General features: G+C 42.7%; 1 protein-coding gene across 1 annotated transcript; it reads left to right on the plus strand.

Annotated features, from left to right (window-relative positions):
- Positions 1-8,410: 8,410 nt before the first annotated feature.
- On the plus strand, positions 8,411-90,838 carry LOC112232547 (2-oxoisovalerate dehydrogenase subunit beta, mitochondrial). The gene is made up of 11 exons (XM_024399582.2): positions 8,411-8,637; positions 19,905-19,982; positions 20,135-20,203; positions 22,708-22,841; positions 24,658-24,813; positions 25,755-25,863; positions 33,909-34,006; positions 35,402-35,512; positions 72,656-72,742; positions 89,437-89,598; positions 90,351-90,838. The coding sequence occupies exons 1-10, from the start codon at positions 8,442-8,444 to the stop codon at positions 89,575-89,577; spliced, it is 1,179 nt and encodes a 392-aa protein (XP_024255350.1). The 5' UTR covers positions 8,411-8,441; the 3' UTR covers positions 89,578-89,598; positions 90,351-90,838.
- Positions 90,839-115,084: the final 24,246 nt, after the last annotated feature.

The raw sequence follows: 115,084 nt of genomic DNA on the forward strand, positions 1-115,084 counted from the left end.
ACAGGTTTTTAGAAATTTTTGCAAACATATAAAATTAAAAACAGAAATATTACATTTACATAAGTATTCTGACCCTTTACTTAGTACTTTGTTGAAGAACCTTTGGCAGCAATTATAGCTTTGAGTCCTCTTGGGTATGACGCTACAAGCTTGGCACACCTGTATTTAGGGAGTTTCTCCCATTCCTCTCTGCAGATCAAGCTCTGTCAGGTTGGATGGAGAGCGTCGCTATTTTCAGGCCTCTCCAGAGATGTTCAATCGGGTTCAAGTCCGGGCTCTGGCTGGGAAACTCAAGGGCATTCAGAGACTTGTCCCGAAGCCACTCCTGTGTTGTCTTGGCTGTATGCTTAGGGTCGTTGTCCTGTTGGAAGGTGAACCTTCAAACCCAGTCTGAGGTTCTGAGCGCTCTGGAGCAGGATTTCATCAAGGATCTCTCTGTACTTTTCTTCGTTCATCTTTCCCTTGATCTTGACTCGTCTCCCAGTCCCTGCCACTGAAAAACATCCACCCCAGCATGATGCTGCCCCCACCATGCTTCACCGTAGGGATGCTGCCAGGTTTTCACCAGACTTGGCATTCAGGCCAAAGAGTTCAATCTTGGTTTCATCAGACCAGAGAATCTATTTTTTCATGGTCTGAGAGTCCTTTAGGTGCCTTTTGGCAAACTCCAAGCGGGCTGTCATGTGCCTTTTACTGAGGAGTGGCTTCGGTCTGGCCCCTGTACCATAAAGGCCTGATTGGTGGAGTGCTGCAGAGATGGTTGTCCTTCTGGAAGGTTCTCCCATCTCCATAGAGGAATTCTGGAGCTCTGTCAGAGTGAACATCAGGTTCTTGGTCACCTCCCTGACCAAGGCACTTCTCCCTCGATTGCTCAGTTTGGCCGTACGGCCAGCTCTAGGAAGAGTCTTGATGGTTCCAAACTTCTTCAATTTAAGAATGATGGAGGCCACTGTGTTCTTGGGAACCTTCAATGCTGCAGAATCTTTTTGGTACCCTTCCCCAGATCTGTGCCTCGACACAATCTTGTCTCAGAGCTCCACGGACAATTCCTTCGACCTCATAGATTGGTTTTTGCTCTGACATGTACTGTCAAATGTGGGACCTTATATAGACAGGTGTGTGCCTTTCCAAATCCTGTCCAATCAATTGAATTTACTACAGGTGGACTCCAATCAAGTTGTAGAAACATTTCAAGGATGATCAATGGAAACATGATTAATACATTTGCAAAATTTTCAAAAAACCTGTTTTTGCTTTGTCATTATGGGGTATTGTGTGTAGATTGATGATGACATTTTTTTATTAATCCATTTTAGAAAAGTTTGTAACATAACAAAATGTGGATAATGTCAAGGGGTCCGAATACTTTCCGAATGCACTGTACATGTCATATATGCTATCGGAGGAACAGTAATTTGGTTGTGGTTATGAAGGACTTAGGTAACATTAGAATATGAAAGAAAATGTATTTCAAAGAACACAATCGCATTTTCATTAGTTTATGTAACTGTAGGCTATATGTACAGAAGAAAAAAAAACTAAAACACCACAATTTAAGTCTGAAAACCCAGGAAAAAATAAATTTGTTAAGGGCAGGTCTTAAGGAATTTATGAATTTAAGAATATTTATTGCAACACAATTGCATATTTTGAGTTGAAATATATTACTGTGCTTAGTGCTGCGAGTGCACACGGGGAACACATGTAATCGCAGTAATTCTTCACCCCAAAAAGTTATATTTTAAAAAGTGATATAGTTATTTTGTTTCGATACCAAATCTTTATTCATTTTTTCCTTCTCCTGTTAAGGGAAGGGGGGGGTACATGCACAATACACAAATTATTATCATTAAAAAAGTTACCATACAGAGACAAAAAGTAACAATACATTTAGTATGTAAAGAGAGGGGGGGAAAGGTGAGCCTCCACCCCAACCTGCTACCCCATTCCCCCAACCCCACCCATCCAGCATGTTTCCCTTCAATAACCCCCTCACCCCCTATACACTGCTCAAAAAAAGAAAGGGAACACTAAAATAACACATTCTAGATCTGAATGAATGAAATATTCTTATTAAATATTTTACATAGTTGAATGTGCTGACAACAAAATCACACAAAAATTATCAATGGAAATCAAATTTATCAACCCATGGAGATCTGGATTTGGAGTCACACTCAAAATTAAAGTGGAAAACCACACTACAGGCTGATCCAACTTTGATGTAATGTCCTTAAAACAAGTCAAAATTAGGCTCAGTAGTGTGTGTGGCCTCCCAGACCTGGACTAAAGCATCTGCCAACTCCTGGACAGTCTGTGGTGCAACGTGGCGTTGGTGGATGGAGCGAGACATGATGTCCCAGATGTGCTCAATTGGATTCCTGTCTGGAGAACAGGCGGGCCAGTCCATAGCATCAATGCCTTCCTCTTGCAGGAATTGCTGACACACTCCAGCCAGATGAGGTCTAGCATTGTCTGGCATTAGGAGGAACCCAGGGCCAACCGCACCAGCATATGGTCTCACAAGGGGTCTGAGGATCTCACCTCGGTACCTAATGGCAGTCAGGCTACCTCTGGCGAGCACATGGAGGGCTGTGCGCCCCCCCCAAAGAAATGCCACCCCACACCATGACTGACCCACTGCCAAACCGGTCATGCTGGAGGATGTTTCAGGCAGCAGAACGTTCTCCACGGCGTCTCCAGACTCTGTCACATCTGTCACGTGCTCAGTGTGAACCTGCTTTTATCTGTGAAGAGCACAGGGCGCCAGTGGCGAATATGCCAATCTTGGTGTTCTCTGGCAAATGCTAAATGTCCTGCACGGTGTTGGGCTGTAAGCACAACCCCCACCTGTGGACATCGGGCCCTCATGGAGTCTGTTGCTGACCGTTTGAGCAGACACATGCACATTTGTGGCCTGCTGGAGGTCATTTTGCTGGGCTCTGGCAGTGCTCCTCCTTGCACAAAGGCGGAGGTAGAGGTCCTGCTGCTGGGTTGTTGCCCTCCTACGGCCTCCTCCACGTCTCCTGATGTACTGGCCTGTCTCCTGGTAGCGCCTCCATGCTCTGGACACTACGCTGACAGACACAGCAAACCTTCTTGCCACAGCTCGCATTGGTGTGCCATCCTGGATGAGCTGCACTACCTGAGCCACTTGTGTGGGTTGTAGACTCCATCTCATGCTACCACTAGAGTGAAAGCACCACCAGCATTCAAAAGTGACCAAAACATCAGCCAGGAAGCATAGGAACTGAGAAGTGGTCTGTGGTCCCCACCTGCAGAACCACTCCTTTATTGGGGGTGTCTTGCAAATTGCCTATAATTTCCACCTGTTGTCTATTCCGTTTGCACAACAGCATGTGAAATTTATTGTCAATCAGTGTTGCTTCCTAAGTGGACAGTTTGATTTCACACAAGTGTGATTGACTTGGAGTTACATTGTGTTGTTTAAGTGTTCCCTTTATTTCTTTGAGCAGTGTATATATATATTTTTTTACATGTACTGTATTTCAATTCTAATTTTGGCACTAAACAGTCTTCATACACAGCACCAGTCAAAAGTTTGGACACACCTACTCATTTCAGGGTTTTTCTTTATTTTTTACTATTTTCTACATTGTAGAACAATAGTGAAGACATCAAAACTATGAAATAACACATATGGAAAATAGTAAAAAATAAATATAACCCCTGGAATGAGTAGGTGTGTCCAAACTCTTTACTGGTACTGTACATATCCCAACTAGAAGCCATGGATTACAGGCAACATCTGCATCGAGGTAAAGGCCAGAGCTGCCTCTTTCAAGGAGCGGGAAACCAATCTGGAAATGTATAAGAAATCCCGCTATGCCCTCAGATGAACCATCAAACAGGCAAAGCATCAATAGAGGACTAAGATTGAATCCATAGTCACTTTACAAATGACCTCGACTAACCTGTACCCCTGCACATTGACTCGGTTCCGGTAGCCCCTGTATATAGCCTCTTTATTGTTATGTCAATTTCTTGAGTTACTTTTTGATATTTTTTAAATTATTATTTTAGTTTATTTAGGAAATATTTTCCGAACTATATTTCTTGAACTGCATTGTTGGTTAAGGGCTTGTAAGTAAGCATTTCACGGTAAGGTCTACACCTGTTGTATTCTGCGCATGTGACAAATACAAGTTGATTTGATTTGAACATCTAATTTACATAAGTATTCACAAACCCTGAGTCAATACTTTGTAGAAGCATTTTTGGCAGTGATTGCAGCTGTGAGTCTTTCTGGGTAAGTCTCTAAGAACTTACCACACCTGGATTGAGTAACATCTGCCGATTATTCTTTTCAAAATTCTTCAAGCTCTGTTAAATTGGTTGTTGATTATTGCTAGTCAACCCTTTTCAGGTATTGACAAAAATGTTAAAGTAGATTTAAGTCAAAACTAACTCTGCTACTCAGGAACATTCACTGTGTCCTTGGTAAATAACTCCAGTCTAGATTTGGCCTTCTGTTTTAAGTTATTGTCCTGCTGAAAGGTGAATCAATCTGGAAAAGCAGACTGAACTAGGTTTTACTCTAGGATTTGGCCTATGCTTAGCTCCTTTACATTTACTTTTTATCCTGAAAAACTCCCTAGTCTATGCCAATGACAAGCATACCCATAAAATGATGCAGCCACAACCATGATTTAAAATATGAAGAGTGGTACTGTGCCCCAAACTTAACACTTTGTATTCAGGACATAAAGTTAATTTCTTTGCCAACTGTTTGGCAGTTTTACTTTATGCCAAACAGGATGCATGTTTTTAAATATTATTATTCTCTACAGGCTTCCTTCTTTTTACTGTAATTTAGATTAGTATTGTGGAGTAACTACAATGTTGTTGATCCATCCTCTGTTTCCTCCTACCACAGCCATTAAACTCTGTAACTGTTTTAAAGTCACAATTGGCGTCAAGGTGAAATCCCTGAGCTTGTTTCCTTTCTCTCCAGCAACTGAGTTAGGAATGATGACTGTATCTTTGTAGTGACTGGGTGTATTGATAAACCATCCAAATTAATTAATAACTTCACAATGCTGAAAGGGATATTCGGCGGAGCTGTTGGCCGGGGTTGGGGTTGCCAGGAGGAAAGCATAGCCAGCCGTAGAGAAATGTTATTGAAATTTTAGATTATCATGGATTTATCGGGAGGAGGTGCTCTTGTTCTCCTTGGATTTACAGTGTCTCAAACCTTTTTGGATTTAGAGCTACAGGATGCATTTGCCTTCCTGACTGATTGTGTGTATTGGTGCATGACTTCCCTGAACAGTTGCATATCGCTGGAACTATTCGATGCTATTGCAGTCTGCCGCAGGATGTTTTTGTGCTGGTCAAGGGCAGTCAGGTCTGGAGTGAACCAAGGGCTATATCTGTTCTTAATTCTACATTTTTTGAAAGGGGCATGCTTATTTAAGATGGTGAGGAAATAACTTTTAAAGATTGGCCAGGCATCCTCGACTGACGGGATGAGGTCAATATCCTGCCATCACCCGGGCCAGGTCGATTAGAAAGGCCTGCTCGCAGAAGTGTTTTAGGGAGCGTTTGACAGTGATGAGGGGTGGTCGTTTGACCGCGGACCCATAGCAGATGCCGGCAATGAGGCAGTGATCGCTGAGATCCTGATTGAATACAGCAGAGGTGTATTTGGAGGGCAAGTTGGTCAGGATAATATCTATGAGGGTGCCTATGTTTACGGATTTAGGGTTGTACCTGGTGGTTTCCTTGATAATTTGTGTGAGATTGAGGGCATCTAGCTTAGATTGTAGGACTGCCGGGGTGTTAAGCATATCCCAGTTTAGGTCACATAACAGAACGAACTCTGAAGATAGATGGGGGGCAATAAATTAATATATGGTGTCCAGGGCACAGCTGAGGGCTGAGGGGGGTCTATAACAGGTAGCAACAGTGAGAGACTTATTTCTGGAGAGATTAATATTTTAAATTAGAAGCTCGAACTGTTTGAGCATAGACCTGGAAAATATGACAGAACTTTGCAAGCTATCTCTGTGGTAGATTGCAACTCCTCCCCCTTTGGCAGTTCTATCTTGACGGAAAATGTTGTAGTTGGGTATGGAAATCTCAGAATTTTTGGTGGCCGTTTTTACTCCTGAACTTATTTAGGCTTACCATAACAAACGGGTTGAATACTTATTTACTCAAGACATATTAGCTTTACATTTTTTATTAATTTGTAAAACATTCTAAAAACACATTTCAACATTAACATGATGGGATTTTGTGTAGGCCAGTGACACAAAATCTCAATTTAATCAATTTTAAATTCGGGCTGTAAATGCAACAAAATGTGAATGAAGTCAAAGGGTGTGAAAACTTTCTGAAGGCAGTGCTTGTGTAGGAGAATTTTCAAAAGTCACTTTATGGCACTCGGTTTCATTTCCCTGCCTCAGTGTCAATTCCAAGCTGTGTTGTTAATCAGACTCTTCATATAGAATATAAACAATTGATACTATTCTCACCCATCAGACTCTTGTCAATTTGACCTAGTCTTTAGGTAACTAATTTCTGTGCTATATTCATGTGCTGTTCTATGAACCAATCTCTCTGGCTGCACACACTCTCCCTGTCCATGGAGTGGATGAACATGCACAGGTAGCCTACTTTTTGAAGTGATTTGTTTGACAATCAGATGAAAACATCATGACTGGTTGTGTTCATGCCAAATTAAAGGGTCATTTGTTTTTACAGTTAAATTAAGTCTTTATTATTAGGCCCTGCCTATAGTTTATTATGTATAGGTCTAGTAGCATGTCAAATGCAAGAGTCATGGATTTACATCGGACTACAAGATTATTTGGTCTATAATGCGAAATCACGTTCGATGGGTTGTGGTTTGTGATCGATTACTGTAGTGTATAGGGTAGGTTTGTATTATAATTTAATGATGGTTTGAGTGCCTACATTTTGGGCCTCCTTTTGCCCGCCCTTCGACAATGGATTTCTGCCGATGCCATTGGTTTAAAATACAATTTTAAGGAGATAAAATGTATGAATGGGCGCGATGTAAGACTTTGTGGCTGTGGTAACTAGTGACAACACAGTTTCATCATCCCACAATAAAAAGTCATTCGTTTTTTCATGTTTGGCACAACCAGAAAGAGGGAGAGGCCCAACTCAGAGGAAAAGCTGTCTCCATTTCACCGACCAAGCAAAGGTTTTTGTATGAAGGTCAATTAGAGTGTCGAATTTGGTCAAAAAAACAGTTGTATGGTTTATTTACTACGTGAGGTTTATTTGATCAAATATACGTTTCGTAATGCTTAAGTTCTTATATAAGTAGGACAGGTGACAGCAACTTTGAGAGGAAAACACTATAACGGCGTTGTCTCGAGATGGTTATGCATAGTCATTGAATGATGCAGGTAGTGTAGCATCTCTCTCCGTTGATACAGGTGGTTGACGTCAACAACCCTCATCGAATATTCAAAAACAGATTTACAATAATGACATGTATCCACCAATCCAAAGAAAGGATGGGCGGGGGCTAGACAGCCCGCCGTGCCACTTTGTGGACAACGATTCCAAGTGTTAGGGCGAGAGATTATTTTGTCAGTATATCCATAATCTTTGGCACAATTTCTTTATCTGAGTCAATGGCTGTGTTCGAGAGCGTCAAAACCGTGATGGTATCATGGGTAAATTGTGACTGACTGATCTACAAATAATATTGAGTAGTTATTTAGGATGCAAGGTCATTTGTAGATCTGTCAGTATCGACTCGCTTTAATAGTGGGCTGCAATGTCGAACGTGACAAAAGTCAAGCAGGGAGTTCGATTAATCTCGCTCAGGCGCCCGTGTAGGCGTGTTTTCTATCGGTTGAAAGTTAATTGCTGCCTCCCGCACTTGAGTCGGGTGACTGCTCTGTCCGACAACTAAGTAGTCTCAAAATTACACGTGAAGTAATGAGTAGAATTCTGTGTTTCTCCATGCAAAAGTGATTGCTTTATCTGCCTCCCCAATAAAACACATAAAACATTTATTTTATGGAAAATATCTGTTGTACTTTTCTGGGCGATGCCATGCTGCTTTCATGATAACATGACCGAGGGGCGCTGATTACTAAAACACATAAAACATTTATTTTATGGAAAATATCTGTTGTACTTTTCTGGGCGATGCCATGCTGCTTTCATGATAACATGACCGAGGGGCGCTGATTACTCTTCGATTTGAGAAGGGCGCTACTCCCTTCCCGCTTTCGCCAGACGACGTGACGGACACGTCAACGCGGGCCAGCGTAAAATAACTCCCTCAAGTATTCAGGGTCGATGTAGGGCGATTGGACAAGAGGCTGAACCCACTGACACCACCCACTGTTTCAACCAATCACAGCCGCTTTCGACTGAAAGGGGACTCTGTCATCATTCTCTTCTTCCTGTTCAGTCCACTCACAACAGCAATGGCGGCTGCTGCACGGTTTCTGCTCAGAGGTGCAGGCTTGAAAGCCTCCATCGCGAATGTAAATATTGGTGATCAGAGCTTGTTTGGGATTACTCTGCTGAGGTTATCCCCGAATTGCTCATCCCAAACAAAAACACAAAGAAGGAATGCTGCGCACTTCTCCTACCACCCTGACCCTGTCCCCACAGAGTATGGTAAGTGAATGCCCTTGCATTCTCAAATAATTTGTCATACAGACAACTATCTTTGCTGAAAGGTAAAGATCATTTGACTATCTTCAATTCGTGGTCTACATTTTTTCTAAATGAGTTAGCTAGCTTTCTAACTAGCATGATAAAATTAGCTAGCTAGTTAACGTTATTCCAGCTGCATTCATGCTTTGTTTTTTTCTGTTTAACATTTGCTTTGCTTTGCATTTGCTTTTTTTTTTCTTCTATCCGTTGGCTGTGTTGCATTAGTCTTTCTAGGGCAGTGGCCCCCAACCTTTTTTGCACCAATAATAATATATATGATTATATATATATGTATATATTATTTTTTTTTTGGGGGGGGTCAAAACACGAAAGGAATATCAATTAGGCCTATAAGTTTAGTATAGCTACTTTTTCATAACATTTTAGTTTAATAGGTCTAACGTGATGATATTAAAATGCACATATTTTTTTCTAATGACCATATAATAAAAACATTACAACTCACCATGTTGCTGAGCTTGTTTCGCGGCAACAAGACCGTCCCATCAAGGGGTGATGGGAGACAGTGACACCTGAAGGGTGTTCCTTATGTCCAGCCTTCTCCGTATGTCAAAGCTTCTGATAGGCAAATTGACATAATTTGAGTCAATTGGAGATGTATCTGTGGATGTATTTCAAACTCAGTGTCTTTGCTTGACATTATGGGAAAATCAAAAGAAATCAGCCAAGGCCTCAGAAAAAAAATTGTAGACCTTCACAAGTCTGGTTCATCCTTGGGAGCAATTTCTAAACGCCTGAAGGTACCTCGTTCATCTGTACAAACAATAGTACGCAAGTATAAACACCATGGGAACATGCTGCCATCATACCACTCAGGAAGGAGACACGTTCTGTCTCCTAGAGTTGAACGTATTTTGGTGCAAAAAGTGCAAGTCAATCTCAGAGCAACAGCAAAGCATTGACCTTGTGAAGATGCTGGAGGAAACAGGTAAAAAAGTATCTATATCCACAATAAAACGACAACCTGAAAGGCCGCTCAGCAGGGAAGAAGCCACTGCTTCAAAACCACCATTAAAAAAAGCCAGAATAGAGTTTGCAACTGCACATGGGAACAAAGATCGTACTTTTTGGAGAAATGCCCTCTGGTCTGATGAAACAATGACCATTATGTTGTGAGGAAAAAGGGGGAGACTTGCAAGCTGAAGAACAACATCCCAACCGTGAAGCACGGGGGCGGCAGCATCATGTTGTGGGGGTGCTTTGCTGCAGAAGGGACTGGTGCACTTCACAAAATAGATGGCATCAGGAGGAAGAAAAATGATGTGGATATATTGAAGCAACATCTCAAGACATCAGTCAGGAAGTTAAAGCTTGGTTGCAAATACTTCTTCCTAATGGACAATGACCCCAAGCATACTTCCAAAGTTGTGGCAAAATGGCTTAAGGACAACACAGTCAAGGTATTGAAGTGGCCATCACAAACCCCTGACCTCAATCCTATAGAAAAGTTGTGGGCATAACTTAAAAAGCGTGTGCGAGTGTGTGATCACACTCTTTGCAGCCGGTGCGAGTAAGACCTTTAAACAGGCCAACATTCACAAGGCCGCAGGGCCAGATGGATTACCAGGACGTGTACTCCGATCATGTGCTGACATAATGGCAAGTGTCTTTATTGACATTTTCAATCTGTCCCTGACCGAGTCTGTAATTCCAACATGTTTCAACTAGACCACCGTAGTCCCTGTGCCCAAGAACACTAATGTAACTTGCCTAAAGGACTACTGACCTGTAGCATTCACGTCTGTAGCCATGAAGTGCTTTGAAAGGCTGGTCATGGCTCACATCAACACCATTATCCCAGAACCCCAAGACCCACTCCAATTTGCATACTGCCCCAACAGATCCACAGATGATGCAGTCTCTAATGCACTGCACACTGCCCTTTTCCACCTGGACAAAAGGAACACCAATGTGAGAATGCTGTTCATTGATTACAGCTCAGCGTTCAACACCATAGTGCCCTCAAAAGCTCATCAATAAGCTAAGGACCCTGGGACTTAACACCTCCCTCTGCAACTGGATCCTGGACTTCCTGATGGGCCGTCCCTCAGGTGGTAAGGGTGTGTAACAGCCCATCCGCCATGCTGATCCTCAACACAGGGGCCCCTGCTCAGTCCCCCCCTGTACTCCCTGTTCACTCATGACTGCATGGCCAGGCACAACTCCAACACCATCATTAAGTTTGCAGATGACACAACAGTGGTAGGCCTGATCAACGACGAGACAATCTATTGGAGGAGGTCAGAGACCTGGCCATGTGGTGCCAGGACAACAAGCTCTCCCTCAACGTGATCAAGACAAAGGAGATGATCGCGGACTATAGGAAAAAGACCAAGCACGCCCCCATTCTCATCGACGAGGCTGCAGTGGAGCAAGTTGAGAGCTTCAAGTTAATTGGTGTTAGTTTGTTGGTGACGTGGACATGGTCCAAGCACACCAAGACAGTTGTGAAGAGGGCACGACAAAACCTATTCCCCCTCAGGAGACTAAAAAGATTTGGCATGTGTCCTCAGATCAGTTCTTCGGCTGCACCATCGAGAGCATCCTGACTGGTTGCATCACTGCCTGGTATCCCAACTGCTCGGCCTCCAACCGCAAGGCACTACAGATGGTAGTGTGAATGGCCCAGTACATCACTGGGACCAAGCTGCCTGCAATCCAGGACCTCTCTACCAGGCGGTGTCAGAGGAAGGCCCTAAAAATTGTCCAAGACTCCAGCCACCCTAGTCATATACTGTTCCCTCTACTACCGCACGGCAAGCAGTACCGGAGCTCCAAGTCTAGGTCCAAGAGTCTTCTAAACAGCTTTTACACCAAGCCATAAGACTCCTGAACAGCTAATCAAATGGCTACCCAGACTATTTGCACTGGCCCCCTCTTACACTATGCATAGTCACTTTAATAACTCAACCTACATGTACATATTACCTCAACTAACCGGTTATCCAGCACATTGACTCTGTACCGGTACTCCCCTGTATATAGTCTCGCTATTGTTTTACTGCTGCTCTTTAAGTACTTGTTATTTTTAGGTCTTATTCTTATCCATATTTTTTTCAAACTGCATTGTTGGTTAGGGGCTCGTAAGTAAGCATTGCACTGTAAGGTTGTATTCGGCGCAGTATTGCCTTGTTGTCCTAATCGGTAGATTTGTCAACCTGGATTGCATACCACAGTGACTCGTTAAGCCTCTAAACAATTGTGCCTCAACGTCCTTTGCTATTTCATTAATTAGCCAACTGACTGTGATAGCAAAGGTTCCTCTTTCGGCTGTCTTTTTAGCTGCAGCCTCTCCAAAGAGTTCACGACAAATGTCCTTAGCAGCGGGTTGAATCAACTCCTCGCCAATCGTGAAAGGCTTCTTGGCCTTAGCAATACGGCTAGCCATTAAGTATGACGCTCTTAGTGCAGCCACGTTTGTTGATGCGGTGTCTTTCAAGACTTGCTTCTGTCCTTGTTCACGTTTTCTTTGCCTAGAACAGCAGTCCTCAACCACCAGGACGCAGCCCATTCGCTACCGGGCCACACAAAGGATAAATCATTATTTATTTGTTTAAAAAATTTGGTAAAATAATTGTATACAATTATAGGCCATTTGTGCAGTAATTACATTGGTGCAGTCTGTTGGTCCTTTTCTCACCACTCTAATATCACCAGATACAACAGTTTACAGATTTTGAACTTGAGTAATGAGCGTTCATCACGGTCTGCGTGAGCGGTGTTGCCCGCCAACTTTGTACTAGCTAGCTACGTTAGCTGACATGAATAAAAACAACCATCGCTGGAGAGCTTCTTCTGAAGAGAGATAAAAAGACCCAACGACGATGTCGATAACGCAGAGACAGTAGAGCCAGAGAACGCAAAAAAAATGAGGCCTCATTCAATATTAAATATGATGAGTCCAACCTAAAATATGGCTTTGTTGCGACAGGTGACTTGAATGCTCCAAGTCCCCTGTGCGTAGGATGTGGAGATTGCCAAAGCAGTTTTGAGGCTAAGCGAATCCAAGCATCCGGCACTGAAAGACAAACCTGTTGAATTCTTTAAAACGCAACCTTTCTTTCCTACATTTATGATACTGTTTGTTGTTGATCATGCACTAAGCATTTAATAATTTATTTATACATTGACATGGATCCTGGGAAATTCCTGGATATTGCTGCGATTCACTTTTGTACAGAGACTTCATAAGTGTACTGTAACCTTGTGACATTGGACCTTCTTTTTTGATATTTTCAGTGGTATTGTTAACAAACACGCCCCCATAAAGAAAATTAGAATTAAAAACAGGTTCAGCCACTGGTTCGACCGTGATGTTGCAGAGTTACTCCACCTCAAGAATTGCATTTGGCGAAAGCCTCGGCACACGCATACTCAGGCTGACTGGCTCTCGTTCAGGCAAATGAGAAGTAAGTGCACTCAGGCTATCCGGAAGGCAAAAGTTAGTTACTTTAAGGAGCCGTTTTCTCTCTGTGGGTCTAACCCCAAGAAGTTCTGGAAAACGGTTAAAGACCTGGAGAATAAACCCTCCTCCTCACAGCTGTCCATGTCTCTTAATGTTGATGATGTGGTTGTTACTGACAAGAAGCACATGGCTGAGCTCTTTAATCACCACTTCATTAAGTCAGGATTCCTATTTGACTCAGCCGTGCCTCATTGCCCGTCCATAATTTCCTCATCTCCCACCCTTTCTAACGCAACACTTTTTTTGCTAGATATGCCCTAGCTATAGTTAGTCAGTGGTTGCACTGGAATGAAGCAAGGGAGTGAGTAGTAGTCATGTAAATATATCCTTTCACTGTTTCCAGCAGATCACCAGCTACTCAGTCAGACCTGTCTGATCAGCCTGATTAGGGTGCCGTGGGTGTGTCCAATTTACACCTGTGCAAATCTGTGTGTACAGCAATTGAATTAAACATCCAACCAATGCCTCAGGTGTCGTGCTGTAGGGCCACCACACACCGCAGTGGAAAAAAGCTTTAAGTTCCATGGCGTACGCATCACTGACAATCTGAAATGGTCCTCCACACACAGACAGTGTGATTAAGAAGGCACAGCAGCGCCTCTTCAACCTCAGGAAGCTGAAGGAAATTCGGCTTGTCCCCTACGACCCTCACAAACTTTTACAGATGCACAATTTAAAGCATCCTGTTGGGCTGTATCACCGCCTGGTACGGCAACTGCACCGCCCGCAATCGCAGTGCTCTCCATATTATACATTTTTCTGCATAGGTTATCTAAGCATTCAATTGTAATTTTTATTAATGATGCACATTGATTATTTTACAACATTTATGCCTTTAGGAGTTTAGTACAACTGCCACGCTGGTGTATACCAAATCAAATCAAATCAAATTTTATTTGTCACATACACATGGTTAGCAGATGTTAATGCGAGTGTAGCGAAGTGCTTGTGCTTCTAGTTCCGACAATGCAGTAATAACCAACAAGTAATCTAACTAACAATTCCAAAACTACTGTCTTATACACAGCGTAAGGGGATAAAGAATATGTACATAAGGATATATGAATGAGTGATGGTACAGAGCAGCATAGGCAAGATACAGTAGATGGTATCGAGTACAGTATATACATATGAGATGAGTATGTAAACAAAGTGGCATAGTTAAAGTGGCTAGTGATACATGTATTACATAAGGATGCAGTCGATGATATAGAGTACAGTATATACGTATGCATATGAGATGAATAATGTAGGGTAAGTAACATTATATAAGGTAGCATTGTTTAAAGTGGCTAGTGATATATTTACATTTACCATCAATTCCCATTATTAAAGTGGCTGGAGTAGAGTCAGTGTCAGTGTCCGTGTGTTGGCAGTAGCCACTCAATGTTAGTGGTGGCTGTTTAACAGTCTGATGGCCTTGAGATAGAAGCTGTTTTTCAGTCTCTCGGTCCCAGCTTTGATGCACCTGTACTGTATATACTGAACAAAAATATAAATGCAATTTCAAAGATTTTACTGAGTTGTAGTTCATATAAGGAAATCAGTCAATTGAAATAAATGCATGAGGCCCAAAACTATGGATTTCACATGGGTGGGCCTTGGAGGGCATAGGTCCACTCACCTGTCAGCCAGACCCACCCACTGGGGAGCCAGGCCCAGGCCCAGCCAATCAGAATTAGTTTTCCCCCCACAAAGGGCATCATTAGACATAAATACTCCTCGGCACCCCCCACATCCCCTCAGATGATCCCGCAGGTGAAGAAGCCGGGTGTGAAGGTCCTGGGCTGGCGTGGTTACATGTGGTCTGTGTTTGTGAGGCCGGTTGGACATACTGCCAAATTCTATAAAACTACGTTGCAGGCAGCATATGGTAGAGAAATTAACATTCAATTCTCTGGCAACAGCTCTGGTGGACATTCCTGCAGTCAGCATGCCAATCGCACGCTCCCTCAACTTGAGGCATCTGTGGCAATATGCTGTGACAAAACTGCACATTTTTAAGTGGATTTTTTTATTATCCCCAGCACAAGTTGCAACTGTGTAATGATCATGATGTTTATATGCCACTCCTGGCAGGTGGATAGATTATCTTGGCAAAGGAGAAATGCTCTGTTAACAGGGACGTAAAACACATTTCTGCGCAAACTTTAAGATAACTTAGCTTTTTGTGCATTTGGAACATTTTTTTTTTTCTTCAACTAACTAAAAACTGATTTTTGCTCTGTGTAGTATCAGCTGTCTATCTTCCTGACTGGTGGTTCTTTAAAAAAATGTTTAAAAACGAAATATGCTTCTCTACATTTCTGCTGAAGTCTGGGTAAAAGATTGAACGGAATATATCCTGGATGTCACAAGACTGTTAACCCACTTAGCTAAAGCCCATAGGGATGAGATGAGGAAGTTAATGTAAAGGATGATGTACCGCTTGCTTATTGATTACCGCTTCCCCCCTAATTCCGCTTATATCGAAATTTGAACTCAGGACCTCAAACACATGTGACTGCCCATACAATAAAATATACAAAACATTTGAAGCTTTCCATCCCATCAGGCTATTAATATTTTACTTCAATCAGGGTCACGCAGAGTGTTTCTTGGTAGTCTTAAACAAATCTACTTTGAAACAAAAGTATACACCTCACACACATGGTTTTGTTCTTAAAAAAAGACACCTGTACCATGTCGGATATAGAGTTGAAATGTAGTAAATTGATTTTGTATTATAAGAATTATAATGCAATTGTTTGACATAGAAACATTAGATTCCCCCCCATACATTCCACCCATGAGGCCACGAGGTAATTTGACTGCAGAAAAGGGCTACAACAGGCCTTTAAAGGGGCGACGTTTCAGGCTGAGGAGTGAGTTTCACAAATCCCCATCTGCTACACTAATACTAAGTCATCAAGTTCCAGCAAAAGAATGCGGTTTGGTGACCCATGCTTATGCAATGAGAACCTTGCCTGAGACCTGAAGACGTGTTAGTTATGGTGTCCGCATGCTTCCCAGCCGAAACAGTTTGTGCATATACTATATTATGACAAAATGTTCTTGTTTTTGTTTTCAGCTGTTTGAGGACATTTTCATTGAGAAATACTGCACCAAACATCTTAGTTGGATCTAAAATTGCGTGACTAAGATCTCCTTTGCAAAAACATCAAAATGAATGACCGATATCTTGCGTTAGAATTCTGACTATTTGAGGAAGTGCTTACTGGCTACAGCGTCTCAAAATGGACAATCACTATTGCGTAGTTTAAATTTTTTTTAAAAAAGGGGTTTTTTTCAAGCAGCATTTATTATTATTTTTGCCACTTTTTCGCCCCGATTTTGTGGTTTCCAATTTAGTTTTGTCACATTGCTGTCACATTTGTCACAACTCCCCTATGGACTCAGGAGACGCGAAGGTCGAGAGCCATGCGTCCTCTGAAATATGACCCTGCCTGCTTAACCCTTAACCCACACTGCTTGCTGGGTTCAGAAGCCAGCCACACGAATGTGTCAGAGGAAACACTGTCCAAATGATGACCAAAGTCAGCTTGCAGACGCTCAGCCCACCACAAGGAGTCACTAGAGTATGATGAGACAAGGAAAACCCATCCGGTCAAACTCTCCACTACCCCGGATGACACTGGTCCAATTGGGTGCCGCCTCATGGCTCTCCCGGGCCCGGCTGGCTGTAACACAGCCTGGGATCGAACCCGAGGCTGTAGTGACTGCTCAGCATTGCAATGCAGTGCCTTAGTCCGCTGCGCCACTCGTAAGGCCAAGCAAAGGTATTTTAAGGGAGTATTCGAGCACACTCATTCGGTTTGGCTAGCCGCCAGCCAAACTGAAGCATGCTGACTACCTTAGTTTCATGTCTTTGTCAAGGGTACTTGTCGATTCCCTGAGCTGACAAGGTAAAAATCTGTCATTCTGCCCCTGAGCAAGGCAGTTAACCCACTGTTCCTCGGTAGGCCGTCATTGTAAATAAGAATTTGTTCTTAACTAACGTGCCTAGTTAAATGTTTTTTCAAAAAACATGACTGAATGGATTAAGACTTTGTTAGCCTGCGGAGCTAAGGCCTAGGCATTGATTCTGTGACTTGCGACGCTTGCGTGATGAGTAACTGGTTAGAGACCTGAAAAGTTACATTGTGTGGTGCACAGGAGACTTGGGTTAAAACCCCATCAGTCAAACTAATGTCTTCAGGTTGAAGGTAATAATGTTGCTCATCACGTGCATAGATCACTAATCCACCTCTGTTGCAGTCTCATTGGGGTACACAGAACCTTCTGCTTCTGTTTGCCATAGAAAGTGTTGTTGTGCAGTAGGCTTGAGTTTGAACCCACCTTGTGAGGATAATGGCACTGAGCCTTTTTCTAAAATGTTTTATGAGACTGGAGAACTCTATACATAATATTTCCAGATCCTTGATATTCTGACATGGCCATTGCAAAATGTAGATTTTTGTGGTCAATTAACAATTTCTTTGGATTTTGGATCATTTGGGATTATTGACTTGCTGGAAGGTCCACCTCCGACCTAGTTTCAGCCTCGTTGCAGAGGCAACCAGGTTTTTTGGCAAAAATATCAGGGTACTAGCTAAAGTTCATGATGCTGTTGACCTTAACCAGGGCCGCAGGACCAGTGGAAGTAAAATGGCCCCATTTTAAAATCAGATCCACCACCATACTTTACAGTAGGTATAAGGCTATTTTCGATTTTGACGCCTAACTCACCACTGGTGTGCGTGGCCAAAAAGCTATATTTTCATGTCATCCAACAAATTTAAATGCATAGCATTTGATTAGCGACATTAAATTGGAACTGGTGCTGTGGTCAGATGACATGAGGAATTGTTATGGGGCCAAATAGCATTTCTTAACAATTTACATTTAAAACATTAACGTGTATGTGCATATATCTGTTACACGTACATGTCAGTACATACACACAAGTAGGTCACATGGGGGAGAGGTGTTGTGCCGTGAGGTGTTACTGTATTTTTTTTAAGACCAGGTTTGCTGTTCACTGGCGCTATATATACGATGGAAGGTAGTTTCATTCATTCATTTAGTCTCCTCAACTTTTTCAACAGCCACACCATTCATTACCAGATTCAGCTGAGATCTAAAACTTACAGTTGAAGTCGAAGGTTTACATACACTAAAACTCATTTTTCAACCACTCCACAAATTTCTTGTTAACAAACTATAATTTTGGCAAGCCGGTTAGGACATCTTACTTTGTGCACGACAAGTAATTTTTAAAAAAATTGTTTACAGACAGATTATTTCACTTATGATTCACTGTATCACAATTCCAGTGGGTCAGAAGTTTACATACACTAAGTTGACTGTGCCTTTAAACAGCTTGGAAAATTCCAGAAAATGATGTCATGGCTTTGGAAGCTTCTGATAGGCTAACTGACATAATTTGAGTCAATTGGAGGTGTACCTGTGGATGTATTTCAAGGCCTACCTTCAAACTCAGTGCCTCTTTGCTTGACATCATGGGAAAATCAAAAGAAATCAGCCAAGACCTCAGAAAAACAATTGTAGACCTCCACAAGTCTGGTTCATCCTTGGGAGCAATTTCCAAACGCCTGAAGGTACCACGTTCATCTGTACAAACAATAGTACACAAGTATAAACATCATGGGACCACGCAGCCGTCATACCACTCAGGAAGGAGACGTGTTCTGTCTCCTCGAGATGAACGTACTTTGGTGCGAAAAGTGCAAATTAATTCCAGAACAGCAGCAAAGGACCTTGTGAAGATGCTGGAGGAAACCGGTACAAAAGTATCTATATCCACAGTAAAACAAGTCCTATATCAACATAACCCGAAAGGCTGCTCAGCAAGGAAGAATGGACAATGACCCCAAGCATACTTCCAAAGCTGTGGCAAAATGGCTTAAAGGACAACAAATTCAAGGTATTGGAGTTGCCATCACAAAGCCCTGACCTCAATCCTATAGAAAATGTGTAGGCAGAACTGAAAAAGTGTGTGTGAGCAAGGAGGCCTACAAACCTGACTCAGTTACACCAGCTCTTGTCAGGAGGAATGGGCCATAATTCACCCAATGTATTGTGGGAAGCTTGTGGAAGGCTACCTGAAATGTTTGACCCAAGTTAAACAATTTAAAGGAAATGCTACCAAATTCTAATTGAGTGTATAAACATGTGACCAACTGGGAATGTGATGAAATAACTAAAATCTGAAGTAAATCATTCTCTCTACTATTATTCTGACATTTCACATTCTTAAAGTATAGTGGTGATGCTAACTGACCTAAGTCAAGGAATGTTTACATAGTCTGTAAGCAATTGTTGGACAAATTACTTGTCATGCACAAAGTAGATGTCCTAACCGACTTGCCAAAACTATATTTTGTTGACAAGAAATTTGTGGAGTGGTTGAAAAACAAGTTGTAATGACTCCAACCTAAGTGTGTGTGTGTGTCTCTTGCTAAAACTGGAAATTATAGTTTGTAGACTTGATACACATGCAAAGAATTCCATTATTTATAATTTTGAAATGTAGAGAATTTAAATATGAACTTAATTTGAAATCTCAATGCAATATTTATTCAATTCAGTTTCAAATGAAAATAAGTTACATTTATGAATTAAACCATTCCATCTGTTCATTACAAATTCAGTATCTATATACAAATAATTTAAAAAGATTTCAAATAATTTCTGTTGACACTTTTTAATCGCTCCATAAAATTCTCCCAACTTCTTGTAGGCCCCACTACAAAGATGAACTTATTTCAGTCTGTGACCAGTGCCTTGGACAACACTCTCGCCAGCGACCCCACCGCAGGTAATAAAACTGGTCTGGATTGTCATTTAATGTGTTCATGTATTCATCAATGCTTTGGAGGAAAGCTGTGAATAAGACATGCCATTTAGAAATGTTAGGCCTATGTGTTACTGTGTCAATCAATATGAGATGTACCTGTATCTGTCCTTCAGTCATCTTTGGGGAAGATGTCGCCTTTGGTGGAGTATTTCGTTGCACCGTGGGTCTCCGAGACAAATATGGTAAGAGGCTAAATACTTTCCCCTTACCATTTTGGACAAATGTATCAGTATGGTTGTGCTGATTTTAATATGAATGACATTGTGATACCACCAGATGGCAGCAGAGAACCATTTTCATGCATACACCTATTGGTCAAAACTCCAAAATTGTGTGTGATAGTCCTGCAATAACTATGCTTGCTTACAAATGTTGATTGCAAGGAGACACATGTTCGATAGAAACTTGATTTTAATAATCGCGTCATTTTTTCATATAGTAGTAATCATTCTTGCACACTTGAATTCCTCCATTTATTATCCTAATATGAAGTTATTTTTAGGGTGGATTAACTAGTGCGGGTGTACTGGTGTACTGCTGTTACAAATGTGCAGGTTTTGAAATGACCATTATGTATTTTGTGTGCTGCCTCCTGATAATGTAGAATTCTTTACCCTCATCTCCATAATGTGGACAGTTGTGATTCACCCCTGGCTAGGTGTAAATATATGATTAGATTTTCGAAAAGCCAATGCGCATCTCCCTCTTTGTGCTTTCTTTCGTTGTATTTGACGTCAGATGTGTTGACCTTCTGCTAGGGATCATTATTTTTAATCTCATCTAGGTAGGTAGATGGTGGAGAGGGATTTTTTTATTTTTATCCCCTCTCTCTCTACTATTATACCACATGCAGCTTTATGGGAAGTATGCTAATCTCTATTTGCGTGGCTGACTGACTCATTCACCCCAGTGATGCATTAGTCCGCCACTGAGTAGCGTGCGCACAGGAAGTGTCTCCTGCGCCGTCCACCTGGAAACGACTAGCCACTTCGACCTCGATCTTTCTATTTCTCCGAAATGAAAATTAGTCCGTCATGAATGAGTAGCCAATAGATGCCTCAAACGGGTGCGAGGTCAGTGCATATTCATCTAATGTCAGCTCCAAAAGTATTGGGACATTGACACAATATTTGTGGAACCAAAAGTATTGGGATAAATTCACCTATGTGTTTTTAAAGTAGTCAGAAGATGTTGTATTTGGTCCGATATTCCTCGCACACAATGATTAAATCAAGCTTGTGACTCCTACATTTGCTGTTTTGTTTTGCTTGTGTTTCAGATTAGTTTGTGCCCAATTGAAATGAATGGTAAATAATGTATTGCGTCATTTTGGATTAACTTTTAATTAAAAAAAAAAATGTACGTAAGAATAGTGTTTATGAACACTTCCACGTTAAAATGAGTGAGAATGTTACAGATGCAAAAATATCATACCCCACACAAAAAAATGCTTACCTCTTATTGTAATCGTGATAGGTTAGCATGTGTGGTGGGTATGATATATTTTGTGCGTCTGTAACATTCTCACTCATCCTTATTCACGATTCACTCAGGCCCATCCGTAATCATGGTAGCATCCACATTCACTTAGAAGTGACTCCAGAATGACATCGTACAGCATCTGTAACGCAACCAAAAACCAACAGAAAATGCAATCCAACCACTTTGCAGAGTCACAAGCTTTGATGTCGGTCATTGCGTGCTCGGAGTATAGGATCAAATACTCAACTTTGAACTACTTTAATACACAAGTGAATTTGTGGGCCCCTAAAATAGGGAGGCTGTAAAAGTGCTGTAATTTCTAAACAGTTCACCCGATACGGATGAAAAGACACTCAAATTAAAGTTGACAGTCTGCACTTCAACATAGTCATTGTATCATTTCAAAGCCAACGTTCTGGAGTACAGAGCCAAAACAACAAAACAATTGTCACTGTCCCAATACGTTTGGAGCTCACTGTGTCACTCGTTGACCACCCGATGTATTTGTTTACACTGGCTGTGTTATACAAGTACACAAGATTCTGATTGGACTGTGATGGTTTGGCCTAATTATTAATTTCTGAGGGCTTGTGGTGCTCTAATGGTGTCCGGTCTGTGGTGAGAGGAGGGCGCTTGAGGTCAGGTCTCCCTGGACGGGACAGAAACGAGGTTCGGAGGGATCAAAGACAGAAAATACTTGCTTCTTAGCAATTAAACAAAGCAAGAGAACCAAAATAACATTCCTCCCCAAATGTAGAGCCCCAGTCCTGCGGCTCGCTGTCAAGATTATAGAGTGGAGGATGGAAAAATAGTTTTTGTGTTTATTTTTCAGACTAGGGCTTTTTAGTGCGTCACAGCCGACTTTGCTCCAGTTGAGGAGGAATCCTCTGTCTCTGTGTGTCCAGATGCTATTTTAAGGAGACACTGCAATGATTAAACACACTTATGAAGCGAGTGTTGGTTAGGTGGGGGGTGACTGACACACCTTGTCATCCACCATGTGCCCTGGCCCTATTACACTGTGTTTTGCTTGGATTTCATCCCTAATTGAAAATGAATGAGTGGATGTTTTTGAAGAAATTAGTCAGAAATACACAGCACAAACTCTCTGTTGGTTGATATGTGTGTGCTCTTATTTGTCGTCATCAGCCCCCTTGGTAGATGATAGATGAGTAACCCTCTCCCCTCCTCTTTCTCTCTCCAGGTAAAGACCGTGTGTTCAACACTCCTCTGTGTGAGCAAGGCATTGTAGGATTTGGAATCGGTGCGGCGGTTGCCGGCGCCACGGCCATTGCTGAGATCCAGTTTGCCGACTACATTTACCCTGCCTTCGACCAGGTGAGCCAGTCTGTCTGCTCTCTGTGCATAAAGTGTCATTTCTCAGTCACTTGTTTGCCTGTTTGATTACACAGATGGTTTTATTTGTTGTCGTCATAGCCCAGCCTCTCGTGTGAAGGGAACAGATTTGATCAGGGACTACTGGAATCCATTTACCATTTCTGCTTCTCTCGTTCATAGGTGTTTTCACCCACCAACAAACACCTGCCTCATTTGCATCCATGTCAATCTTGTGTTATTAGTGTAAATATAATATTTTCTCTAGTGAGTTCTCTGCTCATATGTGATTAGGCTTCCACACAATCAAGCTGTAATCAAACGCTGTCAAAAAAAGCAAAACATTTATAATTGAGGTGCAATTTGGCCAGATGCCAACCACACATTAGCTTTTAACACTCTCTGCTGACGCATTTCTGCTTTAAATAGAACACACACACACACACACACACACACACACACACACACACACACTACTCTCCTCTCTCTCTTTCCAAAATGGCCCCCAGAGATGCATAAAATCAAGAAAGAATTGTCAACCTGAATATTGGATGAAATAGAGCCTTGGACACCATCAGTGGAAGGGTCAGGTTCTGTCAACCGTGAATACGTAGGTGGAAAAAGGTTCTGAAATCCGGTTCCGAGGTACTTTATATGATCGTCGGAATGTATTGGCAAGTAATATATTAACTACAGACCAAAAAGACCCCTCGGAACTTGTGGTCTTTTAATAGTTTTTCGTGGTGGGTAAGGTCAACTGTTGTGTGGTAATATTTGATATAAGTATTTACTAGAGGTTGACCTATTTAAAATAAAAAAAATGTTTAAATATCGATAATTGGAGGACCAAAAAAAGCCAATACCGATTAATTGGCCAATTTTTATATAGATGGATATATTTGTAATTATGACAATACTGAATGAACAATGAACACTTTTATTTGAACTTGATACATAAATACAATCAATTTAGTCTCAAATAAATAATGAAACTTGTTCCATTTGGTTTAAATAATGCAATAACTCAGTGTTGGAGAATAAAGTAAAAGTGCAATATGTGCCATGTAAAAAAGCTAATGTATAAGTTCCTTGCTCAGAACATGAGAACATATGAAGCTGGTGGTTCCTTTTAACATGAGTCTTCAATAATCCTAGTTTTTAGGTTGTAGTTATTATAGGAATTATGACGCGTCGACTATTTCTCTCTATACCATTTGTATTTCATATACCTTTGACTATTCAAATCAAATTTATTTATATAGCCCTTCGTACATCAGCTGATATCTCAAAGTGCTGTACAGAAACCCATCCTAAAACCTCAAACAGCCAGCAATGCAGGTGTAGAAGCACGGTGGCTAGGAAAAACTCCCTAGAAAGGCCAACACCTAGGAAGAAACCTAGAGCGGAACCAGGCTATGTGGGGTGGCCAGTCCTCCTTTAATACAGTATTGACCAGAGGTCACTCTGAGCAACTACAAGTAACCATAGAGATCAGATATCCATGTAGATGTCATCTCAGTTGAATATAGAATAACACTATTGCAGCCATGTTTGGTACCTTACACACATTTCTGTAGTCAATTCTCTGGTTTCTGTTGGAGAGGTTTGGCCCCTCTTAGGTGGGAAGGGTTTACTGGTCCTCGGGCATGGTCTTTTTGTGTTTTGCTGAGCCATTTGCCATGCAGCCGAAGGTGACGAGAGCCATAAATTAGGGCCGAGCCTACACAATCGTGTCGTCTTAATGTTGTGGGAGACTTAGGTATTGTTATGAATGTCTCGCTCTGACTATTATAATTAATGTATCACGGTCTGTCTTCAGATTGTAAACGAAGCAGCCAAGTACCGCTATCGCTCCGGCAACCTATTTGACTGCGGGAACCTCACCATCCGGGCGCCGTGGGGCTGTGTGGGCCACGGCTCGCTCTACCATTCCCAGAGTCCAGAGGCCTTCTTCGCCCACTGCCCAGGCATCAAGGTTAGACACTCATCCCTATCGCCTCCCCCAACCCGTCCTCTACTCACTCACTTCTCCACCTCACCTGTACTCGGTACTCTTAAAGCACCTTATAACCTATTTACTTCTGCTCTGCTTGCCCCTTCCTAAACGAGCCTGTCTTTATGATCTAAGGCACACGCATCTTTTCCCCTGTATCAGTTAGCCAACCTCTCTTCGCTTCACTGTGCTGCACTTTGTTGCACATATTTTGGCGTAGTTTATCTCCGTGTATGTACCTTTGCTTAAACACCCACTGGTCTGTTTGGATTGTTGATTTGACGAGGGTAGAAAAAGATCTATCTCAAATTGCTATTGACCTATTCATGCACCCCCTCCCTTAATTTCCAAACCGTGGCGGCTGCTGCATATTGCTTTACGTCCACAGCAATGACAGGGAAATGATGCACATGGACTCTCAAATCAATACCTGACTCACTGTACACCCTGTGCGGTCACCCGGGGTTCAACCGGCTGATCTGTGAGCGTGTGTGATTTAAGCTGGCATTTAATGCACGTACGCTCGGAGGGAAACGAGTGCGTGCTAAAAATGTCAAATATGACCCCCCCAAACACCATGAAAGAAATAAAAGTCTAAAGTTCTCCTACGCAGCAAGGGGTCCGAGAAGGCTCAAATGTCTTGCTCGGATGTAGAGGAAGCCGGCTTCTGCTTTCCACCCAATTGCACATCATCTGGGTCGTTTGTTTGCGTACCAGTTGAATAGTATGGTCTGTGTGGGTACAGAAACCCCCTATTTGTACTACTAAGTCGAGGCATGCTGTACTGTTGTCCTGGGTACACTCCCTTAATAGTTGCTGGAGACGTGCAGAAAAAGGATAACGTTATAGGAAAATGTCCGAGCAGTACAGTTCAGGTTGGCACGATAGTGTGAAGGGGTAATGTACTATGTGTTTCACTCCAGGTTGTAATACCCAGAGGTCCGGTCCAGTGTAAGGGACTGCTGCTGTCCTGCATCGCAGATCAGAACCCCTGCATATTCTTCGAGCCCAAGATCCTCTACAGAGCAGCGGGTGAGTGAAGGAGCCAATCTGACCCAGGTGATGTGTGTTTGTAGGCGAGGTGTGTTTACAACAACACGTCTATGCTCAGTTTCCTCAAGCATTCTCAATGGCCTTTTGTCAGCCTTTTCTGTTTGTTTTTTTTGTCTGCCTTTTTTGTTTGAGAACAGAACGGCAAACAAACTATGCCCTGTCCGCTTGGCTCTGGACTGAGTGTGAGTGAGTTCACCAGATTCAATCGCAAGTGTGAACCAGCTGGTCCAAATGGGCCATAACCTGCTGACAGCCTGTGCCCAGTCCTCTGGTTGGCTGGCCTCAGGCTCCTGCCTCTGGCCTACATCGTTTTTTCGACCTTTAGAGCAGGGATAGATGGCCTTCACAACTGAATGACCTGTTATTAACCCTCTCAACCAAGCCTCTAATTTCCACACATTGATAGCTTTGGGTGATAAGAGTCAAATAAATCAAGTTGTGAGATACTCAAGCTGACTTTTTGAGAGAATGTTTTGATAAAGGCATTAGAAAGTGATTATGCCCAGAACATTATTTTTCATCTCCGGTATTGAAACCACTCTGTCCAAACAAGCCTAATGTCTGTCTTTCCCTCCGTCTCTTCTGGGATTGTGTTAAACTCTGTTGAATCAAATCTCCCCTTACCATACAGGGCTCTACATACAGGGATGCCCGCTGGCCTAGGAAGTTTTGGAGACCGTCCGGGCCAGTCAATCATCTACGTCAGTGGGCCAGTGAAAGAAATATTGTAAAAAAAATGCTATTTTCAATCGACACAATTGATGAAGAAACGGACATATCCCGAAGCTGTTACTTCATTATGTCGATTATTTATGACATGCACACCACACACAGCCTAGCGGAGTAATCTGTCTGCTAGTAAGAGCATGCAGCTCTCAACTGGTTGTCGTGTAAAGCAGCTCACAGAATGAATATGGCAAGACAGCCTGTGTGACTAACACTTTGCTCCATCATGGTATGCACGACACACAGACACAGACAGAAACAAACCAAACAAACCTGTTCCATGATGAAGCTCCACCAGAAATTAATTTGAGAAAAGATTTCCCTTTACTTAGCCTCTGCCCAGGTTTTCAGAGGTGCTACCCGTGCTACCTGTCCCAGACCTGCTGTTTTCAACTCTCTAGAGACTGCAGAAGTGGTAGAGATACTCTTAATGATCGGCTATGAAAAGCCAACTGACATTTACTCCTGAGGTGCTGACTTGCTGCACCCTCGGCAACTACTGTGATTATTATTATTCGACCATGCTGGTCATTTATGAACATTTGAACATCTTGGCCATGTTCTGTTATAATCTCCACCCGGCACAGCCAGAAGAGGACTGGCCACCCCTCATAGCCTGGTTCCTCTCTAGGTTTCTTCGTAGGTTTTGGCCTTTCTAGGGAGTTTTTCCTAGCCACTGTGCTTCTACACCTGCATTGCTTGCTGTTTGGGGTTTTAGGCTGGGTTTCTGCACAGCACTTTGAGATATCAGCTGATGTAAGAAGGGCTATACTATATAAATAGAATTGATTTGATTATCTTTCGTCATGATTTGTCCAGTTGTAGCATGTGATTTCACACTGTAGCCCAATGGTGTTTTTAGCTGAGGTTTTTGTTACACATTTATTTAAAAAATAATAATCTGAGGTGGGCAATAGGGAGCGACGCCATCGTATATCATGTACATAGTCACGATAGGACAAAGGTTGACAGCCCAATCCTACATGGCGTAAAAAAGTAAACAGAGAGCCAACACACAATAGGCAGTAGCTATATGACTAACTATGAATAACAGTATACACGTCACGCAACTCACTTGGTGCACGCACACCATCCCACAAGTCCACGGAGATATATGGAGGAGTCCAGTTGTGTTGGGCAGGGCTGAGGTGCAGGAGCTTGCTTGAAGGAGACTGTGTAGTGTGAGACCTGGAGAGTCAGAAGGGTGTCCGGCCCCCTAGCAACTGACCTAGCTACTTGGTTGGCAACCAATCAGGGCCGGTTCAGAGAGTTTGAGAGGTCAGTTTATGGTACCCATAGACTTTCAGACACCATTCCTGGTTGGATGGGGAGTGGAGTGTGCAATTTGAAAGGGTTGTGAGGTGCTGATAAGAGGCACTGTTAGGGAATTTGTAACACTTCATTTTTACATTTTTAATTTCACCTTTATTTAACCAGGTAGGCCAGTTGAGAACAAGTTCTCATTTACAACTGCGACCTGGCCAAGATAAAGCACACAAACAAACAACAACACAGAGTTACACATGGGATAAACCAACGTACAGTCAATAACACAATAGAACATTTAAAAAATCTATATACAGTGTGTGGAAATGTAGTAAGATTATATGGGGATGAGGTGGGCTAGTTACAGATGGGCTGTGTACAGGTGGAATGATCAGTAAGCTGCTCTGACAGCTGATGCTTAAAGTTAGTGAGGGAGATAGAAGCCTCCAGCTTCAGTGACTTTTGCAGTTCGTTCCAGTCATTGGCAGCAGAGAACTGGAAGGCCAAAGGAGGTGTTGGCTTTGGGGATGACCAGTGAAATGTACCTGCTGGAGCGTGTGCTACGGCTGAGTGTTGCTATGGTGACCAGTGAGCTGAGATAAGGCGGGGCTTTACCTTTTAAAGACTTATAGATGACCTGGAGCCAGTGGGTTTGGCGACAAATATGTAGCAAGAACTAGCCAACGAGAGCATACAGGTCACAGCGGTGGGTAGTATATGGGGCTTTGGTGACAGACTGCATCCAGTTTGCTGAGTAGAGTGTTGGAGGCTATTTTGTAAATTACATCGCCGAAGTCAGGATCGGTAGGATAGTCAGTTTTACGAGGGTATGTTAAGCAGCATAAGTGAAGGAGGCTTTGTTGCGAAATAGGAATCCAATTCTAGATTTCATTTTAGATCGGAAATGCTTAATGTGAGTCTGGAAGGAGAGTTTACAGTATTTGTAGTTGTCCACGTATTCTAAGTCATTGCCGTCCAGAGAAGTGATGCTAGATGGATGTGGGGGGTGCGGGCAGCGATCGGTTGAAGAGCATGCATTTAGTTTACTCTTGCATTTAAAGAGCAGTTGGAGGCCACGGAAGGAGTGTTGCATGGAATTGAAGCTCTTCTGGAGGTTTGATAACACAGTGGCCAAAGAAAGGCCTGAAGTATACAGAATTGTGTTGTCTGCATAGAGGTGGATCAGAGAATCACATTGATATATACAGAACACTATGCAACATTCTGCTAAATGCGTATAGCTATGCTGTCATCAATGTGCAGTTTATGATGTAGTCATTAGGTTAGCGTGAGTGTATGCTTCCAAGTTGTAGAATATAGGGTATGTGGCAGTATTGACTCATTTTGCACCTCTGACATTTCTATGCATGTCTGAAGTGTTATTGCCTCAAGTGCAGGGGTCTCCAATTACATTCAACCCAGGGTTGATATTTCCTTGAGGGGATGGTCGGAGGGCGAGAATATAGTTTAAAATAATGTCTCCACTGCAAATTGACCGCAAGAATCCCAAACAAATATAGTATTTGACAGAAACAGAATTATTTCCAACCTTGATTACATTGCGATACGATCACATTTGCCTCAGTATTTATGCGTGGGAATAGTTGTGAACTTCCTAAATTAAAATAACTCTGATTTTCCTGGTGATTTTAGTCTTTATGTCCAAAGACAAATATATTTTATTTTTGCTCAAAGAACTTGGGTGAATTTGACCCCCCCCCCCCAAGGGTCAAATTTGGCCTGTGTGCAGCCTATTGGAAAAGCCAGCTCTAGTCAGACAGTAAAATGGCGAGGTGAACTGTTAGTCACAGTAATATGGTTTAACAATCAAGTTGAATTCCACCTCTTTAGGGCCTGCAAGGATATGATGTTTCAGTTTTGCAATGTTCTTGGCACAGAAAATCAGTTGCCACATTTATTTTTCCACTCCTTATCTTTATTTTGGATGTCAAATTGTGTTTGATGCTTCTCAGGAAGTCAAGAGCAGCCTTTCTTTCCTACTGCAGAGTAAATCATGAGTCATGACACTTACTGTCTGTCTCTCAAAATGTGAATGAAGTAACGCCAGATATATCCCTCAACAAAACCCTAAATCTTTTTTTTTCTGTAGGGTTTGTTGTTTCATTTTCAGATGGGCTAAACCCAGTTACTTGGAAGTACAGTGGGGTATGCAGGTCCACATTGTGTACAGTGTCTATGGCTCAGTGAGACAATCAAACTACGTCAGAGAGTAAGAGATTCTGTGTTTCTGTGAGGAGAAAGACTCACTCTTGTCTGACTGAAATAGTTCCATGGTATACCACCTAATGGATATTTCTCTCCTTTCCTCTTCTCAAAATATCTTCTAGCTATGTTTCCCATAGCGAAATGACTACACCCCCCCCCCCAAACAATCGCTCGTCTGTTTCCCACAGGGCTCTCAGAACTGGTAGCAGTTAGGGAATGACTTTAATTTTCGAAAAGTGCAGAAAGCACTACCTCGTGCCGGGTCCTAATCCCTCTGAGCGATGCTTGTTTGGATGATGAGGTCATGTAATGTTTTTCGTTGAAGCAGTCATTGTATTTTCTTACCAGCCAGAGGGGATGGAACCACAAGGACTGGCTTCATCAGGACCGTAGTTACAGTTGAAGTCGGAAGTTTACATATACTTGGGTTGGAGTCATTAAAACTATTTTTTTCAACCACTCCACACGTTTCTTGTAAACAAACTATAGTTTTGGCAAGTCGGTTAGGACATCTACTTTGCAAGTAATTTTTCCAACAATTGTTTACAGACAGATTATTTCACTTATAATTCACTGTATCACAATTCCAGTGGGTCAGAAGTTTACATACACTAAGTTGACTGTGCCTTTAAACAGCTTGGAAAATTCCAGAAAATGATGTCATGGCTTTAGAAGCTTCTGATAGGCTAATTGACATAATTTGAGTCAATTGGAGGTGTACCTGTGGATGTATTTCAAGGCCTACCTTAAAACTCAGTGGCTCTTTGCTTGACATCATGGGAAAATCCCCAAAAAATCAGCCAATACCTCAGAAAAACAATTGTAGATCTCCACAAGTCTGGTTCATCCTTGGGAGCAATTGCCAAAAGCCTGAAGGTACCACGTTCATCTGTACAAACAATAGTACGCAAGTATAACCACCATGAGACCACACAGCTGTCATACCGCTCAGGAAGGAGACGCGTTCTGTCTCCTAGAGATGAACGCACTTTGGTGCGAAAAGTGCAAATTAATTCCAGAACAACAGCAAAGGACCTTGTGACGATGCTGGAGGAAACGGGTACAAAAGTATCTATATCCACAGTAGAACGAGTCCTATATTGATGTAACCTGAAAGGCCGCTCAGCAAGGAAGAAGCCACTGCTCCTAAACCACCATAAAAAAGCCAGACTGTTTGCAACTGCACATGGGGACAAAGATCGTACTTTTTTGGTGAAATGTCCACTGGTCCGATGAAACAAAAATAGAACTGTTTGGCCATAATGACCATCGTTATGTTCTGAGGAAAAAGGAGGAGGCTTGCAAGCCGAATAACACCATCCCAACCGTGAAGCACGGGGTTGGCAGCATCATGTTGTGGGGGTGCTTTGCTGCAGGAGGGACTGCTGCACTTCACAAAATAGATGGCATCATGAGGCAGGAAAATTATGTGGATATATTGAAGCAACATCTCAAGACATCAGTCAGGAAGTTAAAGCTTGGGTCTTCCAAATGGACAATGACCCCAAGCATCCTTTGCTGCTGTTCTGGAATTGATTTGCACTTTTCACACCAAAGTGCGTTCATCTCTAGGAGACAGAACGCATCTCCTTCCTGAGCGGTGTGACGGCTGCGTGGTCCCATGGTGGTTGTGCTCCAACGGGAGCATACTTCCAAAGCTGTGGCAAAATGGCTTAAGGACAACACAGTCAAGGTATTGGAGTGGCCATCACAAAGCCCTGACCTCAATCCTATAGAAAATTTGATATTTCACATTCTTAAAATAAAGTGGTGATCCCAAGACAGGGATTTTTTAGTAGGATTAAATGTCAGGAATTGTAAAAAAACGGAGTTTAAATGTATTTTGCTAAGGTGTATGTAAACTTCTGACTTCAACTGTAAATGTAGGTCAGTTAGTGACAGATTGCCAATATTAAGATATGAAGACTTATACATCACCGTTGTCACGTGATCTCATGATCTCACAGCTGGTTGTTGAGTGGACTTCCTTTAAGTGAATTGGGTACTTTATTCTGAAAAAGACAATCACCGCCTGACATTGGTCTTCTTGAGTAAGATTGGTCACAACTACTGTAAAATGACTGCTGTGTCACGGCCTGAAACGGGGAAGCTGTGTACAGCAGAGGAGGTTGATGAAATTCCACTATATAAAGATCCCTGAATCCAGTCACCAGCAGCTCACTCGTTTGTTCGATGGTGGCAGGGGTTTTACTTGATGCTTGTTGTTGCTTTCTGTGTAAGCTTAATTTAGTAGATTTTGGAAAAACCTACGAATTTCAGCTTATTGTATGCTTACGCATTATAAGCATCTCAAGATGTTCCGAGAGAGAGGGATCGTTTGAAATTCCATCTCTGGAGTTTATTTTTATTTTGAAAGAGTGCATTTTTTTCTTTTTCCAATTCCACATCTTTCTGAATCACCCTGATGATTAGATGACTTGCTCTGAGAGATACTGATTAACCAAAAATAAACGCCCTCCCATCCCTGACATCACTTAAATCTGGAAGCCATTTAATTGTAAATAAATGTCCCATGTGGCCTATAGGTGAATCTATTATTCACACTCCGTTCAATCCATGATTCATTTGAACCATGTACCAGCCCACACACTGACTTCAGGATTGGGTTGTGAAAGGCTTGCAAGAGGTAGCTCTCTTCACTCGTTAGAAATTCCTTCCCGAAACTTGAAGTCGACAGCCTGTTTCTTAACCTCTAGAGGGAGAATGGGTGGAAGTCATTCCGACTGTTCTGGGAAGTATATTGTGGAGTTGGAAAACTGTAATGTCGCCCTTGAGTATCAATAGTACGCCCAAAGACCGTTGCAGTTCATGTGTTACCATGCAAGAGACTTTTTAAAGAGCACCCGTCTCCCTACTTAACACCCACACACACACTTTCTGAAGCGTGTCTATGATGAGCACCAAAGACCTGTGTAATGTTGTTACCACATAACTACATAAATAGGCCATGTTGGTGCCTCCGGTGTTTTGCCACCAAGTCTTTATGAACTCCAAGATTTCTACAAATAGGGTGCCAAAGGGTTAGTCTCTTTGGGAAAGGATCCAAGAGAAAGTCCGATGCATGAATACAATGTCCCTTGTGTGTGGAACACAATTTGAACTATATCCCATCCCACAAATGTTTTGTTGTCCACATTGATCATTGATTGTTAGTACAATAATTGATTGTATTATTTATTATAATAATTAATAATGCACGTAATAGTAATAATATTTGCCATTCAGCAGACGCTGTTATCCAAAGCGACTTAGTCATGTGTGCATACATTTTATGGATTGGGGGTACAGAGGACCATAGGCGAGGCGCACACAAGGCTCCGCGTGATTGATGAGGTCTGGAAAAAGCATCTCAAATGGGCCAGAGACTTTGTTCCTAACTGGAAGCACAGATTGTAGGCTTTCATTTGTGAGTGTGCCGGTCGTTTCCCTTGTCACCCTCTCCATCATTGAGCTCTACGGGCGGTTATGGACCATCGTTTGACAGAGCAACCACAGTTGGCCATAACAGAGTGATTGATGTGTGTTCGGGATTGACCCCCCCAATCATATTCCTGTCGTGTGTAGTACTGTAGTTGCATGTGTATCAGGTCATGTTGGCCGTACATTTAAGATATTCACATTCACTGGACTGATCTGCAAGAATTTGCCAGATTAACTTCCACCATAGGGTTTTCACCTGTCAAGTCATTTACAATCTGTGCAAATGAAGGGGAGGAGATGAGAGTACCGGTTTTGAAACAATTGAGATAAAGCTTGTTTTGTTTTTTTCTTTGTTTGTTTTGCAGTGGAACAGGTCCCTACAGAGGCCTACACCATCCCACTTTCGCAGGCTGAGGTTATACAGGAAGGAAGTGACGTCACTCTGGTCGCGTGGGGAACACAGGTGAGACGTGGAAGAAGGAGCCATGGGTTGATTCTACGTACTCGAGCCATAGAGGAGATGGAGCTATATATCCATCTATGACTGTGCATGAGTCATGACCTTAGCCAGAAGTCATTGTTTATGGTTTGGAGGTGGGCAGAGTAGGGACATCCGCGTTACGTCTTCGGTCTTTGACATTTTTAAGTCGACAGAGACGAGCCATGGATTAACTCCTAGCTCCATCACAAGCCCACGCCTCTCAACAGGGGTTTTCTCACCAGGGGTTTGTGGTTTATCGTGTCGACACTGACGTCTCCGTTGGACCGATGCTGCTCCACGGTGTTAACAGTCCACGTCTACACAAGGCCTTCCGTTGTCTTCAACTCCTGTCCCCCTGATTTATTTTCCTCAGGAGAGGATTATGGTCTCTATAGCGCTCTTGGTGTCGTTGCCCCTTACAAAGATTCTGCTCACCCACTTAACGGGCTTAACCCACCCAGAAAAATAGACTAATGTAGGTACAGCTGAAAAGCAGAAGGGGTCTAATCCTGAGGACTGGGAAATCATCTCCATCAAAGCTGTCACTTTGCAAAGATGAAAAAGACACCCAAGTAGTCGAAATCGGGGCTTTTTAAAATGCCACCCCATTACTCCGGTAATCCATCAGCCCTCCATGGACGAGTGAATAGAAAACAACTCCCAGCGTGTTGGAGCGGTCGGAACCGCGCCTGGAACCTGCATTGAAGGCCTGCTAATGGACGAAACAGAGGGGTTCATTTTGCTAGTCCTACTGTTATATTGTAAAGTTTCATTTTATTGCACACTTTAAACCTGTTCATGTCTTGACAGAAGTACTAGGCTCTGTCGTTTCTTCAGCAATATTCAGTATATTAGTACTCATTTCTAGCATGGTTGACTAAAACCAGAATATTTATCTTTTTAATATGCCTGTTGTCGAATCTTGTCTAAATGGGTTAGAAGTTTATAGATCGCTGTGTTTCTTTTTTATCAATTGGCTGTCTGGTTATGACTCATGACTGTCACCCAAGACACACACATGAATAGATTTAGTTCATTAACCCTCACACACATTCATAGACACACTCAAAGCCCTGATGCACGGCTTGGGGATAATAACGATGGAGCCAGTATGTCCTGCTGTTAGATTGCCGATGATTCACAGGCACAGCAGTCATTATCTGCAAACATACAGCTTTCTAATCTGCCAATAAACATGGAGTCTATCCAAGCAACTTCCTTCATTAGTCCAAACTGACTTGAAAGTTAATAAGGGGTGCTGTGTAGTGGTTTTCTGCGGATTCTAAAAGGGTTCTTGATGGCATTATAAAATGTTCTAATATCCATTGTGGATTAGAATGGAATGCACGGTCTTGATCGCTGACTCCTGCCTTACAGATCCATGTGCTGAGGGAAGTGGCCAACATGGCTCAGGAGAAACTGGGTGTGTCCTGCGAACTCATAGATCTACAGACCATCTTGCCTTGGGACACTGAGACCGTTTGCAAGGTAAGACGCATGCTAGGCTATATAATTTGTGTACAGACACACTCAGGATTGGGTAGGTTACTTTCTAAATGTAATACGTTAGTTACTTGTCGTTAGCAGAAATTGTTAGCAGTAGTTTAACTTTTGGATTACCCAAACTCAGTAACGTAATCTGATTACTTTTAGATTGCTTTCCCCTTAAGGCATAAGAAGACAAAAATGAATTCCCAATTGAAGGCCAGCATCCCGGTGTCGCCTCTTCACTGTTGACGTTGAGACTGGTGTTTTGCGGGTACTATTCAATGAAGCTGTCAGTTGAGGACTTGTGAGGCGTCTGTTTCTCGCAACAGAATAGATAATAAACGCTGGTAGCAGCATCATATGTGACGAGTCAAAATAGTTAGTGCAAAGGAGGGTCAATGCCGATTGTCTGTGCAGCTATTGATTAGTATTATGGCTTGGGGGTAGAAGCTGTTTAGGGTCCTGTTGGTTCCAGACTTGGTCTGTGTCTTGGGTGGCTGGAGTCTTTGAAAATGTTTAGGGCCTTCTCACACCGCCTGGTATAGAGGTCCTGGATGGTAGGGAGCTCGGCCCCAATGATGTACTGGGTCCTACGCACTACCCTCTGTACTGCCTTGTGGTCAGATGCTGAGAAGTTGCCATAGCAAGCGGTACTGAAGCCAGTCAAGATGCTCTCAATGGTCTAGCTGTTTTGCGGATTTGAGATCCCATGTCAAATCTTTTCAGCTTTTATTCCATAGGCTGGGATCCACACTATGCAGCTGTTGCAAGAGAGCATTTTTCACAGCCTGTCCACTGATTGATAGGCAGCTTAAACTTCTTAAATGCAACCATTATTGTGTTACACATATCCAATTGTGAATAGCCATCCACAACGACCACAATCCGTAAGGCGCAAATGTCTAAATGAGAGGGCAGCAGTGCGATTTACATCAATGTGCTATGTAGATATAAATAATATGTAGCTCGTAGGCTACATCACTGCTATCGTCCTTACCCTTAGCGTTTATTTAGGTTGGATAATCCTTGGATGCCGACAGCTGTTGCACTGTTGGAAGACATGGCTTGGACTGTAGGCTTCAAAATCCTATTCCTGCGATCCATCAAACGCATTTGGTGTGTCATCATAGTGATCTCTGATTTACGGTCAGACTTAAACTTAAACTTGAAAAAATTAATTGCTGACGACTATTTCTGTCTAATAAAGCCCTTTTGTGGGGGAAAACTCTTGCTGATTGGCTGGGCCTGGCTCCCCAGTGGCTGGGACTATGCCCTCCCAGGCACACTCTTGGCTGCACACTCTTGGCTGCACCCCTGCCCAGTCATGTGAAATCCATAGATTAGGGCCTAATTTATTTATTTCAATTGACTGATTAACCTATTTGAACTGTAACTCAGTAAAATCTTTTAAATTGTTTCATGTTGCGTTTATTTTTGTTCAGTGTAGTTGATAATCCCTGCAGCAGACTGTGTCTAATTTAGCACTTAAATTGCCCTTCAATGTGGCACAGAAACCATGTTATTTTTCTCTACAGTGCATTTTCTGCCATTCGTGATTGATTGAATTCCAACTTAGGGTTGTATTTCTACATTGTCGCACGATTAAAGTAACTGTAGGAGAGGAGGTGAGCGAGGCCTGTGTATTTTATTTTAATTCATAAAACCATGAAAAGCTGAATGTCTTCAGTCAACAAGTATTCATCCCCTGTTATGGCAAGCCAAAATAACTTCAGGAGTAAAGATTTGCTAAACAAGTCCCTTGATAAGTTGCATGGACATTATATATATTTTTTATGACTACCTCCTAACTGTACCCCACACATACAATTATCTGTAAGGTCCCTCAGTCGAGCAGTGGATTTCAAATTCAACCACACAGATTCAACAACAAAGACCAGGTAGGTTTTCCAATGCCTTGCAAAGAAGGGCACCTGTTGGTAGATGGAAAAAATAAAGCAGACATTGAATATCCCTTTACACTTTGGATGGTGTATCAATACACCCAGTCACTACAGAGATACAGGCGTCCTTCCTAACTCAGTTGCTGGAAAGGAAGGAAACCGCTCAGGGATTTCACTATGAGGCCAATGGTGACTTTTTATTTTATTTTATTGTATTTATTTCACCTTTATTTAACCAGGTAGGCAAGTTGAGAACAAATCAAATTTATTTATATAGCCCTTCGTACATCAGCTGATATCTCAAAGTGCTGTACAGAAACCCAGCCTAAAACCCCAAACAGCAAGCAATGCAGGTGTAGAAGCACTGTGGCTAGGAAAAACTCCCTAGAAAGACCAAAACCTAGGAAGAAACCTAGAGAGGAACCAGGCTATGTGGGGTGGCCAGTCCTCTTCTGGCTGTGCCAGGTGGAGATTATAACAGAACATGGCCTAGATGTTCATAAATGACCAGCATGGTCAAATAATAATAAGGCAGAACAGTTGAAACTGGAGCAGCAGCACAGCCAGGTGGACTGGGGACAGCAAGGAGTCATCATGTCAGGTAGTCCTGCGGCATGGTCCTAGGGCTCAGGTCCTCTGAGAGAGAGAAAGAAAGAGAGAATTAGAGAGAGCATGCTTAAATTCACACAGGACACCGGATAAGACAGGAGATGTACTCCAGATATAACAAACTGACCCTAGCCCCCTGACACACAAACTACTGCAGCATAAATAATGGAGGCTGAGACAGGAGGGGTCAGGAGACACTGTGGCCCCATCCGATGACACCCCCGGACAGGGCCAAACAGGAAGGATATAACCCCACCCACTTTGCCAAAGCACAGTCCCCACACCACTAGAGGGATATCTTCAACCACCAACTTACCATCCTGAGACAAGGCTGAGTATAGCCCACAAAGATCTCCGCCACTGCACAACCCAAGGGGGGGGCGCCAACCTAGACAAGAAGATCACATCAGTGACTCAACCCACTCAAGTGACGCTCCCCTCCTAGGGATGGTATGAAAGAGCCCTAGTAAGCCAGTGACTCAGCCCCTGTAATAGGGTTAGAGGCAGAGAATCCCAGTGGAAAGAGGGGAACCGGCCAGGCAGAGACAGCAAGGGCAGTTCGTTGCTCCAGAGCCTTTCCGTTCACCTTCACACTCCTGGGCCAGACTACACTCAATCATATGACCCACTGAAGAGATGAGTCTTCAGTAAAGACTAAAAGGTTGAGACCAAGTCTGCGTCTCTCACATGGGTAGGCAGACCATTCCATAAAAATGGAGCTCTATAGGAGAAAGCCCTGCCTCCAGCTGTTTGCTTAGAAATTCTAGGGACAATTAGGAGGCCTGCGTCTTGTGACCGTAGCGTACGTGTAGGTATATACGGTAGGACCAAATCAGAGAGATAGGTAGGAGCAAGCCCATGTAATGCTTTGTAGGTTAGCAGTAAAACCTTGAAATCAGCCCTTGCCTTGACAGGAAGCCAGTGTAGGGAGGCTAGCACTGGAGTAATATGTTATTTTTGGGGGGTTCTAGTCAGGATTCTAGCAGCTGTATTTAGCACTAACTGAAGTTTATTTAGTGCTTTATCCGGGTAGCCGGAAAGTAGAGCATTGCAGTAGTCTAACTTAGAAGTGACAAAAGCATGGATACATTTTTCTGCATCATTTTTGGACAGAAAGTTTCTGATCTTTGCAATGTTACGTAGATGGAAAAAAGCTGTCCTTGAAACAGTCTTGATATGTTCTTCAAAAGAGAGCTCAGAGTCACGTCAAGGTCCTTCAGTTTTATTTGAGACGACTATACAACCATTAAGATTAATTGTCAGATTCAACAGAAGATCTCTTTGTTTCTTGGGACCTAGAACAAGCATCTCTGTTTTGTCCGAGTTTAAAAGTAAACATTTTGCAGCCATCCACTTCCTTATGTCTGAAACACATGCTTCTAGCGAGGGCAATTTTGGGGCTTCACCATGTTTCATTGAAATGTACAGCTGTGTGTCATCCGCATAGCAGTGAAAGTTAACATTATGTTTTAGAATGACATCCCCAAGAGGTGAAATATAGTGAAAACAATCGTGTTCCTAAAACGGAACCTTGAGGAACACCGAAATTTACAGTTGATTTGTCAGAGGACAAACCATTCACAGAGACAAACATATCTTTCCGACAGATAAGATCTAAACCAGGCCAGAACTTGTCCGTGTAGACCAATTTGGGTTTCCAATCTCTCCAAAAGAATGTGGTGATCGATGGTATCAAAAGCAGCACTAAGGTCTAAGAGCACGAAGACAGATGTAGAGCCTCGGTCTGATGCCATTTAAAGGTTTTTACCACCTTCACAAGTGCTGTCTCAGTGCTATGATGCTGTCCAAAACCAGACTGAAGCATTTCGTATACATTGTTTGTCTTCAGGAAGGCAGTGAGTTGCTGCTCAACAGCCTTTTCTAAAATTTTTGAGAAAAATGGAAGATTAGATATAGGCCGATTTAGTTTTTTATATTTGCTGGGTCAAAGTTTGGCTTTTTGAAGAGAGGCTTTATTACTGCCACTTTTAGTGAGTTTGGTACACATCCGGTGGATAGAGAGCCGTTTATTATGTTCAACATAGGAGGGCCAAGCACAGGAAGCAGCTCTTTCAGTAGTTTAGTTGGAATAGGGTCCAGTATGCAGCTTGAAGGTTTAGAGGCCATGATTATTTTCATCATTGTGTCAAGAGATATAGTACTAAAACACTTGAGTGTCTCTCTTGATCCTAGGTCCTGGCAGAGTTGTGCAGACTCAGGACAACTGAGCTTTGAAGGAATACGCAGATTTAAAGAGGAGTCTGTAATTTGCTTTCTAATAATCATGGTCTTTTCCTCAAAGAAGTTCATGAATGTATTACTGCTGAAGTGAAAGCCATCCTCTCTTGGGGAATGCTGCTTCTTAGTTAGCTTTGCGACAGTATCAAAAAGGAATTTCGGATTGTTCTTATTTTCCTCAATTAAGTTGGAAAAATAGGATGATCGAGCAGCAGTAAGGGCTCTTCGAAACAAGTTCTCATTTACAATTGCGACCTGGCCAAGATAAAGCAAAGCAGTTCGACACATACAACAACACAGAGTTAAGCATGGAGTAAAACAAAAATACAGTCAATAATACAATAGAAAAATAAGTCTATATACAATGTGAGCAAATGAGGATTATAGATGGGCTATGTACAGGTGCAGTAATCTGTGAGCTGCTCTGACAGCTGGTGCTTAAAGTTAGTGAGGGAGATAAGTGTTTCCAGTTATAGAGTTTTTTGTAGTTCGTTCTGGTCATTGACAACAGAGAACTGGAAGGAGAGGCAGCCAAAGGAGGAATTGGTTTTGGGGGTGACCAGAGAGATATACCTGCTCGAGCGAGTGCTACAGGTGGATGCTGGCTGCTATGGTGACCAGCGAGCTGAGATAAGGGGGAGCTTTACCTAGCAGGGTCTTGTAGATAACCTGGAGCCAGTGGGTTTGGCGACGAGTATGAAGCGAGTGCCAGCCAACGAGAGCGTACAGGTCGCAGTGGTGGGTAGTATATGGGGCTTTGGTGACAAAACGGATGGCATTGTGATAGACTGCATCCAATTTATTGAGTAGGGTATTGGGAGGCTATTTTGTAAATGACGTCGCAAGTCGAGGGTCGGTAGGCTGGTCAGTTTTACGAGGGTATGTTTGGCAGCATGAGTGAAGGATGCTTTGTTGCGAAATAGGAACCCAATTCTAGATTTAACTTTGGATGGGAGATTCTTAATGTGAGTCTGGAAGGAGAGTTTACAGTCTAACCAGACACCTAGGTATTTGTAGTTGTCAACCATTTAGAGTAGTGATCCTGGACGGGCTGGCAGGTGCAGGCAGTGATCGGTTGAAGAGCATGCATTTAGTTTTACTTGTATTTAAGAGCAGTTGGAGGCCACGGAAGGAGAGTTTTATGGCATTGAAGCTCTTCTGGAGGGTTGTTAACACAGTGTCCAAAGAAGGGCCAGAAGTATACAGAATGGTGTCGTCTGCGTAGAGGTGGATCAGAGACTCACCAGCAGCAAGAGCAACATCATTGATGTATACAGAGAAGAGTCGGCCCAAGAATTGAACCCTGTGCACCCCCATAGAGACTGCCAGAGGTCCGGACAACAGGCCCTCCAATATGACCCACTGAACTCTGTCTGATAAGTAGTTGGTGAACCAGGCGATGCAATCATTTGAGAAACCAAGGCTATCGAGTAATGTCTCTTATCGATGGCGGTTATGATGACGTTCAGGACCTTGAGCGTGGCTGAGGTGCACCCATGACCAGCTCTGAAACCAGATTGCATAGCGGAGAAGGTACGGTGGGATTCGAAATGGTCGGTAATCTGTTTATTGACTTGGTTTTCGAAGACCTTAGAAAGGCAGGGTAGGATAGATATAGGTCTGTCGCAGTTTGGGTCTAGAGTGTCACCCCCTTTGAAGAGGGGAATGACCGCGGCAGCTTTCCAATCTTTCAGAATCTCAGACGACACGAAAGAGGTTGAACAGGCTAGTAATAGGGGTCGCAACAATTTCGGCAGATAGTTTTAGAAAGAAAGAAAGGGTCCAGATTGTCTAGCCCGGCTGATTTGTAGGGGTCCAGATTTTGCAGCTCTTTCAGAACATCAGCTGACTGGATTTGGGAGAAGGAGAAATGGGGAAGGCTTGGGCGAGTTGCTGTGGGGGGTGCAGGTTGTTGACCGGGGTAGGGGTAGCCAGATGGAAAGCATGGCCAGTTGTAGAAAAATGCTTTTTGAAATTCTCAATTATAGTGGATTTATCGGTGGTGACAGAGTTTCCTATCCTCAGTGCAGTGGGCAGCTGGGAGGAGGTGTTCTTGTTCTCCATGGACTTTACAGTGTCCCAGAACCTTTTTGAGTTTGTGTTGCAGGAAGCAAATTTCTGCTTGAAAAAGCTAGCCTTGGCTTTTCTAACTGCCTGTGTATTTTGGTTTCTAACTTCCCTGAAAAGTTGCATATCACGGGGGCTGTTTGATGCTAATGCAGAACGCCATAGGATGTTTTTGTGTTGGTTAAGGGCAGTCAGGTCTGGAGAGAACCAAGGGCTATATCTGAATTGCTTTGCCACGTTTTTGACTTTTGTCCTGAATACAAAGTGTTATGTTTGGGAAAAATTCAATATAATACATTACGGAGTACCACTCTCCATATTTTCAAGTATAGTGGTGGCTGCATCATGTTATGGGTATGCTTGTAATTGTTAAGGACTGGGGAGTTTTTCAGGCAAAAAAATAAATGGAAAAGAGCTAAGCGCTGGCAAAATCTTAGAGGAAAACCTGACTCAGTCTGCTTTCCACCAGACACTGGGAGATGACTTCACCAGCAGATGGGTGAGAAATAAATATATGTAAATACATTTTGAATTCAGGCTGTAACACAACAAAACGTGGAATAAGTCAAGAGGTACGAATACTTTCTGAAGGCACTGTATTTTGTCACCTCCCGAGATGTGCCAATGCCACGCATTTTAAATGGTCCACTTCAAACGTGCCGCCACATTCTGTTTTGTTGTGAACGTGGCAAACCGCTGGGGACACTGCACTCTGGCAAAAGTGCCGGATGGATTTTTATATTGCCTGTTTTATCATGCAGTTTTAAAGTCCCTCTGGTGCAGCACATGACACAGTTGGTAAGCTCTGCAAGGCCTGCCGCTGCCAAGTAAATCTTATAACTGACAGTTAAGGCACAAGATCAAAATTGTGGTCTCAGACCAGAAATTTAATAGCGAGCCCAATTGGAATCGATGGCATGTATTGTTATTGTCTTGGCAACGGGACGCTTCAAATGAAGTCAGCAACAGTCTGTTATGGGCCGTTTGTTCAGAGACTATTTTCTCAAATAAACGGGGTGATTTTCAGCAATGGCCGCCCCCATTAAACCGGCTCTATGAAATTGAATAGTGTGTTTATACACCGCTTATGGTTCTCGGGGGCAAGGCCACCGTCTTCACCTTGCCAACAACACTTGTCTTCCTCTCCACTGTTTTCTCCTCTCCTTCAGCTAAACATGTTGTGGATTGTCCACCCTCATTCCTTTTTACTTCCCCCATTTCCTTGTCAGTTCATAGGGGGTTATCTCCTCATTCTCTTATTACATATTATTCTGTTTTCTCTTGGTAAGATATTATGTCCTCACTCAGCCCTATAGCCGTGAAATTCAAAAGCCGACAACACTGCCAGGGAATGTGTTGTTGTGCAGCAGTCTCTGTGTGTTGCCCTATATGCCCCATGTGGCATTATTTGGTGGTTGTGGATGAGTAGAGAACCTTTTTAATCACGCAATTAACTGGAGAGGATGAATTAACCACAGGCTAAATAATCGCCATGTTCTTTGTACCCGATATGCCATGAATGCAACGTTAAAATATTTTGTTTTATCTTTTAATAAATCTGAATCATAAAAAAAACTTCATGGTCCAGTTTTAAATTAGGAACAAATGCGGGTGTCTGTTGAAAAAAAAAAAAAGCTTACGTAAGACTACTGATTCCTCTCAAAGTGAAAGCAGAGAATCCCTTTTATGTTTTCAGACAGTGGGGCCAGCTAATGAAAACAACCCGGACATGAAATAGAATATTGGCTCCTTTTATGCACGAAAGGTGGGTTCGTAGACGGGGAAATTGGTTCGGTTACCCAGATATGGCTATGCTGAAGTACTGTGTTTTTTAAAATTTGTCTGTCTTAGCAGTGCCTGTTTTGGTCACAACGCACAGAAAACCAAATTCCCCATGGCTCAGTATCATCATTGCAAATGGTCTTCCCTGTCTGAGTGTGTACTTTATTGTCCCACCTGTGTCTAGTGGTCTGCCTCTACAATGGGGGGTGTGTTAGAGTGAAGACTAGACAAGACTAGACATAGGTATTCATCCACTGAGTGCCATAATGGATTTCTTGTGTGAAACACTCCTGTCGTCTTAGTTGGGAAGTGCTGGCTGCTGAGTGGTTGAATTACAGGTTTTTACCAGTGTAGGTCCCCTTAGGTGCTACACTGTATAGCACATAAAGGTCACCTAGTCTACCTTTCCATATCTGCATTTGAAGAGCTAGATTGATTGTACTCACATTGCACAGCAATTTAGGGGGCATAGCTGCCTGACAATAGGGGAAATGTTTCACTTTTATGGTTGGTTTCACTAACCCATATTGAGTAAATCCAGGAGTAACGGAGAACTAAAAATGTTATTTCATTAGCATTGATGTAACTGGGAAATCAGACACCGGCCCAGAACTATTGAGTGTGAGTGGAACCATTTTAAATCAAATGAACTGCTGTCCAGGAATATGTCTATGAAACAAAATTATCATTCATCCTACCTAAAAGTGCAATCTAGTCCACGTCCCTGCTTAATCTCTAATGTGAAACAGACCCTTTATGTGTGCTTACGCAACTCCTTCTGTCAGCCCTCTGACTACCCAGAATCCTCCACTTCCAATCCTAAAGTAGGCCTAATATTCAAAGGTTAAGTGAAGAGTGGGGTCAAACCCTGGTGCCCCTGGTCACCCTGACTGACTGAGGGCTAGCCCTGGGTGCTCCCTGCCCACCTGCCCTGGCTCTGTGGCTAGAACTTCTGCTGATGCTGAGCCTTTTTCAGACATGGGGTCATTCACACAAGGCAGCTATTTCAGGAATTTCCACATGAATTTACATTTTGCATTTTATTGAAACTAGTCCTACACATGTAGGGCCGGTCAGCCGGCACAGTTGTCACAAACCTCTTCTTTCCTTCTCTTGACTCACCCTCCCGCCGAGCCCTCTGACTCACCAGCTATTTTGGATTTACAGAGGACGACTGTGGCCAGAATTACCCAAGTCACACAGCCCTCTCTGGCCTCAGAGCCTTAGATCTTTTGCTACTAAAGGGGAGATGTGACATTTCATCAAACGATTGCTCAGAGGAATAACTCACAGAGCATTGTAACCTCCAATCTTTATCCTGTTCCATCTGAGTTGGCTTTCTCCGACTCCATTGAGAATTCCTATGATTCATTATGTGCCAGTCTATATGCTGACATAAGGAAAGAAAAATCGCTGCCACAATTGCCGCCATCAGAGGATAGTAAATAGTATTATTCTCCGATCCATTGATTCCAACTGTCAGTGCTGTTCTTGGCCTCAAGTACATGTCAGAAAGAATTCAGTCTGTTTTTTAATTCAGTGGTTGTTCGCTTGATCTCCAGCGTTTTTAGGAATACCTACCTGCGCTAACATCGTCTTGCATTAAATGGATTGATGGGCTCGTGAGTGAGTGAGTACACACACGCTCAGCTTGTTGGTCCATGGACCCACATCCGAACACGGGAGTCCAATTAGGACTTCATATAAACTATGAGTCACAGTCGGCTCCTGCATCTCTCCTCAGCGTCTTTGAACAGCGGACATCCATGCCCAGATTGTCCATATGAGTCAGTTCAATCAGTTCTTATCTGTTTGATCCCGGTGGGTCTTTATAGACGTGTGTCTCTTAGTACATGTGATCATTAGCACGATAGCTCTGGGTTTCCTGTTCCCTCCATCCGGAGCCATCCACCCCGGTGGTAACCGGCGGCGACACAGGGATCTAAATATACAGTCAAGTCTCTTGTTGACAAAGGGAATAGACAGAAATTGCTGTAGAAATGGAGGGAAAAACTGTATTTTGTGCCGCTGTCTGCGGCAGTCCAGTAAATGTAATAGTCGTTCATTTAAGGGATAAACAAAATGGCTGGTTTGGCCCTGCCAGACCACCAGGCTCAAATGATATAATGTGGAAAGTCTCCCTCTCTCTTGCTCCTGGGTCAAAAACCAGTGTGGTAATTTATATAAAAACCCATATCATCCTCTTTGACAGACCTTCAGTCTGTTGTTGTTTTCAGTGGCCTACATCTTAAGTGCTCTTGAGCTGGCTCTTGTACAATCTAATTTTGATCAGAGATTTCTATCGCAACGTATGGCTCCTCGTCAATATTCAAAACTAGTCCAGATTCATATTAGTGCCTAGTCAGTGATTCAGAGGCATTTTCCAGTCCTGGTCAGACTACGATCTGGCCAGTGTGAAACCGTTTGTTGAGGGTGTGCAGTCAGTAATAGAGTGGTGGATCAGTTAGCAGTGATTGGAGATGGCACTTCTCATGCCTCACAAACCAGACCCGTCAGCCGAAAGGCCTTGGACCTGGAAGACCTTGAGGAGCTCAGGCCCTCTCCCTACAATGAATCTCTTATTACTTTCCACCCGTAGCTTCAGCTCTCTCCAAAATAGCTATTTTGACTGCTTCGACCTCCCATGACACACAATACCCTTCCAGACGGGGTCTTTCCAAAGCAAAGAAACTGGCTAACGTGATCAAGATGTGACTCGGGCTTATGCTTTGAGGTTCCAAGCTCCATGCGCGCATGTCCCCTATAAAATGAATTTGAGACAATTCACGGTGAATTGATGTGTTTGTTTGATTTTGCAGTGAGACTTGTAAAGGCGTTTTGTACCCAGGTCCGTGTGGTTGGCATCTGGAGGGTTCACGCACTGTCGTTTAGTATCCGGGACGGCAGAGGTCATGTACTGTTTCATTTGATTGTGTCCTCATTGCCTTCAGTTAGTGGGTTTAAAGATGTTTCAAAGACCTTCTTCTCAGGCTCCTTTTAAAGTCACCAAGGCACTGATGAAATGCGTTGTTTCATGATGAACTGTCAAGATTAGCTTATTTCACCTGGGATTGAGCTCACACCCTTAGGTCACGGCTGGGAAATGCTATTTTAGATATCTCCCTGTCTCCCATCTCTCCACACACTTGGTCATGGTCTGTTAACTTTCTCTAGGTCATCGATATCCCCTTTTACTTGACTACTTTTACCTCTCTTGACCTCACTTGCTTACGCTCCCCTCTCTCAACATTGCTATTGTCATCGCACACAATATTTCTTCGTTTGGCATTTGTCCTCCTCGCAGGCAGCAAGTCCATTCTGGTTTGGGAATCTGCAAGTCCTATCTGCTCCCATAAAACACACCGTTCCCATTTCCCCAGCCTCAGCACACATGCCACATCATATGGTCTCCCTTAATGACCCCAGGAAATGTGTGTGTGCTCACTTCTCCTCCTTCCTCCTCTCCAGAAATATGTACGACTTTGCCAAAGAAAAGCCAGAACACCCACTGTAACAGAGCAAAAAGTAAAGGAGAGCAAAGGCTTAACAGACCACTCTGACTTTCCGCAACATGAAGGAAACTCCTCTATCCTTCTGCTACATTCAAGCACAACTGCCTCAGATAGCTGCTGGTGTGTCCTATTTGACAAGTAGAAAGGGATGTGTAAACATGAAACGGCCAGTGACATGTTCTCCCTATCTGCTCTGAGTGAGTGGTGTGGGCATAGCATGCTTGCTAAACTTGGTTACCCGTGGGGCTGGTGTTCCCGGCAGTCGGCACTTCACACTGAAGGCTAACACTTGCCATGGTAACACAGATGTGTTGGCAGGTGGCAGGTGGGCAGGTGCTGGCTGGCAGTTTCATTCGTTTATTCAAAGTTCACAGGGAGTGGAACATTTTTTCTTTTTAAAAGCCCCAGGGTTGCATGGGTACTTAAAAGCGTGGATATGAAAGGTGTGATTGTCACTACAGAAACGGTATATTATCCATAGTGGGTTAGCATCTGTCATACCATTTGTCTATTGATTTATTTGTAGCAGTAAATGGAAGACTCTTCGTATGGTTTTTGGACAAATCCTGACCAAGAAAATATCACTTAAATCAGTATCAGCCTAGAATTGTCATTTTAGCACATCCCTCACATAGACTTGTATAAGTTATCAATAATGCACAGTGGAGAGGTCTGTCTGCCTATGGGTCCACTGGTGACACGAGTATGGGCCTACCCTTTTTGGTACGATGGCGTGAAAAGGTCATACCTTCAGTTAGACTGACTCAAAGTCCCTCGAGGTGACGCAACCCATTGGCTGAACCCATAAGAGGCAAGAGTAATCTAAGGACTAGATCTGTGTGTTTGCACCCACCGATCTCTCTGCTAAATGAAGATTTGTCTCTCGTCAGAGCCAGTGAGAGAGAAATAGGTGATGGTATGAGAACTGAGGGACATAGATGCAATATCGGCAGCGTGGCCTTTTCTCCAACACTGTGTTTCTGACTGTATCGAGGAGCTCTAGCGCTTGTTCACTTGCTAAGACTTACCAATCTGGCCCACTAAGTGCCGTCTTACTCAAAGAAATCTAGCAAATGTACTGTACCGGCAGTGGAACGGAGTGTTCAGACTTTGTTTGTTTGTCATGAACTGGGATGGAAGCAATGCGAAATGCAAACACTTTATTATTTTTTTTATTTTTATTTTTACTCCTTTTTCTCCCAAATTTCGTGGTATCCAATTGTTTAGTAGCTACTATCTTATCTCATCGCTACAACTCCCGTACGGGCTCGGGAGAGACGAAGGTTGAAAGTCATGCGTCCTCCGATACACAACCCAACCAAGCCGCTTCTTAACACAGCGCGCATCCAACCCGGAAGCCAGCCGCACCAATGTGTCAGAGGAAACACTGTGCACCTGGCAACTTTGGTTAGCGTGCGCCTGGCCCGCCACAGGAGTCGCTGGTGCGCGATGAGAGAAGGATATCCCTACTGGCCAAGCCCTCCCTAACCCGGACGATGCTAGGCCAATTGTGCGTCGCCCCACGGACCTCCCGGTCGCGGCCGGTTGCGACAGAGCCTGGGTGCGAAACCAGGGACTCTGATGGCACAGCTGGCGCTGCAGTACAGCGCCCTTAACCTCTGCGCCACCCGGGAGGCCTCAAACACTCTTTTTATTATAGATGGAGTGTTTTGGATACAATGTCACAAGTAACAGGCTTTTCCTCAGTCTATGGCTGTGGGTGTAGTGGTATTGTAGTTTTTGAGTAGTACTTTAAAAAAAACTTTTGAATACATTTTTACTTTGACTGTTTTACTTGTGTTGTCTTTCAAAATGGGCTTTTAACATCACATGCACAAGTACAGTGAAATGCCTTTATTGTAAACTTGAGGAGTACACCACATCAGTCACTGGCTTTATCAATAAGTGCATCGAGGACGTCATCCCCTAGGTGACTATAAGTACATACCCCAACCAGAAGCCATGGATTATAGGGAACATTCGCACTGAGCTAAATGGTAGAGCTGCCACTTTCAAGGTGCGGGACTCTAACCCAAAAGCTTATAAGAAATCTTGCTATGCCCTCCGACGAAACATCAAACAGGCAAATGGTCAATACAGGACTCAGATTGAATCGTACACCACTGGCTCCGACGCTCGTCGGACCTATTACAGGCCACAAAACGAAACACAGCCGTTTGCTGCCCAGTGACAAGGGCCTACCAGACGAGCTAAATCACTTCTATGCTCGCTTTGAGGCATGCAACACTGAGGCAGGCATGCATGCATGCATGCATGCATGAGAGCATCAGCTGTTCAGGATGACTGTGTGATCACGCTCTCTGCAGCCGATGTGAGTAAGACCTTTAAACAGGTCAACATTCACAAGGCCGCTGGGCCAGATGGATTACCAGGACATGTGCTCCGGGCATGTGCTGACCAACTGGCAGGTGTCTTCACTGGCATTTTCAACATGTCCCTGATTGAGTCTGTAAAACCAACATGCTTCAAGCAGACCACCATAGTCCTTGTGCCCAAGAGCACTAAGGTAACCTGCCTAAATGACTACAGACCCGTTGCACTCACATCCGGAGCCACGAAGTGCTTTGAAAGGCTGGTCATGGCTCACATTAACACCATTATCCACTAAACTAAACACCTCCCTCTGCAACTAGAACCTGGACTTCCTGACGGGCCGCCACCAGGTGGTGAGGGTAGGTAGCAGTACATCTGCCACAATGATCCTCAACACAGGGGCCCCTCAGGGGTGCGTGCTCAGTCCCCCCCTGTGCTCCCTGTTCACTCATGACTGCACAGCCAGCCACAACTCCAACACCATCATTAAAATTGCCAATGACACAACAGTGGTAGGCCTGATCAACGACGAGACAGCGTATAGGGAGGAGGTCAGAGACCTGGCTGGGTGATGCCAGAATAACAACTTATCCCTCAACATAATCAAGACAAAGGAGGTTATTGTGGACTACAGGAAAAGGAGGACCGAGCACGTCCCCATTTTCATCGACAGGGCTGCAGTGGAGCAGGTTGAGAGCTTCAAGTTCCTTGGTGTCCACATCACCAACAAACTAGAATGGTCCAAACACTCCAAGACAGTCATGAAGAGGGCACTACAACGCCTATTCCCTCTCAGGAGCCTGAAAAATATTTGGCATGGGTCCTCAGATCCTCAAAAGTTTCTAAAGATGCTCTCGATGGTGCAGCTGAACTGGTTGCATCACTGCCTAGTACGGCAACTGAAATGCCTCTGACCACAATGCACTACAGAGGGTAGTGCAAACGGCCCAGTACATCACTGGGGCCAAGCTTTCTGTCAACCACGACCTCTCTACCAGGCGGTGTCAGAGGAAGGCCCTAAAACTTTTCAAAGACCCCAGCCACCCCAGTCATAGACTGTTCTCTCTGCTACCGCATGTTAAGCGGTACCGGAGCATCAAGTCTAAGCCCAAAATGCTTCTCAACAGCTTTTACCCCCAAGCCATTAGACTCCTGAACGTAATGAAATGGCTACCCGGGCTATTTGCATTGTATCATGTTTGTACAACTGATTTTTTTTTTTTTACAGTTTAGAAGGAAACCATATTATGATGTTGAGGTAAACAAGAAGCCTCCACGCTGCGTTTCAAACTTCCAAGCCATGACCTCATATTTTTTGCTTAATAAGTAAATCTTTCAGTAAATACCCCACAATGAAACAAATCTACACTACATAACCAAAAGTTTGTGGACACCTGCTCGTCGAACGTTCTCATTCCAAAATCATGGGCATTAATCTGGAGTTGGTCCACCCTTTTGCTGCTATAACAGCCTCCACTGTTCTGGGAAGGCTTTCCACTAGATGTTGGAACATGCTGCGGGTCTTGATTGCATTTAACCACGATCATTAGTGAGGTTTGGCACTGACGTTAGGCCTGACTTGCAGACTGTGTTCCAATTAATCCCAAATGTGTTGGATGGGGTTGAGTACTGGGCCCTGTGCAGGCCAGTTAAGTTATTTCAAACCAATCTCAACTAACTATTTCTGTATGAACCTCGCTTTGTGCATGGGGGTATTGTCATGCTGAAACAGGAAAGGGCCTTCCCCAAAATATTGCCACAAAGTTGGAAGCACAGTATTGTTTAGAATGTCATTGTATGTTGAACATTAAGATTTCCCTTCACTGGAACTAAGGGGCCTAGCCCAAACCATGAAAAACAGCCCCAGACTATTCCACCAAACTTTACAGTTGGAACTATGCATAACCCTGATTTGCGTCTGCTAGATGGTGAAGCGTGATTCATCATTTCAAAGAACGCATTTCCCCTGCTCCAGAGTCCAATGGCGGCGAACTTTACACCACTCCAGTCGACACTTGGCATTGCGCATGGTGATCATCGGCTTGTGTGCGGTTTCTCGGCCACGGAAACCAATTTCATGAAGCCCCTGATCAAATCAAATCAAATCAGCTGATATCTCAAAGTGCTGTACAGAAACCCAGCCTAATACCCCAAACAGCAAGCAATGCAGGTGTAGAAGCACGGTGGCTCCTAGAAGGGCCAACACCTAGGAAAAAACCTAGAGAGGAACCAGGCTATGAGGGGTGGCCAGTCATCTTCTGGCTGTGCCGGGTGGAGATTATAACAGAACATGGCCAAGATGTTCAAATGTTCATAAATGACCAGCATGGTCAAATAATAATAATCACAGTAGTTGTTGAGGGTGCAGCAAGTCAGCACCTCAGGAGTCAATGTCTGTTGGCTTTTCATAGCCGATCATGAAGAGTATCTCTACCACTCCTGCTGTCTCTAGAGAGTTGAAAACAGCATGTCTGGGACAGGTAGCACGTCCGGTGAACAGGTCAGGATTCCATAGCCGCAGGCAGAACAGTTGAAACTGGAGCAGCAGCACGGCCAGGTGGACTGGGGACAGCAAGGAGTCCTCATGCCAGGTAGTCCTGAGGCATGGTTCTAGGGCTCAGGTCCTCCGAGAGAGAGAAAGAAAGAGAATTAGAGAGCATACTTAAATTCACACAGGACACCAGATAAGACAGGAGATGTACTCCAGATATAACAAACTGACCCTAGCCCCCTGACACACAAACTACTGCAGCATAAATACTGGAGGCTGAGACAGGAATGGTCAGGAGACACTGTGGCCCCATCCGATGATACCCCCGGACAGGGCCAAACAGGAAGGATATAACCCCACCAACTTTGCCAAAGCACAGTCCCCACACCACTAGAGGGATACCTTCAACCACCAACTTACCATCCTGAGACAAGGCCGAGTATAGCCCACAAAGATCTCCTCCACGACACAACCCAAGGGGGGGGTGCCAACCCAGACAGGAAGATGACATCAGTGACTCAACTCACTCAAGTGACGCATCCCTCCTAGGGATGGCATGAAAGAGCACCAGTAAGCCAGTGAGTCAGCCCATGTAATAGGGTTAGAGGCAGGGAAAGAGGGGAACCGGCCAGGCAGAGACAGCAAGGGCAGTTCGTTGCTCCAGAGCCTTTCCGTTCACCTTCACACTCCTGGGCCAGACTACACTCAATCATATGACCCACTGAAGAGATGAGTCTTCAGTAAAGACTTAAAGGTTGAGACCGAGTCTGCGTCTAAGACATGGGTGGACAGACCATTCCATAAAAATGGAGCTCTATAGGAGAAAGCCCTGCCTCCAGCTGTTTGTTTTGAAATTCTAGGGACAATTAGGAGGCCTGCATCTTGTGACCGTAGCGTACGTGTAGGTATGTACGGCAGGACCAAATCAGAGAGATGGGTAGGAACAAGCACATGCAATGCTTTGTAGGTTATCAGTAAAACCTTGAAATCAGCCCTTGCCTTGACAGGAAGCCAGTGTAGGGAGGCTAGCATGATCAAATATTTTAGTTCTAGTCAGGATTCTAGCAGCCATATTTAGCACTAACTGAAGTTTATTTAGTGGTTTTTCTGGGTAGCCGGAAAGTAGAGCATTGCAGTAGTCTAACCTAGACGTAACCAAAGCATGGATTCATTTTTCTGCATCATTTTTGGACAAAGTTTCTAATTTTTGCAATGTTACGTAGATGGAAAAAAGCTGTCCTTGAAACAGTCTTGATATGGTAGTCAAGAGATCAGGGTCCAGAGTAATGCCAAGGTCCTTCACAGTTTTATTTGAGACGACTGTACAACCATTAAGATTAATTGTCAGATTCAACAGAAGATCTCTTTGTTTCTTGGGACCTAGAACAAGCATCTCTGTTTTGTCCGAGTTTAAAAGTAGAAAGTTTTCAGCCATCCACTTCCTTATGTCTGAAACACAGACTACTAGCGAGGGCAATTTTGGGGCTTCACCATGTTTCATTGAAATGTACAGCTGTGTGTCATCCGCATAGCAGTGAAAGTTAACATTATGTTTTTGAATGACATCCCCAAGATGTAAAATATTTAGTGAAAACAATAGTGTTCCTCAAACGGAACCTTGAGGAACACCGAAATTTATTTGTCAGAGGACAAACCATTCACAGAGACAACTGATATCTTTCCGACAGATAAGATCTAAACCAGGCCAGAACTTGACCGTGTAGACTAGCACTAAGGTCTAGGAGCACGAGAACAGATGCAGAGCCTCGGTCTGATGCCATTAAAAGGTCATTTACCACCTTCACAAGTGCTGTCTCGGTGCTACGATGGGGTCTAAAAAAGCATTTCGTATACATTGTTTGTCTTCAGGAAGGCAGTGAGTTGCTGCTCAACAGCCTTTTCTAAAATTTTTGAGAGGAATGGAAGATTCGATATAGGCCGATAGTTTTTTATATTTTCTAGGTCACGGTTTGGCTTTTCCAAGAGGCTTTATTACTGCCACTTTTAGTGAGTTTGGTACACATCCGGTGGATAGAGAGCCGTTTATTATGTTGAACATAGGAGGGCCAAGCACAGGAAGCAGCTCTTTCAGTAGTTTAGTTGGAATAGGGTCCAGTATGCAGCTTGAAGGTTTAGAGGCCATGATTATTTTCATCATTGTGTCAAGAGATATAGTACTAAAACACTTGAGTGTCTCTCTTGATCCTAGGTCCTGGCAGAGTTGTGCAGACTCAGGACAACTGAGCTTTGAAGGAATACGCAGATTTAAAGAGGAGTCCGTAATTTGCTTTCTAATAATCATTACCTTTTCCTCAAAGAAGTTCATGAATGTATTACTGCTGAAGTGAAAGCCATCCTCAGCTGCTGAACAGCTGCTGCTGAACAGTTATTGTGGTGACATTGCTTCCAGAGGCAGTTCGGAACTCAGTCAGTTCGGAACTTGCCATATGGTGTGCCGCGGGCAATTTTCTCGATCTTCAGCACTCTGCAGTCCCGTTCTAAGCTTGTGTGGCCTACCACTTCGCTGCTGAGCCGTTGTTGCTCCTAAACTTTTTCACTTCACAATAACAACAGCACTAACAGTTGACCGGTCAGAAATTTGACAAACTGAGTTGTTAATATGGCATCCGATGTCAGTGCCACGTTGGAAGTCACTGTTCTCTTCAGTAAGGCCATTCTACTGCCAATGTTTGTCTATGGAGATTGCATGCTTGTTTGCTCGATTTTATACACCTGTCAGCATAGGTGTGGCTGAAATAGCCAAATCCACTAATTTGAAGGGGTGTCCACATACTTTTGTATTTATGATTTTCAACTCAAATTAATCAGAACATCAATGGGCAGAATTTCCTTCAGGTTAGCACTAGGGCTGGGCAATATGACTATATATATCGCGTGACAATAGAACAAAACGTATTATGCTGTATCGTTTATTTTGTTGTGTCGCAAAGCACACCATATGGCAAAGAATCATGAACACGGAAGGAGAAAACAGCTGCCGTTACACCTTACATCTGCAAAGACAGGGTTTTTACACGGTCCAGAAACGTGGGTTTCATGAGTTGGTGCGAACACTCGACCGAAGGTACCAAATGCAAATTGATATGTAACACGTATTAATGCCAAAATAACAACATGCAAAACAGGCAAGCCCCTAAAAATAAATAAGTATTTATTTATGTTTGCAACTACAGTTGAAGTGTTTTCTATTTACCTTTTTTAGATTTTACACATCCATATTTTATATCTCGCCACATGCTTAATTGACCTTTTGCGCAAAGGTTCTAAGTAAAAGGAGAAATAATCAAATATGAGTAAGTACATTTTATTTGTTGAGTATAATTCAAAATGTGTTAAGAAATAGGCCTTTACATGTAGTCATTTTATGTCAACTATTTATTCATTGAATTTACAGAATGTGCTATGTATCATTATCGGGATATGAAATGACCTATATCGGGATATGAGATTTTGGCCAAATCGCCCAGCCCTAGTTAGCGTTATACTTCTTTCTAGAAGAGAAGTTCGAAGAGAAACCTTGTGGACACTGGACCTGTAGAACCAGATCTATTTTAGTAACCTCAATTTGTTCTGTTGATTTTGAGCTGTGCTGCTTCCCTTTTATCATTACTTAAAAAGTACACGTTTGATAGAAGGGTCTTGGCTTGTACAGGATGAGTACTGCCGAAATGATGTTAGCTCCTTAAATACCCCCAAAATATGTTGAACTGTAAAATTGATCCTGAAAGCCTTTTTGGATTTAGAATGCGAGTTCCATTTCATTTTAAGCCGGCTGTACTGCTGTCTGACTGCTTGCCCAGTTCCATTGGGGTCTCAGGGACCGAACCATGTTTCTTTTGTGATTCTGTTCAGGTATGCATCCAAACACCAGGTCCTTGAGCGGCCACAGGGACGTGTCGAAACGAGTCAGTTGGCAAACGGCATCGCAGAACACTAATATATGAATTAATTGAACTGTTGTAAGGTTGCGAGGGTGACGGTGAGAGCATGTGTTTATGGCCGAGACAGAGACTGCATAGTGGGAGACTTGGACACAGCAGGCTTGAGTTAAGTTGTTGAGCGCTAAAGGAGGCTGACTTGTCTAAGCATCTCTCCACTCACTGGCAGGAACCCATCTCTCATTAGTTTACATATGCATCGAAAAAGATGACTTCAAACAAACAATAACAAACATTGAACATGGCCCCAGTATTGTGTCAGGGACATCACTTTTCAATTAAAGTAGATTTATGACGAGCCTGCTCCAACAGAAGACTATGCTTTCCAGTAAATGAAGTTCAATGAGTTCTTAAAATATTTTATTAATCCTTTATTTATGGGTTGTTCCACAAAAGTGCGCATTTTGGGTAGTGCAAGGCTGTAAAAAATATATATATTTAACCAAATTTTAATATTCTGCTATAAAGAGCACGTTCCACTTCATAAATCATGTTTTCCCATTTCAAGAGCTCAAATTTAAGAAAAGTGCCAATTAAAGTAACCGGGTTGAATGTAAAAGGGTTGACTTTCATCTTAAATCAGCCATAAATCCCCAAGTGACAGGGAATGAAAGCATGTTGTGTGCAACAGGGAGGGGCAATTTAATGCAAGCTTAACAAAAAGGTTACTTGTTAAAACGTGCCTAGCCAACCTATCTATATGGGTTACACTCTGTTTTCTACCACCAAACCCCAGAAAATCACCAAAAAGAATAGAACCAGCTCACCTGCTTTCACACTGATTTGACTATTAATGTTCAATGTTTCTTTTGAAAAAATATTTTAACAAGGAATAGTTTCACCATATTAAAACAAGTGTTCAGTGTGCAGGTTTGAACCTAAAATGAAGGACAAATGTACATGTATCACTCATCACACAAAATAAATATTCTTCAGAAATGACTATATAAGTAGGGTCTTCACAATGATGGTGAAAACTTTTGGTGTTAAGTGGGTTAAAATCTTCCTCCATAAGTGATGTAGGTGGGGGATCAATAGAGAATGTTCTGGAAGATATGTTGTAAGTTCTAGTAGTAGAAGGTTTTATTGGTTTCTCAGTCAGACTGAATTGTTAACCAATTTACATTCATAACATCATATAGAATGATCCAATAGTAAAATCCTGAACTAGCAAAACACTTAATAAAATACAATGTTAAAATATGCAATATAAACACAACAACAATATTACAATGACAAGGTTTGGGGTGGCAGCCTGGGTAGAATATATTTATATTTCAGACATTGCTCGTTCTGATTTCTTTCTTTTTAACTTGTTGAATGATGTGTGTATTGTATTAATGCACTGTTGGAGCTAGAAACACAAGCATTTCGCTGCCCCTTTGTGATAACATCTGCAAATCTTTGTACATGACTAAACTTTGATTGGGGGTACAGGCTACAATTTGTTGCGCCCCCCCCCCCCCCCCACGCTTCTGCAGGGTCATCACCTCAACTGTCCCCGAGGATTCGGTGCCCGTTTTGAGGCAGGTAATATCCTCCCGTCTGCAGGTGTGGGCAATCGGAGTGGTTTCTATGTCGGATCCAGGACGGCTGGTACAGACGGTATTTCCTGGTTCTGGAAAGGGGTCGAGACTTTACCCCCTGTTCTATACTTAACCTTTTACTGAACCCAGTGAGTTCAGAAAGAATTCACACCCGTTGACTTTTTTCCACATTTTGTTGTTACAGCTAGAATTTAAAATAGATTAAATTGCGACGGGCTTTGTTACACGGAACGCACACAGTTGACTACTGCAGTTTTGACACTTTTATCAAGTTAATAGGCTTATATCAATATATTTAATAATACCGTATTCGCACCCATTTACACTTTCCACATTACAGCCCGAATTTAAAATTGGTTAAATTATTATGGTGTCACGGGCCTACACACAATACTCCATAATGTAAAAGTACACATTTTTTGCAAATGAATGAAAAGCTAAAATATCTTGAGTCAATCATTTTTCAAACCCTTTGTTATGGCAACCTAAATAAGTTCAGTAGTAAAAATATGCGCAAGTCACAAGTTGTATGGACTCTGTGTACAGTAATAGTGTTTTAACATGATTTTTGAATGACGACCTCATCTCTGTACCCCACACATACAATTATCTGTAAGGTCCCTCAGTCGAGCAGTGAATTTCAAACACAGATTCAACCACAAAGAACAGGGAGGTTTTCCAATGCCTCACAAAGACAGACACCTATTGGTAGATGGGTACAAACTTTAAAAGCAGACATTGAATATCCCTTTGAGCATGGGGATGTTATTAATTACACTTTGGATGGTGTATCAATAGACCCAGTCACTACAAAGATACAGGCATCCTTCCTAACTCAGTTCGCTGAGAGGAAGGAAGCTGCTCAGGGATTTCAATTACATAGTTTAATGGGTGTGAGAGGGGAAAATTGAGGATGGATCAACAACATTGTAGTTACTCCACAATAGTAACCTAATTGACAAAGTGAAAAGAAGTGTACAGAAATAAATCTATTCCAAAACATGCATCCTGTTTGCAACAAGGCACTTAAGTAATATTGGCAAAGCTATTCACTTTTTGTCCTGAACACAAAGTGCTGGGTTTGGGACAAGTCCAATACAGCACATTACTGAATACCACTCTCCATATGTTTAAGCATATTGGTGGCTGGATCATGTTATCGGTATGCCTGTGATCGTTAAGGCCTGGGGAGTTTTTCAGGAGAAAAAAATAAACAGAATGGAGCTAAGCACAGGCAAAGTCCTAGAAGAACCTGGTTCAGTCTGAACTTCCCTTTCAGCAGGACAATAACCTAAAACACAAGGACAAATCTACACGGTAGATTTTTACAGAAAAATACAGTGAATGTTCCTGAGTGGCCGAGTTACAGTTTTTACTTAAATCTACTTGGAAATGTATGGCTAGACCTGAGAATGGTTGTCTAGTAGTATGTATGTTGTGACACTATTGCAACATCACCCACGACAGAGAACGGTTGATTGTCAAGGGCAATGAATTCCATTATCTTGGCTTTAACGGATTTTGAGTTGTCTCGCTTGAAATGTTGTTTTTCAAATGACTGCTCACTTGTCGACTGCTCGATCCACACAGCAGACATTATGTGGGCTAGGTTAGGAATGCTGTGTTGCACGTGTAGCGCAAGACGTTACTTGGCGTAAAGTACCTACGTTCTATAGGTACGCACAGTAGCTTTGACATCAGTTTTAACATTGGCGTCAAACTAGCTGATACCAATGTTGGCATATTTAGCTAATATCGACCGATTTCTGATATGTTCACCGATTTTAAACAAATATATATATATATATATATATATTGTGCATCCCTATAAATTATATTTCTGTATTTTCAAACATTTCGAAAAACATGTTTTCACTTTGTCATTATGGGGTATTGTGTGTGTATATATATATATATATATATATATATATATGGATATATTTTAAATTCAGGCTGTAACACAACAAAATATGGAATATGTAAAAGGGTAAATATACTTTCTGAATGCACTGTAAATGTCCTCAGCAAGCACCTCAGTCTGAGTTCAGAATACTCACAAGCTGCCGGTTATTGCAGTTGACTGGCTGGGTGCAAGCAGTGTTACACACACACACAGTACCAGTCAAAAGTTTGGACACACCTACTCATTCAAGTGTTTACATTTTTTATTTTTGTTCAAGGATAGAGCCTGTGTCTGCTTCCTGGGTCGCACTTATTCAATAATATCTTTAGTCCGCTGTAGGCCGAAAGGCACTGGAAACAATCCCTCAAATGTCTCACGAAGAAAGAGCCCAGTGGTTTTGGGGCTGGCTCCTACATATTTATTGTTGTAGCCGATGTCTGTAATTACAATATTAACACAGTACTCTGGTCTGGCCCAGTGGGGTTGCGTGCTTCTTGGCCAGTATGTCATAACCTTGTCATGTGTCCTTACTGTGGTGATGTTTCGGCGGTTATATCAGTGGAAAATTACTCATGGTTGTTTTTTGGTGGTAGCTCCACCCCCCCGCTCTATCGCTCGCTGCCTGGTGAAAGTATGGTATGTAACCTGACACTACCAGAGGCTAACACTGTGGTGGATTGGTGAGGAGCTTTTCAGACAACAGGGATTTATTAAACCCATTGTTGATTAGATTTTTACTGCCTTTGCTTCAACACTGTGAGATTTTAATATGGTGTCTCTTGATCTCCATCTCTTCATTCAGGCGCTCTCTCATCGCCTTTTCCTCCTATCACTCACTCACTCACTCACACAGCTTTCCCCTTGACTTTCCAGGCTGCAGCCCGCGTTCCACATTCCTCGACACTGGAGATTTCTAGAATTCCTCTCTGTGTCACCTTCTAGCGGAGGCCAGGCTTACATTTGCTAAATCCACACAGAGGCATTTAAAGAAGGGTGAGAGGAACAAGGAGCTCTTTATCCTTTTGGAGGTGCTTTTTCCTGGAGGGATTCAGGGATGTGGTACACATTGAATCTAAAGTGGTCTAACTGGCCACTGAGGAAGCTTACGGTCAGGGTTGACATACAGTCAGTGTTGGTGCTGTGAGACAACCCTACTGTATACAAGTGAGTGATGCACACCCATTGGCACCTTACAGATACACACACACACATTGGCAAAGATGCGCACACACACTGATGGAGAATAGACCTAGTCGATAATGAGCCATCAATTCCCCATAACACTCAACTGCTGTGTTATCCCTGTTTTTGTTTTCATAAGTTGGCACAACCAGCAGGGGCTGAAAGAGAGAGACCTTAGAGTGAAGTGCTTACTTATAAGCACTTAACCAACAATACAGTTTTAAGAAAAGTAACTTAAAGTAATTTACTTAAAGAGCAACTATAAAAGTAGCGAAGGCTATGTACAGAGTCAATGTGCAGGGGGACCAGGTTAGTCAAGGTAGTATGTATGTATGTAGAGGTAAAGTGACTGCATAGATAATAAACAGAGAGTAACAGCAGTGTAAAGTGGGCGAGAACGATGCAAATAGTCCAGGTAGCCATTTGATTAGCTGTTCAGGAGTCTTTTTCGTTTCCTGATGGGGAATAGGCTTTGTCGTGCCTTCTTCACGACTGTCTTGGAGTGTTTGGACCATGATTGTAAATTGGTGATGTGGACACCAAGGAACTTGAAGCTCTCAACCTGCTCCACTACAGCCCTGTCAATGAGAATGATGGCGTGCTCAGTCCTCCCTTTCCTGTAGTCCACAATCTTCAACTATGTCTTGATCACCACACTACCAGGTCTCTGACCTCCTCCCTATAGGCTGTCTCATTGTTGTTGGTGATCAGCCCTACCACTGTTGTGTGGTCGACAAACTTAATGATAGTGTTGGAGTCGTGCTGGGCCATGCAGTCATGGGTGAACAGGGAGTACAGGAGGGGACTGGGCACGCACCCCTGAGGGCCCCCTTAGTTGAAGATCAGCGTGGCAGGTGTGTTGTTACCTACCCTTACCACCCGGGGGTGGCCTGTCAGGAAGTCCAGGATCCAGTTGCAGAGGGAGCTGTTAAGTCCCAGGGTCCTTAGCTTAGTGATGAGCTTTGAGGTAACTATGTTGTTGAATGCTGAGCTGTCGTCAATGAATAGAATTCTCACGTAGGTGTTCCTTTTGTCCTGGTAGGAAAGGACAGTGTGAAGTGCAATAGATATTGCATCATCTGTGGATCTGTTGGGGCGGTATGCAAATTGGAGTGGGTATAGGGTTTCTGGGATAATGGTGTTGATGTGAGCCATGACCAGCCTTTCAAAGCACTTCATGAATACAGAAGTGAGTGCTATGGGTTGATAGTCATTTAGACTGGCTGAAGTCTTTTGAAAATGTTTATGGCCTTGTGGTCAGATGCTGAGCAGTTGCCATACCAAGCAGTGATGCTCTCAATGGTGCAGCTATATAGCTTTTAAGCCTCATGAAGTGGAAGAGGCACAATTTCTTTTTTAACTCTTCACAATTTTGTTGGTGTGTTTGGACCATGATAGGTACTTAGTGATCTGGACACCGAGGAATTTGAAGCAACGACCCGCTCCACTGTTCGGCCCTCTGTTTCCTGTAGTCCACAACAATATTCTCCTTTGTCTTGCCCACATTGAGAGAGAGAGAGAGAGAGAGAGAGAGAGAGGTTGTTGTCCTGGCACTACACTGCCAGGTCTCTGACTTCCTCCCTATAGGCTGTCTCATCGTCGTCAGTGATCAGACCTACCACCGTCGTGTCATCGGCCAACTTAATGATGGCGTTGATGTTGTGCGTGCCCATGCGGTCTTGGGTGAACCGGGAGTACAGGAGGTGACTGAGCACCTCCGAGGGGCCCAAGTGTTGCGGGTCAGTGTGGCGGATGTGTTACCTACCCTCACCACCTGGGGGCAGTCATCAGGGAGTAGAGATTGCGATAGAGATTGCGTCATCTGTGGGTCTGGGGTTTCTGGGATGACTGTGTTGATGTGAGCAATGCCCAGCCTTTCAAAGCATTTGGTGGCTACAGATGTGAGTGACATGGCGTGGTAGTTGGTGGTTACCTTGGCATTCTTAGGCACACAGACTATGGTGGTTTGCTTGAAGTACGTAGGTATTGCAGTCTGGGTCCGAGAGATCTTGAAAATGTTATTGAAGACACTTGCCAGCTGGTCAGCACATGCTCTGAGCACGCATCCTGGTAACCTGTCTGTCCCTGCAGCCTTGAGTATGTTAGCCTGTTTCAAGGTCTTAGTCACATTGGCTACAAAGAACGGCAGGGTAGCCTAGTGGTTAGAGCGTTGGACTAGTAACCGAAAGGTTGTAAGATCAAATCCCCGAGCTGACAAGGTAAAAATCTGTCATTGTGGCCCTGAACAAGGCTGTTAACCCACTGTTCCTAGGCCGTCATTGAAATGGTCACACCTGTTCGTCCTGTGGTCTGCGCTCCAAGTTGTTGATGGCAGTGTGGTTTAAGGGCAGAAAGGTATCCACCCATTGATTTGAATTGGGTTTATTGGGCCTTTATGGCAAGTCGGAAGTTATTTCTCTCTGAGTTCTCCCCAGGCGTCCTGACTCCTCTCTTTGTAGGCAGGCTTGGCTAAGGGCCCAGTGCTGAGACTGTGTGTTTCCTCCCACACTCGGTGCTTTAACTGGCCTCCCATTCACCAGGCACTCACCCCTCTCGCTAATTGTGCAGCGCCACTTAAAAGGGCTGTTGTAACGAGTCAAGCTGTGCCGCGACTACCATTTTGTCATTGAGATCTCAAGGCGGCGGTGTGAATTAGGACTCAGCGGCGGCGATTACAGGGTGGGTAGGGCGACTCAAAGCCCAACGGGGCCACGACTCCTCGCTGGCGGCAGGGTTCACTGTCTTCACTCCCTGTCCCGGGGTTTTTGACGTAGTGCCCTGTGGAAACGGAGGGTTGGGGAAAACGCTGGGAGCTTCTTCTTGCAGGTGCACTGGCGACTCTCCCGGGATGTTTTTGTGTGTGTAGCGTGTGTGTGCTGGATTTTGTTTTTGTGAACCCTGCTATTTGTTTTTTTTTTTCTTGGAAAGAGTTGGACCAAATTAGCCATGTGAAGTATAGGCTAGATCTCACATGTGCATTTTATAAAATGTTTCTCCTCATTTAAAACTTGTTGTGTTGGACTTGCCAATATGAAACACATTGATTTCTTCTGTACCACTCAACCGCAGTGTTTGTTCGCTTCTCTGACTGCACACAGTCCTACAGAGTGAGTCCATGATCAGTTTGTGTTTGTACTTTGTGTCTCTCTTTCATTCTGCTTTCCCAGAGACATCAATATTGGCTTCTGAAGATTTTCAAAGCAGCCAGGAAAATCTATTGAACTGCCATCAGAATTGCAATGTTGGCAGGTCTTGGGCGATAATAGAACTGTCAATCAGTCGAGGTTCAACTTCAATTGATTTCCTGGCAAGTTTCTGTTCGACGGATTTTAGCCTTGAACCGTGTCCGTATGAGTGGATCCAGTGTCCCGGAGGCAGAGTTGGACTGAGTGGGTCAAGCCTGAAGGCTGTGCTACTGGGTTAGCTGGCTGCATGTTGATTGGTGGTAGTGTGGTTGGGACCGGAGCGTAGGCTGCATGGCCTGGGACTCCAAGGCAGAGTAGAGTGAAGCTGAGCTCTGCTCGTTATGTTGGGTGTGTATGGGAACGCCTGTAAACATGACATTCCCTCTCCGGCGAGCGGGCCCGGGTTAATGAAAGCCCTGCAGCACAATGAGCCGTAAAGTGCAGTCACCACTGTCGCCACCCTACCGCCGGGACTGCGACTCGACAGACCCAGATTGGACATTAACCCCTTTGTCCCACGTATTGAAATAGGACTACAATGGACATCCATTCAAATCCATTTCTATTTTCTCACGCTCTATTTTGTTGCCCTCTTTCTGCCTTCCCTTCCTTTTCTCTCTTCCCTTTCAACCCTTTCTTTTAAGTCTTCCATATTTTCCAGAGAGGACAGTAACCTCTCCCACCATACACCACTCTGACTCTCTCTCTGTGCTCTCCTCCTTTCTGCTTTCCACCCATCCACCCGACTGACTCTGGGTTCTTACCTTTCACCCAACTCTGCCGACCTTCTACACTCCTCTGCCTTTCATCGCTTCTCTCAGATTTCCCTTCCTTTTCCCTCTCCTATTTCACTCTTCCTTTCCTCTTATTTTAATTTCCCCACATTTCCCCCTCTACCTTCTAGTCTTCCTCTTCTCATGCTTTACTCTTTCATATCGGAGGCGGAGGAGAGATTTATCGCGTAGCCTCCTAGCTCCGTACTCATCGTTTCAGAGGTTTTTTTGAAAGCTCTACTTGAGTCTTGATTACACGGATCACACACTCTTCCTCTCCTCATCTCCCTTTCCTTCTGACACACACACACACACACACGCACGCACTGATTCATCAGGCCACTGTCCAAGGAGTAAAATCGTAGCAATAAAAGCCTCCTGTCAGTATGCATGCCTGTCTTTGTCTGGCTGGAGTGTACAGTGAGATTCATGGTATGTCTGTGTGCTCTCATTGCTCCAAGCGTATAATTCTCATGCACATAAATCCTACTGCTCATATTTGGGCCCTCTGCTGTTGCTCCACCACTGTCTATATAAGGCAAATTGACATTATGACATTGGGACCATGTTCACCACTATGATTGGTTTTGATGAGTGAAATAAATCGGTAGTGTGCTTCTGAGAAAGGGTCACTGGCTCCTCGGAAGAGTCAGGGTTAAAGGTCCGACCTCAATTACTATGTTTTGAGTAAATGAGTACACCACTGTCAGAGATTGTGTGTCCAAGAAAAGTGTCTGGCCCATCCCTGTCCCCTGGGTGAGGCAGTGATTTGAGATGAGTGAGTAGGACAGTGCCAGTGAGGTTAGCAATATAAGCTGAGGTCTGACAGCAACCACCATGGTATTTGCCCTTTTTTAAAAGCGCTGTGTGCCAGACACTGAGAGAGTGAGACAGGCAGACGGAAAACTGATAAATTGAACACAAAGAAAAGAGACGGAAGGAAGATGGACAAACAGACACGCACCGACAGGCGAGGGACTGATGGACAGACAGACACGCGGAAGACTGAGGCTGAAAGGCTGGAAGGCTGAAAACGGGTTGAAGGAAGACTGACTGATGGAAGGCAGACAGAAAACAGAAGGAAAATAGACGGACTGAAAGAAGACAGACGGACGTATTGGAGGTTGAGAGAAAAGTAGAGATTAGATGGACATGAAGCCGTTTCTTTGCCGTCGTTTTAGTTGTCTGTCCCACAAAATCTTTATCCAAAAGGATAAGCAGTGATTAGCTTTAAACGGTCTAGCTCACAATAAAATGTACGTTTCTTCATAACAGAAAATTGCTGGGTATGATCTAGCATTTGAGGCAAGCGATCTGCGAGCTGGAATAATCCTCAGTTTGAATCTGATAGTGTTTATTTTATGACATGTTTTGTGACTATTAATAAGAGTGTGATCTCACGTACTCTTTGGCCCAAGCCTCACCTGGTTCTCATATTCCTATTTAGTCCACATAGTCCAACATTTTGGGCACCCCTGCTTTACATTCAGTAATACCCCTGCGGTGTGTTCCAGACGTCAATAGCTACATTTTGTCTTGTCTTTGTCACAGCATGCACTGGAATCACAATCACACATCAGAATACTCGTCGGCCTAGGGAGAGACTTTCCCAGACCACCGTCCCACCTAGTACTGCGGAAATCCAGAAGGCATTTGGAGTGTGATTACTAAATGGGTCATTCGATTCCCAGGCCCCCCGGGGGGTGAAATGCTTTCTCACGAAATTGAAATAACAGCGCTGCTGCCTTTTTGTGTTAGAAGCATTTGAAGATTGTGCTTGTGTTGGAGTATGGTGTGCAGCTCCACTCCTGGCACTAGCTGAGATAGTGAAGTGCAATGCTTATTTAAACACAATCTCTCTCGTGTGTGACAACAAGCAGGAGGAATGGGGTCAATTTAGCTGCAGGGAATTGGGCGGTAGCCTGACTTATTCACTCTACCTGTGAGTCATATTCCGTAACATTTCACAGCATGATATTGGTGCCCTCTTTCACCCACCCCTTGCCTGATTTTGCTCTCTGCTTTACCTCTTTCACCCCTTGCCTGATTTTGCTCTTTGCTTTACCTCTTTCACCATTACCCTCTTGTTCTCCCAATTTCCAGATCTAAAGCCAGTTACTCATGCTCAGTAGACAGGGATACAAATCTAATGGCAATTTATTATTTTAAAGGGATGGTATAAAAATATGTTCCTGAGTGATCGGACAGTCCTACTCCCAACCGGAGGTCCATACCTAGAAATGTCATGGCTGTCAAAGCAGGCATTCTTCCAATAAGTTGACTCTGGAGACTGTCATGGTGAGATCCCCATATTAGTATGTGGTCTCTGACCGAGTCAGTGTGTTGCAACCAAACCAGGGACCTCAGCAACGTCAACAAACACTCAACCAACCTCTTTAACATCAGAGATGCCCAGAACACTTTTGGTTCTGATACTGTATCTGTGGTCCTTTTGGTGTAAACAAATTAAGCTATGTTTGTCTTTTTTCTATATCCATGTGTTGCGTATTTCTCGGGTATTTTTTGAGTGAGGTCAGGAGTCCCCACACCAAGTAAAAAAAAAAAAACCCTGTATATAAGCTGCAGTATTGCAGATAGGGCATGTTGTGATACATTGGGACTTCACTTGCCAAGTGGTTTAGAAGGTGGAGGAGCCAGGTGATAATTTGCTTTCCTGTCTGTTCTAGTTGCAGTGTGTCACATGCCTGCAGTAGACCGTCTTGTATAGGGCAATGGGAGAATCACGGCTTTGTCTGTATAGTGCATCATCTCTGTGGAAACAATATTCTCATTCCAAACTGGAGGAGGAATTTCTCTCCACTCACAGCTCAGGGCTGCACGAGCCAATAGAATCACTTCAGCTGAATCAGTCCATTACTACCACACAACACTAGCAGGTTTTTACAGACCGGGTTGATGGAGTAGCTAACTGTACTTACGTCAAGTATAATTGCTATACTGTTATTTGTCTCCTAATCAAGAGTAGGGAAATAATCTATTGAGGATAGAGCGACGTGATTAGGAGATTTGGAGACGACGGAGCAGAGATGGAGTTGAGAGACGGACGAGGTTTGGATAAGATCAGACTATACGACAGTGATAGTTATACGTTGTGGTCTGTTGCATCTTCCGCCTCCGCAACCTATTCTTTGTCCTGCTGCTGCTGCTGCTGCTTTTAAAGTAGGGTTCACAGTAAAGCCAGATGAACAGCCTGAGAGATGGGATCGCCATGATCATCCTGCCCTCTCAGCATGTCACCCAGCTCGTTGTCTACCAGCCTAAGTTAAAAACCCCGATAACATTTAAAAAGAACACATCCTACTGCTCTCCAACATCCATATCACACAAAGCCTGGCCGTGCAAACATACTGTTCGTTCCGTTCCGCTGTTCCAACCAGCAAAATAAAGTTCGGAAGCAGTTCGAACCACAAAAAAAGTAATGGTTTATAGCATTCCTTTTTTTAACTTGTGAATTATTATTTATTTTTTACATTTAGCTAATTAAATGACTTTACCAATCAGTGCGGATAGAGTAGGCAAGCTGGTTGTTTACATGCATGCTGGACAGACAAGTGTATACAAGATGCAACAGAAATTTTGCGGGTGGCGGAAGAGAGTTGAGGAGGCTTGAAGCACTGGGCATCTTGTTATGACATGCATTATTTGAATTAGGTCCACAGAATTCTGTCTAGGAGGAGGGGCTTATATCTTCTGAATCATGCTTGTACATCAGTACAGTAGCCTATGCTTAGGGGGGGTCAGGTAGCCTGAACGCGCGCGCACATACTTGCAAGAATTTCAGCTTGCAGGCAGACACTTGAATAAGGTTCTGAGTGACAGAGTGAGGGCTTTGCGTAGGCACTTTGCTGCTTTTTTTTGTGGGACTGGAAACCTTGTTGTGGCACGTAAAATAACAGTATTACCTGGTTCCCAAGCTTTTACAATAAAGGTTCTGTTCCGGAACGATATGGATCACTTTCGTTCCAGGATCTGTTTCTGTTCCTTGAAAAATATATATATATTTTCAGTTTTTTGGTTCTGTTCCCTGAAAAATGTTCCAACCCCTGATATTGTCCTTTTGTTGAGCTTTGTATGATTTGCACAATACTTTGAACCATGTGTTTTTGAATGGTTGTATCTTATCTAGTCAATTAGATAATGAAATTGTAATATATGATCTGACCCAGTTTCTTATGAGGAACAATTATTTGGTTGATGAATTTATGGAAACAATTGACGAGAGCCCCTGAAAGAAAGCACAAGAAAGTCTTAAAGTTAGAAGTAGGAAAGCGCCACTTAGCTAGCCTGTATGTTTCCATAGCATAGAGTTTCACACTAGTCTACACAGTGATGTCACCCCACAATCACATAAGTAGCCCCCTGTCTCATTCCCCCTTGTGAACAGTGTTATGGCAGCGCAGTGGTATGTGATATGCACACTTCCCTTACAGAGCACCTTCACCACTAATTCCACCACACACTCAGTGTTTTCCCTAAGTACATGGCGTAGCAAGGGAGTTCTGGGCTGGGGGGGGGTGAATTTCCCCCAAGTGAATTTCTTTTGCAGTACAATTTCTCTTTTGGTGGCCTCTGGTACATTCTAATACCTTGATTCCATCTGAGATACACAGCTACATTATTGGATACTTTAACAACTTTACCTCCCAGATTCGTAAAATGAGTTGTCGTATTGAGTAGAAAGACGTGACTTTGAAATTGTTGTTTTGGATATCGCCTGGGCTTATGACTATTTCCTCAATAAAATAACCTTTTTTAACATTAATCCCGTCTTCTCTTAAGATTAGTCACATTTACAGTTGTCCTGCAATATATGAATTGCCACAATGATGTTTGTTCTTCAAATATGTATAGTATTGGCTCTACTGCTGTGGACACTCGGCATATACTACCCACCACAGCGACCTGTATGCTCTCGTTGGCTGGTCCTCGCTACATATACGTCGCCAAACCCACTAGCTCCAGGTCATCTATAAGTCTTTGTTAGGTAAAGCTCTGCCTTATCTCAGCTCACTAGTCACAGTAGCAACACCCACCCGTAGCATACGCTCCAGCAGGTATATTTCACTGGTCATCCCCAAAACCAACACCTCCTTTGGCCGCCTTTCCTTCCAGTTCTCTGCTGCCAATGACTGGAACAAATTGCAAAAATCACTGAAGTTGGAGACTAATATCTCCCTCACTAACTTTAAGCATCAGCTGTCAGAGCAGCTTACCAATTGCTGCAGCTGCACACAGCCCATCTTTAAATAACCCATCCATCCAACCAACTACCTACCTCATCCCCATATTTGTTTTTCTGCTCTTTTGCACACCAGTATTTCTACTTGCACATCCTCATCTGCACATGTATCACTCCAGTGTAAATTGTAATTACTTTGCCACTATTGGCCTATTGCCTTACCTCTTTACTTCATTTGCACACACTGTACACAGATTTTCCCATTGTGTTATTGACTGTACGTTTGTTTATTCCATGTGTAACTCTGTTGTTTTTGTCGCACTGCTGTGCTTTATCTTGGCCAGGTCGCAGTTGTAAATAAACTTGTTCTCAACTAGCCTACCTGGTTAAATAAAGGTGAAACAAAAATAAAATAAGGAAACAATGTGTCTTTTTGTAATTTAGGTGAACTGTCCCTTTAACTGTTTGTCAATCAATCACTGTGGGTGGGATTATCAGGGGAGGGGGCAGGATGTTTGAGTCAGAGTTGGTAGGGTTCCAGACCTGTCAATCACTGTGGGTGTGACTTTGAGGGAAGGTGGTAGATTAGTAATCTAGTCAGAAAAACAAGTCTTACAAATTAATTTACTCTGGCAAATACTAAATCTAGTCTCCTCTTTACAGACGGTAGGCAATTAAGGTCACAGTTATGAAAACTTAGGACACTAAAGAGGCCTTTTCTTCTGACTCTGAAAAACACCAAAAGAAAGATGCCCAGGGTCCCTTCTCATCTGTGTGTATGTGGCATGCTTAGGCATGCTGCAAGGAGGCATGAGGACTGCAGATGTGGCCAGGGCAATAAATTGCAATGTCTATACTATGAGATGCCTAAGACAGCGCTACAGGAAGACAGGATGGACAGCTGATCGCACTCACAGTGGCAGACCACGTGTAACAACACCTGCACAGGATCGGTACAGCAGAATATCACATCTGCGGGACAGGTAAAGGATGGCTACAACAACTGCCCGAGTTACACTGGGAACGCACAATCCCTCCATCAGTGCTCAGACTGTTCGCAATAGGCTGAGAGGCTGGACTGAGGGCTTGTAGGTCTGTTGTAAGGCAGGTCCTCACGAGACATCACCGGCAACAACGTCGCCTATGGGCACAAACCCACCGTCGATGGCCCAGACAGGGCTGGCAAAAAGTGGTCTTCACTGACGAGTCGCGGTTTTGTCTCACCAGGGGTGATGGTCGGATTTGCTTTTATTGTCGAAGGAATGAGCGTTACACCGAGGACTGTACTCTGGAGTGGGATCTATTTGGACGTGGAGGTTCTGTCATGGTCTGGGGCGGTGTGTCACAGCGTCATTGGACTGAGCTTGTTGTCATTGCAGGCCATCTCAATGCTGTGAGTTACAGGGAAGACATCCTCCTCCCTCATGTGGTACCCTTCCTGCAGGCTCATCCTGATATGACCTTCCAGCATGACAATGCCACCAGCCATACTGCTCGTTCTGTGTGTGATTTCCTGCAAGACTGGAATGTCAGTGTTCTTCCATGGCCAGCGACGAGCCCGGATCGCAATCCCATTGAGCACGTTAGGGACATGTTGGATCGGAGGGTGAGGGCTAGGGCCATTCCCCCCAGAAATGTCCAGGAACTTGCAGGTGCCTTGGTGGAAGAGTGGGGTAACATCTCACAGCAAGAACTGGCAAATCTGGTGCAGTCCATGAGGAGGAGATGCACTGCAGTACTTAATGCAGCTGGTGGCCACACAAGATACTGTCACATGTCTGTGGAACTTGTTCATTTTATGTCTCAGTTGTTGAATCTTATGTTCATTCAAATATTTACACATGTTAAGTTCGCTGAAAATAAACGCAGTTCACAGTGAGAGTTTAGTTCATTCTATTGGGAGAAGGCTATACAGACTTTTCTGGCTAGTGAATTGAAATGTTTAAATGAAAGAAGCCTAGTTAATTAAGTGGAAAAAGTAGCTGGCTAACTATCTGACGCTATTTAGCCAAAGGCCAGCGCTTATGGAAAATACTGCACTCGTTTGTGCGCACACACACACATGCTACACAAATGCTGTTAGAATGGGATTTGTGTGAGTTTGCGTATTTATTATCTCTGGGGGCTATTCATAGTGTGATGAATTGTTACTCATGTGCTGACTGAACTAACTGTACTACAATGTATCAAATGTGAGATAGGGGGTCCCTCGGGGAAAAATGTTGTTACAAAGGTTGCTACAAACTGTATTTGCGTACTCAAATCATGTTCACCCTCTACCCCGTTGTACATTTGTCATGGTACCATAATACAATGCTGGTCTCAATGCCTGCCACATGCTTGCCTTCGACACCACAGGCAGGCTAGGGAGTGACATTATGTCTACAGTAACCATGGATTTTTGTCAATGGGTGATGTGTCACACTGTATTGATCAGACTGTGTGTGTTGTGTTTTTCAGTCGGTGGCCAAGACCGGACGGCTGCTTATCAGTCACGAGGCTCCAATCACCGGAGGCTTTGCTGCTGAGATCAGCTCCACAGTGCAAGTAAGTGTGTTTGTGTGTGGTCATGCATGCAGAGGGTTCTATTGGAATCCCAGGGGGCCTTCAGAGGTGAGATGTGGGACGGATTGCACATGGACAGTAGGGTATCTGTGTGGATGGGGGTTTGGGTTGGGCTTTCTCTGTTTGAAATGTGAAATGAAGTTCAAATGTCTTTCAGTGGGTGTCCTCGGGGTCAGGCAATAAATCTGAGCTTAAGAGGCACTGACAGACACACTATACCAGTCTAAAGTTTTAAAACACCTACTCGTTCAAGGGTTTTTATTTTATTTTAACTATTTTCTACATTGTAAAGTAATAGTGAAGCCATAAAAACTATGAAATAACACATATGGAATCATGTAGTAACCAAAAAAGTGTTAAACAAATCAAAATATATTTTATATTTGCGATTCTTCAAATAGCCACCCTCAGTTGTGTTGTCACAAGGTAAGGGTGGTATACAGAAGATTTGGTAAAATACCAAGTCCATATTATGGCAAGAACAGCTCAAATAAGCAAAGCGAAACGACAGTCAACATTTCAATAACTTTTATAGTTTCTTCAAGTGCAGTCACAAAAACCATCAAGCGCTCTGATGATACTGGCTTTCATGAGGACTGCTATAGGAATGGAAAACCCAGAGTTACCTCTGCTTCAGAGGATATATTCATTAGATTTACCAGCCTCAGAAATTGCAACCCAAATAAATGCTTCACAGAGTAATAGTAACAGACACATTTCAACATCAATTGTTGAGAGGAGACTGCGTGAACCAGGCCTTCATGGTTGAATTGCTGCAAAGAAACCACTACTAAAGAACAACAATAAGAAGAAGTGACTTGCTTTGGCCAAGAAACACGAGCAATGGACATTAGACTGGAAATTTGTCCTTTGGTCTGGAGTCCAAATTGGAGATTTTTGGTTCCAACCGCCGTGTCTTTGTGAGACGCATTGTGGGTGAACAGATGATTTCCTTATGTGTATTTCCCACTGTAAAGCATGGAGGAGGAGGTGTTATGATGTGGGAGTGCTTTGCTGGTGACACGGTCTGATTTATTTAGAATTCAAGGCTTACTTAACCTGCATAGCTTCCACAGCATTCTGCAGCGATACGCCATCCCATCTGGTTTGCTCTTAGTGGGACTATCATTTGTTTTTCAACAGGACAATGACCCAAAACACCTCCAGGCTATGTAAGAGCTATTTGACCAAGAAGGAGAGTGATGGAGTGCTACAGCAGATGACCTGGCCTCTACAATTTCCTGACCTCAACCAAATTAAGATAGTTTGGGATAAGTCGGATCGCAGAGTAAAGGAAAAGCAGCCAACAAGTGCTCAGCATATGAGGGAACTCCTTCAAAACTGTTGGAAAAGCATTCCAGGTGAAGCTGGTTGAGAGAATGCCAAGAGTGTACATAGCTGTCAAGGCAAATGGTGCCTATTTGAAGAATCTCAAATGTAAAAATTGTTAACACTTTTATGGTTTACCACATGATCCCATATGTGTTATTTCATCGTTTTGATGTCTCCACTATTATTCTACAATCTAGAAAATAGTAAAAAAAATAAAAATAAAGAACATCCCTTGAATGTGTAGGTGTTCTAAAACGTTTGACCTGTAGTGTATGTCATATGTCATACTGAAACTTGCTAAACTTTGTCAGTTGAAATTAGTAATATATATTGGATCAAGACAGTTGAAACTAATACTCAACCTTGTCTGTGGATACATTTTCTGCTCATGGAATGTACTGGGGGTGTATCCCCTTTCCCTCCCTCCCGCCCTCTGTCTAATGAAGACTCTGCTCTGGCTTGGTGAGGGCATGATCAAAGTTTTTGATTCTGTGTTCATTTCAGGGAGAACGTGAGAGGGTTTGAGCCATAGTTTCACCTCCTTGAGCTATTCCTGAGTTATGATTATGACCCTTGTCAGCAGGGTGTTTTTTTTTTCAAAATTATTATTTAGATTCCCCCCTAGACCACAATCAAAGGAATCTGGTTAATGGCATGCTATTCAGTGTAGGCATTACCTCAAGTGGATGATGCCCTGTGTGTCTGCATCAGCTTTGGTGTGGCGCTGAGGGCCCTCGAATTGGACCTTCTCATCTCCCTGGCTGTCACTCATGTTGTTGTTGTTATCCCCAGACCTGCTTATTGGTAGGATTATTGGTCTATGAGTCATAGCCATGTTTTCACATGTTTTGTGTCCCGAGGTAACCAGCAGTATTTTTAGTCATGAACCAAGGTTTTAAATGGATCGCCATGCTCCACTGTTGAATGTGAGAAAGCATATGGTGAATAGAACGGTTTATAGAATTTATTGTGCATAGCAATTAGCTTTATGAGCTTTGTGTATGATGAGGAATTGTTGAGACTGCTTTCATCTCGCGCCAAATGAATCCTCAACCACTACTGACAGAATACATGATCACACGCACTTGCACCTCATGTCTATGTGTATCCAGGTGTTGCGGCCACATGCCACATTGTCCCCCCTCTAGAGCAGGGCACACACACACACTCTCTCGTGGGTCAAGTTCCCTTGGCAACGTGACCTCGCTGGCTCCGGAGGGCCCACTTGCAGCCTGTACAGATGGCCAAGGGTGGTGGTCAGTACTGCGACTCGCCGGACTGTGGTGACTCACCCGCTAACAACGGGGATGTGGCGTGGGTTCCACGCTGATAATGCCATGAAACGGAAAAGGCGCTAAAAATAGAGCTTTTAGCAGGAAGGTGCTGAGCTATCGGACCTGGGTCAAGCATCTGGGAACTTCAACAACAATGTATCAAGTGCTCTCAGTGGAACGACCAGAAAGGGTCGTTCCATGACTTAACAAGAGTCGAGAGCAGAGAGGGAGACACCACACCTCATCACCAGTCAGAAGCAGAGAGGGAGACCTGCACCACACCTCACAACCAGGGTCAACAGCAGAGAGGGAGACCTGCACCACGCCTCACAACCAGGGTCAACAGCAGAGAGGGAGACCTGCACCACGCCTCACAACCAGGGTCAACAGCAGAGAGAGACCTGCACCACGCCTCACAACCAGGGTCAACAGCAGAGAGGAAGACCTGCACCACGCCTCACAACCAGGGTCAACAGCAGAGAGGGAGACCTGCACCACACCTCACAACCAGGGTCAAAAGCAGAAAGGGAGACCTGCACCACACCTCACAACCAGGGTCAAAAGCAGAAAGGGAGACCTGCACCACACCTCACCACCAGGGTCAAAAGCAGAAAGGAGACCTGCACCACACCTCACCACCAGGGTCAAAAGCAGAAAGGAGACCTGCACCACACCTCACCACCAGTCAAAAGCAGAAAGGGAGACCTGCACCACACCTCACAACCAGGGTCAAAAGCAGAAAGGGAGACCTGCACCACACCTCACAACCAGGGTCAAAAGCAGAAAAGGAGACTTGCACCACACCTCACCACCAGTCAGAAGCAGAGAGAGAGAGACCTGCACCACACCTCACAACCAGGGTCAACAGCAGAAAGGGAGACCTGCACCACACCTCACAACCAGGGTCAACAGCAGAGATGGGAGACATGTACCACACCTCACAACCAGTCAGAAGCAGAGAGGGAGACCTGCACCACAACTCACAACCAGGGTCAACAGCAGAGATGGGAGACATGTACCACACCTCACAACCAGTCAGAAGCAGAGGGCGAGACCTGCACCACACCTCACAACCAGTCAGAAGCAGAGAGCGAGACCTGCACCACACCTTACCACCAGGGTCAAAGGCAAGACTCGGCCTGGAATATCCCATTCAGGGGCACATGGCGGAAATGAAGGCCTGTGATACTAATGGCTTATGGTTTGGTATGGGTTACTATTACAATTGACGAAATGCATGCTCAGCTGTCAGAGTCCAGGACTCAACTTTTCTTCTATTCTTTATGTGAAATATACTTTGAACAATGTACAAATAGCTTTTCTTTGAAGTGACAGGGCTGAGAGTATGCCTTGATTTACCCACCCTGGAGCTTGTTGTTTAATTTGGTTTGTTGAAGAATAAATAATTGAAATCAGGCCGTCAGTAGGCTTATCCCGACGTTCAGCTGTTTTGTCTTAGCAAATGTTCAGCTGTTTTGTTATCTGGCTCTGAGGCATGTGCCAACTCTTTTCCACCCCTTTCCATGTGTTAGTGACTCCAGGAGTGGCTATACATAAGGCTTTTGTCAATGTATTATGTCTGGACAGCTGGGTGAAGCTGAACGATAATCGGTTCAAAGCCAACTGCCTCAGGGCAGTGAAAGCACGGTCCAATTATGGATTAGTTAGACTTTCTTTCAAATTTGGAACAGCGGCGTTAAGGGTTTGAAAGTTTCCATTCGGTGGATTAGCTGCACCTCGTTAAAGGTGTTGTCATTGGCTGACCTCGACTCAGATCAGTGCTTCTCTGCTGACTTACAATGGACCTCAGGGATACAAAGAGGGCCATGGTAAACTTGAGCAGCCTCTCCCATACTACTGTGCGTACAGCTTTGTGATAATTAACACATGGACCTCGCTGGGCTACACACAGTACCAGTCAAAAGTATGGAATCATGTAGTACCAAAAAAAAAGTGTTAAACAAATCAAAATATATTTTCCATTCTTCAATGTAGCCACCCTTTGCCTTGATGACAGCTTTGCACACTCTTGGCATTCTCTCAACCAGCTTCACGAGGAATGCTTTTCCAACCGTCTTGAAGGAGTTCCCACATATGCTGAGCACTTGTTGTCCCAAACCATCTCACTTGGGTTGAGGTCGGGTGATTGTGGAGGCCACGTCATCTGATGCAGCACTCCATCACTCTCCTTGGTTAAATAGCCCTTACACAGCCTGGAGGTGTGTTGGGTCATTGTCCTGTTGAAAAACAACTGATAGTCCCACTAAGCGTATCACTGCAGAATGCTGTGGTAGCTATGCTGTTGTGTGCCTTGAATTCTAAATAAATCACTGACAGCGTCACCAGCAAAGCACCCCACACCATCACACCTCTTCCTCCGTGCTTAACGGTGGGAACCACACATGCTGAGATCATCCGTTCACCTACTCGGCGTCTCACAAAGACATGGCGGTTGGAACCATAAATCTCAAATTTGGACTTATCAGACCAAAAGACAGATTTCCAGCAATTCGACCATGAAGGCCCGATTCACGCTATCTCCTCTGAACAGTTGATGTTGCGTTGTTTGTCACTTGAACTCAGAAGCATTTATTTGGGCTGAGGCTGGTAACTCTAATGAACGTATCCTCTGCAGCAGAGGTAACTCTGGGTCTTCCTTTCCTGTGGTGGTCCTCATGAGAGCCAGTATAATCATAGCGCTTGATGGATTTTGCCACAGCACTTGAAACTTTCAAAGTTCTTGAAATGTTCCAAATAGGGCTATCTTCTTTATACCACCCCTACCTTGTCACAACAAAACTGATTGGCTCAAATGCATTAAGAAGGAACATTTATGGAATTTAACTTTTAACAATGCACACCTGTTAATTGAAATGCATTCCAGGTGACTACCTCATGAAGCTGGTTGAGAGAATGCCAAGGGTGTGGAAAGCTGTCATCAAGGCAAAGGGTGGCTACTTTGAAGAACCTCAAATGTAAAATATATTTTGATTTGTTTAACACTTGTTTTTGGTTACTACATGATTCCATATGTGTAATTTGATAGTTTTGATGTCTTCACTATTATTCTACAATGTATAAAATAGTAAAAATAAAGAAATCCCTTGAATGAGTAGGTGTCCTAACTTTTGACCGTTAGTATATAGTATTTATAGGCTAGACCCCTGGGATTGGATCGTGCAGTAGAGGCTGTGCTTACAAGCAACACTGTGGCTTTAAGTCTCTGTTTCACGCTATAGACGGAAGTACACTTAGCGTTACTTGAGATACACAAGCAAAACTAGAACATCCATTTTATTTTTTTATTGAGTACCTACATTTGATGCTGCATCTCCCCAGTCACTGCAAACACCAATCCCAGATTATAAACTGGGTGGGTCGAGCCCTGAATGCTGATTGGCTGACTGCCGTGCTATATCAGATTGTATACCACAGGTATGAAAAAACATGTATTTTTACTTCTCTAATTAAGTTGGTAACCAGTTGATAATAGCGATAGTTATGTCTTGCTTAAGAACAGCCCTTAGCTGTGGTATATACCACACACCCTCGGCCCTTATTGTTTTAATTATACACTGCCTTTGGTCCCGTAACCTTTGCTGTTGACCTATCACAGCTTTCAGACGTGTTGGAATCATCCACTCTGGTTGCTCTGCCAAGTTCCTTCCTTTATTTGTGTAATGGGAATGGCGCGGAGTCCCGCATCAAACTCCAACCCAACGCACATCGCTGAGTTGTGGTACTACTGGTCGGTCTTCCATTCCGGCCCAGTTGGGGTTGGTCAAAGTTGAAAGCCTGCGGTTCTCTGACATAATTGCCTTCCGAATCAGAAGCAGAACCCTTGTTTGCCTGTCAGGTCATTTAACGAGTCCAGGACACTCAAGAAAAAGAGATTTCAAATCTCAATCAGCCCTTCCTGGTTAAAAAAAGAAAAAAAATATAGCTGGTTTGTTTCCTCAGGCCTTGTTTTCCTGCACCTTCTTCCACTGTAAAACCATGGCTGGATACCCTCTGTCTCTCTCCCTCACAGGATACACCAATTGCCTTCAGAGGGATGTGTTTATGGAAGAGCCCTGTTAAGCTTCACACACTGAGGAAAGTAAAATTGGATAGTATACAGGCTGTGGTAGAGTATGGACATGAGTTATCGCTCCATGTTCTCCTCTTTGCCAGTTGATTGGTTGAATGGCCACATTCTAGCATGAAACCCTTTTTGGCCAGTTTGGGTATTAATTCATCCATACTGGTCCATCCTTTACCTGCAGAGGTAGATTTGAATCTAAATTGCAAGGAATTCCCCTAAATTTGACCTCCAACAGAATGATCAGTGATTCATTTTTCCTTCCAGGAAGGTGCTTAGTAAGTAATATATTTAAGTACCAGTACACAGGAAGTCTATAATTAACTCCTCTAATCAGTCTCTAAAAGCCTCCAGTGTTGATGAACCCACTAACTGCGGCTGTCTTTGAACCCTCTGAAACCTTTGTTCATCGGGGAACCATGGAAGCAAATAAACAAATACTTTTAAGATCAAAATGGATTTTCCAAGATGTCTTTAAAAAAAAAAAAATTAAAGACCACACCATGTATTACTTGTAAACCCAGTAAAATAAGAACACTGATGGGGGGGGAAAAAAATCTATGGACTGCTGTCAACGTCAGAGCGGTGTTGAAATGGCCTATGTAAGACTGACAACGATACAGTTTAAACGTTGCTGAGAGACTAGGCAGAGGAAAGTACCCCAGCAGTGAGATCTCACTGTTGCTTTCTTATGTACTGCTCCACACAGTGCATTCTGAAAGTATTCAGACCCTGTGACTTTTTCAACATTTTGTTACATTACAGCCTTATCGTAAAATGGATTTAATTGTCGTCGTCCCCCCAAACAACATCAATCTACACACAATACCCCATAATGACAAAGCAAAACAGGTTTTAAGAAATGTTTGGAAATTTATTTTTTTAAATACAGTATTCAATCCTCGGTTGCAAAACTCACTACAGAGTTCCAAACTGCCTCTGGAAGCAACGTCAGCACTAACTGTTTGTCGGAAGCTTCATGAAATAGGTTTCCATGGCCCAGCAGCCGCACACAAGCCTAAGATCATCATGCGCAATGCCTATTGTCGGCTGGATGGTGTAAAGCTTGCCGCCATTGGACTCTGGAGCAGTGGAAACGCGTTCTCTGGAGTGATGAATCACTCTTCACCATCGAGCAATCCAACGGACAAATCTGAGTTTGGGAGATGCCAGGCAAATGCTACCTGCCCCAATGTATTGTGACAACTGTAAAGTTTGGTGGAGGTGGAATAATGATCTGGGGCTGTTTTTCATGGTTTGGGCTAGACCCCTTAGTTCCAGTGAAGGGAAATCTTAACGCTACAGCATTCAATGACATTCTAGACAATTTTGTGCTTCCAAATTTGTGGCAACATTTGGGGTGGCCCTTTCCTGTTTCACCATGACAATATCCCAGTGCACAGAGAGAGGTCAAGATCGGTGTGGAAGAATCTGACTGGCCTGCACAGAGCCCTGACCTCAACCCCATCAAACACCTTTGGAATTAATTGGAACACCAACTGTGAGCCAGGCCTAATCTCCCAACATCAGTGCCAGACCTCACTAATGCTCTTGTAGGTGAATCCCTGCAGAAAAGTTCCAACATCTAGTGGAAAGCCTTCCCAGAAGAGTGGAGGCTAATATAGTAGCAAATAGGGGACCAACTCCATATTAATGCCATGATTTTGGAATGAGATGTTTGACGAGCAGGTGTCCACATACTTTTAGTAATGTACCATTAGCCCTATAATTAGGATGCCAAATTCATGATATTAATAAAACACTTTTACGTTTGGATATTGTCTTGTATTTGCAGGATGGTTGATTGATTTCAAAGGTAGTCTACAAGTTATTACTATGTTGGATTCATGCCTCCATCTCAACCAAAAATTGAAGTTGAAGAATAAGACTAAATCAAATCAAACTTTTTTAAAAGTGCATTTAAAGTTTGATTTGATTTATTGCTATTCTTTAACTTAGATTTTTGTTGGTGAATTATTATTATGAGTGTTGTACTGTGACCCTGGCTAGCCTTAAAAAAAATGTTTTGTCTTGTTTGCTTAATATAAGATATTTTAAATGATTTTGACTTTTACTTTTCATACTTAAGTACATTTAAAACCAAATACTTTAAGACTTTTATGCAAGTAGTATTTTACTGGGTGACTTACTTTTACTTGAGTCATATTTTAAGGTATCTTTACTTTTACTCATATGAAAATTGGATACTTTTTCCACCACTGCCAATATCCTGATAAAAATAAATATCCTATAAATCAGATTGGCTACACATGGTCTGTCTGCAAGGAACTTGAAACGTTGTATCAACTATTAACTTGGTCCAGCCCGAAGCTTGTGCTAGCAAACTTACAACATGATATAAAATGTTCTGGGCGCTCAGTTTCCCACGCCAGTGAGCTCCTGACACACAGCTGTAGGCTATTTGGGCAAGCGATAAGAAGTAATCAGGAAGGCCTATTTTATGAAGTTTCCATCGATCAGAGCATGACATTTTCTTCCCCTTTCATGCTGAGTGGTTATCAAAAGGGAGAGCCCTGTAAAGATTTTTCAAATAGGCTTCATTGAGGAACTATTGTCATTCTCAATGGATGTAAAAACAGACTTTGTTTACTTGCTGTTAGAGGTGAAGAAAAAATAACTTTTGAGAAGCCTCACAGTGATGGTGAGTTAAGACAATCAGAAATGGTGTCAGATCCCCAGATCTGGGCACATTTATAGGCCTACATTTGCTTCCAGGCAAGGTAGCCTTGGCCTACTTCTATACGTAGTCAGGTGCGTTTCCTTTCTCAAGATTGACAGGAGCACACCAAACAAAAGACGATTAATAAATTGATAAGTCATAAATGAAATGAAATGAACCAAAACCTATTAATCACAAGTGTAGCCTAGGTTGTGCTCGTTGCAAACAGTGTCCACTCCTACAATGAGAACAGTACGACTGTCATAATATATTGAGTGCATTAACATAAATTACCATAACCAAACAAACATTGTAGATTAGAAATGATGGGAATTTACTGTAAATGTAGGCTTACTACTGGTGTGCAATCCCCACGGCCTCTGCAATAGTTTAGTCCACTTAGACAGGCGTGAATCAGACAAGGTGTCTTGTGTGCCATTAGAAATATATATATAGAGAGAGATATTACACACACACACATATACAGTGCATTTGGAAAATAGTCAAACCCCTTGACTTTTTCCACATTTTATGTAACAGCCGTATTAAATATATATATATATTTTTTCATCAATCTACACACAATACCCCATAATGACAATCAAAGACAGTTGTTGTTTTTTCTTTGTGCAAATTTATAAAAAATAAAACTGAAATATGACATTTTCATAAGTATTCACACCTTTTACTCAGTGCTTTGTTGAAGCACCTTTGGCAGCGATTACAGCCAGCCTTCTTGGGTATAACGCTACAAGCCTGGCACACCTGTATTTGGGGAGTTTCTGCCATTCTTCTCTGCAGATCCTCTCAAGCTCTGTCAAGTTGGATGGGGAGCGTCACTGCACAGCTATTTTCAGGTCTCTCCAGAAATGTTTGATTGGGTTCAAGTCTGGGCCATTCAAGGACACTGTTATTGACTGTTTGTTTATCCCATGTGTAACTCTGGGTTGTTTTTGTCGCACTGCTTTGCTTTATCTTGGCCAGTTCGAAGGTGTAAATGAGAACTTGTTCTCAACTGGCCTACCTGGTTAAATAAAGGTGGGGGGGGGACTTGTCTCAAGGACAGAGACATGTCCCGAAGCCACTCCTGCGTTGTCTTGGCTGTGTGCATAGGGTCGTTGTTCTGAGCGCTCTGGAGCAGGTTTTCATCAAGGTACTCTGTACTTTGCTCTGTTCATCTTTGCCTCAATCCTTGCTAGTCCCCCATTCCCTGCCACTGAAAAACATCCCCACAGCATGATGCTGCCACCACCGTGCTTCACCTTAGGAGTGGTGCCAGGTTTCCTCCGGACTTGACGCTTGGTATACAGTTCAATCTTGGTTTCATCAGACCAGAAAATCTTGTTCCTCATGGTCAGAATCTTTGGGTGCCTTTTGGCAAACTTCAAGCTGGCTCTCATGTGCCTTTTTTTACTGAGGAGTGGCTTCTGTCTGGACACTACCATAAAGGCCTGGCTGGTGGAGTGCTGCAGAGATGGTTGTCTTTCTGGAAGGTTCTTCCATCTCCACTGACCCCATCGAGTTCTTAGTCACCTCCCTGACCAAGCCCCTTCTTCCCCGATTGCTCAGTTTGGCCGGACAGCTCTGGTAGCCTTCCCCAAATCTGTGCCACAACACAATCCTGTCTCTGAGCTCTACGGACAATTCCTTCGACCTCGTGGTTTGGTTTTTGCTCTGACATGCGCTGTCAATTGTGGGACCTCATATAGACAAGTGTGTGCCTTTCCCAGTCATGTCCAATCAATTGAATTTACCACAGGTGGACTCCAATCAAGTTGTAGAAACATCTCAAGGATGATCAATGGAAACCAGATGCACCTGAGCTCAATGTCGAGTCTCATCTACATAAGCATTCTGACCCTTTAACATAAGGTATTTGTTTATTAGATTTAATAAATGTGCAAGCATTTCTAAAAGACTGTTTTCGCTTTTGTCTATGGGGTATTGTGTTTAGATTGCTGAGGATTTTTATTTATTTTATCCATTTAGAATAAGGCTGTAACGTAACAAAATGTAGAAAAAGTCAAGGGGTCTGAATACTTCCCGAAGGCACGATATTTGTGATGCTCGACTGGTTGACCGACAGCCTATCAATCAGAAAATTGACCAGTCTACTAATGAAGGTCAGTCCTAAAAATGTCCAGAGTACATATGAAATTCAACATAATTTCAACCACCCAATTTAATATAGGATGAATAATATTTTTTATGTTTCTACATGGAACTTTCAATGCAATTTCAGTATACATAGTTCTGATGATTATGTTGAAATTAGATTAATGTAACTTGACTCACAGGTTGTTAAGTAAATTTATTTAAGTGAAAATTTTACCCTAATTTCAATGTTTACAATGCTGGTTCAAATGAGATCAAAACAGAACTGGTTGATTACTTATTTCAAATCCAATGTATTTTCCACGTTGATTCCAAGTCACAATATGGATTCAGCTAGTGTGTGCCCAGAGGGCAGTGTGTGATTTGTCATTGTTGGCCGTCCCATTTGGTAATATTGGAATTATCCAATAGTGACTGAATTCCCCAATCTGTGGCTGTCGCTGACAAACTTTTTCTGTGTGACAGGAGACAAAAATGCGCAACTGCAAATCTAAACCTCTGCCAGTTGGTATTTTTAAATTTTTCTATATTGCCTCCTCGGGAGATGCAGTCCATAGTTTATTCTGCCATTTTGTCATATTTCTATACAGACATTTAAGTCAGATTGCGTATAATGATGTGTTTTCTCTAAAGATAAACAGCGATTTGATTGAAATCTGAGTTCTGTGGCACATCACCATTTAGCTGTGGTGACAAGCAACCAGACTGCTTTCCATCCTGCTTCCAGTAAGTAAATGTATTTCGAGGAGATTACAGTTAGGAATCTTACAGGAAAAAAAGCCTTTCGTACTGTCTTTCTGTCTGCCTGTGGATCATAGACTGTCTCATGAGACGTTCTCCCTTAATGCTGTGTGCACTCTAGAGACACGGAGGGTCCTCTATCATGACAGTAAATTGGGATAGATGGACTAGGCTACATGGCCTATGCTAAATTTTTCCATTCTTTCAAAAAGTCTGACAGGATTTATCACACTTCTGATGTAACTCTACAAAAATGCAGGCCTGACCAGACTCATCTCATTTGTTTTAAGTTTTATCTCCGTGATTAAGTGTGCTGTCAATCCTGTCACTGAAGTCCACTGCAGGCCCCCTCCAGCTGCCACACAAGTGTCTGCCTGTTACACTCCTAGCCCCCACTGAGCAACAAGACAAGGAAACCTGGTCAAAGAATATAATTAGTCGCAGCTCAATGTTTTTTATTTTCCTTAGCCACTGCCAGACATTGTGAGTGTCCTTTCTGAGAGTTCTGCATCAAGGAAGTCAACCACCTTCCAAGTGTTGAAGAGCTATTCAAGTTCTTTAGGACTGTGAAAACTGTAATTTTGTACTTAGAAGATTTTGACCTTAGAGGCTAAATTGATTCATGTTCTTGCCTCAACTAGGTGCAATAGGGAGAATATGCGAACTTATGGTCTTCTACATACAATGCATGATGTCCAGTCTCCCAGCTCTGCCCTAGACTGTTGGAGAAGACAGAAGGAGTTCTCCACGGAAACCGTTTGGCCCACTTGGCCATGGAGTGGCAGGCGGGGTGGGGTTGGATGGGGAGGGGATGCTGGCTGGCACTAACTGCTGGCATCCTTTTAAAGCTAATCACCACTAATTAGCGAGGCAGAGCGGGGCTGCCTGTAGTGGGCTGAGTAATGACACCCCCAACCCCCCTTTGATACACTACAGTGGGCCATGAGCCTTACACATGAGCCCATCGTTTTCCCTGTACGTTGTAAACATGTCAAATTGCTTGTAACACTGATGTATGACCTTTGTTGTACCACTGTGGTAATAATGTATACTGCGTATGTATTCCCGTCGCGTGGTACAGTAAACTCTAATGACCCAGAGGACCCTTTTGTCCGCCTGCCAATTCCTTTTTAACATATCAAAGCAACCTGAGACATGCCGCTGCTGGCAATGTAAAGCTATATCTGTAAATTAGACCCGGCGGGCCTGGCATGATACTGGGGACGTGGAGCCGACACGCATCTACAGGCTCTCTGTTGTTTTTACAGCCCATGAAATAAGGAGACACACAAAGGCTTTCTCATGGAGCCTGAATTTCTTCTGAACCCTGCCAGATGTTTTGGAGGAGATGGAACAACATATTACTGCAGAAACATGCAAACACAACACGATGTCCACAGAGCAGGGCTAGCCTTGTTTAGCTAGGGGTCTACAGAATCTGTTCTACAAGCTCAACGACTCCCTACTCGTCTTTGTCTCAGTTTTCAAGTTTGTGGCTGATTTTTGTCTTGTGTAGGTTTGATTGGGTGGGCTGTGAGCACACATCACATACACATTTTAAGAGGGTGTGTGAATGTGTGGTGTGTCTGTCTCTGTGTGTGTGAATGCTAGTTACTAAGACCCTATGGTTAATTTGGCTCAGCGATGGCTCTCCTCTCCTGTGGAAGCTATTGGCCCCTCCATTGCTTTCAGATGCTGTGGGAGGAGGTCAAAAGCCAATAGAGACATAAGCGATGGCTTGTTTTCCAGCGCTGCCAAAACACAAAGCTTTGCGCGTTGGCCTGCTCTGAGCTGAGATTTGAAATAAGCCATTTGTCTCCAACTTTTAAGGATGGTGGTAGTGAAGCTGGTAGTAATGTTCCAGTGAATCATTTCCAGTCTTACTGTGGCTACAGCCATGACAGTGAAACTGATTCCCCTCCACTGTCTCTCTGTCAAGCACAAGAGCAGGGGCCTGGAGTTTTTCCTGGTGTTAGGTAATCAGGATCCCCATTAGCTGTTGCAAAAGCAGCAGCTACTCTTCCTGGGGTCGACACTAAACATGAAACACTAGATAACGCAGAGCATTAATAGACAAGGACACAACTACATACATTTTTTCTTGGAAAGGCACACGTAACCTATGTAACAGTGCATACACAAACTGTCTAGGTCAAACAGGGGAGAGGCGTTGTGCTGTGAGGTGTTGCTGGTTTCAAAAAACAGATAAAGCTTTGCTGGGCTCTGTTCTGGGCCAGCTGCAGCTTAACTACAGTTGAAGTAGGAAATTTACATACACTTAGGTTGGTGTCATTAAAACTCGTTTTTCAACCACTCCGCAAATATCTTGTTAACAAACTATAGTTTTGGCAAGTCGTTTAGGACATCTACTTTGTGCATGACACAAGTAATTTTTGTTTACAGACAGATTATTTCACTTATAATTCACTGTATCACAATTCCAGTGGGTCAGAAGTTTACATACACTAAGTTGACTGTGCCTTAAAACAGTTTGAACAATTCCAGAAAATGATGTCATGGCTTTAGAAGCTTCTGATAGGCTAATTGACATCGTTTCAGTCAATTGGAGGTGCACCTGTGGATCTATTTCTAGGCCTACCTTCAATCTCAGTGCCTCTTTGCTTGACATCATAGGCAAATCAAAAGAAATCAGCCAAGACCTCAGAAAAACAATTGTAGACCTCCACAAGTCTGGTTCATCCTTAGGAGCAATTTCCAAACGCCTGAAGGTACCATGTTCATCTGTACAAACAATAGTACGCAAGTATAAACATCATGGGACCACGCAGCCGTCATACCGCTCAGGAAGGAGACATGTTCTGTCTCGTAGAGATGAACGTGCTTTTGTGAGAAAAGTACAAATCAATCCCAGAACAACAGCAAAGGATCTTGTTAAGATCCCGGACGAAACCGGTTCAAAAGTATCTATATCCACAGTAAAACGAGTCCTATATCGTCATAACCTGAAAGGCTGCTCAGCAAGGAACACGCCACTGCTCCAAAAACGCCATTAAAAAAAAGCCAGACTACGGTTTGCAACTTCACATGGAGACAAAAACCATACTTTTTGGAGAAATGTTCTCTGATCTAATGAAACAAAAATAAAACTGCTTGGCCATAATGACCATCGTTATGTTTGGAGGAAAAAAGGGGAGGCTTGCAAGCCGAAGAACACCATCCCAACCATGAAGCACAGAGGTGGTAGCATCATGTTTAGGGGGTGCTTTGCTGCAGGAGGTACTGGTGCACTTTTTTTTAAGATGGCATAATGAGGAAGAACAATTATGTGGATATATTGAAGCAACATCTCAAGACATCAGTCAGGAAGTTAAAGCTTGGTTGCAAATGCGTCTTCCTAATGGACAATGACCCCAAGCATACTTCCAAAGTTGTGGCAAAATGGCTTAAGGACAACAAAGTCAAGGTATTGGAGTGTCCATCCAAAGCCCTGACCTCAATCAATCCTATACACAATTTGTGGGCAGAACTGAAAAAGCGTGTGCAAAAGCAAGGAGGCCTACAAACCTGACTCAGTTACACCAGCTCTGTCAGGAGGAATGGGCCAAAATTCACCCAACTTATTTTGGGAAGCTTGTGGAAGGCTACCCAAAACCTTTGACCAGTTTGACGTTTGAATTTAAAGGCAATGCTACCAAATACTAATTGAGTGTATGTAAACTTCTGACCCGTTGGGAATGTGATGAAAGAAATAAAAGCTGAAAGAAATCGTTCTCTCTACTATTATTCTGATATTTCACATTCTTAAAATAAAGTGGTGATCCTAACTGACCTAAGACAGGGAATTTCTACTGGGATTAAATGTCAGGAATTGTGAAACTGAGTTTAAATGTATTTGGTTACGGTGTATGTAAACTTCAACTGTAGGTCTTTCCTTGCAGCACTAGACCACACGACTGGACAATAATCAAGATTAGACCAAATTAGAGCCTGCAGAACTTGCTTTTTGGAGTGTGGTGTCAAAAACAGAGCATCTCTTTATTACGGACAGACCTCTCCCCATCTTTTATGTTTTGACCATGATAGTTTCCAATCTAAGGTAACGTCAAGATATTTGGTCTCCTCAACTTGTTCAACAGCCACACACACAATTCATTACCAGATTCAGCTGAGGTCTAGAACATAGAGAATGTGGTCATGAAAAACTCTGGCCTCGTGTGTACCGCAAAGTCAGGTAAAGAGTTGCATTCACTGGGTCATGTTTAGGCACAAGAAGGATAGAAACCTAGTAAAACGGGGACATACTATTTCAACTTGTCTGACTAGAAATACTTCTGAATTTCCTCTTGCTACATTTTTCCAACGTAAGCCCCATTGAACACGACTTGTTACGATTACCCACACACCTGCAGAGCCTGTCGTCCATGTCAAGAGAGATGTAATGTGACTGCTGAGAGAGAGTGAAACTGACCACGTCCCTGTTGTGTGTCCACAGGAGGAGTGCTTCCTCAACCTAGAGGCGCCCATCGCTAGAGTCTGCGGCTATGACACTCCCTTCCCCCACATCTTCGAACCCTTCTACATCCCAGACAAGTGGAAATGCTTCGATGCTGTCAAGAAGTTGATCAGCTACTGATCTCCAACTACTGATCTCCAGGTGAGTACCACGTTGGAAGTTCTCTGGGGTTTGTAGTTTAATTGTGCAGCTTTTTTTTATTTTTTATTTTATCTGATCAAAATTCAAGACCATATGTTCACCTCCAACCACTTTTTAACATGGATTGATAAAGAACAATGATCATATCAGAAGCCTTATCAGTTATGCGTTCAGGAGTCGTAATGTTCTAAAACGTTGCCAATAGAAATGTATTTTGTAGAGCTGACATGATTCCATTTTTGACACGACTGAGGAGCACGCCTGTTCTGCATGATATATTTCTATCTGAAAAATCAAACATTACACCCCACTGAATGCAATCCTGATCTCTGTGCTCCTTGCAATTGTCCTCAAACATCTCACTATGGCTGACTGACAACCCATCTAGATTTAATGATTATGGTTCATGTTTTCGATTTAACTTGTGTAGCTCCATGCTGTTATTTTATAGTTTGTGTATTGCAAACGATTATCTATACATGTGGCAGAATTGATGAGTAATTCACTTTGAAATGGAGAGCGCTGTTGTCATTCGCCTCGATCGGCTGTGTTTAATCCTTTTTTTAATTGCCTGTGTCGTTTTGAGCACCATGTTGTAAAAACGAGCCTGGAAAGAAGTCAATACAGGGATGGTAAATTGAATTCGACAGTGGTCAACCCCCGCCTTTCTCTCACTCTCTCTCCCTCTGCTATGTCAAGTAAGATATCCGGACTGACGTACTGAACCTTTCTCTTCTCATTATTCTTCCCAGAGCCACCTCTCGGAGGACCAAGACTCCGAGCTCTCTCTCTCCATTGTTCTCACCAATGGACATCATGCATAAAAATACACGTTGTCGGCCATCCAATCAGGAAGCAGCATCCAGACGGAGCTCTTGGCCCTCCCTGTGCAAGCACAGACTGTTATTTCTGGTTTAGTGAACGTTTTCTGTAAATGGGGAATAGGTGTCCTCTTGGTCGACTCTCTTACTACTGTACGTTTTCTATCTTCAATGGTAAAACAGATCCACACAGACAGTTTCACAAACACTAGTGTGAGTACCAGTAAGTGTTATTCTATAGTAACTGACTGTTATAATAGTTGAATGTGTCTGCCTCAGTCTTCCCCGTTTTAATTTTACTCTTTGAATGACTCTTTGCCTTTCTCATCTTAGTTTTGTTTGACATCAAGTTGACTGTACTAAAAATAATGGACCTGTGGTTTTTTTAATGAAAATAAACTAATTGACCTTCGGCCTCATTATATTTGACAGTACTTTAAAGGGGCAATCTGAAGTAACTACATCCATTTTTTTTTAACTTAGAAATTAATGATATGTACCCATTGATTCTTGACGAATATATCTTATAAATGTCTCATGAGTTCAACTGTCATAACCCATCAAAACCCACAATATAAGCTTATTTTACTCCAATGTTTGTAAACACAGTCAATGTAAACAAACACTGTATAGACTCAACATGGTTACTATAATTTTTATATAATGGTCCTTGCATCCATAGCTCTATGAATTTGAGTGGTTACATTTCCCCACCCCATCCCTCAGCTTTTTGGCAAAACAGTGGCGGGGAGTGTTTCACCTGCTCATTGCCACTTTTTAATGTCTTGATGGTTTTCATAGCTGAGATGGTGAAGTCTTTATACTGGTCATTCACCTTTATGATGATGCTATGGAGGTGACCTTTGAGAATATTTGAGTAAGCTCTACTGAATCTGTTGTGGAATACCTCATCTGCGTTGTGCTCATTAGGGCAAAGTCCAAACAGTCCCTCCCTGTTTCAATCCACGTTCTTACACTTGGTGCCTAATGAACACGACCCTGATAAATGACAGTCAACATGAGTGCGGCCGATTGAACACAGTAAAGGATGACTGAATCACATCCCGGGGCAAAGTGTGTGTCACCACATGTTCTGTCCAATGCCTTCAGGCACCCTATCAATCTCCCTCTCTGATGTCCCAGCCCTCCAGCCAGATGCACACATGAAAAGAGACCTTAAAAAGACTCATAGGGAGCGTAGACAGCCTGATCCACTTTAATCAACATACCACAGCTCAGACCCTGAGACGAGAGATGAGCTTTAATGGGGCTTCAAGGAGGCCTATGGGATTTTGATGGTGGAACAGTCTCACAGATAGAGACATGTCATCGTTATTAGGGTATTTGAACTCAGCAAAAAAAAAAAATATCCCTTTTTCAGGACCCTGTCTTTCAAAGATAATTCGTAAAATCCAAATAACTTCACAGATCTTCATTGTAAAGGGTTTAAACACTGTTTCCCATGCTTGTTCAATGAACCATAAACAATTAATGAACATGCACCTGTGGAATGGTCATTAAGACACTAACAGCTTACAGATGGTAGGCAATTAAGGTCACAGTTATGAAAACTTAGGACACTAAAGAGGCCTTTCTTCTGACTGAAAAACACCAAAATAAAGATGCCCAGGGTCCCTGCTCATCTGCGTGAACGTGCCTTAGGCATGCTGCAAGGAGGCATGAGGACTGCAGATGTGGCCAGGGCAACAGGGAGACAGGACGGACAGCTGATCATCCTCGCAGTGGCAGACCACGTATAACAACACCTGGGGTAACGGGATCGGTACATTCGAACATCACATCAGACAGGTACAAGATGGCAGCAACAACTGCCGAGTTACACCGGGAACGCACAATCCCTCCATCAGTGCTCAGACTGTCGGCAATCGGCTGAGAGTGGCTGGACTGAGGGATTGTAGGCCTGTTGTAAGGCAGGTCTTCACCAGACATCACCGGCAACAACGTCGCCTATGGGCACAAACCCACCGTCGATGGACCAGACAGGACTGGCAAAAAGTGCTCTTCACTGACGAGTCGCGGTTTTGTCTCACCAGGGGTGATGGCCAGATTCAAGTTAATCATTGAAGGATTGAGCGTTACACCGAGGCCTGTACTCTGGAGCGGGATCAATTTGGAGGCGGAGGGTCCGTCATGGTCTGGGTCGGTGTGTCACGGCATCATCTGACTGAGCTTGTTGTCATTGCAGGCAATCTCAACGCTGTGCGTTACAGGGAAGACATCCTCCCTCATGTGGTACCCTTCCTGCAGGCTCATCCTGACATGACCCTCTGGCATGGCAATGCCACCAGCCAAACTGCTCATTCTGTGCCTGATTTCCTGCAAGACAGGAATGTCAGTGTTCTGCCATTACCAGCGACGAACCCGGATCTCAATCCCATTGAGCACGTCTGGGACCTGTTGGATCGGAGGGTGAGGGCTAGGGCCATTGTCCCCAGAAATGTCCGGGAACTTGCAGGTGCCTTGGTGGAAGAGTGGGGTAACTTCTCACAGCAAGAACTGGCAAATCTGGTGCAGTCCATGAGGAGGAGATGCACTGCAGTACTTAATGCAGCTGGTGGCCACACCAGATACTGACTGTTACTTTTGATTTTGACCCCCCATTTGTTCAGGGACACATTATTCCATTTCTGTTAGTCACATGTCTGGAATGTGTTCAGTTTATGTCTCAGTTGTTGAATCTTATGTTCATACAAATATTTACACGTGTTACGTTTGCTGAAAATAAATGCAGTTGACAGTGAGAGGATGTTTCTTTTTTTGCTGAGCTTAGATGAAATACTACCGAATCCCCTGACTTGTAGGTGTTCCTACGAAGCACCCTGGGAATCTGTAACTGCACACAGGTGTTCAGAGTCAGACACTTCAACACACACACACACATAGAGAGACTAGTGTACAGTTAACTCCCATGCAGTCTGAGTTTTCAGCCTTTCTATCTATTGTCCCTTATCAGGATGCATGTTGCATCTTATTTCACTTTGGGCCTCCAGTGCTCATTTGTCTCACCCACAGAGTAATACGATCTGAAAGAGCTGAGGCCTCATTCATGAAACTACACTGAACAAAGATATAAACGCAACATGTAAAGTGATAATGACATATATCATGATCTGAATTAAAATATCCCAGAAATGTTTCATATGCACAAAAAGCTTATTTCCCTCAAATTTTGTACAGAAGTTTGTTTGCATTCCTCTTTGTATGCAGTTCTCCTTTGCCAAGATAATCTATCCACCTGACCAAGAAGCTGATTAAACAGAATGTTCATACACATGTGTACCTTGTGCTGGGGACAATATAAGGCCACTCTCGGGCATAAGCTACCGAAACTAACACAATTGCATTTTATCAATGTCAATGCCATTCATCTGACGCCATAACCTACAGTTTCAGCATGATCATGCACGGCCCCATATTGCAAAGATCTGTACACAATTCCTGGAAGCTGAAAATGTCCCAGTTCTTCCATAGCCTGCATACTCACCAGACATGTCACCCATTGAGCATGTTTGGGATGCTCTGGATTGACGTGTACAACAGCGTGTTCCAGCCATTGAAGAAGAATGGGACAACATTCCACAATCAACAACCTGATCAACTCAATGCAAACAAATGGTGGTCACACAAGATACTGACTGGTTTTCTGATCTACACCCCTACTTTTTTTTAGGTATCTGTGACCAACAGACCTGTATTCCCAGTCATGGGAATAGCCATAGATTAGCCCCTAATGAATTTATTTCAAATGACTGATTTCCTTATATGAACCCAGTAAAATCTTTGAAATTGTTGCTTGTTGCATTTATATTTTTGTTCAGTATAATAAAATGCACAGATTGTATCTTAAATTGTGTGTACAATAAAGTCCATGCCAAGACTGATTCATAAATCTTGAGCTTGACATGAAAATACGTGATTTATAATATGCGCATATCCAATGTTTTATGTATTTCTATGACTTTTTTTTACACTTAGGTTTAAATTTTTTTAAGTATTCAGTAACAAATTGCAATTTAGAGTGCAGTAGATACTATGTTTACAGATTACATCTTAGTTGAGAGCAGTGAAAGTGTATTAGAGGTCAGTATGTCACTGTCTGTTAGATGTTCACTAGACTCAGGGCCAGAGTTATGGGCAGGCCTTGGGAGGCCCACTCTACCGTACCCCCTTGCCCATCCAAATAAAATATTTGAATATTGATTTGACCAAGATGCGCACTGACATAGACGCATCAATCTCAGATAAAGTATCGGAGTGAACGAAACAGCGCCCTACTGGCTCAGTATGTGTAGCCCATGGAGCTGATGCTGTCTGGACAAAAAGAGTATGGCATGTCATACTCTTTTTTTTGCCAGACAGCATACAGTATAGTAAGGCAGAGGGGCGCTGTTTCACTCCCTCGGATGCTTTCTCCGGTGAGATGAATTTCAGCTAATTGAATTGAAGTTGGCAGGTGCACAGTGCACTGTTCGGATGCTGGAATTATTTTTGGACAAACGTGCGTCGGTAACCTACTTTTTGAAGTGATTTGTTTGACAGTGAGATGACAACTTCATGACTTGTTGTGTTCATGCCACTTTAAAAGGTAAAACATTTTTACAGTTAAATTACAGGTCTTTACTATAAAACCCATTAAAAAAATGTAGGTGGTCCTGTGAGCCCTATGGAAATCAAATGCCCGTCCAACTGATTCGTTCTGGCTGGCCCTCGAATAGTTCAGAATTAATGTTTCTGTGTGTAGTTTGAAGGAGCTTTCCTAGCTTGTTAGCTATTCCTGTAGAATTCCAGTCCTTGTGCTAAAGCCAGTTAGTATTGGCTGGCGAAACTACCTTTAAATTCCTTCATACTGGACAAAGATACAGTACGTAAAAATGGTATCCATGAAGTAGATAAATGGCCTCATTGCCAAAATTCCGAACTATCTCTTTAACGTACAGTATGAAACAAATGACGCCAATAACAGGGCCAGCTTCCCCCTACACGTAAAGTATGAGCCTTTGGAAATATTAGGGATGGAATGTGTGAAGCATCCTGAGATGATTTTCGGGGTGAAGAAATGTGTGTGTTTGTTAGGAGTAATCATCTCATACACTTTGCAACGATGAAACCTTTACTCACAGTGACTAAGTGCATGAGGGAGTGGCCTGCTGTGGCCACGGCCAAATATACTGTACGTGGCCTCATCCTGGGGATTAGTTTGCTCTCTAAATGTAAAACTCAAACCATCGGCGCGCTTTGGAGGAGAAAGGTGAATCGTACATCAAAGCAGCACTAACAAGCACTTGGCGTACAGTAATTCTTTCCTCATGGCCAGCGCCATATGAGATCAAATGAAGCGGACGGAGCTGGCTCTGCCTTGTTCGTATGATGCCCTGGACAGCATGGCTTAGGAGATCTGGACATCGGGGACGTGTCTCGTGGGCCTAATCAGAAACACACAGTGTTGGACGTTGTTCTGAGAGGACTGTGACCACTTGTCAGTGTGCACTTTTGGCTTTTTCTGTGTTTTTTGGAATGTAGGCCACACATTGGAGTGACGTGTTGTTGAGAGCAAATGTTTTCAATGTGTTGCTTTTCTTTGCTTGCTGTGATGTCCTATTGTTTTTAAAAAACTTTTTTTTAACAAAAGCAGGTCGAACATTAGTTGAAGGACATTAGTTGAGGTATTACAATGTCTAGGACTGATTCAGGGCTTTGCCGAGAGCAATATATTTATTCTCTGTTGGTGATGTCTCACAATCACTTCAAAGTAAGATGGATGGATGCCTTGACCTCTTCCGCAACCATTCAACACCACCTATCATAAAGTTATTGCGGTTCACATAATCAGGAAGCTGCGGCTTTGGCTTTCAAAGGCGACCAAATAAACGGAGAAAGTAACGAAAGTTGAGCCATTGAGACAATGCCACTAATCACCCAGTCTCTACCAACCTCATGCTCGCTTCGCCGAGAATTCTCAGCACTCCCCGACTGCGAAACCCCTGAGAAATTTTTAAGATAAAATAATGTCTGTCATTTTGGTTAGGGCAAAAGCCAGGCCTGTAACCGCAGTGGTGAGGTGGCCACACCCTAGGGCGTGGCAGGCAGCAGAGATGACCTCTGGTTGGGAGGGTATAATAGCATCTATGCACTGACACTGTGTCATTAGGCACTATATTTACATGAAACACGAAACCACCCGGTGGGAGGGCTGGTCACCGTTCAGTGTATCCCTCCACTGCAAGGGGGAAAGGATCCACTATGGTCCCTTTTCAACTCAAACTTGTGTTTACTGAGGGGGGAAACATCAAGCCTTTCATGTACAGTGTCATATGACCTCTGTCATTGAAAAAAAAAAGTTTGCTTATGACAAAATTTGGTGAAATTTTAACTGTCACATAAATCCTCCCTGCCTTATATTCCCTCCTGTGTATTATATATACTTAACTAGAAGACAATTTGTCACAATTGTGGCTGGTTAATAATACATGTTGCGGAGCTAGATACTCTAGCCCAATATTGAAAGTATTCTCAAGATACAATGTGATGATCACATGTCATGTACCGTTGGCATCGTGCTTTGATGTTGATTGATTCCCCATTTCTCGGCCTTAGTAAGGTGCCTCTGTGACTGGGGGCAGGTAGCCTAGTGGTTTAACTGAAAGGTCGATTGTTTGAATCCCTGAGCCAGCTAGGTGGAGAAATCTGCCGTTCTGCCATTGAGCAAGGCACTTATCCCCCAACATCAACTGCTCCCCGGGTGCCGATAACGTCGATTAACGCACCTCTCTGATTCAGAGTGGTTGGGATAAATGCGGAAGACACATTTCAGTTGAATGCATTCAATAGTGACTAGATATCCTCTTTCCCCATTCATGTTGGTGCATTCAGACAGACTACAGCTGAACCAGTGAGGAAACTCACAGATGCCAGTCCTTTCCTGTTCTGATTGGTCAAAGCTCTGCACACCGCATCGTCTACCAAGACGTCTGAAGAAAACACTGTTTTCTTCAGCTTCCTCATTCCCATTCAACCCATGATTCCTTCAATCTTCCTAATGCTGTTGCAGATCCTGTTGGAAAACTCAGATATTTTCTTGAGGTCAATCATTTCAACTCCAGCGTTAAATCCACACATCAGTTTCCAATGTACATCCTCTAATGACCAATAGGCTAAGGATGTTGATCCAAGACTGAAACCTCTTGGGGTTGAAGGTATTGTAAATACATTTCAACTCAGTGAAATGAGCATTGACAGGAGAAAACACACACACTCTCATTTTCCTTTTGTTGACTGGAGTCACAGGGGACTTACTATGTCCTCATCTGGATTATTTAAACTTCCATTACTTCATCAAACATTTATCTGAAATCGGACACACACACACATACACTTTGTGCTCTCAGCCCATTAGGGTACTGATGTCAGAGCTTAAAAGAGCAACAGAAGAGGTTCAGTGGGCACACAGGTCTCCTAGCAGCAGCATACTGCTATCATCAAACCCCAACTGAATACACACACGCTAATAATACATGCATTACACATGTCTGTCTGTCTCTTTCTGTCTATGTCTTTCTTTCTTTACTGTGTTCCAGTGGTGTAAAGTACCTGAGAAATAAATACTTTAAAGTAATACTGAAGTCGTTTTTGGGGGGGTTCTGTACTTTACTTCACTAGTTCAATTTTTGACAACTTTTTCTTTCACTTCACTACATTCCTAAAGAAAATTCTGTACTTTTTACTTCATACATTTTCCTTGACGCCCAAAAGTACTCGTTACATTTGAAATGCTTAGTAGGACAGGAACATTGTCCAATTCTGTCACGCCCTGGCCATAGAGAGGATTTTATTCTCTAGTTTGGTGAGGCCAGGGTGTGACTAGGGTGGGCATTCTAGTCTCTTTATTTCTATGTTGGTGTGGTTCCCAATCAGAGGCAGCTGTCTATCGTTGTCTCTGATTGGGGATCATATATAAGTTGTCCTTTTTCGTTTGGGTTTGGTGGGTAGTTGTTTTCTGTTTAGTGTCTGCACCTGACAGGACTGTTTCAGGTTTCCCCTCGTCGTTATTTTGTTAGAGTGTTTTGAGTATTACATTTATCATGAACATCACACTGCGTTTTGGTCCACTCCTTCATACGACGATCATTACAAATTCACACACTTATCAAGAGAACATCCCTACTGACTTTGATCTGGTGGAAACACACATGCTTTGTTTATAAATTATGTCTGTGTGTCAGTAAATAGAAACACTTGTTAATTAAATTGTGCCGCCTGGTTTGCTTAATATAAGGAATTTGAAATAATTGATACTTTTGACACTTACGTGTATTTTAGCAATTACATTTACTTCTGACACTTAAGTATATTTAAAACCAGATACTTTTAGATTTTTAGTCAAGTCATCTTCTAATAAGGTATCTTTACTTTTTCTCAAGTATGACAATTGGGTACTTTTTCCACCACTGCTGTGTTCTTCCTTTCTTGAGCTATAGTCCGTTTGCATGTCGTCCTGTAATGCCCGGCTGACGGGGATGATGAATGGTTGCTGGGGGACTCAAAAACACTGTCCGCGGAAGGTCATTTGGCTTGGCTGACTGTTTGACTGTGTGATTTTGTTTTTCTAACCATGACATCCTGTTTGAGACAGAGGGCAGCTCAGTCTCATGACGTAAGTGGCACTAATTTGTGTGGCAATGAAATAATTTCCAACTCTAATTGAGGGCCACTTGCATGTCGTGCTCTACACTTGCCCACTTAAGGCCCATGGCAAACAAGAAATGTGAGGTTTCCCAACAGTCGCTCTGAAGCAGTGAGGAAAGTGTGTGTATGTGTGTGTAACATCTTATTACACCAAGGGCAAGTTTTTAAATGTTTAGCTTTGCCTGGAGCGAGCATTGTGCATGAAAGCTGATACAATAGAAATGCCTACCATCTGTGCGGGACTGAGAAGGAAACATAGTGTTTGAAAAGGTTTAGCCAGAATCACCAGCACTGGGTTGACCGTGTAAACACAAACTCATGCTTTTAGTGAGTAAACAAACTTTTCAATAAGTTTTGGGAAACTGGTCAGAATAAAGTCAGACTGAGCAGCATTACTCTCTGTGGCCTATGATATGAAATACACCACAGACCTAGGACTGAGGCATTACAGTGTACATTTTCGGACATCCCTGTGTGGAGTGTGGTCATAGCTGGTGTGTGTATTGTGTGTGCAGTTTGTGTTCAGACTAGCTGTGTTTATTTACTTAGTTGATCCATCTCATTACTGGAGGAACATAAGTACTAAAGTTTTTTGAACGTTGCCGGTCTTGGGCTGCTTTCTTTACCTCAGGCCATGACAAGCGGATCTTCTTCAATTCTGAGTCTACACCTGCACCAGGTCATTGTTGGACATCCTCTTCTTCGCTTTCCTTGTGGATTCCGTTTGACCAACCCACCTCCACTTCCGCTTTTTTATGGTGCTCGAGGCAGGCTTCTTCCACAGGTCTATATTAGAGATCCACTCAGGCCACCATATGCGCAAGATTTGTCTGAGGCAGGAGTTGACGAAGATCTATAGCTTGTGTTTTAGGCTCTTGATCGGAGCAGAATGTTTAGTGTACAGTCAATGTTGATCCCTCTCCAGCTGTCTGGAGTGTACAGTTGAAGTCAGAAGTTTACATACACTTAGGTTGGAGTCATTAAAACTCGTTTTTCAACCCCTCAAATGTATTGTTAATTAACAAACTATAGTTTTGGCAAGTCGGTTGATTGACACAAGTAATTTTTCCAACAATTGTTTACAGACAGATTATTTCACTTATAATTCATTGTATCACAATTACAGTATGTCAGAAGTTTACATACACTAAGTTGACTGTGCCTTTAAACAGCTTGGAAAATAGAAGCTTCTGATAGGCTAATTAACATCATTTGAGTCAATTGGAGGTGTACCTGTGGATGTATTTCAAGGCCTACCTTCAAACTCAGTGCCTCTTTGCTTAACATCATGGGCAAATCAAAAGAAATCAGCCAAGACCTCCACAAGACAGATCTCCACAAGTCTGGTACATCCTTGGGAGCCATTTCCAAATGCCTGAAGGTACCACGTTTATCTGTACAAACAATAGTATGCAAGTATAAACACCATTAGTACACAGGAAGGAGACGGGTTCTGTCTCCTAGAGATGAACGTACTTTGGTGCGAAAAGTGCAAATCAATCCCAGAACAACAGCAAAGGACCTTGTGAAGATGCTGGAGGAAGCAGGTACAAAAGTATCTATATCCACAGTAAATTGAGTCCTATGTCAACATAACTTGAAAGGCCGCTCAGCAAGGAAGAAGCCACTGCTCCAAAACCACCATACAAATGCCAGACTATGGTTTGCAAGATGGTACTTTGTGGAGAAATGTCCTCTGGTCTGATGAAACAGAAATAGAACTGTTTGGCCATAATGACCATTGTTATGTTTGGAGGAAAAAGGAGGAGGCTTGCAAGCTGAAGAACACCATCCCAACCATGAAGCACATGGGTGGCAGCATCATGTTGTGGGGGTGCTTTGCTGCAGGAGGGGCTGGTGCACTTCACAAAATAGATAAAGAAGAAAAATGACGTGGATATATTGAAGACAGGAAGTTAAAGCTTGGTCGCAAATGGATCTTCCAAATGGACAATGACCCCCAGAATACTTCCAAAGTTGTGGCAAAATGGCTTAAGGACAACAAAGTCAAGCTATTGGAGTGGCCATCACAAAGCCCTGACCTCAATCCTATAGAACATTTGTGGGCAGAACTGAAAAAGCATGTGTGAGCAAGGAGGCCTACAAACCTGATTCAGTTACACCAGCTCTGTCAGGAGGAATGGACCAAAATCCACCCATCTTATTGTGGGAAGCTTGTGGAAGGCTATCTGAAACATTTGACCCAAGTTTTAAAAGGCAATGCTACCAAATACTAATTGAGTGTATGTAAACTTCTGACCCACTGGGAATGTGATGACAGAAATAAAAACCGAAAGAATTCATTCTCTCTGCTATTATTCTGACATTTCACATTCTTAAAATAAAGTGGTGATCTAACTGACCTAAGACAGGGAATTCTTACTAGGATTACATTGTGAACAACTGAGTTTAAATGTATTTGGCTAAGGTGTATGTAAACTTCCGACTTCAACTGTATGTTCAGAACAAGCCTTGCAAAGTGTGTGTCGTGTGTGTATTGTGTAGCGAGAGCATCAGTGTCCAGCATATGGTCAGTGTTGATGCACTCCGGCAGTCTGCGTCAGAGGTGTTAAGGGTGGCCAAGTGGAGGTTAAAAGTCAAGTGAAGCAGTCAGATGTTGTGAGATGTTGACGATGAAATGGAGGAGAAAGGCTATCTCATCTCCTTCCAAGCTTTGATGTCCATCTGCAGCCATGCTCACTGGGATTGTTTTAATTTAAACCCAAAGTCATCTGAATATGATTGATATGCACAGATGTACACTGAACAAAAAGATCTCAGACATTTACCATATACACAATCAGCTTATTTCTCTCATATTTTGTCCACAAATTTGTTTACATCCTTGTTAGTGAGCTTTTCTCCTTTGCCAAGATAATCCATCCACCTGATCAAGAAGCTGATTAAACAGCATGATCACTACACAGGTGCACCTTGTGCTGGTGACAATAAAATGCCTCTGAAATGTGCCAAAGCCACTCCTGCATTGTCTTGGCTGTGTGCTTAGGGTCATTGTCCTGTTGGAAGGTGAAAGGTGAACCTTCACCCCAGTCTGAATGCCAAGCGGGCTGTCATTTGCCTTTTACTGAGGAGTGGCTTCCATCAGGCCACTATACCTTAAAGGCCTGTTTGGTGTAATGCTGCAGAGATGGTTGTCCTTCTGGAAGGTTATCCCATCTCCACAGAGGAACTCTAGAGCTCTGTCAGAGTGACCATCGGTTTCTTGGTCACCTCCCTGAGCAAGCACCTTCTCCCCCAATTGCTCAGTTTGGACGGGTGGCCAGCTCTAGGAAGAGTTTTAGTGGTTCCAAACTTCTTCCATTTAAGAATGATGGAGGCCACTGTGTTCTTGAGGACCTTAAATGTTGCATAACATTTTTGGTACCCTTCCCCAGATCTGTGCCTCGACACAATCCTGTCTCGGCGCACGACGGACAATTCCTTCAACCTCATGGCTTGATTTTTGCTCTGACATGCACCTTCAACTGTGGGACCTTATATAGACAGGTGTGTGCCTTTCCAAATCATGTCCAATCAATTGAATTTACCACAGGTGGAACTCCAAGTTGTAGAAACATCTCAAGGATGATCAATGGAAACAGGATGCACCTGAGCTCAATTTCGACTCTCATAATAGCAAGGGTCTGAATACTTATGTTTATAAGCTATTTCTGTTTTTTATTTTCAATACATTTCAAAAAATTCAAAAAACCTGTTTCCACTTTGTCATTATGGGGTATTGTGTGTAGATTGCTGAGGATTAGATTGCTGAGTTTTAAAAAAAAAAACAATTTTAGAATACTATGTAACAAAATGTGGAAAAAGTCAAGTGGTCTGTGAACTTTCCGAAGGCACTGTATTTTTTATCCCGTTTAACCCCATACCAAATCACCCTACATATGCATTCTACTGCATTCAATAAAGTATTTCTCTGTTCTCAATCTGCTTCTACGCTTTTGTCACATATTTCCACCACTGCAGAACATTGCCAGTTTAGGCTTGTGGCATGAGGCTTGTAATTCTCCTGCCACTGGCTTATGTACTTTCCCTTTTCAAACACTTTTATAAACACAGACCACTTGATCCTCTCCCGATCCACAGATCTGTCAGACTTAACTTACTGATCATGGTGCGAAAGGATCCAAAGGAACGTGATTTCTGCAAGGAGAACAGAGAGTGATGAGTTATCTGAGGTCAGGGAAGGAGAGAAATGTGTGAACAGTAAAAACATTCCACTTTCCTGGGGACTGAGACACAGACACTCCAATCAGATACTGGCAGACACCGAGTTACCAAATACAGCTGGGAATGATGGGAACTGACTGACCCAAGAAGAGACTGGAGATTTGTGCTGGAGGGAAGAATTACATTATCACCCCCTGCCAATATCCACACAGGGAACTTCTTTTAGAAAAACGTTAGAGGCTTAACTTTAGAGACTCTGAGAAGGCAGAGATAGTGAGTAAATATGACATATTTTCAGGGGGACAAATACAGCTGTTGTTTGGATGCTAAGACATGTACATGTTTGTTGCCCTAAGTAGGGATCATCCAACATTTGACAAAGTCATCAAATCAAGGTCAGGGAGAGGTCTGTCAGTAGACTGTGTGGAAATCAGTTTAAGAAATCAATGCCGGCTGGACAACCCTCAAAATACAGATCCATCTGTATGAGAATATAACATTATAACGCACTGAATGGTCACCATACTATCAACATGTTTTCTTTGACAAATATTCTCATAGTAATGACAATGCATTGCAAAGATCTTTCACATACAAATGGAAATGAAGACCCAATGCATGGGATTACGCTCTTACTAGGAAACTCCTTGACAGTATGAGACAGGAATGTATAGCACACCAGTACAGGATGTGTAGCATTTACGTCAGGGACATTGTCTTCGAATAGTGTCACACATGTCAACGAGTTGGCCAGAGGCTCCTGTGATGTTTCACATCAATTCTGAACCTTTTTAATCGCATACTATCTACAGATTGTAAATTCAATATTTTTACTAAGAGTGTTATTAAATTGTTGATTGATTGGCTATGGCTTTTCCAAACCTCCCAACGGTGCTATTTGTAGGGTTAGTTTCAGGTAAATGTTATGATTTTTCGGCGTCCCCTGAACTTGTGGCCAGACACAAGCTACATAGCGGAAACACCAGAATAAGTGATCTACTGTGATGATTCTGTATTTTCGCAGCAAAATCTGCAGATCTGAGATGGTTGTATGCCCCATATACATATTATTCTGTTGGTGGCAAGAATTTTGTAGAAAAAACGTATTGAATGAAGCATTGTTTTGTGTAACAGAATATTGAAAAACTCTTCCCAGCTATTTTGCAACCTGTGTGGTGCCGCTGACAACATTTTGGTCCTGAAACTGGTATGTTTTGCCAATTTTGGTCATTAATAAAGAGCAGACAAACAAGTTTCCTACCTTCTCCCCCTTCCACATGCCTCTCCCATTTTTGTGGTAATGCTGAAATCAGTTGGTTGTAATTTTGGATAGAGCAAAAATGTCCATATGTTTTTGTTAACTGCACGTGTGACATACACGTGCCTTCACTTGATTTATTCCACATTTTGTTGTGTGTCAGCCTGAATTCAAGATGGATTAAATATATTTTTACCCACAGTACCCCATAATGACAAAGTGAAAACATGTTTTTAGACATTTTAGAAAATTTATTGAAAATGAAAGGCAGAAATATCTAATTCACATACAGTATGTATTCACACCCCTGAGTGAAAACTTTGTAAAAAAAAAAAAAAAACCTTTGGAAGCGATTACAGCTGTGAATCTTTCTGGGTGAGTCTCTAAGAGCTTTCCACACCTGGATTGTGCAATATTTGCCCAGTATTCTATTCAAAATTCTTCAAGCTGTGTCAAATTGGTTGTTGATCATTGCTGAATTTGTTTTTGAGGTCTTGCCATATATTTTCAAGTAGATTTACTCAAAACTGTAGCCCTGCCACTAAGGAACATTCACTGTCTTTCTTCGTAAGCAACTCAGTGTATATTTGGCCTTGTGTTTTAGGTTATTGTCCTGCTGAAAGGTGAATTAATTTCTAAGTGTCTGGTGGAAAGCAGACTGAACCATGTTATATCCCTAGTCCTTAACGATTTCAAGCATACCCATAACATGATGCAGCCACCACTAAACTTGCAAATATGGAGAGTGGTACCCAGTAATGTGTTGTATTGGATTTGCCCCAAACATAACACTTTGTATTCAGGACAAAAAGTTAATTGCTTTGTGAAATATTTTGCAGTATTACTTTAGTACCTTGTTGCAAACAGGATGCATGTTTTGGAATATTTTTTATTCTGTACAGGCTCCCTTCTTTTCCCTTTGTCAATTAGGTTAGTATTGTGGAGTAACTAAAATGTTGTTGATCCATTTGGGGCGGCAGGTAGCCTAGTGGTTAGAGTGTTGGGCCAGTAACCAAAAAGTTGCTGGATCATATATGTCTTGCTGCCCCTGAACAAGGCAGTTAACCTTGTTCCCCGGTAGGCTGTTGTTGTAAATAAGAATTTGTTCTTAACTGACTTGCCCAGTTAAATAAATAAAAATCCTCTGTTTTCTCTTCTCACACCCATTAAACTATGTAACTGTTTTAAAGTCATCATTGGCCTCATAATGAAATCCTTGAGCGGTTTCCTTCCCCTCCGGCAACTGAGGACGCCTGTATCTTTGTAGTGACTGGGTGTATTGAGTATAATTAATTACTTCACTATGGTAAAGTGGATATTTAATCTCTGCTTTTTTATTTTGACCCATTTTCCAATCGGTGCCCTTCTTTGCGAGGCATTGGGAAACCTCCCTGGTCTTTGTGGTTGATTCTGTGTTTGAAATCCACTGCTCGACTGAGGGACCTTACAGATAGTTGTATTTGTGGGGTACAGAGATGAGGTAGTCATTCAAAAATCATGTTAAAAACTATTATTGCACAGAAAATTTGTCCATGCAACTTATGTGACTTGTTCATTTTTACTCCTGAACTTTTTTAGGGTAGTCATAACAAAGGGGTTGAACACTTACTGACTCAAAACATTTCAGCTTTACATTTTTTTTAGGAATTAGTCAACATTTCCTAAAACATAATTCCACTTTGACATTATGGGGTATTGTGTGTAGGTAGGCCAGTGACACAACATCTCAATTTAAACCATTTAAATTTCAGGCTGCAACACAGCAACTTGTGGAACAAGTCAAGGGGTGGGAATACTTCTTAAAGGCACTGCACTTTTCTTGTTTTAGAAAAGGCGATACAGTGCCTTTAAGAAGTATTCACACCCCTTGACTTGTTCCACCATAAAACAGTTACAGAGTTTTAACAGAAAACTGTGATAACAGAAAACTGAGGATGGATCAACAACATTGTAGTTACTCCACAATACTAACCGAAATGACAGAGTGAGAACAAGGAAGCATGTACAGTATAAAAAATATTCAAAAAAATGCCTCCTGTTTGCAACAAGACATTAAAGTACATTTTCAAAAAATTTGTCAAAGAAATTAACTTCATATCCTGAATACAAAGTGTTATGTTTGGGCAAATCCAACAACAAAGTATCAGTTTTCATATTTTTAAGTATGGTGGTGGCTAGATCATGTTATGGGTATGCTTGTCATTGGCATGGACTAGGGAGTTTTTGGGGATAAAAAATAAACAGAATAGAGCTAAGCATAAGCAAAATCCTAAAGTAAAACCAGGTTCAGCCTGTTTTCCAACAGACACTGGGAGACAAATTCACCTTTCGTCAGGACAATAACCTAAAACATAAGGCCAAATATACACTGGAGTTGCTTACCAATATGACATTGAATGTTCCTGGATGGCCTAAATTGTATAAAAAGCTATGCCAAGACTTGAAAAAAATGTCTGTCTAACAATGATCAACAACAATCTTGACATGTTGGAAGGGTTTTTCAAAGAATAATAAATAAAACATATTGTACAATCCAGATGTGCAAAGCTCTTAGAGACTTACTCAGAAATACTTACTGTAATTGCTGTCAAATGTATTGACTCAGGGGTGTATTCACACTTCACACACTTATGTAAATGTGATATTTGTGTACTTGATTTTCAATAAATGTGCAAAAATGCCTAAAAACATGTTTTCACTTTGGCCCCGATTCCAACCCAAGTTAAGCATGCATAACAGGAACGCAATTCCCTTTTCATGCACTTTTCTCTATATACGTATTCTCACCCTGAACTTAAGCATGAGAATAGCATGCTATTCTCCCACTATTCATTTGTGTTGGAGAACTAAGAAATGAAGGTGTGGCAGAGGTGTGTCTACATAAGAGCCATATTCTGACCGTGACTTAATTCCACCATCTTCACGCAGCCAAGACAGAAAGATAACGCGGTCAGGAACCCACTAAAGCAACACTGCCCCCTCAAGAGTCTGAGCCTGTCTGGCAGGGTTGGTCCTACAAAGCCAAAGCCCCTGGAAGGGTGAGCATAATATACAAGGAATTTCTCAAAGCTGCTAAAGAGAACCTTGATGACTTTGTAGCTAGCGGGTGGGAATTTCAGTGGGGAGCCCCAACTCAGGTAGTGGCATTGCTGGCAACACTAGCTGCAGTAACCCATGGGGAGGAGGTCACACTCGGACTAACAGAAAGGGAACAAATTATTGTGACCCTGGTGGCACAAAATAATCAAAAGTTCTGACTGCACAGAGATGCTTGGTAAAATGGTCACAATGGGGGACCAGCGTGTCTGGTGTATCTGAGCTCCATCAGCTAGGACTTTACAGTGGTTAATGAAATCTTCCCATTCTTTCTCATGCCTTCTCAAACAGCTTCAACTGTATATGCCACAGGAGGTTGGTGGCACCATAATTGGGGAGGACTGGCTCGTGGTAATGGCTGGAGCAGAATAATTGGGATGTCATCAAATACTTCAAACACATGGTTTCCCGCAAAACACCAGTCTCAACATCAACAGTGAAGAGGCGACTCCGGGATGCTGGCCGTCTAGGCAGAGTTGCAAAGAAAAAGTGATATCTCAGACTGGCCAATAAAAAGAAAATATTAAGATGGGCAAAAGAACACAAACACTGGACAGAGGAACTCTGCTTCGAAGGCTAGCAGCCCAGAGTCGCCTCTTCACTGTTGACGTTGAGACTGGTGTTTTGCGGGTACTATTTAATGAAGCTGCCAGTTGAGGACTTGTGAGGCATCTGTTTCTCAAACTAGACACTCTCTTGCTCAGTTTTGCACTGGGGCCTCCCACTCCTCTTTCTATGCTGGTTAGAGCCAGTTTGCGCTGTTCTGTGAAGGGAGTAGTATACAGTGTTGCACAAGATCTTCAGTTTCTTGGCAATTTCTCGCATGGAATAGCCTTCATTTCTCAGAAGAAGAATAGACTGATGAGTTTCAGAAGAAAGGTCTTTGTTTCTAGCCATTTTGAGCCTGCAATCGAACCCACAAATGCTGATGCTCCAGATACTCAACTAATCTTAAGGCCAGTTTTGTTGCTTCTTTTATCAGAACAACAGTTTTCAGCTGTGCTAACATAATTGCAAAATGGTTTTCTAATGATCAAATAGCCTTTTAAAATGCTAAACTTGGATTAGCTAACACAACATGCATTGGAACACAGGAGTGATGGTTGCTGATAATGGGCCTCTGTACGCCTATGCACAGTAGATATTCCATTAAAAATCAGCCATTTCCAGCTACAATAATAATTTAAAACATTAACAATGTCTGCACTGTATTTATGATCAATTTTATGTTATTTTAATGGACAAAAAATGTGCTTTTCTTTCAAAAACCAGGACATTTCTAAGTGACCCCAAGCTTTTGAACGGTAGTGTATATATATTTTTTAATAACTGGTACAATACAGTCGAAAAGAGGATGTTGGAAATGCTTTTGGCAGTTGATCTGTTTCTGTTCTTTGAGTGGCACTGTGTGCTCTTTTTAAAGAGGCCCTAGGATGTACAGGGATGGTCTGCCAGTCACTGGAACGTCAATCTAACTTGGGATGGGGGGGTTAGCAGGTGGAATAGTGAGCGCAATTGGAGGTTTACTCAGTACCATGACACAGCTATATGGACACTCAATCATTATAGTACCTTTATTCTTTTTATTTTTTTACAACCTCTCACTTTCGGTTATTTCAAAATGAAATAATCTCCAAAATATTGCTATTTTTAAAACAAACCATAGAAGGTTTGTTGCAATTTCAGTTTAATCCACCAGAAAATACAGAAAAAATATTACAACAAATGTTGTGGTTAAACTCAAATATACAAAATGAAAAATATATATATAAAATAAAACAAACAAAAAACAATATAATCTTTGTAAATTATATCATAAAAAGGACTAGTGGAGTTATGTCACACATGCACATTATGTACATTTGGTATTTCTGTTCTTGTATTTTTTATACATTTGCAAAAAACTATTAAAAATCTGTTTTCACTTTGTCATTATGGGGTATTGTGTGTAGATTAATGAGGGGAGAAAAGTCTTTAATCAAGGCTGTAACGTAACAACATGTGGAAAAAGTCAAGGGGTCTGAATACTTTCCCGACTGCACTGTAGATGGGAAGGGTTGAGAGTAGCTGAAGGATGGCATTAAAAACAAACAAAAGATAACTATTGTAAAATATACTGTGTCCTTAAAATGTATATAGTATGTATAAATTGGAGTAGAAGCCCAAGTGTTGTTGTCCATTAGTTTACTCCAATTAGGGGATGGGTGGTAGGGTTAGGGAAAAATAATAAAGGAAAATGTGTACAAAAAATATGTATTTTTTATGCATATATTTCTAAGAAAATATATAAACGTCCCTTTTTCAGGACCCTGTCTTTCAAAGATAATTCGTAAAAATCCAAATAACTTCACAGATCTTCATTGTAAAGGGTTTAAACACTGTTTTCCATGCTTGTTCAATGAACCACAAACAATTAATGAACATGCACCTCTGGATCGGTCGTTAAGACACTATAACAGCTTACAGATGGTAGGCAATTATGGTCACAATTATGAAAACTTCTACTGACTCTGAAAAACACCTTAAAGAAAGATGCCCAGGGTCCCTGCTCATCTGCGTGAACGTGCCTTAGGCATGCTGCAAGGAGGCATGAGGACTGCAGATGTGGCCAGCGCAATAAATTGCCATGTCTGTAATGTGAGACGCCTAAGACAGCGCAACAGGGAGACAGGACGGACAGCTTATCTTCCTCACAGTGGCAGACCACGTGTAACAACACCTGCACAGGATCTGTACATCCGAACATCTCACCTGCGGGACAGAAACAGGATGGCAACAACAACTGCCCGAGTTACACCAGAAACGCACATTCCCTCCATCAGTGCTCAGATTGTTCGCAATAGGCTGAGAGAGGCTGGACTGAGGGCTTGTAGGTCTGTTGTTAAGGCAGGTCCTCAGCAGACATCACTGGCAACCACGTCACCTATGGGCACAAACCCACCGTCGATGGACCAGACAGGACTGGCAAAAAGTGCTCTTCACTGACGAGTCGCAGTTTTGTCTCACCAGGGGTGATGGTCGGATTCACGTTTATCGTCAAGTGTGAGGGGCCTACAGTTTTTTTTAAATGGACTGGATCTTTATACTTACAGTGTTGCTCAACTAAAAGTATTTAGAGGTAATTTGTTGTTTAGTACGTTGCCCTGTGTCACTACGTCACTGCTCCAGACCAGCGCAAGGGGGAGTTAGAGCACTGACTATGCTTAATGGAAAATACTCTTTCAAAATTAATGGAAGGGGCAAGTGGAAGGGGGGAAAATACATCATTCAGAGGTCAAGACAGCACTGCTCTGAGACAAGCATGGGGATTGGTCTTGATAAATCAATGAGATTTTTATTTTCATTGATTCTCTCTTTGGGTATTGGTTAGACTACAGTTAAGGTGTGGAAAAGTTACAATTATTTTGCTCTAACTGTGGTACTGTAGCCTACTCCCGACCGGTCACGTTGTACAGCGCCATTATGGGCTATTAGCAGGACAATAGATACTTTTTGCAAGGCAATTGATCAGCCTTAAAAAATGTGTGCTTGGGGCCTGCGGAGTGGCGCAGCGGTCTAAGGCACTGCATCGCAGTGCAAACTGCGTTGCTATAGATGCTTGTTCGATACCCGAGCCCGGCTGCGACCCATGAGGTGACGGTGGGCTTTTGATTTCTCTCCCTATAAAAACAGAAATAAATCATTCTAAATAACAAACTGGCTTTATTTACAAATGAGTTAGAATGTCTCACCACATGTTCAAGAATGGCCTTTTTCTCGCTCACTTTCGGTTATTTGAAAATGAAATAATCTCCAAAATATTGTTACTTTTTAAACAAGGACTTGAAAATGAGATTGTGAACTCTGCAAACAATGTTTCCAGTCCGAGAATTAGATAAATATATATATTGGTTATATTGGTCATGGCTCCCAAGTGGCACATTTCAGTGCAAGAGCCATCACTACAGTCCCTGGTTTGAATCCAGGCTGTATCACATCCAGCCATGATTGGGAGTCCCATAGGGCGGCACACAATTTCCACAGAATTGTCCGGGTAAGGGGAGTGTTTTGCTGGCTGTAATGTCCTTCTACAAAAAATAGGCACATGGGCTTTGGTTGCTCTCCCTCTAAAAACAGAAATAAAAATGTTGGTCTTTATCAATATTATTTTGGCCTTTATTAAGATTACAATCGCTCACTTTCGGTTATTTGAAAACTAAATAATCTCCAAAATGACATTATTATTTAAACAAAGCGATTATTATTATTAGTTAATTCATTTAGAATGACATAAAATCCCCTTAGATATTCTCACAGATCAGATTTGCCCAAACGAAAAATGCCCCTTAAATATTCATTTAGAATCCTCCAATCCTCTAAATCTAATTATTGGCGGAGAGTCACTTCATTGAAAACATTATTTTTAGATAAGCTGTAGGTCTACCATAGGCGACATGAGTCTCACTAGTGTTGAGTAATGTGCTGTTAAGTGTAGGTCTTATTTATTTAAAAGCATATTGAAGTTAGAAGCAATAGAATTGAATCAATAGCCTACCCGCGTATGGTCAACTATTGCAGCACAGCTTCGTGCTGTTCTGAGACAAGCATGGAGACTGGTCTTGATAAATCAATGAGATTTGTTTTTCACTTCATCTCCCTTTGGGTATTGGTTAGACTACAATTAGGGTGTGGAAATATTGTGCTCTTAGTACTGTAGCCTACTCAAAGACCGTCACGTTGTACAGCCCTGAGGGTTTCGTCTTTTTTTGTTTTTTTCTTGGAATAGAAACACCATAATATTAATCAAATGAATTAAGAAACATTTCTTAAAATCATTCCCATATACTTTGTTCTTACAAAAAAGGTTTTAAATTCTCTAGTACAGCCAATATTGAAGACTATCAAATGCTTCTCAAAGATGCCCTCTGGTGGTCAAACTAGCACTAACTAGCATTAATGGCAACAACGGCTGACAATTAAATAATGTGCCGTAGAATTCTGCCACAGCCCACAAGGTGTGCTGCAGTATGACGCAACTTTTCCAGGAAGAGCCACTGTACCACCTGGGTCCAATTTCAGTAATAGTGAAATCAGACCTTCTTGCTGTGTATCTACCATTTTTATAGGAGTAGTTAACACATGCTAATAGTGGATCTTTGAGTACATCAAAAAAGGTTTGATATAACTCAACTGGTATGCCATCAAGCCCTTGAGTTTTTCCCGGAGAGAAATTATTTAATTGCACAAAGAAATTCCTCATATGTAATTTGACTTTCACGCCAGTCTTTCTATTGAGTTGTTCATTTTACATTTTTTATTAGGAAAAAAGGCATTACAGTTAACATCATTCAGCGGAGATGGAGGACACTGAAAAGAGAACATATTTTGCTTCCGCTTTCAAAATTAAATTTGATGAACAATAATTGAATTTGACTTAAATAGTTTTTGTGTTAAAGAGGAGAATTACATGGCCACTGAAGACACATTTGAAAATATCCCATACAATAAGGGGATCTGCTGTACCTGTGTTATGCAGGACAAAGTCAGTTGTAAATGATTTGGTCTTGGCTAAGAACAGCTTGTCATCCAATAGGGTTTGATTAAATGTCCAATATCCCCGCCCACGTGGAAATTCGATAAGAGTTGTATGGATACCAATTAGATGGTGGTCCGATTACATTCTGCCTCCTATCAACACTTTAAAAAACATTTTTTGGTGTCATCGAAAAGGACATAAGAAAGTAGGCAAATACAGTATATTTCTCCCTCCCAGTTATATCCCCACACAACCTCGTCTGTAATTGTGTAAACAGTAGATATTATATTCCTTATCTTTTAGCCAGTTAAAGAATGATCGTCTTTATTTACAATCTGCTAAGCCATTACTACAATTATAACTAGCTATACTTATTTCACCACTTAACATAATGAGATACAAGTTTCAGTTATGCCTACCATAATATACTGTACAGTGTGCCTGTAAACTTACTACCAAACAGTACCATGATGATCAAGCTGCTAGACACCACAAATTTATTCATACTTACCAATACTACCAGAATCCATGCTTGACATCTAGCCATGTATCTGTGCAATAATGAATGCACTGCTAAACATACCATAGCAGCAACGGACTCTAGCAGCAAGTAGACCTCCAATAGACCACATACGCCTATTGCATGACCGTGAGAGGTGCATCTTCTTTTGGAATTAGCCATATAAAAAAAAAAGTTTCAAAAACAGATATCCGGATAACAGCAAAACCTGGAACGTAATACCCATGATAAGAATCACTAATTAGATCAATAGTAATAGTTATATTAATCATACTAATAATATTGTCAATAAAAAATACCAACAATAATCTAACAGCAGTACTCATCTTCCCATTATTCTACCATATTAACTTGTGTTCTTCGCCATTAACAGCATTGATAATAATAAGAATAATGATAATAATAAAAAATATCACCATTACTGCTGTTGGGGTATAAATATGATCAATACCAATACTGACAATGACAATAACCATCTACACCTTAATCACTACCAAGATCCTAACAATTATTCGCTTGTGATCTTCACCTATTAGTAATAATAATATTAACGGTAATACTAATATTAATCATAAACACGATCATATAACTAGGTATAATGATAGTAATAACATAATAATAATAATAATAACATCAACAACAATGCAATCATCATCCTCATCACTGTCATCATTGAAAAACTGTACTAGCCACATGCAAAAAACCGGAATGCCCAGATATTCATATACAGCGCCTCATTATCGGCTCACTTTGCACATTTTCAGACCATTTCGTTCAGTTTATTAGATCTCTGTTTGCCAATAAACCTTTTTAGAAAAGTTCAGTAAAAACATGATAACCTCACTTATTTGCATCCCGACTGTCAGAATAGAGGAAAGGCATATCAGCCCAGTTCGTTCAGATCATTAGATCCGAATACCAGTGAAACAAGAGAAAGAAATTGAACACAATCGAAAACAACATCATTGGTGGCTAATTTTAATTTGCTAATGTTTGTTTTCATTTGTGTGTATTTAGCTCTTCCTGATGCTGGGCCTGTTGCCCGGCGGAGAGAGAGAGCCTCTAATTAGAACAGCAGAAATACATACTTAGAACCATGTGGCTTTTGGGAGACTCTTTTATTTAAGTGCAATGGAGGAAATGATGCCGGTAGAAGAGTTTATTTTTTAAATTTAGCCTACTGAGTCGATACGTTCAGACCTGCCCAGCAGACTAGATCTGAGGTCTAATGTAGGCTATCAACCTCTCCTTGGAGAAAGAAACTGATTGCTGTTTTATGTTTATTGTTAATTATCTATCAGCTGCCAGACGTACCACACACTTTCATATCTAGATCCCTGAATCAGAGCAGTAAACTCCTCTCAAAATGAAATCTATTGAAATGATTT

This window comes from Oncorhynchus tshawytscha, linkage group LG03 (genome assembly GCF_018296145.1).
Source record: "Oncorhynchus tshawytscha isolate Ot180627B linkage group LG03, Otsh_v2.0, whole genome shotgun sequence".
NCBI classification, from domain to species: domain Eukaryota; kingdom Metazoa; phylum Chordata; class Actinopteri; order Salmoniformes; family Salmonidae; genus Oncorhynchus; species Oncorhynchus tshawytscha.

Coding starts and splice junctions, on each gene's coding strand:
- LOC112232547 (XM_024399582.2), top strand. CDS start 8,442: ATGGCGGCTGCTGCACGGTTTCTGCTCAGAGGTGCAGGCTTGAAAGCC. Junction 19,983..20,134: donor CGCCAGCGACCCCACCGCAG/GTAATAAAACTG, acceptor TCTGTCCTTCAG/TCATCTTTGGGGAAGATGTC. Junction 72,743..89,436: donor AGATCAGCTCCACAGTGCAA/GTAAGTGTGTTT, acceptor GTGTGTCCACAG/GAGGAGTGCTTCCTCAACCT.